Here is a 121,896-nt window from a genome sequence, read left to right on the forward strand (position 1 = left end):
CGTGCCAAAACTAAGTTAATCGCAATCTCAACAAATTGCTTGCGCTATTTTTCCGCTATAACATCAAAATTTGGGTTAGTTCGTGTGTGTTAGCCTCAGGCGGGCCATACTGAATTACCCAACTAGCCGGATTTGGCCCGCGGGCCGTAGTTTGCCCATGTCAGCTATAGAGTCACATAAGTATTCAATAAATTGTTACTTAAGTTTAACGCAAGTCGAGTGTTCACGAAATTGAAAAATAAGTATTCAAATCAAATCTCATTTAGGATAAAATAACGAATTTATTACGATATTCACACTATGACACGGCTAAACTCGGATCGGCGGTATAGCTCATCCCACATGGACTGGTAACCATATATACCGCTATACCGCCAGGCCCGTTTCGCCATATGATTAAAGCATTTTATCGGCTTTCATCTCCCATGGGGTGAATATAAAATTCCCACTCACATCCTAAAGGCATGTATAAATCCTGACTTGCTATGTGAGTGAATAAATTTAGAGATAATTCCGATTTATTATAATAGAATGTTGTGTGAAAACGGTTCACAAAAAAATCATATTAACGTTACCTGTTACAGATTTATCCGACATATTGATTGGAGAGGTGTTGGATAGATTTTGCGATGGAACAAATATAACTGCAACCTTAGATTTAAAACTGTCAAAAATAAAAATGTTTTAAAATAGTAGCAATACAATGCAGCATTATTAAGCACTGCTGTGCATTACATAATAAGGTATTTTTGTTTCGAGTTCTCTTCTAAATTCACAGCAGATTTTCTGCCTCTCTGTACACAAAAAAGCACTCTGCGCAAAATTGTTTTCGATACACATGGCTGTAAATATATTTCTGACCTCAGTTATGTCAAATAGTTTTGTCGCTTGATCGGATTTTCTAGTTCACGATAAATCACGGCTGTTCAAAATAATCTTATATTATTTCATTTAACGCCTTCATGTTTTCGAGAGCATAAGACAGGGGTGTGCAACCTGCGGCCGCGGGCCAAATGCGGCCCACGAGGACAAATTGTGCGACCCGCGGAGAAGTGATAATGCGCCCACGAAACGAGTTTTTATCTTACTTTAATCTGATAAGTGCGAGTAATTCTAATCTGATTGCGCTGCAAAGCCTTTACCTGTGCTTGTGCGAAGCGAACAACGCATGTCATAACATCAATAATCAAATTTTTTTTGCCTGCAACTGTTAGAAAGCTTATGTAAATAAAGGTGCGGCCCGCGGTTTCACCGAGTTAGTTGTATGTGGCCCTCCTGTATTGAAGGTTGCACACCCCTGACATAAGGCATACGATTAAAATTTCGACAAAGCTATTCGGATCTTCTCAAACATAAAGGAAAAAAAAACCTATCGCTAAAGTAAATGCGCACAACTTCACAGTTGTCTAAATGAAAAGCGATGCTCTCGGTTCATCGTAGGCAAGTATGCTGAATAATTGATATGAGCCTTTTTCCAAATACAATTTCTAAAAAACAGCAAATGCGAGCCCAGAAGAGAGAATAACTTCAGCAATCGCCATGACTGGAAAAATCGAAAGCAGCAGCGATTGGTAAGGTCCTAGCTAGGCTGGGCTTATAAGAGCATTATGATGTCATTCTTTCATCAGCCAATCCGATACGTCAACCTATATCGTAATCGTAACGGAGTTTTATGATACGCGGAAAAATGAAACGACATATCATCTACTACGCTACTACGAAAATGCTAGAAGCATGCCATCACTATATTTAAAATTATTTTATACTTTTATTATATGTGTGCGCTGCAACGTTCGTTCGAAATGACTAAAATAGAAAATTTAGTCAACGTAAAAGGTTGAAATTTAGATCACCATTCAGGCAATACGGTTTCTATTACTTTACAAAAATGTTTATCAGAAATATTCCAACCCCGTATAACCCTTTTTGATGCATCAAAATTGCTAGGCTATTATCTTTAGCAGTCATTTGGATAAATATCAGTAAACTTGTACATTCATGCTACCACGAATAGAGTTGTGATATTTCTCGGGCTGATATAATCAGCAATGTGACTACTTTTCTGCACTTATCATATTTTCGAATCCAGAAGATCGATATACAGGGTGTAACTTTACAGTTTCAATTTTGTTTTGTAGTCAGTTATCAATTCACCTTAAGCAGGTTTTTTTTTTTTTTTTATAATCTGTGATTATTTAAGTATTTTTACTCCATTTATCACATCTGTGAGGGCCTAAACAATATATGGTATCGATAAATTCTCTTTGCAATTTCAACTTTTTATGAACACCCGAAATAAAATTATTTTACTATAATAAAAATTCTCTGATCTACATATGTTATACTGCAATTTCAGGTTTTACATAAAATAAAACAATGTCATAATGAGTTCCACACTTCCAGTATGATATCACCAACTAGTCCCAAAATAATACATCATGGCTTTATATGATTAGAATTCATTATGATTTCAATGATATAATCCGTGAACTATGAGGTGACTTGTAATTTGTTCGATATAATACGAGACGAATAAACATACATACATACATATAACCAACGACTAACATACATGGATATAACATAGGCTATGTTTAATTTCTTCTTGTTGGGAAAAAAATTGAAGCAATTCATTCACATGTTTATAATAAAATAATTTAAATTATCGAAAAAATATCAACTATTTTCCAAATCGATCGATTTATTACATTGTAAATTGCGCACTACGTTTCTTCTCTAATTTGGCCTTTTTTAGCTAGAAAATATTTTGAATTTTAGATGCTATAAAGCTCAAATATGAATACTAATAACTGGTGATTTTCACGATAAATTACATACTTTAGGCTTGCTTAAAAAATGGAATGATTTAGTTCCAATAAACACATTTTGTTTTTAAAATTGAAATATAGATACATAGTCGATAGTTTAGGCTTGTTTTTGGAATTAGTTTAATTAGTGGAATATTCGGAGAAAAAGACATAGTGGACACAAAAACATATTGTGATACACAGTGAGCACTCCGGCATGGTTGCCATTTTATTCTTCATGTGCAGATTTACCGTAGGTCAGCTATAAAATGGTTTCACTAACAGCGATTTTATTCGGCTTTACTGCCTGTTGTGCTTGCTTCAGTAAATACAAAGGAAAAAAATAAATATGTTGAAATGTGGGGACCGCTGCATATATATATAGTTTTAGAAATTGAGAGAAACAAACAAAAAAAAACTTCTGGTAGAATAAAAGAAGGAAATCTTGTGAAATGGTGAATGACATATATAAGATATAAATTTGGCTAGCCTAAATTGTTAACCAGCTTAGTAACTTATTTGATTTTGACAGCCTTATTAAATGACCCTGAACTTCAACAAACTGATTCTATATTTTTCTTTGAAAATATCTATATTTGGGGTGACCATATTTCCAAACGCGAAAAGGAGGACACCTCGTTTGGTAGAACAATATTTCACATGTGCCTGAGATATACATTATATATCTACTAGATTCTTTAGGATTAAAAATAGAAATAACAATGGACGAAGTAACAACAATGCAATAATGCATTCTTGCTTTGTCAACGAGCAACTGTAGCCGTAATTAATGCACCCCGCTTCATTATCAATCAGATTAGGTTTTTCTTTCCGGCATAATGTACTGGGTCTACTGACATAATTTACAGCTAAAATTGAAATTTCACCAAATTGCTAAAAACAAGATGAAATGAGGTGAAGATAATCGCAGAACAACACGATTTTTACGTGATAAACAAGTATGCATTTAACCTAGAGCAGTAGAGATGTGGTTTTAAACTTTTGCGTGTCTGCCAAACCTCAAACGCCATTGTGCTAGCTCCAGTTGAGCCCCATTAAACGGTTGAAATTACTGAAATAGGAGCGCAATTAGAACTTCACAATAGAGAAGCAAGTTTGGTGAATGGTTTTAGAAGATGGTAATTGTGGTGTGACCTTAGATATCAATATGCAGCGTGGAAATAGTCATTGTTGTGTCACAATGATGCTGGCAGCAATAATCTTTTGTTGTATAAAAATTGCACTTTAGAGATCGGGAAGATGATACGACACCTCAAAAATGTTGTTAGCTCAGTCATTTCTTAAACTGCATTCGAATGTGGATTCTACCTTATGACTTAGCGTTATTTTGAGGTCGTCCAGAACGGATGATAATTTAGCAAAGCTCTAATGAAATATTTGTTGCCACAAATGTATTACTTAGTAAAACTAGAAACGTCTGGAACCTATATCAATTTATATATATACACTTATTTCCTTCATTCAACCTGTTCGTAAAACTGAGCTATAATTTTTTAGCAGATTAGAAATGAGGTGTTGAGCACGAAATAACATCAAAAAATGTTGAATATATCCTGAACAAATTTTAAATATTTAATCCTTTGAAAAAGGAGGACATTTTGACCTTTTAGACTTAGAGCGTCCTCGGATGACATGAAATTTTTAACGAAAAAGGAGGACAAATCCTCCAAAAGGAGGACGTATGGTCACCCTGCTATATTATCCCTGAGATTGAAATCTGATCAAAGAACAGGCGGGGGGCGATACATTGAATGTTTGTTTGCGTCTGTCAACGATTAAAATAAATGTATATTTAGAAAGATTAATTAATGATAAATAATGCTCAAATGTGTTTGTATAATTAAAGTCTTTGTTTTTCTAATGCGCTGTTTACGATTTCCTAGTACTAATGTGGCCCGCGAACAGTGCAAAATATAATAATGTGGCCCCAGATGCCGGAAACCTTGAAACAATCATACAAACCAATAGTTAACATAAAACATTGAATTGTTTTACTCAAATGACTCAAAGCAGTAAGATGAAGTTCCTCAATTGATGTTTCAAAATTGTTCATCAAAAACATTGTACCCACGTAGAAAGCGTTTTGATGCAATGTAATTGCTAGACTATTATTTTAGGCCGAATGTATATTGAAACTGAGACCAAAAATTATAGTTGGTCATATTGACTTCTTTATTGAATATTTTCCCGACTCACCATTGTAAACTAGTGTTTCGAAGTTTTATGACTTTCTTCATCAGGTTGACACTGCATATTTTCGATTCATGACTTAATAGCTCGCGGAGCTTTACAGAAGAGCGCATCAATACCAGGAAAAGGATATTTTTATATATTCAAAGCAGTAATGTGACAGTTGAACCTCGTGATTGAGAAATTTGATCACATTGTACTTTTTCTACAATTTCCCAGGATTATTTGGCTAGTTGGCGGGCCAAAAGCTGGGGATGAAATAATTTATTTATTTCAAGTGCTTCAACGGTTCGACTTATTTCATTAACAATATATTTTGTGGAGTTGCTACAAGTGATTGCATCGAACAACATTGTCATATCCGTAACCAACACCTGTTAAATAAAATCCAACGTTACGCGTATCTCGCCTCACTTTGCCAGTCGTCGTTCGGAGAATAGTTTGCATGTCCAATCAAACACCTCTCAATCGTCGACCATTACTTTGTATTTGGTGGTCATAATATAAACGTTTTAGCCTGGTGCGCATTATGTATGGATACAGCCCCAACCTAAGTAACCCATTGACAGTGCGCTGTTTGGTTAATAAAATATGGCACTGTCTTTTTCCTTTGGCACAATTTTTTACATCCTTAAGGCTGTTTGCAGCTAGCCTTACCTTGGGCACGGAATAACGGAATAGCATAAAGTGTGTGTGTGTGTTTAAGTGTGTGTGTTTGGGGGGGAGGGGGGGTAAATTTACCAAGTAACAATGCTGAACTGAATAGAGTACAACGATATTATACAGAAAGTGTATGTACTATGCGGGCTTTATTATTACAGATTTAAATATTTCATATACTAAACTAAAGCATTGTTCTCTTGCTTCTATGATGCATTACGATTCATTCCTAAAGGTTACATATCAAACAATAAAGATGAAAAATTAAAAAAAAAAAAAGGATTGGTCAAATATAATAAAAAAAAACACTACAGGCTCAAAAGTTGAGTTAAAATTACAACTCACTACACTCTAGGCATATTATTACAAATTGCCAACTGCGTATTGGGTCATCGCTTTAAGGTTTTTGCATTTCCCCTTGTTGACGTTTTCTTATTGGTCTGTTCTTTGCACCTTTCCAAAGGTCTCTCCCAATTATGTTAGAACTTCCTTCATTTTCATCCGGATTATTTCTCTCTTTTGACTGACGCCACCAATATGTAGTTGCTGATATTGGAGTTCCTTCTGTTGGAGTTGCACCTGTGACCACATAATCACAATTCACTGTCGAATACTGAATGCTGAAACCCGGTTGGACAACTGAACCGTCAGTGTGGAAAGTAATATGAGCGCTGTTGTTATTGGCCTTTATTTGGGAACTGGAGTTTCCGTAGTATCCGCTCAAATAGGCCAGCTGCGAACCTGGTTGTTCCGGTGTACCATCATATATATTGACGTAGTCGTAACCACTTTCTGTATAAAAGTAGTCTACTACGAATAGAATACAAGACCTAGAAGAAACATGAATGGTCCAGGTGCAATCGAGGGAATTTTCGTAACTTCCTGGATAATTTGGCGAAGTAATCGTGCCACTGTTTCCGTATAAGGTGTCCCCACAGTCAGTCGATTGAGTTGGCGCTTCTGTTGACGTCGAATACTCTGCATCGTATCGAATGTTAAAACCTGCCGAAACGTAGTATGAATTTGTTATAAAACGAAGGAAGGCAAAATTTGACGAAGAATCGATAATGTAACCATATGAAACATATCCCCACAGATTTGCTATGAGTGTGCTGTTTGCAGAATACCCATCATAAACGTACAAATAGTCACCACTTCCCAACGAGAATGATTGTATCGTCATTCTAACAAATGTACCGTAAGGTGTTTGTACAGACCATTGGCATTCAAGATCGTTTCCGTAGTAATACGACGGGTAACCAGGCGATGAAATATATCCGTAGTAACCAGCTAAAGAAATTGTCCCGCATGTACTACTATTGAGCAATGACTGCGTGGTAACAGGTAAGGCAGTTGTTTCAGATGATGGGTAGATATTTGTTTGATACACATGAATGTAAAATCCACGATCAGTTCCGGTATAGTCAGACTGAAAGTGCAACGTTGCGTGAGGTGAGGATGAAATAGCAACGTACGTGTGTCCGGATATATAACCTGTGAGATGTGCAATGAGTTGTGAAGAATCAGTTCCATATCCGTTGTAAATTTTCACCCAGTCGTAAGAGTATTCAATAGAGAAATAATGAGTCTGAAATCGCAAGGCGTTGTATCCATTGGATGCTTGGATTCTCCATTGGCAATCGGCATTGTTGGGATACCAATTCGGATAATTGTATCCCGGAGATAATATATTAGGAGATCCCGAAACATACGTAATTCCGCTGCACTGTGGACTAAAATATGTTACATTTGTTGTTGTACTTTCTTCCGGCATTGCTACTGTCGTGGCAGAGATATAATAAGTCCAAAATTCTACGTTGAATCCTCGATCTGTTCCATAGTTATCAGATTGAAAGGTCAGAGTTGCATATTGTGATGGGATAGATGCGAGATTTGGGTGGCCATAGATATCACCCGTGTATTCACCTATCAGGTTGTAGTAACTGGTTCCATATCCGCTGTAGAATCGAACCCAATCTGAAGAGTTTTCAATTGAGAAATAGTGTGAATGTAAAGTAATGCCGTACCCATTCGGTGCTTGTACCCTCCACTGACAATAGGCATTGTTGGGGTACCATTGTGGGGAATAGTATCCGGGAGAGTATATGTCGACATTAGTGTTTATGTATTGAGTTCCAGTGCATTGCGGACTAAAATATGAATTCGTAGTTTCCTCTGGACGACTAGTTGTAATCGGCTCCTGATAATTTATCCCTTCATATGTAATATTAAAACCATTGTAAGAAGATGAATTATCTGAACTAAAAACAAGAAATGCTTTGTTTGAATTTGCCCTCACGCTGTATCCACTATAGACACTGCCATACAAGGTGGTTATATAGCTTCCGGGGTTATAAGGCGATCCATTGTATATGTAAAGTCTGTCGTAGTACTGTGTGTTGAAATATTCTACTGTGAATTGCACTCGAGTACCATAGTATGTCTGCACTGACCAAGTACAATTCATGCCGTTACCATATTGTCCGGGATAGTTAGGTGACAAGACAAAGCCTGAATTACCACTTGTCAATTGTACGGAGCCGCACGTCGCAGGTGTTGGATCCGTTGGATCCGCTGATGGTATGTTGATATAAGACGCTCGAAATCCTTTTCCAGAAACCAAACAATCTGAAGTGAAACGCAGAAACATGGCTTCTCCAGTGCTTACAATTGAAGAAACGTGTCCAATGAATGTCCCGTCGAAAGTTGCTAAAACTGGCGCAGTCTTGTTCATACCGTCATAAATGATAAGATGGTCACAGCACTCTTCCATGTCATAGTCCAACATATCAAGACGAACCCTATTTTCAGTCGGATAAGCAATCAACCAAGAGATATCAGCACCGTTCGGATAGTTGTTCGGGTAGTTAGGAGAATATATTTCACCTGCTACTATATTGCCTCCGAGCACCACAATGCTTGATGCGAGTTTATGGAATGTTTTTGTATTAGGTTCAGCAACTTCATTGGGGTGATTAATATACTTCATAACGGAATTGAACTCTTCACCACTCTGTATATTGTAAATTCCTCCAACCGTCTGAGAGGGATGTTGCTCCCCGGTACTTCTTTCTGGAAACATCAAAAAGTTACGTTACACGTTACAATCGGTTTATTTGAACCTGATTATGACATTTCAACTCCCCTCTTTTAAAAATTTTAAAATACTGAAAAGTCGCTGATAACGCGTGCCATTGCATTTTGCTAAAATCACTGATTGTTCGTCAGCGACACGTGCTTTTTAGGCCGTGAAAACATTTACGTCGGTGTTTATTTTCCCTAAGTCACAAATTTCCCGTTAACATAAGTAAGTCTTGTGCCACCACAACGATTATATTTCTATTTTTGTACTCGCACAGAATTATGAATCTAGTTAGAGATGTTAAACATTCATCGGCAGCGAGATGCTGAATACAAACAACAGCGTAATAACAAAACGATCTATAGGTCCATTGTGTGTTCGATAACGAAGTGAATCCGCGACGCATATTTTTGATTGAAAAGCGACAGTATAAAATACTAAGAAATAAAACCGAAAACAATTCAAGTTTCGTTGTTTGATTCTTTCGACATATTGGAAACGCTTCTTCAGACATCATAAATCACACATTCTGTTTGATTCGCATTGAAAACCATACCGTTACTATAATCGAAACAGTCAATTGTGTGCGGCATTACCTTTTTACCCATTCCTTCAAATTGCCGTTGAAAATTTTCGTGTAAACATTATATAAGGTTGGGGACGCGACTTTTTCCCGAATTGTGATATTGTACAAGATAAATAATCTGAGGTATATTTAATCAGTTTTTATTGTACTAAAACAAATTTTACTCCCCGAGATTTCATAGCAGACTTAGAGATTTTTCTGACGGTTACCGGTACATCTTAAATATAATCTGAGTGGCAGCCTTGTGATAGAGCGGAGTCAGTGTTGCAAACATAGTACAGATTTTTCGAATTCGCAAAATGACAAAGTTTATTACACTTTTTATGTCCGCGGATTGCTGTGGTATTTTGGAATTTAAGAGTAATGATGCTTTTATTTTGTCTACCCTACTGCAGGTTAGAATGGAGACAATTGAATTAATTAACCAAAATATACCCGAATAGGTCAAGCATTGATTACAGAAACAAAAAAAATAATATTCATGGAAAAGGCAGCTCATTTAACTAGTGAATTTACTAATATGCTTAATATGTATTTTTATTTGTTTTTCCTTTTTTTTTCAATGGCGATAACGAATTCGCAATAATACGTATAAAAAAAACTAAGGCAATTTATTTCATATTTTTATGTCCACAGATTGCCTAGTATTTTAGCGAGGTACTGGTATTATTTTGTGGTAAGAAGACACAACCGCGAGTTACTTTGATAACAAATAAGTTAATATAGAATGGCATTTTAGATTCTAGTAGTTGTCTATTGCTTTTTGGTTCAACAACTACATTTTCCCTTTATTTGAGTTTTAGCATTTAGTCTTTAATAGTATTGTCCCGGCGTTGGTCAAATAACAGGTCACTTATCATTTAATATTTCTTGAAATTAGATAGATAAGTAACTTTGCCAAAATCATATTGCAAAAGACCCCTCTATACTATATTCCCAGTGGAGAAGTCTGTACATACTATAAATAGAATGTACAGACATCTCCACTGGGAATTCAAAACCAATGGGTGAGGCAGGTTAAAAAAATTTGCCAAAACAATAAGATGAGGATTTAGCAAAAGACCTTCTTTGTGTACAACAAAGTAGGTGGTTATCATTCCGCCCACATAAAAGGGAAAAAGAATAAATTTCGCGCCGTAGACCTCTGAACGATAGTGCGTCTGAGACGACTTTCAAGGCGTGAAAATATTAAAAAAAAATACATATAACTAGGCTTACCATATTTCTGAAACAAAAAACCGGGACGAAGCGAATAATACAAGCCAACTTTGGTTTGATTCTAGGGGTTAGTAATACTTTGAATGTTTACCATACCATTGTGGGCATATTACAGAGATTAAAATTAGCTGTGAATTATATTGGAAAATCCTCTATTGGTCTTCGGAAAATTGTTCAACTCATTAGAAAACTTGCACTTTGTTTTCGACATTTTGATGATTCAACGACAGTACACTTGGGTGTTAAATTAACGCATGGTTCATACGTCATGTCATAACAATTTTCTCTCTATCTGAACTAGTGAGTGAGACGCAAATCAGTGCTAAATCGGCTGCGTCCGTTGAAAAAAAAGCAATTTTGTAATAGTATCAAATAGAAAAATTATTTATGACTGTCATACTGCAAAACCGGGACATTTGAGTCTATTGCCGGGACGGTGGAAAAACACGCTAAAACCGGGACGGTCCCGACTAAACCGGGACGTATGGCAAGCCTACATATAACCGTTGTCAAGAGTTAGCTTTGATAGTTCTGGAATGAGAGTTTATGTGAAAAATGCGGGATGATATTGACTTATAGTAGAATAAGGGACCTCCATAAGTATGCGCACCAAAATGGCGCACAACCTGAACATAGTATGTGTGTACCGGTTAGGATTCAGGTTGTACGACATTTTGGTGCGCATACTTCTGGAGCACCAAAATACGACTCACTTTGCCTTGTTGCATTTTCAGAAATGTCCAACGTAAAAGACCGAATCTCTACCCCATCCGGGACGATAATATGATGAGATACCTTGACCGAATCGTCGCCTCGGTTGTCCATAGACACCCGGAACGTGTACATGGGAAGTTCGATGTCATCGTAACTCGAACTGCGACTGTTAACGCCAATAACCTCCAAGTTCACCTGAAATTTTTAAAAAGTGAAATATGAAAATATTTATCAGTCGTTGTTGTGAACACTTTAATACATTGGTGTTACATAGTTTTTGCAGTTTCGATGTGCTTCTGGTAAACACGACTCTTGGTCATTGTGGTTTCCAAGAAACATAATCCTAATCTTTAGGGTTTTCCGTTTATCAATTCTAAAAAAACATCGTGGGCTTGTTTTAAATCAATTTTTTTCTGTATTTTTTATTGAAATCCCCCTTGCATCGCCGCGAAACTACGCCAAAACGTTGCATTCTGGCAGCTGCACACGCAGCCGGAATTATAATTTCAAAAATGTAAGTAAAATTTTTTAATTTGACTTTTACTTCTATTGTACATTCATCGCCACGTTTGTATCTCTACCAAACACGACATAAGTGCTATCTACATTATATTGATGCAGCTTTATTGAACAAATTGGAAGGAGTGCCACTCAAATTTTACTATAATGCAACAATGGCAGTGGTTTTAGCAATCATTTATTGTGATTGTGGTAACAGGAAATTGCGTAGTTTTCATAGTGTTCAGACATATTGTGTGTAGTTTCGTGGTGTAATAAACACAAGGATCATTATATACACGTTTTTACATTTGTAGTGCTATTGTAGGCTATTGTAGTGAACAATAAAATATGCTATAATATAGATTTGGAAACTGGAGCGAAACATAAGTAATATTGCTTCTTCGAAGTCGGACTCCGATTTGAATTTCGGAGCAGAACAGATTCGGCGTCCGAAAATTTTGAATACGCTCACCTCTGTATTGCATCGCATGTAAGATAGTATCAAATGAGCAGAGGCCTTCGTTGGAAAAATTCAAAATATGAAATGATATTCGACTTACATCATTATTTGTTATCGATCTTTTCTTCATTCCATCGTTTTCTGCATTTGACGAAGCAATCACGAAAACACACGAGAATGCGGCAAAGCCGAATAAAATCGCTTTTAGTGAAATCATTTCACGGCTGGCTTAAATCTACAGATGAAGAATAATTTTAAACATGTGAATGAATAAATTGGAAATCATGTAAGAGTGCATCACCGGCTATAACTTTTCTATGCTTTCCTTCCTCTGAATACTCCACTAATTGAACCATCTCTGAATACTTTAAAATCGAATTTTTCCATCATTTAAGCGCGCCTAAGCAAGCGTAATTTATTGAATAAAGACGGATCTGCCATCGAATTCGGATATACAATAATTTTTTAGCAGAAAATGGTCAAAATCTTCAAAAAATAAACAACAAATTTTATTTGGAAAGTAGAAATTTTACTTTCAATTATTTAGTTATAAACACGTGAATGAATTGCTTCTGTTTCTCGTCTGACTACACCTTAATAAGTTAAGCCAGAAAATATGGTAAACTGTATTCGAGGTCCAAGAAAATCCCAAGTCAAATGAGGTTTCAACTTCAACTCCGAGATTATATAGTTTGAAGAATAAAACGACATAAAAAAGAAGACGAATAAGAGGCGAGAAAAAGTTATGGAAAAAAATCACGGTGCTCCCGAAGTATGCGAACCAAGATGGCGGACATCGGAACGTAATATGTGTACTAGGTTAGGGTTAGGCGATAATTTTTTTCCAATTTTCCTTATTTTAGTCCTATTATCAGTTCGAAGACTAGCCAAGAGCCTCCCGTAGTATTTATACCTAAAATTATGGCCTAACCCTAACCTAGTACACATATTACATTCCCATGTCCGCCATCTTGGTTCGCATACTTCGGGAGCCCCAAAATCACACACCACACCATACGCGTGGGGCGTGATCTGATTTCAAAATTTTGCAATTTTTTCTCGAAACCTTAACTCATTTTCCACCAGCAGGAGCTAAGCATAAAGTATGTAGAATAAGTTACAAGTCGATATATATTTCACAAACTAAAATATATATAGCTCATTACAATTATATAAAACATATTCATATAAAGTCGTGATGTTTAATTTTGGGACTATTTATTGCAGTAGCGTTAAAATATAAGTGAATTCAACTATTATAAAATAAAGTGCTTGATAATAAGATTGCAAATTTCCAATCAATATTTACCAACATCTTCAACTCGGGCGTTTGTTTGCCCGAAAACCTTTTCCCGGTGGTGGGTGTTTTTCAACCTAAGGTATACATTTCAAAATAATTACGATCACATCGAAGTTATCAACGAAAAATACATAATAAATATATACTTCAATTTTAATATATAGCACTGATTATCGTATACTGCAGAATTGAATAGGTATGGTACACGCAAGACCCGGTATTAATAAATATGGACATACTCCAAGGCACAAGAACAAATTGTTTCTGGGGTGCTGCGGTCGAAATTCAATAACGTCTTTGTTGAAAATTTATCAAAAGTCAAACAAATATTTTCTGAACTATTTGAACAAAGAAGACGCGTTTCTTGAAAAACAAAGCTATCTTTTCAAGATATTATTATTAAGCGAATATTAGTTGTGCAATGTCTGGAACTCTTATCTTTTATGTCACTTGAAGTTTAATTGGTTTTTATAATAAACACTGACACGCCATATTACGTAACTTATTATTACTGGAATAGCAGACCTGGAGTGCGTTAAATAACTTTTGTTGAGTCATTTAGCTGTGATATGTACTAACCCTCTCCAGACTCCTTCATAAGTTTGCGTATTTGGTGGAGCCAATCGTTTTGGTATGCACTTTTGAACATCTTAGTCACCTTGCCTCTTTCACGGGCAACTTGTGCCTCTAATTCTAAATCATGTCACTTATATTTTTCGAACTGCAATACCATTGTCTTTGTTATTTCATTTATTCAGGAATCAAATATGATTGAATATAAGCAAAAAATTAGAACAAATGTTAAAAATAAATTAATTTTGCACTCCCGATATGCAATTGGGCTCATAACATCAGGAGTTTGACAAAGTTCATTCTAAATAATTTTAAAACTCGTTGCATCACCACAGGTGCACTGTGTGTACCTCTCTCTGTGCGATAGCGTTTTTAAGAATCCTTCTGCTGTGAGGTTGTTGTAGCAAATCTCATTTTTTTCAGAATATTTGAGTAAACGCCTCATTACATATTCATGATATATACATATAAAATGTAGCTGAGTTTTACATACCGCAAGTGGAAAATCGTAAGTAAGTATACGCTGTACATGAGTGGATAGGAAATCAGTTGGTGATCACTTGGTAACAAAGGTTCCGTGAATAATGAAATTCGCATCAAAAAATATTTTGTGTCAGAGCTCTGCTTAAAACTATCATCAACCGTCTTGGACGACCTTAATATAGTTCTCAGAATATCGTATCTTTTTCTAAAACGACCCTTTAATCGTATGTGATTGTTACTCGAAATTTGAGCTACGAATGACTCGGGCTTCCAAAGTTGCAATTCTAATTTTTGTAATTTTTCCCTTTCCAGACGCTCAAGTTACACTTATTTTTCTGTCGTCGACGCCATTATGACACAAGATTGGCTATTTCTACAGAGTCCTCAGTTGCGAGCGGCTTTCTGTAGATCGATTATCGGGGCTTCCTTTGGTAGTCTGCGGTGCTCTATTTCATCCTCTATACTAGAGAAACAGCACACTTATTCGGGCGGATCGGAGATGGTGACTGGGCGATACCTCCGTGGATGACCCAGAGCGCTTACCATCGTGATAACGTGTTGGCGGAGTAGGACGTGCCTGGTCGATAGGATGACCCTTATTCCTAACGACCTGAAGGACAATAGGAATGACGTCGGGAACTGAAGACCAATCGCGATCGGCCGCATGCAAATCTATGCAGCCGTGATTGCACGTTGTCTTCAGTCTTGGGCATCTAGAAGGAAAGTGATTTTGCCAGAGCAGAAGGGCTTTGTCTCTTCTGAAGGCGTCTTCGAGCATGTTTGCATGCTTGATTTGGTCATTGTGGTTTCCAAGAAACATAATCGTATTCTTTAGGGTTTTGTTTTTTATCAATTCTAAAAAAACATCGTGTTTTGAAACAAGGGCTTGTTTTGAATCAAATTTTTTCTGTATTTTTTTTATTGAAATCCCCCTTGCATCGCCGCGAAACTACGCCAAAACGTTGCATTCTGGCAGATGCACACGCAGCCGGAATTATAATTTCAAAAATGGAAGTAAAATTTTTTAATTTGACTTTTACTTCTATTGCGTACATTCATCGCCACGTTTGTATCTCCACCAAAGTCATAAGATTAGACCCGGAATGTTTAGCCGAGATATCAGAGAGACGTTTTGAGTAAGAAAAATCATGAAATTTAGCTCACGAGCCTACTACAAAGGCAATTAGATCAAGTGCAGCCCTTTGGCAAAACGAGTGGGTTGCGATAATGAAAAATATGCTTATATCGGCGGTAATCTACTGATATAAACGACGAGACACCCTAGCCTAGCCTATGCTAATTGTAGGAGTCCTCTGATGCAGAGACGCCACAACTAATCTGTTATGAGGCCATAATACGGATTTCGAGTTCATTTATTGACATTTTCTCATAAAATGAAGGCATTATTACGGTTAATAGTAATACTGTTCGGTGAATTTATGCTTAGCAGCTTTGCATGCTTTGTTTTTAAGGTTGAAGTGGTAGAGTTTTTCAAGGTTATACAAACTCATTTATTCGATCGCATTTCAATTTTCGCAAAGTGGTTTTATCGCAGCGGGGTCGTTCACATAATGGCTTATCGGTTGCGTCTTACTGCGCCAACCACTGAACTACAGCTTGGGAAGGTGTGCATGAGCCTCTATCGATATTTGTGGCGTTTTGAAAGATTTATTGCGAATAAGAAGCGCTTGGCAAGTTTTTACGTGCATTTTTCTTCAACCTATTCAATACGAAAAAATCAAATAGTACAGCCATTTTGAACAAAACAGGCAAAAAAAACTTGATTTAAAACAACTCTTTTAAAACAATTCTTTTTGAACAAATCCCTAGTAATCTTTGTATGGCGTGGCTTGACGTCCGTAATGCTTCCGGGGCGGTTGGGCATGGTGCCATTCTCGAAGCCCTGTGACATTTTGGTGCACCGGGCTACATGTTGGAAACCGTTGCTGACGTTTACATGGATAACGTGTTCACCATAAACTATCGATGGTGACACAACCCCTATTTTATCAGGCAGGTATAGGAGTTGGAAGTCCGTGGTGATGGAAGTTTTTCTCCGGGGCGTCAAAGACTTAGCGACAGTGTCGGCTAATTTGACTTCACCCTCTTTTCTGACACTGTATTCTTTTCTGTCTTATTTTTTTCATTCTTCTTGGTATTGGTGCGTTCGCGACTTGCGTATGTGTTTCGTAATTAAATTAGTCATATTCGCCCGGTTGATTCACACCAGTGGTTTCCATGGGTCGTTAGAGCATTAAATTAAGTCCACTGATCCTGTGGATAAAAATTAGTTTGTTTGTATTTTATTCATTTCTCAACCACTTGCGTCCACAAATTCACGCTCGGCTATGGGCTTGGACCCACATAAATGCTATATATATATATATATTAGTTTATAACTCTAGCCTTAAATATCCCGATTTTAATTTGCAGCTGTTGCACCACTTTTCCACGGGAATTTATTTGTTTGATCATTTTTATTTTAATCTAATATTTTATCAAATTTTTTCACTTACATTGTTTCAGAATTTCACCCAGGTTGATAGGGAAAAACAAGCGGTAGTTATAATTCAAATCGAGTTTTTTGAGATGCAATGCAATAAGGAAATAATATTGTATTTTTTTCGAGATAGGTATCACTGCTTGATTTTTATTATAAAAAGTATCATTCGTTCGGTTTTCAACTTTCTAAAAATATGCAACCAGTGGTGGGATTCAGCCGGTTTGCACCGGTTCTATACAACCGTCTCACGGAATTTTATGAGATCAGCGAACCGGTTAGCATAACTGGTTACTGTCAATGTTCTGTTTGTAAGAACCGGCTGAAAAATATGACTTTTGTGAAGAAACCGGCTGACAAAAAATTTGAATCCCACCACTGCTTGCAACCCTTAATTTTGTCCGGGAGCGACAAGAGTTTGTCGACCCCTGGTTTAGTGGGACCGTAAAGTTCAAATTTTCGCATCACCTCGTTTGAAAAGCACTGATTGATAAATTTTTTTCAGTTATTCCTGAAACTTCGAGTTTCCATATCTTGTGTTAAATGCAAAGACCTATCACACTTTGATTTATGTTCAAAATTATTTTGCTTTCAGTTGCTTATGCATTTTCCCCGCGAAGAAATTATCGGTTGGACGTTAGTTTGCTTGCGCCACAGTGTGAAAAATGTGTGTTCCCGATTTTGCGTTTTCGGCATCGACTGCGTCTTTCAGAGTATTATACTGGAAAGCGATCATATTAGTTGAGTCTTTTCGATCGACTTTTGACATCATTTAAAAGAACAAGTATTTACATAAAATATTGCACTGAATAGACAGTATCTTGTCTCGTAGGACCTGCCTGCCCTCTTTCTCTTTGATAACTGATACCTTAAATTGATTGGTTTTAACCTACAACAAAACAACAACAAGACCACGTGGTGGGTTTCAGGGAGTTCTCCCGAAGCCGTTAGTTACGTTTATACTATATCAATTACTCAAAACAACCCCTTTTTATTATGGCGCAAAATTATCTATTTTCGGCCACCTGTGAACAAGGGAACAATTACGACTGTTTCTTCATTATGTGGGGGTTCGCACACCGTGCATTTTCGAAACGGCTTTAAATATTTACCTCATATAACGAAGTGCTAATCTTCATGTATAAAATGTTAAATTTCATTCGTTTTCAACGGAAAATCATTATGCAGTCATAATGGACTTATAGCAGGATTATAATATAACGTCATTTTTTTTTGCATTTGTGTACAATACAAATTTGTAGTATACAGTATATACTTACAATCACTCAAGTATTTCTGTTGATACCTTGGATATAAAAGCAATTTTAAAGAAGCTCAAAGCGGTAAAAATGGCAGAAAATGTGACATATTTCCCAATATTATACTCACAAGGGAATTAATTATTCTTTGTTACGCAATTTCATTAGACGTTTTGGATGAAATTACTTAAGTATTTGCAGTGGTTGCAATATCGAATATATTTCTGTTTCAGCCTTTTTTATTTTACGAAAAATTCTTCTCTGCGGCAGTTCTATTCACGGCTGTTTCGTTGACAGTATTGAAGATTTGAGTTATCCCATGCCTATTTGAGGATCTGTCACAACAATAAATGCTTTTTACTACTATGCATTCTCCTAGATTTGCGAATATATCAGTAATCTTTTCACTTTTGCGGGAAGGGTTGCTTCAAATATACTTTTTTATTGAAGAATTTGCGTTTTCGTGCTGTAACTGTCTTTTAGTTTAATGTGGCTTTTTGGCTGTTTTGGTGTAAAACTTTCAATTTTGACAGTAAAAATGACACACATACTAGGCTACAAAGTTTATTTCGAATTAAAAATACAGAAGATCGATACAATTACTAGAGTGCTACAGATAATTAAAGTAAATATCTAGATTAATATCACTAGGTTAAAAAGCTACAGAAGACTACAGGATATTTGTACGTGACTTCGGAACTTGACCCTAATTTTAGGTCTTAGATTGATATTGTTACTTAGAATCCAGATAATCAATGTATCGACATTTAAATATGGATATTCGCAACATTATTCAATAATAGTCAAATCTTCATTAAATACATTTTTAGTCTATGACAATCTAAATAGCATGAAGTTGAAATAACAAAACATTGAGTCATGAAGCACGCTCCCTGCAAATTCAATGTTGATCTTTGTTGCCAATGGGTTGCCCTCTCTGTTGCCTCTTTGTCGATTTTGGCGACAGGTTCCGTCCTATGATATTGGAATCTCTCCCGTGTTCCCCGGCGCGATATCTCTTGATTAATTCTTGCCGATAAGGATCTGCATTTAAGGTGTTTGCTGGAGCAATAATTCTGGACGCCTGATTATCGCACTCTACTACTGAAAATTTCATAGAGAAACCTCTTTCACTAAACGAGCGGTCGCTGTGAAAATTCATGAATGCCGTCGAGGTTTCGGAAAGAATTTCAACACTGGGGGAATGAGACTGATCCCCGGTCATATGCACAAGTCTATTTGAAGGCTGATCCGGTGTACCGTCTCGTATTTCTAAATAGTCATAGGACATTTCGGTCGAGAAGTCGATTACTGTAAACAGAACACACTTTCCCGAAGAGGCATAGACTGTCCAGTAGCAATCGAGTTCGTCGTCATAATCACCAGGGTAGTTTGGTGATTGAACTATTCCATCGAGGAGGTAAATATCGGCGCCGCAGCTATTATAAACAATTGGAGGTTCTGGTTTATATCTGATGTTGAACCCGTAATTGGTGTTCTGCGAATTTGACACAAATCGAACAAAAGTGGAATTTGACGACATGTCTGCAGTGTAAGTGTACGGTGGTATGGAGTAGGACAGCAAGTGAGTAACCTTGCTGTCAATAGCTGGTCCGTCGTGAATGTACAAATAATCATCCGTTGCTAGTTCGAAAAACTCTATGACCAGTCGTACATAAGTACCGTCTGGGGTTTGGACGGAAAAACGGCAATCGAGATTGTTTTCGTAATAATCACCTGGATAACCTGGTGAAGATATGTATCCTGTGTAATTTGTCAAATATACTGTCTCAGAGCAAGTGCCTACCGCGGGTTCTGTCGGAACTTCAGGTATATTGGTCGTGTACAAGAATGGATCAGGATCTCCAACATAAACATGGAAATAGAAACCTTTGTCTGTACCGACGCGATCTGACTGAAAATGTAAAGTTGCGTCAGGCGATGAAGTGGTAGCTACAAGGACGTGGTCTTTTATAAAACCTGTGAGTTGTACAATGAGATTAGACGAATCAGTCCCAAATCCGTTGTAAATTCTTACCCAGTCGTAATTATATTCAATAGAAAAGTAATGAACCCAAAATTTCATTGAGATGTAGCCAGGATACGTCTGTATTCTCCATTGACAGTCGACATCATTTGGATATGCATTCGGAACAATGTAACCTGGAGATAATATATCTGGAGCTCCCGTTAAATACTGTGTTCCATAACATTGTGGATTATAGGAAGAATCAGTTGTTGTTTCGACTGGGGTCGTTGTCGGTTCGTGATAAATAATTCCTTCATATGATATATTAAAACCGTTAGAGGGCGACGATGAAGAGTTTGAATTGAAAACGAGGAAGGCATTGTTCGATTTTGCATTTACGCTGTACCCACTTGAAACACTTCCGCACAGTGTAGCTAAAAGATCACCTGGGTTGGATGGTGTACCGTCGTATATGAATAGCCTGTCATAGTCATTTGTGTTGAAGTTGTCAACTGTAATTTCAACTCTCGTTGTATTCGATGTCTGAATTTCCCATGTGCAATTCATACCGTCATCATATGGTTCTGGGTAGTTGGGTGACAAAACAAAGCCTGAGTCCTCGCTTGATAATAGAACGGAACCGCATGGCATCGGTGTGGGTGGGATTGGAGGAATATTGACAAAAGTCGCTCTGAAACCGCTTCTAGAGATCAAGCAATCTGATGAGAAGCGAAGGAAAAGTGCGTTACCGGTACTCGCGATTGAAGAATCATTGCCTTCAATGACTCCGTCAAAAATTGCTAAAACATTAGAAAGAGACGTATTCATTCCATCGTATACAATCAAATGATCGCAACATTTCTCCGTTTCAAATTCTACTATGTCAAGGACGATTGTATGTCCTTCGGGATAGGCAATCATCCATGAAATGTCGGATCCGTTCGGATAGTTATCAGGGAAATTCGGAGTGGAAATTTCTCCAGACACTACATTGTCCCCCAGCACTAAAATGCGTGAATCCAGCATATGGAAGATTCTAGAATCAGCTTCCAAAACTTGATCCGGGTGATTGATATATGTCATTTTAGAAATGCCTTCTTCTCCCGGTTGTAGGCTGTACATTCCTCCAGTAGTCTGTGCTCTCTCTTGCTCCCTAGTGATTTGTCCGCCTATATAAATTGAAAAAAATATATCAGAAGCGATTGTTTTTTTCTGATACGAACGCGAACGTCACACTTTTATCTTATATTAGCTTCGATATGATACGAAAATGTTTTCATAGGCATGGTGGTTAAAATAATTTTGACAACAAGAAGCACTTCCAATTTTTTCCGAATTAAATCGTTTTTGCGCATCAAGTCTGAACCTAGTTTAATGCAACGCTGTTGATTTAGGACTTCTTGTTGAAATCAATATGTAGAAAGTTGCGAAAGTGTTGATCTTGTGATCTCCGGTTATATTGTATGTTTTGGCACCAGTTAAAGATTAACAAATGAATGCGGTCGAAATTGTCCAATACCCCATCTTGCAAAACTATTACCGTGTTTTACGGAGCATAAGGCGCATCGGGCTTTAGGACGCACTGTCAATAAATTGCTGAGGTATGGGTTTCTCCACACATAAGCCTCACCGGTCTATGAGGCGCAACCGTTACTGTACTGGTTTCAAGTGTAGGCAATAAAGCATTACCTTATCTATGCACTAGGCCAGGGATGGCGAACCACTGACCCGCGGGTCACAAAGTGACCCGCCGCGTTTTATTCGTGACCCGCCAAGGCACGAATAAAATAAAAATAAAATGCTAACATATTAGTGATAAAAATTGATAAAACCAACAAATTAATCTAACAATTACTAAACTATTATAATGTACCGATAGGGCTGCGATCGCTCATATTCAAATTGTTAATGTCTGGGCCGGTATGGATATTCTCAAAACCCTCAATCTTGGACGCAAGTCTGCACCGCCGTGTACCTTTCTTCAGCTATTGGCTCTGATATCACTTATGACATAACAATGCAATTGATCTGTTTATTTCTCGCAACGTAAAGATAATACGAGAACTAGATGCCACTTAGCATTTTATTAGTTTCTCGCCTACAATGTCGCTGAGAAAACAAAATTTTTCAGACTTGAAATAAAAACCTAGAAATCTGAAATAACAACGGGGCAGTGTAGAGGTGCCTTAATGTGGTTGGAAACTGATCGAAAAATATACCACTATCAGAGTGGAATTTCCTCCAAACTCTTTGGAACAGTAACATAATTTTCCGCATCGTCCTAAACGTTTTTGGTAATTCATACGCGTGTTTTCGTACTTTAATTTCATAAAATCGAATGCCATAAAATATCCCTGATAAAAGTGCTGCATAAGTAAAGCCCAAAACTACACCAAAACCAACAGAAACCAATAAGATTTGTGTCAGAAAATTCTTGTAGATACAAACATTGATTAAATATATGTGACCCTTTACTCTTCTTTTACGCGATAAAAATATAATTTTCGACCCATTCATCGAAAAAGGTTCGCCATCCCTGCACTAGGCTTAAAGGACACACGATCGATTTTCAAAAATTAGGTAGTTACAGCGCGCCTTATGGTCGTAAAATACCGTTGGGGCGTACTCGATGATTTATCTTCATATAAATAGACTTTGATAAAAGATTGACCAAGTGGCGCACTTTAGTAGCATGCCCTAACATTAATGTAATATAGTACAACGCTGATCCTTATTGCTTCATTTGAAAATTAAACACCTTCATTTCAGTAGAGGTTCATTTATAAAAGTACGGGGAGTTCCTCCTTTTGAAATTTAAGTTTACGAAATAGTCGGTATACCAGCATAGAGCAAAAATAAGATACTGTACTTGTTTTGTTGGAAAACAACACGTCTAAAAATAAAGAGAGCACTATATTTTATAAAGCAGTTGTTGCCTTTCTTTTCAGTTACAAGTACGTGTGAACACACATTTGTACAAGTATGCAGAGTAAAAGGCGAAATCACAGATTTTCAAATAATATCAATAATATTTATTAACGTATTTACTGAAAAAATTCTACTTAATTTATTCCTCAACCTAAAAAAATCAAGATTAATATCATACCTTAAGACAATTATACATAAATAATGAAAACGAACACTTCTTATTTATTTCTCTCACCATAATAGTAACTAAAAGTGTAAGAACGAATCTCCACACCGTCTGGCACCAAATTTTGTTGAGATATTCTCACTGAATCTTCGCCATTGTTCATCAATGATACTCGGAAGGTGTGTAATGGTAGTTCGGGTTCAACATACTCCGAACTCAGGCTGTTTACGACAATTCCGCCAATGCCCACCTGCAGAAGAATAATACAAATTATAAAACAAGATTACAGAAAATTAGGTTTACTTCTTCCGTCTAACTTAGTATTGTAATTTTACATTGATAAAATAAAATAGAATTCATTTCACTTGGAACATATTTTTGAGGGAACATTAATTTTGTGCAAAGCGTCCTTGTTTACTGAAACTTTTAGTTACAACCATGCATAAACGGAAGTTCCAGTGTTACATAAATATTCTTCATTTTCGTGATAATATTTAAAGAATTTAGGATTTAGATTCCCAAGGTTGGAGATAAGGGGCTACGCTGTATTTATTAGTCAGAGTCAGCCAGCCAGAGTTATTTTATTTATCACTTCAAAAAACAAACAATTAACAACAAAATATCTGTAAGAAATAATTATTGGAATGACAGGTGCTGTGGAAGACGGAATGATCCGCCATTGGAGTTGTTTTTCATTTGTCAAAACAATCAATAACTTTGAAAATGTTAGGTTAGGAAATGTGTAAAAAAAGTAAAAAAATAGAATTATATTCAAAGAAAATAAGACTCCACACGAAAAAATAAATTATTAATGTGAATAGACATTTGATAAAGCTTTTACGAAGTACAGCATTTTTTCCTTGAAAAACAAAAATGCCATCGTCCCATCATTGATTCTCAACTTACTGTTTCGAGGTGGATAGAAATTTTATAATTAAATTTGATGGATATACAATCTTATAGAGTAGACATATAGGTTTATTCAATTAAATGGAATTTTTTTCAATTCTATGGATTGTGCAAACGGCTACTTTACAGATGACGCTGAATACTCTGGGAATACTAAAATTCAAAACTTTAGCACGCCTGAAGATGGGGAAAAGTTGTTGGAAAATTAAATGACGTATGACAACTTTTATACCAGGTAAATTTACTAAACACAACAACAAACGTTTCTACAAAGGGTAGGTTGACTTCGTTCCAACAATGTTATAGCATTTCACATATATATTGAGTCTTACCTCACTATTCGTAATAGCTCTTTTCCGTGTGCCACTAACTGTTGCAGTCGAGAAATCAACTACAAATGCAAACACGGCACAGCCGAGCAACATTACTCTCAGGAAACCCATATTAAGGCTAGATTAAGTCTGTGAAGTTAATGATAATCGTTATCTCGAATGATTAAATCAATGATAACAAATGATAATAATTAATATATTTTCAGGATTGATCGTAGAATATGGAATAGCATTTTGAATAAAAATCAGCACATTCTAAAAGTAAGAATGTTGAATTTGATATTTTTACAATAAATGCTGTTAAGTCAAATCATTTAAAATGAATCTTACGGGTTTGATTTCTTTAGACGACCACCATCTAAGCAAAACAGGAGCAAAAAATTTAGTCTCAATTTAGTACTCAGTAAAACTGGGGTAAAACGGTTCTACTTTAAATGAAGCGTTTTTGAGATGTAACAATCTTATTGTGGCTTTTAGATGGATCAAAAGCAAAAATTCTGTTGGGTCTATATCACGTAATTTTTACAGTAAAAATGACACACATACTAGGATACATAGTTTATTTCGAATTGAAAATACAGAAGATTGATAGATACAATTACTAGAGTGCTATAGGTAAGTGAAGTAAATATCTAGAGTAATATCATTAGGTTAAAAAGCTACGAGAGACTACAGGAAATTTGTACGTGACTTCGGAACTTGACTTAAATTTTAGGTCTTAGATTGATATTGTTACTTAGAATTCAGATAATCAATGTATCGACATTTAAATATGGATATTCGCAACATTATTCAGCTATAGTTAAATCTTCATTGAATACATTTTTTAGTCTATATTAATCTAAATAGCATGAAGTTGAAATAACAAAACATTGAGTCATGAAGCACGCTCCGTGCTAATTCAATGTTGATCTTTGTTGCCAATGGGTTGCCCTCTCTGTTGCCTGTTTGTCGATTTTGGCGACAGGTTTCGTCCTATGATATTGGAACCTCTCCCGTGTTCCCCGGCGCGATTTCTCTTGATTAATTCTTACCGATAAGGATCTGCATTTAAGGTGTTTGCTGGAGCAATAATTCTGGACGCCTGATTATCGCACTCTACTACTGAAAATTTCATAGAGAAACCTCTTTCGCTAACCGAGCCGTCGCTGTAGAAATTCATGAATGCCGTCGAGGTTTCGGAAAGAATTTCAACACTGGGGGAATGAGACTGATCCCCGCTCATATGTACAAGTCTATTTGGAGAAGGTTGATCCGGTGTACCGTCTCGTATATCTACATAGTCACAGCACATTTCGGTCAAGAAGTCGATTACTGTAAACAAAACACACTTTCCCGAAGAGGCATAGACTGTCCAGTAGCAATCAAGGTCGTCCGCATAATCACCAGGGTAGTTTGGTGATTGAACTATTCCATCGAGGAGGTAAATATCGGCGCCGCAGCTATTATAAACAATTGGAGGTTCTGGTTTATATCTGATGTTGAACCCGTAATTGGTGTTCTGCGAATTTGACACAAATCGAACAAAAGTGGAATTTGACGACATGTCTGCAGTGTAAGTGTACGGTGGTATGGAGTAGGACAGCAAGTGAGTAACCTTGCTGTCAATAGCTGGTCCGTCGTGAATGTACAAATAATCATCCGTTGCTAGTTCGAAAAACTCTATGACCAGTCGTACATAAGTACCGTCTGGGGTTTGGACGGAAAAACGGCAATCGAGATTGTTTTCGTAATAATCACCTGGATAACCTGGTGAAGATATGTATCCTGTGTAATTTGTCAAATATACTGTCTCAGAGCAAGTGCCTACCGCGGGTTCTGTCGGAACTTCAGGTATATTGGTCGTGTACAAGGATGGATCAGGATCTCCAGCATAAACATGGAAATAGAAACCTTTGTCTGTACCGATGCGATCTGACTGAAAATGTAAAGTTGCGTCAGGCGATGAAGTGGTAGCTACAAGGACGTGGTCTTCTATAAAACCTGTGAGTTGTACAATGAGATTAGACGAATCAGTCCCAAATCCGTTGTAAATTCTTACCCAGTCGTAATTATATTCAATAGAAAAGTAATGAACCCAAAATTTCATTGAGATGTAGCCAGGATACGTTTGTATTCTCCATTGACAGTCGACATCATTTGGATATGCATTCGGAACAATGTAACCTGGAGATGATATATCTGGAGCTCCCGTTAAATACTGTGTTCCATAACATTGTGGATTATAGGAAGAATCAGTTGTTATTTCGACTGGGGTCGTTGTCGGTTCGTGATAAATAATTCCTTCATATGATATATTAAAACCGTTAGAGGGCGACGATGAAGAGTTTGAATTGAAAACGAGGAAGGCATTGTTCGATTTTGCATTTACGCTGTACCCACTTGAAACACTTCCGCACAGTGTAGCTAAAAGATCACCTGGGTTGGATGGTGTACCGTCGTATATGAATAGCCTGTCATAGTCATTTGTGTTGAAGTTGTCAACTGTAATTTCAACTCTCGTTGTATTCGATGTCTGAATTTCCCATGTGCAATTCATACCGTCATCATATGGTTCTGGGTAGTTGGGTGACAAAACAAAGCCTGAGTCCTCGCTTGATAATAGAACGGAACCGCATGGCATCGGTGTGGGTGGGATTGGAGGAATATTGACAAAAGTCGCTCTGAAACCGCTTCTAGAGATCAAGCAATCTGATGAGAAGCGAAGGAAAAGTGCGTTACCGGTACTCGCGATTGAAGAATCATTGCCTTCAATGACTCCGTCAAAAATTGCTAAAACATTAGAAAGAGACGTATTCATTCCATCGTATACAATCAAATGATCGCAACATTTCTCCGTTTCAAATTCTACTATGTCAAGGACGATTGTATGTCCTTCGGGATAGGCAATCATCCATGAAATGTCGGATCCGTTCGGATAGTTATCAGGGAAATTCGGAGTGGAAATTTCTCCAGACACTACATTGTCCCCCAGCACTAAAATACGTGAATCCAGCATATGGAAGATTTTAGAATCAGCTTCCAAAACTTGATCCGGGTGATTGATATATGTCATTTTAGAAATGCCTTCTTCTCCCGGTTGTAGGCTGTACATTCCTCCAGTAGTCTGTGCTCTCTCTTGCTCCCTAGTGATTTGTCCGCCTATATAAATTGAAAAAAATATATCAGAAGCGATTGTTTTTTTCTGATACGAACGCGAACGTCACACTTTTATCTTATATTAGCTTCGATATGATACGAAAATGTTTTTATAGGCATGGTAGGTAAAATATTTTCGACAACAAGGAGCACTTCTAATTTTTCCAAATTAAATCGTTTTTGCGCATTAAGTCTGAGGACTCTGAACCCAGTTTAATGCAACTCTGTTGATTTAGGACTTCTTGTTGAAATCAATATGTATAATGTTTGGAAAGTGTTTTTTAACTATTCATCAAACTGACTTACAACGTATAGAAATTTTCGCCAAAACAAAAATACGATCCTCATCCAATTTATTGCTTATCATGCTCGAATACAGTAGACTTTTTTACGAAATCAAGAGAAATATTCTATTGTACAGCGCATTCTACCAATCCCATCACTCAATTCTAGGCATTTTATATATACATGTTTTTCGCTTTTAGTTCTTACTTTGTTTGAAAATTTGCAGAATCTTGTGATCTCCGTTTATATTGTATGTTTTGGCACCAGTTAAAGATTAACAAATGAATGCGGTCGAAATTGTCCAATACCCCATCTTGCAAAACTATTACCGTGTTTTACGGAGCATAAGGCGCATCGGGCTTTAGGACGCGCTGTCAATAAATTGCTGAAGTATGGTTTTCTCCACACATAAGCCTCACCGGTCTATGAGGCGCAACCGGTAGTGTACTGGTTTCAAGTGTAGGCAATAAAGCACTACCTGATCTATGCACTAGGCTTAACGGACACACGATCTATTTTCGAAAATTAAGTAGTGACAGCGCGCCTTATGGTCCTAAAATACCGTTGGGGCGTACTCGATGAATTATCGTTCATATAAATAGACTTTGATAAAAGATTGGCCAAGTGGCGCACTTCAGTAGCATGCCCTAACATTAATGTAATATATAGTACAACGCTGATCCTTATTGCTTCATTTCAGTAGAGGTTCATTTATAAAAGTACGGGGAGTTCCTCCTTTTGAAATTTAAGTTTACGAAATAGTCGGTATACCAGCATAAAGCAAAAATAAGATACTGTACTTGTTTTGTTGGAAAACAACACGTCTAAAAATAAAGAGAGCACTATATTTTACAAAGCAGTTGTTGCCTTTCATTTCAGATACAAGTACGTGTGCACACACATTTGTACAGGTATGCAGAGTAAAACGCAAAATCACAGATTTTCAAGTAAAATCAATAATATTTATTAACGTATTTACCAAAAAAAAAAATTAGTTAATTTATTCCTCGACCTAAAAATCAAGTTAAAATCATAATTTAAGACCATGAATGAACACTTCTTATTTATTTCTCTCACCATAATAGTAGCTGAAAGTGTAAGAACGAATCTCCACACCGTCTGGCACCAAATTTTGTTGAGATATTCTCACTGAATCTTCGCCATTGTTCAACATTGATACTCGGAAGGTGTGTAATGGTAGTGCGGGTTCAACATACTCCGAACCCTGGCTGTTTACGACAATTCCGCCGATGCCAGCCTGCAGAAGAATGCCACAAATTATAAAGCAAGATTACAGAAAATTGAGTTTACTTCTTCTGTCTAACCTAATATTGTAATTGTAAATTAATAAAAATAAAACAGAATTCATTTCACTTGAAACCTATTTTTGAGAGAGCATTAATTTTGTACAAAGCGTCCTAGTTTACTGAAACTTTTAGTTACAACCATACATAAACGGAATTTTTAGTGTTTCATAAATATTCTTCATTTTCGTTATAATATTTAAAGAATTTAAGGTTTAGATTTTAAGGTTGGAAATAAGGGGCTACGCTGTATTTATTAGTCAGAGTCAGTCAGAGTTATTTTATTTATCACTTCAAAAATCAAACAATTAACAACAAAATATCTGTAAGAAATAAATATTGGAATGACAGGTGCTGTGAAAGACGGAATGATCCGCCATTGGAGTTGTTTCATTTGTCAAAACAATCAATAACTTCGGAAATGTTAACTTAGGAAATGTGTAAAAATTGTGAAAAAATAGAATTTCATTCAAAGAAAATAAGATTTTATACAAAAAAATAAATTATCAATGTGAATAGACATTTGATAAAGCTTTCACGAAGTACAGTATTTTCCTTGAAAAACAAAAATGCCATCGTCCCATCATTGATCTTCAACTTACTGTTTCGAGGTGGATAGAAATTTTGTTATTGAATTTGATGGATATACAATTTTATAGACATATAGGTTTATTCAATTAAATGGAATTTTTTTTTTATTTCTATGGGTTGTGCAAACGGCTACTTTACAGATGACGCTGAATACTCTGGGAATACTAAAATTCAAAACTTTAGCACGCCTGAAGATGGGGAAAAGTTGTTGGAAAATGAAGTTACGTATGACAACTTTTATACCAGGTAAATTTACAAAACACAACAACAAACGTTTCTACAAATGATAGGTTGACTTCGTTCCAACAATGTTATCGTTAAAATTTCAAATTCGTGATATACGTAGAACACATAGAAGTGAAAGTTCCGATTAAGGTGTCGGTTCGTAGAAAGTCGGTAAGTTGATAAAACATCTTGGGTTCCATTCAAAGTTAGAAATATAATGCAATCGTATAAAAATATTATCAGTATGGATACTTTTAACGAAAAATCGTTTTTGTTTCTCATATTTTATATATGAACTACGAAATATAGCATTTCACATATATATTGAGTCGTACCTCACTATCCGTAATAGCTCTTTTCCTTATGCCACTAACTGTTGCAGTCGACAAATCAACTACAAATGCAGATGCAAACACGGCACAGCCGAGCAATATTACTCTCAGAAAACCCATATTAAGACTAGATTAAGTCTGTGAAGTAAATGATAATCGTTTTCTTGAATGATTAAATCAATGACAACAAATGATAATTAATATATTTTCAGGGTTGATCGTAGAATATAGAATAGCTTTTTGAATAAAAATCAGCCATTCTTAAAGTAAAAATGTTGAAATCGATATTTTTACAATAAATGCTGTTGAATCAAATTATTCAAAATGAATCATACGGGTTTGATTTCTTCAGACGACTGCCACATAAGCAGAACAGGAGCGAAAAAGTCAGTCAGTACTCATTTTGGATAACTTATGCACACTAGATAAATATTAGATTGCATTGCATATAAACGGCTATTGATCTTCATTTCAAAATCCCAATTAAAAATTTATCAAAGAAAAAAAACACTATTTCAATCAAGTTTTAGTGACATTTTAAAATTGGATCGACATCATTTAAAAATTTTTTGAAAATAGATAGAGATCATAACGATTTGTCTTTATATAAAGAGTGCATTTGTATTTGGCCGGGTCAAAACTTAAAGATGCGGGGGGTCAAGACAAGTCGAGTCAAGTTTATTTTTTTCCAACCAATAAAAATATAACAATCATAAAAACGACAAAAATATAATTTACACAGTTTTACTGGGGAAGGGAAGTCGCGGGAAATCAAACTGGTTATCGAACGGCGAGACCCAAGGTTCTAATATTTAATTGAAAAAGTATGAATCAGAACCTTGGGTGTCGCCGCTCGATAACCAGTTTGGTTCCCCGCGACTTCCCTTCCCCAGTAAAACTGGGGTAAAACGGTTCTCCTTTAATTGAAGCGTTTTTGAGATGTAACAATCTTATTGTGGCTTTTAGATGGATCAAAAACAAAAATTCTGTTGGGTCTATATCACGTAATTTTTACAGTAAAAATGACACACATACTAGGATACATAGTTTATTTCGAATTGAAAATACAGAAGATTGATAGATACAATTACTAGAGTGCTATAGGTAAGTGAAGTAAATATCTAGAGTAATATCATTAGGTTAAAAAGCTACGAGAGACTACAGGAAATTTGTACGTGACTTCGGAACTTGACTTAAATTTTAGGTCTTAGATTGATATTGTTACTTTGAATTCAGATAATCAATGTATCGACATTTAAATATGAATATTTGCAACATTATTCAGCTATAGTTAAATCTTCATTGAATACATTTTTTAGTCCATATTAATCTAAATAGCATGAAGTTGAAATAACAAAACATTGAGTCATGAAGCACGCTCCGTGCTAATTCAATGTTGATCTTTGTTGCCAATGGGTTGCCCTCTCTGTTGCCTGTTTGTCGATTTTGGCGACAGGTTTCGTCCTATGATATTGGAACCTCTCCCGTGTTCCCCGGCGCGATTTCTCTTGATTAATTCTTGCCGATAAGGATCTGCATTTAAGGTGTTTGCTGGAGCAATAATTCTGGACGCCTGATTATCGCACTCTACTACTGAAAATTTCATAGAGAAACCTCTTTCGCTAACCGAGCCGTCGCTGTAGAAATTCATGAATGCCGTCGAGGTTTCGGAAAGAATTTCAACACTGGGGGAATGAGACTGATCCCCGCTCATATGCACAAGTCTATTTGGAGAAGGTTGATCCGGTGTACCGTCTCTTATATCTACATAGTCACAGCACATTTCGGTCAAGAAGTCGATTACTGTAAACAAAACACACTTTCCCGAAGAGGCATAGACTGTCCAGTAGCAATCAAGGTCGTCCGCATAATCACCAGGGTAGTTTGGTGATTGAACTATTCCATCGAGGAGGTAAATATCGGCGCCGCAGCTTTTATAAACAATTGGAGGTTCTGGTTTATATCTGATGTTGAATCCGTAATTAGTGATCTGCGAATTTGACACAAATCGAACAAAAGCGGAATTTGACGACATGTCTGCAGTGTAAGTGTACGGTGGTATGAAGTAGAACAGTGAGTGAGTAACCTTGCTGTCGATATCTGGTCCGTCGTGAATGTACAAAACGTCGTTGTATTCCAGTTCGAAAAACTCTATGACCAGTCGTACAAAAGTACCTGGTGGGGTTTGGACGGAAAATCGACAGTCGAGATCGTTTTCGTATTGATCACCTGGATACCCTGGTGAAGATAGGTATCCTGTGTAATTTGTCAAATAAACTGTCTCAGAGCAAGTGCCTGCCGCGGGTTCTGTCGGAACTTCAGGTACATTGGTCGTGTACAAGGATGGATCAGGATCTCCAGCATAAACATGGAAATAGAAACCTTTGTCTGTACCTACGCGATCTGACTGAAAATGTAAAGTTGCGTCAGGCGATGAAGTGGTAGCTACAAGGACGTGGTCTTCTATAAAACCTGTGAGTTGTACAATAAGATTAGACGAATCAGTCCCAAATCCGTTGTAAATTCTTACCCAGTCGTAATTATATTCAATCGAAAAGTAATGAACCCAAAATTTCATTGAGATGTAGCCAGGATATGTTTGTATTCTCCATTGACAGTCGACATCATTTCGATATGCATTCGGAACAATGTAACCTGGAGATAATATATCTGGAGCTCCCGTTAAATACTGTGTTCCATAACATTGTGGATTATAGGAAGAATCAGTTGTTGTTTCGACTGGGGTCGTTGTCGGTTCGTGATAAATAACTCCTTCATATGATATATTAAAACCGTTAGATGGCGACGATGAAGAGTTTGAATTAAAAACAAGGAAGGCATTGTTCGAGTTTGCATTTACTCTGGACCCACTTGAAACACTTCCGTACAGTGTAACTAAAAGATCACCTGGGTTGGATGGTGTACCGTCGTATATGAATAGCCTGTCATAGTCATTTGTGTTGAAATTGTCAACTGTAATTTCAACTCTCGTTGTATTCGATGTCTGAATTTCCCATGTGCAATTCATGCCGTCATCATATGGTTCTGGGTAGTTGGGTGACAAAACAAAGCCTGAGTCCTCGCTTGATAATAGAACGGAACCGCATGGCATCGGTGTCGGTGGGATTGGTGGAATGTTGACAAAAGTCGCTCTGAAACCGCTTCTAGAGATCAAGCAATCTGATGAGAAGCGAAGGAAAAGAACTCGCGATTGAAGAATCATTGCCTTCAATGATCCCGTCGAAAATTGCTAAAACATTAGAAAGAGACGTATTCATCCCATCGTATACAATCAAATGATCGCAACATTTCTCCGTTTCAAATTCTACTATGTCAAGGTCGATTGTATGTCCTTCGGGATAGGCAATCATCCATGAAATGTCGGATCCGTTCGGATAAATATCAGGGAAATTCGGAGTTGAAATTTCTCCAGACACTACATTGTCCTCCAGCACTAAAATGCGTGAATCCAGCATATGGAAGATTTTAGAATCAGCTTCCAAAACTTGATCCGGGTGATTGATATATGTCATTTTAGAAATGCCTTCTTCTCCCGGTTGTAGGCTGTGCATTCCTCCAGTAGTCTGTGCTCTCTCTTGCTCCCTAGTGATTTGTCCGGCTATATAAATTGAAAAAAAAATCAGAATTGATTGTTTTTTTCTGGTACGAACGCGAACGTCACACTTTTATCATATATTAGCTTCGATATGATACGAAAATCTTTTTATAGGCATGGTGGTTAAAATAATTTCGACAACAAGAAGCACTTTCATTTTTTCCAAAATATATCGTTTTTGAGCATTAAGTCTGAACCCAGTTTAATGCAACGCTGTTGATTTAGGACTTCTTGTTGAAATCAATATGTAGAATTTTGAGAAAGTATTTTTTTAACTATTCATCAAATTGACTTCCAGCGTATAGAAATTTTCGCCAAAACAAAAATACGATCCACATACAATTCATTGGCTATCATGGTGGAATACAGTAGACTTTGTTACGAATTTAATTGAAATATTCTATTGTACATCGCATTCTACCAATCCCTTTACTCAGTTCTAGGCATTTTATATATACATGTTTTTCGCTTTCAGTTCTTACTTTGTTTGAAAATTTGCGGAATCTTGTGTTCTCCGTTTATATTGTATGTTTCGGCGCCAGTTAAAGATTAACAAATGAATGCGGTCGAAATTGTCCAATATCTTGCAAAACTATTACCGTATTTTACGGAGCATAAGGCGCATCGTGCTTTAGAATGCACTGTCAATAAATTGCTGAGGTATGGGTTTCTCCTTACATAAGCCGTACCGGTCTATAAGGCGCAACCGGTACTGTACTGGTTTTGAGTGCAGGCAATAAAGCACTACCTGATCTATGCACTAGGCTTAAAGGACGCACGATCGATTTTCGAGAATTGAGTTCTTACAGCGCGCCTTATGGTCGTAAAATACCGGTAGTATTCAGTAGAGGTTCATTTATAAAAGTACGGAGAGTTCCTTCTTTTGAAATTTAAGTTTACGGAATAGTCGGTTTACCAGTATAGAACAAAAATAAAATACTGTACTTGTTTTATTGTAAACAACACGTCTAAAAATGAAGAGAGCACTATATTTTATAAAGCAGTTCTTGCCTTTCTTTTCAGTTACAAGTACGTGTGCACACACATTTGTACAAGTATGCAGAGTAAAAGGCAAAATCACAGATTTTCAAGTAATATCAATAATATTTATTAACGTATTTACTGATTTTACTTAATTTATTCCTCAACCTGGAAAAATCAAGATTGGAATCATAACTTAAGACAATTATACATAAATAATGAAAACGAACACTTCATATTTATTTCTCTCACCATAATAGTAGCTGAAAGTGTAAGAACGAATCTCCACACCATCTGGCACCAAATTTTGTTGAGATATTCTCACTGAATCTCCGCCATTGTTCAACATTGATACTTGGAAGGTGTGTAATGGTAGTGCGGGTTCAACATACTCCGAACTCTGGCTGTTTACGACAATTTCGCCGATGCCCGCCTGCAGAAGAATGCCACAAATTATAAAGCAAGATTACAGAAAATTAACTTTACTTCTTCTGTCTAACCTAATATTGTAATTTTACATTAATAAAAATAAAACAGAATTCATTTATCTTGGAACATATTTTGAGAGAGCATTACTTTTGTGCGAAGCACCCTAGATTACTGAAACTTTTGGTTACGACCATACATAAACGGAAGTTTCAGTGTTACATAAATATTCTTCATTTTCGTGATATTATTTAAAGAATTTAGGATTTAGATTCCCAAGGTTGGAGATAAGGGGCTACGCTGTATTTATTAGTCAGAGTCAGTCAGTCAAAGTTATTTTATTTATCACTTCAAAAAAAAAAAAAAAAATTAACAACAAAATATCTGTAAGAAATAAATATTGGAATGACAGGTGCTGTGAAAGACGGAATGATCCGCCATTGGAGTTGTTTTTCATTTGTTAAAACAATCAATAACTTCGGAAATGTTTACTTAGGAAATGTGTAAAAATTGTGAAAAAATAGAATTTCATTCAAAGAAAATAGGACTTTATACAGAAAAAAAAATTATTAATGTGAATAGACATTTGATAAAGCTTTTACGAAGTACAGCATTTTTTCTTCTGAAAAACAAAAATGCCATTGTCTCATCATTGATCCTCAACTTACTGTTTCGAGGTGGATAGAAATTTTGTTATTGAATTTGATGGATATACAATCGTATAGACATATAGGTTTATTCAATTAAATAGAATTTTTTTTAATTCTATGGGTTGTGCAAACGGCTAGTTTACAGATGACGCTGAATACTCTGGGAATACTAAAATTCAAAACTTTAGCACGCCTGAAGATGGGGAAAAGTTATTGAAAAATTAAGTTACGTATGACAACTTTTATACTAGGTAAATTTACAAAACACAACAAGAAACGTTTCAACAAAGGATAGGTTGACTACGTTCCAACAATGTTATCGTTACAATTGAAAATTCGTGATATGCGCAGAACACATAGATGAGAAAGTTCCGATTAAGGTGTCGTAGAAAGTCGGTAAGTTGATAAAACTTCTTGGGTTCCATTTAAAGTTAAGAATACAATGAATTCGAATAAAAATATTATCAGTATGGGTACTTTCAACGAAAAACGTTTTTGTTTCTCATATTTTATAAATGAACTACGAAATATAGCATTTCACATATATATTGAGTCTTACCTCACTATCCGTAATAGTTCTTTTCCTTATGCCACTAACTGTTGCAGTCGACAAATCAACTACAAGTGCAGATGCAAACACGGCACAGCCGAGCAACATTACTCTCAGAAAACCCATATTAAGACTAGATTAAGTCTGTGGAGTAAAAGATAATCGTTATCTCGAATGATTAAATCAATGATAACAAATGATAATTAATATATTTTCAGGGTTGATCGTAAAATATAGAATAGCTTTTTGAATAAAAATCAGCACATTCTAAAAGTAAAAATGTTGAATTCGATATTTTTACAATAAACGCTGTTAAATCAAATCATTTTAAATGAATCCTACGGGTTTGATTTCTTCAGACGACCACCACATAAGCAAAACGGGAGCAAAAAATTTAGTCTCAATTTAGTACTCATTTTGGATAACTTATGAACACTGAATAAATGTTAGATTGCATTACATATAAACGGCTCTTTATCCTCATTTCAAGATTCCAATTAAAAATTTATCAAAAGAAAAAACACTATTTTAATCAAGTTTTAGTGACATTTTAAAATCGGATTGACCTCATCAGAAACGTTTTGAAAATAGACGGAGATCATAACGAGTTGACTTTATATAAAGAGTACATTTATTTTGGGCCGGGTCAAAACTTAAGATGCGGAGGGTCAAGACAAGTCGAGTCAAGTTTATTTTTTCCAACCAGTAAAAAATGTAACATTCATAACATACGACAAAAATATAAGTTACACAGTTTTACTGGAGAAGGGAAGTCGCGGGAAATCAAACTGATTATCGAGCGGCGACATCCAAGGTTCCAATATCTAATTAAAAAAGTATGAATCAGAACCTTGGGTGTCGCTGCTCGATAACCAGTTTGGTTCCCCGTGATTTCCCTTCCCTAGTAAAACGGGTCATGCTTTAAATATACTTTTAATGAGGCGTTTTTGAGATGTAACAATCTTAATGTGACTTTCAGATGGATCAAAAACAAAAAATCTGTTGGGTTTATATCACGTAATTTTGACAGTAATAGTTACACACATACTAGAATACATGGTTTATTTCGAATTAAAAATACAGAAGATCGATACAATTACTAGAGTGCTATATGTAATTAAAGTAAATATATTCTAGATTAATATCACTAGGTTAAAAAGCTACAGGAGACTACATGATGTTTGGACGTGACTTCGGAACTTGAGTCTAATTTTAGGTCTTGGATTGATATTGTTTCTCAGATAATCAATGTATCGACATTTAAATATGGATATTTCTAACATTTTTCAACTATAGTCAAATCTTCTTAGAATACATTTTAGTCAATATTAATCTAAATAGCACAAAGTTGAAATTGCAAAACATTGAGTCATGTAGCAAGCCCGTGTAAATTCAATGTTAATCTTCGTTGTCAATGGGTCGCCCCTTCTCTTGCCTGTTTGTCGACTTTGGCCACAGATTTCGCCCTATGATATTGGAACCTCTCTCGTGTTCCCTGACGCGATTTCTCTCGTTTGATTCCTGTCGATAAAGATCTACATTCAAGGTGTTACTTGGAGCAATACGTCTCGATGGCGACGCCTGATAATCGCAATTTACTTCAGAAAATTTCATGGAGAATCCTTTTTCGGTAATAGAGCTGTCGCTATAGAAATTCATGAATGCCGTTGAGGTTGTGGACAGAATTTCAGCTTTGGGGAAGTGATAGTCATCTCCGCTGATATGCGCGAGTCGATTTGGAGATGGGTGACTCGGTGTACCGTCTCTTATATCTACATAGTCACAGCAAGATTCGGTCATGAAGTCGATTACTGTAAACAAAACACACTTTCCCGAAGATGCATAGACTGTCCAGTAGCAATCAAGGAGGTCCGCATAACCATTAGGGTAATTTGGTGATTGGACTATTCCATCGAGGAGGTAAATATCGGCCCCGCAGCTATCATACACAATTGGCGGTTCTGGTTTATATCTGATGTTGAATCCCCAATCACTGTTCTGCGAATTTGACACGAATTGAACAAGAGCGGAATTTGACGACATGTCTGCACTGTAAGTGTAGGGTGGTATGTGTCCGTTCAGTGTGTGAGTAACCGTGCTGTTGACAGCTGGTCCGTCGTGAATGTACAAATAATCATCCATTGCCAGTTCGAAAAACTCTATGGTCATTCGTACAAAAGTACCTGGTGGGGTTTGGACGGAAAATCGACAGTCGAGATCGTTTTCGTATTGATCACTTGGATAACCTGGTGAAGATATGTATCCTGTGTAATTTGTCAAATAAACTGTCTCAGAGCAAGTGCCTGCCGCGGGTTCTGTCGGAACTTCAGGTACATTGGTCGTGTACAAGGATGGATCAGGATCCCCAGCATAAACATGGAGATAGAAACCTTTGTCTGTACCGATGCGATCTGACTGAAAATGTAAAGTTGCGTCAGGCGATGAAGTGGTAGCTACAAGGACGTGGTCTTCTATAAAACCTGTGAGTTGTGCAATAAGATTAGACGAATCAGTCCCAAATCCGTTGTAAATTCTTACCCAGTCGTAATTATACTCAATCGAAAAGTCATGAACCCAAAATTTCATTGAGATGTAGCCAGGATACGTTATTCTCCATTGGCAGTCGACATCATTTGGATATGCATTCGGAACAAAGTAACCTGGAGATAATATACCTGGAGCTTGCGTTAAATACTGTGTTCCATAACATTGTGGATTATAGGATAAATCAGTTGTTGTTTCGACTGGGGTCGTTGTCGGTTCGTGATAAATAATTCCTTCATATGATATATTAAAACCGTTAGTAGGCGACGATGAGGAGTTTGAATTGAAAACAAGAAAGGCATTGTTCGAGTTTGCATTCACGCTGTACCCACTTGAAACACTTCCGTACAGTGTAGCTAAAAGATCACCTGGGTTGGATGGTGTACCGTCGTATATGAATAGCCTGTCATAGTCATTTGTGTTGAAGTTGTCAACTGTAAATTCAACTCTCGTTGTATTCGATGTCAGAATTTCCCATGTGCAATTCATACCGCCATCATATGGTTCTGGGTAGTTGGGTGACAAAACAAAGCCTGAGTCCTCGCTTGATAATAGAACGGAACCGCATGGCATCGGTGTGGGTGGGATTGGTGGAATATTGACAAAAGTCGCCCTGAATCCGCTTCTAGAGATCAAGCAATCTGATGAGAAGCGAAGGAAAAGTGCGTTACCTGTACTCGCGATTGAAGAATCATTGCCTTCAATGACTCCGTCGACAATTGCTAAAGCATTAGAAGTAGACGTATTCATCCCATCGTATACAATCAGATGATCGCAACATTTCTCCGTTTCAAATTCTACTATGTTAAGGTCGATTGTATGTCCTTCGGGATAGGCAATCATCCATGAAATGTCGGATCCGTTCGGATAGTTATCAGGGAAATTCGGAGTGGAAATTTCTCCAGACACTACATTGTCTCCTAGCACTAAAATGCGTGAATCCAGCATATGGAAGATTTTAGAATCAGCTTCCAAAACTTGATCCGGGTGATTGATATATGTCATTTTAGAAATGCCTTCTTCTCCCGATTGCAGACTGTGCATCCCTCCAGTAGTCTGTGCTCTCTCTTGCTCCCTAGTGATTTGTCCGCCTATATAAATAAAAAAAACTTGAGAAACGTCTGGTTTTTTTTTCTGGTACAAACGCGAACGTCACACTTTATGTCTTAAAACACTTTGATACAGTACGAAAAGGCTTTTTAGGCATGGTGGGTGAAATATCTTCGACAACAAGAAACAATTTTCAATTTTTTTTGAAAATAAAACGTTTTTGCACAAAAACTTTGTTTGTACCCAGATTAATGCAACTCTGTTGATTTATTACCTCTTGTTGAGATTATCATGTAGAATGTTTAAAAGTGGTTTATTGGGAAAATGACAATCAAATTGACTGACAACGTATAGAATTTTTTCGTCAAAATAAATATTCGATTCTCATCTAATTCATTGTCTATTGTGCTAGAATACAGTAGCCTCCGTTACGAATTTGTGTGAAATATATTGTTGTACAGCGCATTCTACTAATCCCATTATCCAGTCTTAGGCATTTTTCATATAAATACACATGTTTTTCGATTTCAGTTCTTACTCTGTTTTAAAATTTGCGGAATTTCGTTCCGTTCATATATATTGTATGTTTTGGCGCCAAAACGTGTTACAGAATAACAAATGGATGCGGTTAAAATTGTCCAATACCGCACCTTACAAAACTTGCCTATTTTAAGAACCATATGGCACCTCGGGTTATAAGGCGCACTGTCAAGAAATTGCTTACAACAGAATTTATTCATACATAAGGGCTATGAGGCGCACCCGGTATGGACACTGGTCTTGAGTGTTGGCAATAAAGCACTGCCTGATCCATACATTAAGCGCTCCGGCATATAAGTCGCACGAAAAATATTGCATTATAGTCCGGTACGGTACTTGATGAGTTATCGTTCATGTCAATAGACTTTGATAAAAAATTGGTGAAGTGGCGCATTCTAGGTGATGCTCCAACATTAATGTATTGTAGTACAAAAATTAAACGCCTACATTTCAGCAGAGGTTCATTCACAAAAGCATTGGGCGTTCGTACTCTTTGAAATTTAAGTTTCTGTGATAGTCGGTAAACTAGCATATAGCAAAAACAAAAGAGCAATTCCAAATATATGAACACGTTAACCAGAGCGAAGCAGTACTTACCTTTGACGCTACCGGTACCCTCAAAAAATTTTCGAGTTTCGCGTAGCAAGAATTTACAGAATCAAACCGGACAGCCAGTGTTCCCACGGATAAAATATTACAGCAAAATTTTGGACGAAATATCAGATTTCATAAGAAATTTAGAAATGAATAAAACTAGTAGCCTTCTGGCAAAAATATCAATCTTTATCCACTGAAAATTTCAAAGCAATTGGTCCAGTATTCGAAGAGAAAAGCGATTTTTTAAAGATAATGATGATGAATAACAAGAGAGCTATGCTCAAATATATGGACAAGGAGAGCCACATAATTCGGATGACGTCATAGCGAAAAAAAAAGCCTTCTGGAGCAAAAAATTCTATCTTTAACCACTGAAAATTTCAAAGAAATTGGTCCAGTAATCAAAAAGAAAAGAAATTTCTTTAAAACGTGTCAAAGAACAACAAAAACAAGACTGAGAACAACATAACAACAAAACGATCGCTATGTTCCCTACGTGTCCAACAAGAACAACAACATAATATTGAAACGACCGTTTTTTCCACTAACGTGTCCAATAATGTACAGTACTTGCTTCATTGGAAAACAAAACGTAAGAGAGCACTATATTTTACAAAAGCAGTTGTTGCATTTTTTCAGTCACGAGTACGTGTGTACAGACATTTGTACAAGTATGCAAAGTAATATGCGACCTTACAGATTTTTAAGTAATATCAATAATATTTTTTATCGTCTTTATTGAAAAATTTTAACTTAATTTAATTCTCTACCTAAACATCACGATTGAAAGTACAATTGAAGACAATTATACATGGGTAATGAAAACGAACACCTCTTATTTTTTTCTCTTACCATTATAGTAGCTGAAAGTGTAAGAACGAATCTCCACGCCGTCTGGCACCGAATTTTGTTGAGATATTCTCACTGAATCTTCGCCATTGTTCATCATTGATACTCGGAAGGTGTGTAATGGTAGTTCGGGTTCAACATACTCCAAACTCTGGCTGTTCACGACAATTCCGCCGAAGCCCACCTGCAGGAAAATGGCGCAAATTATAACGCAGGATACCAAAAAAATTAGGTTTACTTCTTCTGTCCAACTTCATACTGTAATTTTATATTAATGAAAATAAAACAGAATTCATGTAAATCGGAACATATTCTAGAGAGAACATATCTTTTGTGCGGAGCACTAGTTACCGTTTAGAGGTCGATAGAAAATTTATTATCGAGTTTGATATTTATTGGATATACAATCTTTGACATAACGTTTTATTAAATTGAATGGGATTTAAGTGAATTCTTTAGGTTGGAAAATAGCTCCTTTACAGATGATGCTGAATACTCTCGGGGTAAGCTTGAACACGCCCGAGGATGGGGAAAAGTTATTGGAAATTGAGGTTACGAATGACAACTTTTATACCAGGTTAATTGTCATAAAAATAATGTTCGAAACACAAATTTATCAGGGCGTCTAGAGTCTAGAAAATGTACTTGTGAATTCATATAAACCAAACAGTTACTGTCATATTATGCCAACCTAGCCAAAAATTTAAAATAATTTCACCGAATGTCATAGACGGGTTTGTCTGTGACTGTGAGTTATAAAAATCATTAATATAATAAAAATAACTATTCTAAAAATAAAAAACTATTCTATTTTGCGTTCTGCAATTATGAAAGGTAAAGCACATTTAGTTAGAATAAATCTCAGTGATAATGCTTTCGGATATATCGGAATTGAGTATATTGCTGAGTTTTTAATAAGCGAGGCATCTTATACTATTGAGGAAACTCTATATTGTACTCATTCTTACAGAGTATAATGAAAAATATCATTTTAGGGTAGTTAAGGTGGAGCCTTCATAGATAGATTTGCTAACAGACCTGAGCCCACCACATGGCGGTAATTAATATTGTGACATACAGTAATATGACGTCCTTTGAAAAGTGATGTTATTAGAAATTTACTGTGTTTGTGAAGTTTGTTTATAAGAACATAGCAACAAAAAGATTTGAGTTAGGAATGTTTAAAAATTTTGTACTAGAGAATATTTTCAATGGTCAAGAGTTTAGACAATGGAGATTATTGTCTCTTTCGTGTATAAAATTTGCCAGTTTGGTTACTAATCTTGATATTTTGAGATGAATTACCATCTTGCTATGAAATAGTTTAGAAAAAGTGATATCAACTCTACAACTTTCGCTATTTCTTAGCGTTGACATGTTGAAGTCGATTAGTACATTGGATGCAAGGGAAAATGCTTTTTGACAACACCTTTCAAATACAACAACAAACGTTTGCATAAAGGATAGGTTGACATCATTAAAATTGAAAATTCGTGATATACATAGAACACGTAGATGAGAAATTCGCGAATTAGGTGGAGGTTTGTAAAAAGTCTCTAAATGATTAAAAATTTTGTGTTTCATATAAACCTAAGATTATCATCAATTCGTATAAAAATGTTTAAAATATTTTCAATATGGATTATTTCAACAACAACAAAAATTGTTTTTGTTCCTCACATTCTATATATAAACTAAGAAATATGAAATTTCACATACATCGAGTCTTACCTCACTATCCGGGATAGCTCTTTTTCTTATGCCACTAACTGTTGCAGTCGACAAATCAACTACAAATGCAGATGCAAACACGGCACAGCCGAACAACATTAATCTCAGGGAACCCATATTAAGACTAGATTAAGTCTGTGAGGTAAACGAATATTGTTAACTCAAATGAATAAATTAATAGTACAAAAGGATAATGAATATATTTTCTGGGCTTCGTGGCCGTAAACTGAAAAATGGTGTATTTTTCTTTAAATAGAAATCATCACATAAAAATGAAATTTTTGAAGTCGGCATTATTTTGAATGTTGGAAATTAAAATATTTTTATATGCATTCGGCGGGATTGATTATTCTCGGAGAACAATCACCACCAAAGCCAAAAGGAGCAAGAATATTTTGTAACTTCTCATTTTGGACAACTTATGAATACTAGTATATTCTACATTGTACATTACATATAAGCGACTTTCGATCCCTATTTGAAACTTCCAATTAAAATCTTATCAAATAAAAACAGCATTTTGATCAAGTTTTTGTGCCATTTTGAGAATCGATTCGACCCCTATCGGTAACGTTCTGAAAATATACGCAGATCATAACGAGCTGGGTTTATATAAAGAATGCATGTTGGGCGGGGCTTTATAGTGAAAAAAGTTTTTTAATCAATTTATCCACAGGGCCACGAGCGTAAGACGTGATCTTTTAATAAATATTGCCTAGGAAACGTTCCAACTAAATAATAGATTTCAACATTTTTGCAAGCTGTAAGTTCGGCTTGCGACATGGTATTTCTGACGTAAGTCGCAATAGAAGAGTACATAAACTTAAGATTTAATTATCATTATTAGCGTCAGTACTTGAATCAGTATTTGTGGACCATTTACCTCCAAGAAAAAAGTAGATGACAAGTATCTGTTATCAGATTTTCGTTTGTATAAGTTGCTAGAAGCAATACCGTATACTTTTAAAGTAAAGTACGACTGGAAGACCCGAGGATAATTTAACCTTAAGTTGTGGGTTGGGTAAACAAAAACCTGGATCAGTTGGCTATTACGGGCCAAACATGATGGAATGGGTTCGGATATCGGAGGAATTTTGTCTATTCACTCATACCTCACTTTCCATAAGAACAACCAAATGTTTAAAATCCATTTATGATGCAATCTTGTCACATTATTGAGTTAGGAGTAGGAATGGATATGTATATATCTCTTTAATAGACATTTGAATAGCTTTTCCTGATGTACAGAGATTAAATTCATTTCAAAAAATAGTATGAAGAGTCCCAGTCACAACACATTACTTCGTTAACTTGACCGAAGAATTAATAGAAAATTTATCTGGTAGTTTTTTTTCGATTACATTATGTAGAATAAAAAAGAAGAAAGGACTTCGGCTACCAAAGGTTACATTGTATTTTGTTGAAATGTAAACTTCTACATATTTGAAACAATGGTCTTTCCTAAACTTGTGTGGAAATGTACAACTATTTGAATATTATTGATTGCAGAATCCTCTGATTCACAATGCTTGTATATATTTTATAAATCAAAATGTGAAAATGATTACAAATTGCTCAAATTGCTCTCAATGTTTCATGGCAACTAGAATTATGAAATATAAATCTTATGGCCTTGAAAAGTTTGCAACGCCTTTCAAATAAACTGTTAAAGTATTTCCTATTCTTTGCTTGAAAATAGAAAAATAATTTCCAAATTGTTAAACTAATATTTGACACTTATCCAGCAAAATAGATAAAAGTAAAGCACGCAAGCGTTACTTGAAAAAAGTGTTTACGAAGCGAGGTGATTTCCAATCGTAAATATTCTTTATTCTAAATCAGGAGAAAAGTAAAAATTGGACCAACTGAGTTGCATAAATAAGTCTTCATTTATCAGCCTTGCGTCGACGCCCAATTTTTAACATAGTTTTGCATTTTTTTGATTTATGGAAACTATTATAACGTAATAAGGACCTGTTTAACAATGTGGTAAACTGAAAAACATGGATTCAATTCTTTGCTTGAATATTTTCATTTTGTCTGACTCAACGGAAAAATGACCTGATATTTTTATTTTTTTTTTTGAGAAGATATTTCAGTCAAGTTTTTTATCGATCTGCTGCATTTTTGTAATTTTGTAAATTTTTCTAGAAAGGAAATTTTGCTCGAAGTGGTTATTCATGATCTGTGGTACCATTTCAACTCCCAATACTCTGTACCCATTGTTTTTCTATACAAATAAATTCTTTTGATGTTAACGGGTTTCCATTATTTATTTTATTCGCTTCGTTTAATGTCAAAAAGCCATCAAACGAAAGCCAAAGAATGAATGATCTACAGTTAATAAAGTAAATAAATAGCTGCAAATTCACTTTAAATTATTGCAGTATCAGAAATAATACCTAGACAGAACCATTCTTTCTTGCGGTCCGAAGAGAACCGCTCAGCCAGGTTCCAGTTTTAGAAAACCCGGTTTGAAAAATATACACCCTGCAGCTGGTTTTGCTTGTTTTTCTAATTCACGGGTTCGCGTTCACGTAACCTTCGGTGCAATTCTTTTATTTGTGACTTTTTTTTCGAAATGGCAAGTTTCGTGTATTTGTCTTTAGTATCAATCGAATTCATATACATTTTCAAAATTTTAATACCAAAAACTAAATCAAACTGCAATAAGTAAAACTCATAAATCGTAATGATCCAAATTGTTCAATTCTCCAAACTCAAAATTAACCCATAATATTGGAATCGTGATTCCGTACTGCGCGAAGATAAAGGGTTAAACAAACTTGTTCCCAAGGCGAAATCAACATTCGGCTTTCATATATATATTTTACAAAAAAGAAGAAAAAAACAAAGACTCCAATAACCGTTTACGGACGGGGAATTTCCAATCCAATTTATTTCACAAACAATACATCGTTGTCCAAATATGCACAAATGTGATATACGCCGAAGAATATGAAGGCAACGCGTGGGTCATATTTCCTTTTGCATAGCACTTCAAAATGTACCGCCATCTTTGCAACGGATACTTAAGATAAGACTTCAATTGAAACGTTGTTAAATTGAAGTAGAACAATGTTTGTACTATTCATTCAATTCTCTGGAGGAATGGTTGCCATGAAGATTCAATTGAATTCTCTGCAAAAGTAGTGTGAATGATTTGCTTCCTTGTATGGATTCCTTCGTCAAATCAAAGACCAAATATTATTTAATTGAAAAATGTAAAATAATTGAAGTATTTTTTGTTTGATTTCTTGAAACGAAAAGTGTTTTTATTTTGTTAGAAGAATTAAGTATTAAAAATACTGACATAGGAGAAAATTAGATTGTAAAATTACTATTTTCGTAAGATACCCCATAAATATTATTCATGCGGGTTTTTGAACCTTAGTCAAGATCATCAATTTAAAACAGAAAGCATCGCGCAAAAAGATAAATTAAAAGCAAATACTGGAATGCCCATTGCGCCAGTGAGAATACCAGATACTGGGAAAACATTGATCTACAACTCAGAGCATTAAAACATGAACAACTCATTAGTGAGGAGAACTCATTTTTTTGGATACACAACTGAACGTTTTTAAAGTAAGGAATTCACTATACTGTACATTTAACGATATGAGCTATACGCAAGTATGATACCAAAAGCAATCCAGCGCGTACGTAAGTGCGCAGTCTCCGTTATATATATATATATAAGTATCTAGATTCTAGAGTCTACTCTAGACGTTCCTAGCTTTTTTGAAAAGCACCATCAAATGGGGCGAATGAAGAACAGGTAGACATCACATGGGTCGTGCTAATAGTAAGTAAAAGGAAGTAGAAATAAGTTGAAAGTGAAAAATTAGACAACCTATCGAAAACAAGAAATGGTTTTCAAGTCAGCAATCAACATTGTGCAAAATCACAGTTAGTTATTAATTTAGTAATCAGATAACGCTGTGAAACTATTCAAAACTATAACAATTGATTCCAAATTATTCAGTTCAAAGGCAAAGCACACGAACGTTGAAGATAACTTTGAATTCATATTTTCACAAAGTGTCTCGTAGCTTGTTTTCAGTGGAATTTTCCAAGGTTACGGGTAACCAATGAAATACCATAATGGATAATTGAATCTTGCGTGCAAAGAGGGCGTTCCAATATATCGTTTCTTATCAACAACCACAGATATTAGGGTGGATTCAATGTAAACATGGATGCTCTTATATATGTCGTTTAAACACTTGAAAATCGGAATCTAGATAAGACTTTTTGCTTCGTTTATGATACCAAAATCTTCGTGCTAAAGTGCACGGAATGATTTCAATTTTATTGCAGCAAATAATAAACAGCAACTCAAACTCTTGGTAACCAATAAAATGAATTTTTATAATTTCCCAGAAATTTATCCTTGCCTCATTATCAAATATTTATTTATATTATTATTATCTACTATCTACATAAAAAGATTTTCGAATGACGTACAAAACTGCAGTAAACATAGCCTTTCTGTTGAACTGTTTGCCTTTTTACGATTATAACCGATTGGTATTTATATATTGAATTTAGTGCTAACACTAGACTTATATAACATAATATTGCAATATACAGTGGAAACTATACCTATCAAACTTCCCTGGATATGAAATATCCAACTTACGAAAATTCTTTTGGTAAAAATATTACTTCGACCAACGTAGGAGTTTTTACAAAATGGTCGGAAACCGAAAATAAAAAAAAACGTAGTAATTTGATACAGTGCTTGGAGCAGGTTTGTTCAATTCGAATTTAATATTCGATTATCTCGACTTTCGAACATTGTTTCTTTTGTGTATATGAACACTGAATATGGTGCACATACCCTACCGCCGCCGTACACGTTTTGTTTCAAAACATTTTACAATTATTTAATTATCATAATCAAACGCAGCCCTGTTAGCCGCGACAATAAATTACAGCCGACGTGGAAAGATTTCAATTAGCGACGACTTGAAGTGCTTATAATAAATAAGTCATCGAGGATGTTTTTGATTGAAAATTCTTTGCTATTATTATCGTTTTTTTAAATTTAGTTAAGATAGTTTGTGCAGCCCTGGCAATAAATCTAAAAGCAAAAATTGTGTCGTAATTAATTGTTTTCATCCTCAGCAATGAGCATATATACAGTCCTCAGTTACCATATTTAGTATCTATCGCGGATTTTATCGTTATACCGACGTCGTTGATGACAATATTGTCCAGTTTACGTTAACGGTAATAATTTATGATCAAAAATAAAATAAAAAATCATAACAGCCGATATGAAATATTTATATCAGCGCCAATCGAAAAATAAAACACGATTTCCAGTCCTAATTCTAATCCCTCATTGGCGGGTGGAAATTTGGGAAATTTTCTGAATCTACGAACGGTATCGTGAGCAAACTAAAAATGAAAGTCCGTGGAAGCTGCCCTGAAGGACGGTCAGCAACTATTTGCCTTCCCATTGATCCGCATACCCCGCGGATACGTACAATGTGTCTCACTTAGTTTCAGTTGCTAGCGAAATTCAGTGAGAGAAGACGATAATACGTGTAATAACAGCTAAAAATGGAAGAAATGAAATGAAAAAAGCAAAACAAAAAATAAAAAACGAAAAAGCCAAAAAAAGAAAAATTTTTCTGTTCGAGAATTTTAAGATTGACCAACATTAATTATAATGCGTCTACATCAGGGGTGGGCAATTACTTTCCTGAGTGGGCCGGATGCGGATAACAGACTTGGTTACTGGGCCGGATGATCAAAAATCAGTATGGTCAGAAACGGTTATTTGCAGATTACCTAGAGTCCTAGACACAATGATCAATGGGCCGTTTTTACAGGGGCTGGCAAATTACGGCAGCAGCGCAAAGAAAGTTGATAGAAAAAAAAGCTTAACAGCTGGGCTAATGGGCTAGGATAACGTTAATAATAAAGATAGCACAATGTAATAATTGCGATCATGATGACCGTATTTGATAAATAGATTATTCAAATCAAAGAGAATAAATGATGCGCATTCCTGTCGTTTACAAACAAAATTACTGTAACTTGGGATTTAGAAGGCAAGTGTTATTTGATTGATTTTATTTTGTCGTCGTGATTACCCATTTGTTGGAATTGCCGACTTTTTCACCGTTGATGGCTTTTCTGTTGCGCAAAATATTCAGTTCAAGACTATTACGAGAATTAAAAATGTCTTGCCATATCAATTTAATATATAATATAATTAATTTAATTATATATTAAGAAAAGGAGCGATCTTGGTCATTTGATTAATTTGAGCCACTTGAGATTGTATTTTTTAAGAAATCACCATTTGCAAAATTCCAAGGTCGGTCATAAAATCCCACGAGTACAATTCATTACGATAAAGTAAAAGCATTGCAACTTTGAAATAATGCGGCGATATGGCGCAGCACAAACACATATTTGGGAACCGCTGGGATTTGCTATAGTTTCCGATCCGATGAAAAACACCGAAATTTTTGGGATTTACCAGGTCAAAAATAGAGTTTTGAAAACGAAATTTATGAAGTTCCGCATTATGTTTTGTGATATATATTTATATCTTATGACTCCGTTCCTTTCTTACAATAATCACTTCCTCATTTTGAGTCGCTAATTGGATTTGCGGATTAAATTTTTTGTTTGTATTTAGTCTCTCGTTTCAGATGACAACACAATAAGGAGTTTTGCACACTTCACGCACAGTTCCAAAGAAATCCTTTTCTCGACGTCCTCATAATACAGGGGTAATTCCCTGTAATATAGTTTACCGATATATTACTGATGTTCACGTCTTAAATACCCATGACATGCTGAGGTAACTATCAGCGATTTCAACTCAATCCCCCTCCCCCCCCCCCTGTACTAGACAAAAGTAAACAAAATGTATTGAGATATCCACGAACACGCGCGTAGCAAAATGCAGACCAAAATGCTGATATGTCAGGAGCTGGCGTTTTGAATTATTGTACAGAAATTATTCAGATGGTTTTATGTTTATATTCAGGGCTGATAGTACGTGTGGAATTACAATATTTATTGCCACTGGGTGGCGCTACGTGTCCATATATTTGAGCATAGCTATCTTGTTTTATGTGATATTTTAATTCACATTTAGACATAATCAAAATGAACGGATTATTGTCACAAGACCTCAAAAAGCTATGACAGTCCCTGTACTGTACTGTCACGGTACCCCACGTTTCCCCAATGTGAGCAAAAATGACCCTGTGAGCGTTTACGTAAACATTGTAGGCGCTGATGGCAAATAGATGTTTGCTCGAAAGCAAAATTTATGATTCCTATTTATACTTCTTACCAGACTTTATTTGGGCAAAAAGCGCGAGTAAATGGCATATAAACCAGTTTACAGGTACACACATCAACTAGACAAAAAGTAAAAAAAGAACGGCCCGGAGGTTTGGCGCTTCGTGCGAAGCGTTAGGGTATTGGGCTCTGATCACCTTGCATGGCTTTGCAGGTTCATACCAAACAGAGAGAAAGGGAAAGATTATTATTTTATTCTCACAAAATACTGCTAAACAAGAGAGCAATGCTATATATATGCTACAAAATATATGAACACGCAAAGCAATTCCCCAAAAACCATATGCGTTGAATTACCAATACCTGTATCGGGGTACCGTGACAGTACAGTACAGGGACTGTCATAGCTTTTTGAGGTCTTGTGACAATAATCCGTTCATTTTGGTTATGTCTAAATGTGAATTAAAATATCACATAAAACAAGATAGCTATGCTCAAATATATGGACACGTAGCGCCATCCAGTAGCTTTAATTTTGATGACGTCATAGCGAGAAAAAAAAGTAATAGCCTCTGGAGAAAAATTTTATCTTCAACCACTGAAAATATCAAAGTAATTGATCCAGTATTCGAAGAGAAAAGCGATTTTTTAAAAATGGAGACGGAGACAAATAACAATAACAATAACAACAAAATTTTGAAACGATCGTTATGGCCACTAAACGTGTCCAATTAGTCACTTTTGTATTACCGGATCAGGTACCGTACCGCAGTAAAACATTTCTCATAATTAAACGTCCTAAAATCATATGCGTCAACTTACCAGCCCCTGAATCAGGGCACAAATAACAGTAAAGGGACCTCCATAGCATTTCCATGTCCTGTCGCAATGATCTATTCTTCTCCATTCAATTTCAACATGAAATGAAATACCAACCGTTTATTGTGCCCAATGCGCTGCTCCTAATGCGGCCTCACTTTGCCCAATGCGCTGCTCACAATGAGACTTTTAGGCTACCATCACTAATGTCCCGGTCTATACCGAAAAACTTTACATGTGCTATTGTATATATTTTTATTGCTGCTATTTCAGTGTTTTTTCTGGTTGACGAAAAATAAATCTCTCTCTCCCCCTCTCCAAATGATCCGAGTCACTTCTCCATTACCAGGGCAAAATATTAAAAAAAATCGATTCCCCGATATTCATATGCCGTACGGTAACCTACTAGTGCTTGTCGGGATAAATAGGTCATCGTTTGTGATACAGATGGACCGGCACACGAATTTTCAAGATCCTGTAACGATTCCGTTTCAACGTGAATATAAATACCAACTGAATCGATTTATCATGGTATTATTGGACACGTTTAGTGGCCATAACGATCGTTTCAATATTATGTTGTTGTTGTTCTTGTTCTTTGACACGTTTTTAAAAAATCGCTTTTCTCTTCGAATACTGGACCAATTGCTTTGAAATTTTCAGTGGTTAAAGATTAATTTCTTCGCTAGAAGGCTATTACTTTTATTTATTTCAAAATTTTGCGTAAATTCTATGAAATTTGATATTTCGTCTAAAATTTTGCTGTATTATTTTTTATCCATGGGAACACGGATTTTAGTCAGTGTCATGACTGGCTGTACGTTTTGATTCTGCAAAATTCTTGCTACTGGAAATTCAGAACTTTTTTGAAGGTACCGGTAGCGTCAAAGGTACCGGTAAAGACTGATTCGCTCTGGTCTAACGTGTCCATATATTTGTGCGTAGCTCTCTTGTTATGAAGGCAGATACCAAAGTCTACAAATATACTGACACCAAGCGAAGAAGTACTGCAGTAGTTTACCTTACCTTTAGCATTACCGGTAACCTCAAAAACTCCCTAGTTTCGAGGAGCAAGAATTTGCAAAATCAGCTGTCACGCTTGGCGGATTAAAAACCGTGTTCCATTTAAAAAGTAATACGGCCAAATTCTGGATGAAATATCAGATTTCATAGAATTCATACAAAATTTAAAAATAAATAAAAGTTATAGCACTCTAGAGAAAAATTTCATTTTTAGCCACTGAAAATTTCAAAGCAATCGGTCTAGTAATCAAAGAGAAAATCTTTTTTTTTTTTATTATCAATATAATTCTGTGTCAAAGAACAGCAAAAACAATAACATAACAAGTGGGCTATGCTCAAATATATGGACACGTACGACAAAACGAAATATTTTATCATCAATTCACGGAAAATCATAGGATATCCTGAACGAAGCTTAACAGTAAAACAGCTACAGGGTTACAATGCCGTGACTTACCCAGCACGACACAGTTTACCAATGAAAGCTCCCACATTAATAGACATTAATCATAACAGTGAGTGCAAGCCTCGCTTTTAAGAGACAATTAGTGTAGTGTTACTGTGCTGTGTTACGGTGCCGGGACTGACCTGTTTCCACCAGTTCCTGTCTTATGTCTATAAACACATGAAAGTGCGGCATACACCCCTTATGATAAGCATAAAATGCAATAAATCAAATGAGTATAATATGGTCCTTTATACTGACAGTTGTGCGAGGAGGGTGGTTTAGGCAATATGAGTAAGGGTGGAGTATGCCCAACTGTTTGTACAAAAGAGTTGGTAGGACAAGACAACATCAATAAATAGAGACAATATAACATAAAATATATTACATGTAAACATTATAATGAAATTTGGACATATAGAGGACTTGCACGGGTCACGTGACTATGTTACTGGACGGCAATAAAACAAAAACGTCCATTTGGCTCCTGTCAGTTGCAAGTCGGATTAAAAAGTTTCCGGTTTGTTTGGCTGTTGAAAATGGGTATTTCGTATTGTTCCGTTGGCTGTACGTATAGTATAGACAAGGAAATAGATCTTCAGTTATACTCCACTGTTTTCAAAGATCCGGAACGTCGCGCAATGTGGATATCATCTATTGGCAGGACTGCTTGGTGTCAAGTCCAGAAGCCATCTCACTTTTTCACTGTTTGCGGACAGCACTTCGTTGATGGTGAGTCATCATGTGCCGTTATCAAATTTTTAAATATTCATCATAAGCTCCCTCATTTCAATGGAAAGCAGATGACAAACTACTGTTATTGGTAGGCCTACTTCCAGACTTGACTTGTGTAAGGTATTAATCAATAATTGCCGGTAATCTATCAGTAAGTGTGAAAAGTTGAATAGATAACTAAAGTTTAACGCCAGTGCTAATGCAAAAAATAACCAGAATTCAATTGAATTCTCCATCTAAGAATACGCTCGCCACTGCATCTCTGATCCCCCTGGGAGTTTCACAGGTTCCAAACCCATGCGGGGATAGTTATGTGCGAGGGGATTGCAGCTCTCCTCCCACTGAGGATGGTTCACACGACCGCTGGTCGATTACGACATCCCCCACCATCAAGTATATGCTTCTAAAACAAATAACTGGCTAACTAATCCCGACATAGAATGGTAATCGTACGATGTTGCACCTTGCAATCTGTCCCCAACCACAGATAAATTCTATCCTGAAAACTACCCACATTGGTAGGCATAGTTGCGTTTTAAATTGAAAGAAATCTTCATTAATGATCAGAAGGTTTTGTCTGATTGTTTTGTTAGTTAGCAGGTAATTTATTACTGATCTGATACACAAACTTGGCACTGTCAAATGATGATTAGTGTTTAATTCATTTTCAGGAAAAAGGGAAGATAACCCATTATCAGCTGCTTATATGTCCCATCGATATTTGAATTTTCGCCATCCCCAGAGAGGAAGAAAATAGTTAGAAAAGGGGGGATTTTGAATAATGGCAAAAGGCAGGACCATTTCAACAAATTCTGTTAACTTGTATGCGTTGCAATATTAATTTGCAGTTGTTAGCATAAACATTTAATGTGTCTTTCTACTAGACCTACCACACCAAAAAAAAACCGCCTACACCCCTTTTCACTAGAACCATAATACTGTAAAATATTTGATAGAAATTACCCCCGAGGCATCATATCTTCCATTTGAAAGGGCTGTGGAGGCAGATACATTTTTTACTCTAAATTATGGAATGTTACTCTTATCCTCGCTTATAGATATCTTGAGGTTAGTGACTCCAACTGCATGCCACACTGAAAATTCTTTTGTGTACCCATAAAATAAGGCTGTTGGAGCCTTCAGACCTTGAAAACAGTCGAATCTGAGCACGTTGGATTCATGTGAAACTCGTAATATGCATTTAGAGGCAAAAATATTCCATCCTGAGCAGCACCGATCCACAACCTCCTGCCTGTGGAATCAAAACATTAGACAAATTGGTGCACTGGGCGCATTCACAAATCTTTGCGAATCAAGTGTGCCTTTTGACTAAAGAAAATTTAGCATTGAAATGGTCAATCTCAATATCAACCTAGTATCTGCAGATAAAACCAATTGTTTTTTAAAAATACATTTTTGATGTGCTTTATTTTTCAAATATAATTTATAATTACTGTGAAGTGTGTGATATATTTGGTACCATGAATACCATTTGCAAATTAGCTTGGGTTACACCCCTCTCAAATAAAAGTTTAGACTCTTAAGTCATATCTCATAATATTCTTTAAACAAAAGGTTGCGGCTAGCCGGCTACCCATCAGAATTTCCTTTCAGATCATAAGTCGCAATATTACGCCTCGCTAAGTTTCATTGGCAACTGTATCTGGTTGTAGTATCGGTGTCCAACTTTAGACTGAAACCTTCACTACCAGACCTACCGAAACAATTTTTTTTTCTTGATAGGGTCGTCTTGAAGTTGCTTTCGTTAAAGCACAATGGACACTTTATCTCCACCAATCCACAGTAATCACAAGTTACTTTGTCATTACGATAAGCATCAATAAATGGATACTGAGGATGTATTATCAAGTCACGCAAGCTGAGGTCTTGTGCCACTGTGGTCTTGTTGCAACTTATACTTTGCCATCCATCTATTCCATGGTCGCACTCATATCTGTAAGATAATGGATACAGATAGAGTTTTCATAAAATCTAACGATCAAGGAGTGTGAAATTTATGTCCATATTCCACCACAGCCACTAGTCGTAAATGAATTTGATTCCGGGTAGCATATCTTTTTTACCAATGACAATACCAATGACAATTTTTGATCAGTTGTGCAAGCACCATTAGGATAGGGTTTATCTGTGGGGGGGGGGGGGTGGCAGTTATTTGTTTTCAGAAGCATGGACTTGGATGGTGGGGAATGGTCGTAACCGATCAGCGGTCATGTGAATCAATTGATTATTAATTCCTTACTGTCTTCTGAGACTGACATACTGTCTTCTGAGACTGACCTCAAGATATCTATAAGCAAGGATAAGATAACCTGGAAGTAACATTCCATAATTTAAATAAAAAAATGTATCTGCTTTTAAATGGAAGATATGATGCCTCGGGGGTAATTTCTATCAAATATTTTACAGTATTATGGTTCTAGTAAAAAGAGGTGTAGGCGGCTTCTTTTAAAGTGTGGTAGGTCTAGTCCACTGGTTCTCAACCGGTGGGCCATGGCCCACTGGTGAGCCATGGAGACATTTTGGAGTGGGCCACAGACCAATTTTTAAATCGCAAGGGTTGTTGATTGAAAAAATTGATTCATTCACAAAATCAGCTTTGTCATCAAATCACACGTTTTGTAAAAACAAGATCTTATCTATTTGCAAAACATGCTTCGCCCTTAAAACGCATTGTGACTCAATAAACACATTCTACGGCAGGATGTATTTCAATAGTATCGTATATTGAAACATATGAAAATCAGACATCAAATCGAAAATTACATTCAATATGGATTCACATATTTTCCTGAAAACTGAAGTAAAAGACAGTGTGTTTATGCTATAAAGTTCTTGGACATCATTCATTGAGACCATGAAAACTTAAACTTTATCTGAAAGCAGGGTTTTCCATATCGGTACAAATCAAAACAAAAGCTCGGAACCCACCAAAAATTAATGTATTAGTTGATAATGTTCAGCAGCAGATACCCCCTATAAGTCAGTTGAATAAAAATTCATTCAGAAAACACTTTTCTAGCATAAAAAACTTAGTGGGCCACAGAACTTTTGTGCAACAAAAAGTGTGCCATGAACGAAAAAAGGTTGAGAACCACTGGTCTAGTCAAAAGACACATTAAATGTTTATGCTAACAACTGCAAAGTAATATTGCAACGCATACAAGTTAACAGAATTTGTTGAAATGGTCCTGCCTTTTGCCTTTCTTCAAAATCCCCCTTTTTCTAACTATTCTCTTCCTCTCTGGAGATGGTGAAAATTCAAATATCGATGGGACATATAAACAGCTGATAATGGGTTATCTTTCCTTTTTCCTGAAAATAAATTAAACACTAATCATCATTTGACAGTGCCAAGTTTGTGTATCAGATCAGTGATAAATTACCTGCTAACTAATAAAACAATCAGACAACACCTTCTGACGATTAATGAAGATTTCTTTCAATATAAAACGTAACTATGCCTACCAGTGTGGGTTGTTTTTAGGATTTATCTGTGGTTGGGGACAGATTGCAAGGGCAACATCGTACGATTACCATTCTATGTCGGGATTAGTTAGCCAGTTATTTGTTTTAGAAGCATGGACTTGATGGTGGGGGATGTCGTAATCGACCAGCGGTCGTGTGAACCACCCTCAGTGGGAGGAGAGCTGCAATCGCCTCGCACATAACTACGCCCGCATGGGATTGGAACCTGTGAAACTCCCAGGGGAATCAGAGATTCGGTGGCAAGCGTATTCTTGGATGGAGAATTCAATTGAATTCTAGTTATTTTTTGGCGTTAAGCTCTGGCGTTAAACTTTAGTTATCTATTTAACTTTTCACACTTACTAATAGATTACCTGCTAACTAGGAAAACAATACCCTATGGCAATTATTGATTAATACCTTACACGAGTCAAGTCTGCAATTAGGCCCACGCCTCGGCCTACCAATAACAGTAGTTTGTCATCTGCTTTCCATTGAAATGAGGGAGCTTATGAATATTTAAAAAAAATGATAACGGCACATTATGACTCACCATCAACGAAGTGCTGTCGGCAAACAGTGAAACACAAGTGAGATGGCTTCTGGACTTGACACCAAGCAATTCTGCCAATAGGCAATACTGTAGATGATATCCACATTCCGCGACGTTCCGGATCTTTTGAAATCAGTGGAATACAACTGAAGATCCATTTCGTTGTCTATACTATACGTACAGCCAACGGAACAATACGAAATAACCATTTTCAACAGCCAAACAAAACGGAAAAGTATAATCCGACTTGCAACTGACAGGAGCCGAATGGACGTTTTTGTTTTATTGCCGTCCAGTAACAAAATCACGTGACCCGTGCAAGTCCTCTATAGCACCCTCGAGTAATTATACCCCATACTATAAATGAGAGAAATTGAAAACATGATTTCGTGATTCACGTTATAGCAGTAATTTTTATTATCTCAATACGGGTTATTATGTTCTTCGTGCGGCTGAGAACTTACATCGAATTATTCCAATTTATGTTTAAACATCCCGAGAAAATGAATTTTAAGTTAATAATAACAGGACGAAACATGTTCTTAAACGCTAAAGTCCACTAATTTGATTTCTATGGAGGTCTTTGTTAGAAGTCGCGAAGCTGTTAGTCGTTGGGAAAAACTAATTCAATGCTAAAAGTGCAGTCAAGATTTAAAAGCAAAGTTTTATGGGATCAAAGGTCATTGAAACGAAACAACACCGATTTTGCTAAAAACATTACGGTATGCGGAATGCAGCGGTCGGCAGGACGGAGACGGAGTAGGCTACCGGTACCGTACCGTAGGCCTACTGCTACCTGTACGGTACCGGTACCGCACAATATCGTGCTGGTGTGTTATGACTTCAATTATTCAGATACCGGTACGGTACCCACAGTATAGGTCAGCGCTCAGCGGCTCTCAACCGGGTGCCTATGGCCCATCAGAGCAGTTGGCGAGGGGGCCACAATCCTGCAATCAGACAATGCTACTTATGCTAGATCTACAAAACTGATTTTAATTTTTATAACGTGAAAAATCTGAACAAAATTTTGTCCTAACCCTAACATGGTACACATACTACAGGAGTATCCTTTTCTGTAGCCTGTTATTTTGCTTTATTTTTTATATAGGTGAAGGCTTTCCGAAAAATAAAAAATTGGATTGTATCCCGCGATTTTTTTTGGTTCGAATATTGACAATTTTGTAAAAATTGAAAATTTTGGTAAGATAATTGAATTTTTTCTGATAGGGCCGCGGCCCATAGCTTGATGGCTCACGGCATTTGTGGCCCAATTAGATGAGTCGTGGCCCCTGCCCATGGGCTGATGGGCTGTAGAGGAGTCACCACCCCTGTAGCAACTAGAAGTACCCACCTAACTAGAAGATATGTTCTAGCCAAATGGGGCACCTGTATCGATCCTGGTAAGACTGTCTTTTATTTGAAAAAGGGTAACAATTTGGGCAGTCTTATTACATCACATTTTTGTTTGGCATATTTCAGTATTTAAGCACTTACGGCGTGAACTTTTTTGTATTACATATCGGTAGAGAAGTTTAAATTATATTGAAATTGTTTTTCAATTTAATATTAGATACAAGAAAATATATCCATGTTTATTTATATAGGAAGTATTACTGTATTATGAGACTTCGTAGCGGAAAACTTGCAAGACTTGGCACAACGCACAATCCTATAAGAACAAAGAGAACCATGTCCAGGTCCATGACCCACTACAAAGCAAGAAGTGATATATACCCAAACTCTGATAAAAAAAGATTTAAAATTCCGGACAGCAAAGTGTCCTGGAAAGTGGACTATCCGGACTATAAACCAGACGAGTTTACGGCCCCAGTTGTGAAGAAAGGGCCAATTTGGGCAGACCCCGACATTTCTGATAAGAATCCACGTAAGCCCATCAAATTCAATCAAAAGGACGGACTGGTTAACAGAATAAGTTTTGAAGGATCATATGAACTTGTGGATAATAAACCAATTAACCCTAGAGGGAGAACAGGGCTTACAGGGAGGGGTTTGTTGGGTAAATGGGGTCCAAATCATGCCGCTGACCCAATCGTTACTAGATGGCGTCGGGATAAAAATGGAGACGTGTTGAAAGATGAAAACACAGGAAGACCAATATTGCAGTTTGTGGCAGTGTTGCGAAAAGATAATGGTGAATGGGCTATACCTGGTGGTATGGTAGATGCTGGAGAAAAAGTTTCTTTAACGCTGAAAAGAGAATTTGGTGAAGAGGCACTCAATTCGCTGAAATATTCTGAAAAAGACAAAAAAGCACTAGAAAAGTCGTTTTCAAATCTATTTTCAAAGGGCCATGAGATATATAGCGGTTATGTTGATGATCCAAGGAATACAGATAATGCATGGATGGAAACTACAGCAGTGAATTTTCACGACAAGGATGGAACAAGTTTTGCAAAAATGCCATTAGAAGGGGGAGATGACGCAAGGTCTGCACGATGGATGGATGTTTCTTCAAGTCTTAAATTATATGCTAGTCACTCTTCATTTTTGAAGTCAACTGCTGAGTATCACAAAGCGCACTGGTGATTTTGAAGAAAAAAAAGTCGAATTGCTGTTTTCGATTTTCAAACCAGCATCAACAGGTTTCACGATACCTACTTAGTAGCTTATGCACTTGATCTAATCCTATAAATAAACATGTGATACATTATCTTTTGTTGGCCCCATTTTCTCTTATTGGTAAAGAAAACATTATCAAACTCCAAATATATGTGATATTTTTCGGTTCGGACTTGAATATAATGTGTATGTGTACTTGAATATATGTGTATTATCTCAATAAATTAAAATGTCATAGAGTGCAGTAGACCTGTTGCTCAATTAATAACAAGTAAAACGTCAAACATGATTGGTCTTTACATGTAGAAATATACCAGATATATTTCACAGAATATGTTATTGTCAACTGTATGCTTCAATAATCACTGATCAATCAATCCATTTATTATGTTCGAAGCATGCCTACCTACCTTTATGATATTTTTGAAATGGGGATATCTAAATATTGTCCATACTATATAAAACGCCACTGTTTGTGTATTACCTGAAACTTAGCACAATTTATTATTAAAGAACAAAACACTTTTTTCTTCATTCACTATATGTAAATTTTTTTATATCTCACCAAATTGAGAGCAACTCCGCCACAGAATTGGGTACCTATATCTGCAAAAATTTTCTGATTATATCAATGACGATATCCTTAGTTACGGGATAATTCAAGAGAAATAATTTTTTCATTCCAAAATGTTATTTTTTTGGCCGCTTATATGCTATTATGACATGGTAAATGAACTCATTTTGTCTATATGTAACACGGTGTCTAAGCATCCATGTTCTGCATGACTCATAGTACATTTATTATACATTTTGTGCTAATTTTCTTGACCACACCTATACGTTTTATTTTACGAAGGTCAACTACCTATATTTTACAGTATTTTTAACAGCTATATAGACAAATTTTTGGCAGAAAATGTCACTAAATTTTATCAAATAAGGTGTTAGTTGTTCCGATAGAATAATTCTAAACAGGATAAAGAAAAAAATCTTCTCAATGTTGCTTATATTTTGTCAGGTTTATGAGACTACTGTTAGTCTATATATCCATCTTTTATTTGTTCCCATTTGCTGTGTAGCCTACATAGATTTTATATAACCATTTATTCTTATATAATTTTATATCATTTAACATATAAAGATGTAATTGAAGTTTTCACTAATTGCTTTCATTATTGTAGTACAACAATGTTTGCCCTATGTATAGTTCGTAATAAAGGTGGCATTTGACATAACATTCACGCATGATATTGTTATTAATATAATCAGAAAATTGATTTGTTAACAATTTTTTTAAATGTTGCTATTTGTCATGCATACCGTATAATTATATCCATATTATTTTGAACGTTAGGTAATTTTTTTCTCATTTTTTTTCTTTTCTAAGGGGGTAAATTTCGGTTTTTGATATAATTTTGACAATAATATAATTTGTTGATTCATTAAGTCGTTTTCATGCAATGCAGCAAATTGATATGAGTCTAAGTACTGGTAATTTCACACTAAATTCGTACTAATTCGCCCTTGCAAAGTCGCATCTATATCATCAATTATTCTATGAGTCTATTACCAACATAAAAAATCAATTTGCTTCGTCAACCCTGAGTGTTTTTTCAAGGTGAAAATTGAGCACAAATTATTTCAATTTAATAGATATGTAGCTTCTCTATGTTACTTAGATTATATGTATAATGTAATTGTTACCATATTAATCACAACTTCAATATACTTCATAGTATACTATTCGCAAAAATTTATTTTTTTCGACTAACGTGTATTAACATTGTGATCGTATTTTATATAGTTCTATATTCTTTAATAAATATATGTGGCATCAGTAAAACTTCGAGGATTTCTTTCATAAAAGAAGAAAAATAAATGATGTCTTCCCGGTCATTATGGATGGGTGATGTGAGTTTTATGTACCTACTTTACTCACTCCAAGATATTTTGAATTGCCAGGTGTCTTTCTTGTTCGACATTACTTACCCATTTATTACACCCAAGATGGGGTGGGAAGCATGTGATTTGAAAGTATAACCTTTGCGACGCAAAGGAATTGGAATTGTTCACACTTTTCAGATTAACTAAACTAAAAATTCGTTTCGCGTGCACACCATTAAAAGTTGGCCCTTTTCGTGGGCCGCTCAATTTTTATCTGCGGGCTGCAGTTTGCACACCTTCGATCTACACCATTATTGCGCAATCGTCTGTACAACTTAATAGATGCTCATTTTTCAATGAAATAGTAATATTTTTCAAAGAGCTATATTTTGAATTTGGTTTTGAATAACATTGAGTGTTGCTAGGGTTTTGATTTGTAACGTCCAAAACAAAATTTCCTTATTAACACGTTGGCTACGGTGGCATAGTATGAGTAAAAAGAGAAATATTCCTTTGTCTGTAAAAGCCCTATTGTGTTGTGATAATATTTCAATATTATACTTTGTGTTTGGAAGTGAAGCATATTATTTGCCGAACTAACCTAATATTATGAATAAATAGCTTCATCAATTTATATTCTAGCAAAGTAAAAATGCTCTGATTCCAAACATGTGGTATATTTTGGGTGTGGCATATCCCATGCTTAATCCCATTTTTTACTTTTAGCTGGAGCCATACATGGATGAAACGTTCGTAACCTACGTATTTCAAAGCATTAGCTCACAAGTTATCTCTGTGAAGACTATTAAAAGGTAAATTTTCTTATATATATATGGCTATTATCAATTATTTATAATAGCAATATTTGAAGATTGTTATGCTTCAGCAAACAATATTCTGCTAGTTTCTGACTATGTCTTTTTTTTCAGACGTGACAATGGACTTCCTGCCGGTTACTGTTTCATTGAATTCAGGACAGAGGAAGAGGCAGAAAGAGTTTTAAAAGCAGTGAATGGCAAAGAAATACCTGGAACAACCCCAGTGTGTCTTTTTTTTTATTTTTTTTTACAAGTTACCGATTACGGTAGTTTCAATTAAATCATATTGAGAAATTCCATTGCGTATAATACAAAATTATTTCCATATTTTTTAAATGCCACTTTATTAAAAAAAAATATTGTGTCAGTATATAAGCAATGACAATGTAATTATTTCATTTGTTTAGACAAGAAGATTCAGATTGAACAGAGCACAAGGTGGAAAGAACTGGGACATTGGGTAAATCTATTAGTACATTTTTTCGAATTCTTTTTGGCTTGCAAGATTTTGATTATTGATGACTTACAGAAGTTACAAAATTTCTTAAAATCTAGTTCCTATGTAAGTGCCCAGCAATACTCATGTATATAGAAATTCCCTCACAGGATTCAGGCGAGTGGCTTATCGTGCTAACTGCCAAGCATTATTTCTACTCCAATTGCCCTGCATGAGTTTGAAGTTTCGAATCCCATAAAGACAATTATGTGCAAGAGGATTGCTGAACTTCACGTCGCCAAAGGGTGGTTCACGTAACCCCTGGTCGGTTATGGCTTTCTTCGCTAACAAGACCGTGCATCCGAAACAAATATCTGGTTAACTAATCCCATATCCGACATGGTCTGGTAACCGGACTAGAAGCTGTGATTCGTCATTTGATTAAGCTGTCTTGTCAGCTTTCCTCTCTCAGGATAAATATGTTGAATGTCCTGTCTTATCCCTCAAACCTATGCAATGTAATCAGGCTTTGTGATGGTAATTATGGTCCCAATGTCTGGTGGGGATCACAAGCCTATGATATATGAAAGAAATATTTTCAGTTTGGCTTGGCACTATTTTGGACCCCTGACTGTACTAAATCATTATTTTTGGTTTCAGTCCATCATTTTCCATATTTGTTGGTGATTTGGACACTGTAGTAACAGATGACAGACTGGAAGATTTTTTTCTTAAAAAATACAGAAGCGTAAAAGGCGGAAAAGTTATGTATGATGAAAGCGGAGATTCAAGGTATGACTAGATACTTAAATTTCATTCGAAAAACTGTGAGCAAACCAGAAACAGGGTCACATGACTTGATTAACCAACTTCATTAAATATTCAAAACGAAATAAATGATGGAATACTTGTCTTATGTACAATATTCTAGTAAATTTCTATGAATATATGTTCATACATATCTCTTAATATTATAATATAGGATATTTTACTTTGGATAGGATAACAAAGAAAATAAACAACTCAAGTACATCATAGCAGTGTTGCGGATGCTTTGGTCATTAACCTAAAATTATTTAGGCTACAGGCACCATTTATTGAAGACTCGGAAGTGACTCATGTCACATAAATCGAATGATGCAAACACTTCATCATCTAGCTGCCAGTGAGTCGTAACCCATGGAATGACTCTACTCTAGACTCAGATGACCTGTGGCACTGGGTTTAGGGCAGGATCGTGCAACAGGTGGGGCCAGAGAGTCACAACCCGGCCTGACAAGACATTTAATATGGCCTTTGTCAACACTCAGATTTTCCCCATCAAGCATAAAATCCCAATCTGACAGTTTGTTTAAAAAGGCACTCACATGGGTAAAAATTCATATTATTTTTTTCTTTTGTCACTGCCTTAAATCTTTCTTTGTTTTGCACGGTGCCTTTACTACGGTAAGGCCTTAAGCGATAGTTGCATTTTTCCTCTTGCCTACTTGCGGTGCTCTGGTTTTCGCTAATGTATTTCATCAGTTAAGGGTTGCTACAGACAACCTCTGTTGAACCTGATTTTACCAAACAATGCAAGAAATCGAAATTTCGAGTGTTCAAAGGTTAAATAGATAAAATTTCACATTGTGAGAATTTTTTGATTTAATTCAATTTAGAATTTACAAAATAAACTTTTTGTGTAGCCCAGTTAGATTATGGCCCTCCAACAAGAAATATTTTACCTCCCGATTTAGGGACTTCTACCTAACACTACATAATAGTATTCTATTCTGATACATCTTCAAATATTGTTTTCAGGGGTTATGGTTTTGTCAGATTTGGAGATGAAGCTGAACAGAAGAGAGCATTGTTAGAAATGCAAGGTGCAGTAGGCCTTGGTACCAGAGCTATTAAAGTCAGTCATGCAACTCCAAAAAAGTGAGTACATAGCCGGGTATGGATTATGGGCCCACTTAAGACAAAAAAATATTATAATTTTTAATTTGGGAATTTTTTTATTTACAAAGCATTTAAAGTTATTGAATAATTGTTTTCATTTTATTAATATTCAATAAACATTTTCGTCGTGTCAATTAAAATAGAAAAACAATTGGCATTCTTGATATCTAGGTACATTTCAATTCTTTTGCTTATATTATATCCCAAAATGGTTTAGTATTAAAAAAATACAGAATTTGCTAATTTTACTTCCTTGTTTGTTAACCTACTGAACCCCTTTGTTCTAGCAAAACAACAGATCAAACGAGCACAACACAATCATATTCAACTTCTAGTCAATGGTGGCAGCAATACCAAGATTATAACCAATATTACCAACAATACTATAATTATTATAACTACCAACAGGTAAAGTAGATAATGAGAAGTGAAAAAATATTATGGTATATATAATTATTATATATCAGTATCCTTTGGAAGAGCTAGTATGAAATACACAATGTGATATTTCTAATAGATCAGTCATCAGTGGTTCTCAAACTTTTTCAGTCGCCCTTTTTAGAATTTGTCAAGTCTCGCCCTCGCGTCCCACCTCGAAAATAATTATCTAACAATAAGCTATAAATAGTAAGGCGAAAGTATATTTTCAAAAAATATGTGGATAAAATGTAAATATCCAGAATAAAGAAATGTAGATATCGGAAATAAAGCGGGCAAGATCGAATCTAACAATAAAATTTATTTTTAATTAGCTTCACGTTCCCTCAAAAAGTTGTCGCAGCCCCCTTGTGGGGCGTGCCCCACCGTTTGAGGACCACTGTAATAGATTAGATTTGATTTGTCAGGTGTTACTCAATGTTTTTTCGATAATTGAATACACCATTTTTACTTTAAATTCAGCAGCAGCAACAACAACAACAGCAGCAACAACAAAATTATTACACAACAGCGCAACAGTCTCAACAATACTCAGCACAAACTGCCACATCTCCTGCATATCAAAATAAAAGATCTGATAAATTCGAAGGTAAGATTCAGATTCCTGCTGCAAATTCATTAAATGTAAAGGATTTTTGGTTCTCATGTGAACCACCTCGCTCTGAGTGTAAAAGATTGTGTAAGATTTCAGTTCTTTCCAAAAATGGTAGCAAATTACATATCAGTGGTAGTTTGTACAGGACATCATTGTGGGTGGAGGTGTTATAAAATGCCATAAAAGAAATTGCTTGTTGTTTTTTAAAAATCCAGTCTGATTATCAGGTTTACCTTTTTTCTGTGACTACTGTTTTGAAGTTGATTCATGTATTGATATAATTCAAACACATTTAGACGATAAAAATTTCTGCCCCCAAGTGTAGTTAGTCTAGCACAGTGGTTCCCAACCGCCGGTCCGCGGACCGATGCCGGTCCGCGAAGCTTTTTTGCCGGTCCGTGAGAAATTTCGTTATTTTGTTTTTTTATGCCGTCTCAACCGCTTTACCGTAGACAGAGTTGCGTTGGCTCATTACGCAATTCTCTTCTGCCGTCATATTGCGACGTCTTTCGCGACATGTTGGCGCCGTCTTACGCGACATGTTGGCGCCGATCACTCACATTCTTCGCTTTTCCAGCTCCGATTCATCGCGAATGCGCTCCATCAAATCTCGCAAAATTAGGAAGCCTAAAAATCGGCCCGCGTGCTTTTTCTGTTCTGCGTGCTTTTCTTAATTAATATGACCATCCATATAAAACGTAATGGATATATCCTTGTTCAAACTAGAAAACAGTCAAGAACAGTGTAATAATCCAGTAAGATATGAACTTGTTGCGACCCCACAGGTGGTCACGAAACACGCAAAAAAAGGATGGGCCGCAGAGATCTTTTCCAGACACAGTAGGATTTTGAGCTTGTCGCCAAGTTATCGACGACTTTGTCATTGTAATGCAAATTCATTTCGTTTGACGCGTCGATTAACTGCGGAAGGATTATGATGAACCCAATGAAAAAATAAAGGATTAAAAAAGAATTACTTATCACACATTTTAGATATCTCTTGATAACGAATACCCATCGCCAAGTAATCGAGCAATCAAACTGTTGTCCGGATTTTCAGCCAGTTACTGCGTTATGCGAAAAAACAATTTCATCACTAGATTCAATTAAAACGAAGCAAAGAAATCGGCTACACGCGGCTGCAGAGCTATACGTATTGCAAAAACTTCTTGTGAGGCCTCGTTTGCAATCTTGTATCGGAAACGAAACAGCAGCAAAATTCCCACAGGAGTTAATTGTGCATGTTTTTAATGTGAGAATTTTTTGCGTGCCTTTCTTACGCATAATGGGTGCCCAGCACTGCATTTCATTACGCAAATATATGGTATTATTTTATGTTCCACCCATTTTTAATATTTTGTCGGCACATTATTTGATAGTTATTCTCCGTGTGAAAGGTTTTAAAGTGTGTTTTTTTGTCTAGAAGCATATTGAGTGCCCGACATTGCATTATTTTACGCAAATATATGTTATTCTTTCCAGCGTTACGGCCATTTCAATTTTTTCCGGTCCGCGAGTACATTTAATCTAATTTTACCGGTCCGCCAGGGTAGAAAGGTTGGGAACCGCTGGTCTAGCATATTCATGTCTACTGCCCCACGAATCTGTAACAACTATGGTAGGCTATGTACCACCAGAAATTCAAAACATTTGTTCATGTAATTCTCTAATCATATAGAATTATCATTCTTTATGTGCTTCATTTTACCTATGCCCACTTTGCCATCATCTGAAAATTTCATCTTTAGATCCTGGAGGATCGATCAACATTGCAGTCGAGAATGCAATTTATATGGCTGAACATTCAGGATTTATTGATGATTTTGTGGATTGTCATTGGCAACCTCTAGACACAATCACATCAAAGATACCAGAATTGACTACAACGTGACATACTCTGCAAAGACTGAGCTACTTTACATGCACTGTTATGTCCTGATATAGTGACTTCGGTTATGAGCCAATGACAGAGAATCATTAAAATATCTGTTTTAAGCTTTGGTTCAGGAGGGATAGTTGATTTGATTTAGTTCACAAAGTTTGTGCATTGCACTTTTATGATAGTGCTTATTTGATTTATTGGTAAGGCGATTCAAAATACATCTTGATGGGTTTAAAATGTTGAATGTTTTGGTAATATATACAGATAAAAGGAGAAAGCTGTCAGAGCATATGTCGCACCGGTGGGTTTTCTGTTACTACTACACCTCCTCGTGGCATTTATTTTGTTATGTCGAATTGTTCAATAAGCTACACATGAAATTTTCTCGGAAGAGTAAAAATAACATATAAAATTGTAAATCTAGCGTGTGAAGCGCGTTGTGGTGTGTAGATAGCAACTTTTTACGAGTGAAACTTCAAAACACTTTCTTATCATAATGTTCTGCAGATGCCTACATGCAAATACTGTAAACAATTAGAATCTTCAAAACTCGTTTGGTGCGCCCTCCAGCATAATATACATAACATATCAACTTTATATGATAAACATATCACAACAGAGATCGACTAGAAAAATGATCAGCATTCTGCCGTTGAGTTGTATCGCAATGTGTCATGGAGACCATCTACCGTCCGGAAAACTATTACAGCGATAACCCGGCCACTATAGTTGGCAGCTACGAACCGGGTAAATTCGAAAGCACGGCACACAATGTACGAGCTCGCTAAAAAACCTTTATAACTTGTATTTGTTTCAAAATGTTTTGTTTTCAAAAGTTCGTTGTTAGCAGGAAATGAACTGTCGTAACCTGATACGAGTGATAATTGATAAATAATTTTTTCGTCCGAAAATTTAGAACGGTAACTCGGAATAACTTAGGGCGGGCTGGTCCAATGTTGCGAGATTGAAGGGTAGCAAAAAACTTTTGAGGAGAAAAAAATAAAAGTGCTCATAATATTGCGAGTTTACTTACTTTAATTGTATTGAGAATGACAGTTTATCGTTCTAATCAGCATATTGTTATGTTGCATAAGTGGCGTTTTTTTTATTTTAAGGAAGATACATAAAGCATTGAGTTATTTCAAAATTGCTTCTCTGTGTCCTAAACCTGTGTCAATTTATTTATGTGTTGTATTGGGTGGTAACTGACTCAGATGACCGTAAATAGTCGTATCGTCAATATTCGTTACCTCCCAGTCATAACGAAAACTTTTGTTTCACTTATTTTTTTTTATTATATTGTTTTCTGGTTGAAGAAATATTAAATTTTCTCTCTCTCTAGTTAGAGCTGAGCATTTCAAATCGAATAGTAAATTATTCGAATCGGTTCTGGCAAAAATTTCGAATCGCCGTCATCTTGTTTAATTTAATATTCCGCCAATGGTCAAAATGAATTCCTCAATTTTTTTCATTGAGGCCAAATTTTTACAATGAAATTAGATCAGGGTGGTACAAACCCTGGCACATTCCGTGTGACCCGCAGAACAATTTTAGCCTACTAAACTAAGATAAACCATTGGCCACAGATATTTGTATTTACTGGCAGAAAATTTTTGATTTTTCTCCAGCTATTCCAACTGGGATTGGGATTCCGAGATTTAAACACTTTTCCTAATCCCGATGACGGGAATGATATTTGTTAAAATCACGAAATTTCAAAATTGTACCTATCTATAAACGTCAAGACGGTAGCAATATGATGGATGGATGTCCTGTGATCGGATGAGATCGCGCGTCCATACGCCGCTGGCGCTACCATACGCGCCGGTACATGTCGCGACAGCCCTACAAGCGCTTCTTTGTCTAGAAATGTTCAAGCGATGACAAGTGAAAGATGAGATGAATTGCGGCACATTTTTGAATTGCAGTTGATGAAATATGTTTCTTATTGTGTGTGAACATTCAGCAAACTGTCTGAGTGATGGATTTTATGTTTTCAGTAATTTATGTACTTGCAATTATCAAACAGCACTATGACGCCGAAAAAGAAATTACGTAATAAACCTACGTAACTTCGTCTTCGGTAAAGTGGTTGAGACGGCAGAAACAACAACAAAATAAAATTACTCGCGGACCGGCGGTTGGGAACCACTGCTGCATAAGGTACATCTGCTGCGCGATTAATGTTTTTACTTAGTATTTGCTTAGTAGAATATCTACGTAAAAATGCCCCCTTGGGGTTTTAAAATGCGTTCACTCGGCCGTTAACTGACATTTTTAGAGATTGTTGTTGAAATTTTATACTTGTACGTTATTATTTGAAGTTTTATTATTTTCAATTTGAAAATATTTATTGAAATAACAACAAAATTTATTGAAATATTTTACGATTAATACGTTTCATCCTTTTTTTCGCCCTGGCCGAATGGCGCCCATGGCACAAGACGTGGCTGCCATACCCTAGATACGTTACTGCTTAGTAGCAAATCAGAGCACGACTCGTGCGCATTTTTTTCTTTTTTTGCGCAAAGCATACACGAACAGCTACCTCTCTTTTGTTTAGCCCGGTATTACCTGCTTCTACCAACTAGAGTATATAGAAAGCAAATATGCGGTCGCAGTATTTTTCACCAGAATGATTATTTTACCAGTATACAAATAGAAAATATAATTTAAACTACGTAATGCACAGAGGGGGCTTTATCGAATGTACAGGGTTACCCGAAAACGGAACTCATAAATTTATTAAAATATAGATAAAGTTTCAGAAATAAAGGACGATTTGTCTAAAAGGTATGTTCTCTCTAAAACATGTTCCAGATTACCTTCTTGATCACTCGCCCTGTAGTGAAAAATGGTCAATATATATTTGTGAACCCATTATCTTTAATCCAAGTCTCGCTAAAGCCTTTCAGCCAATCGTAAATGTACAGACGTTGGAATATAATTTATGCTAAATAGCAATAATAATTTATGCTGAAAAGCAATAATATATATATATTATAGGATAGGACCTAATAATATAGATTATATTCATGACAGATCAACAGTAATAAATATAGAGTAAGCAAAAAGATGACAGCCGACGAAATATTGCAACGCCTGGGACCCACGGGATCTTATCAGAAAAGATTGATTTTTATCGTGCTCATATTTGCCTTCGCTAATGCATGGGCTCCATTATCTGTAATATTTACTCACTATGAACCGAATCATCATTGCAAAGTCAACCTAACTGAAGAGATGAAGGTATGATAACCAACTGTTAAATAGCATTGTCGCAAAGATATATATAAATCGTTGATGTTGCATTTTTAATGCAGGACACCGGTTGTTGACCGCCCCAAGGAATTTATCACGAGTAGAACAAATAGCGAAATTCGTGAATATGTGTAAGCAAAGATTTATTCTAATCGCGCTAAGTCATACTTGAAATATTGTGCAACAAGATTCTTGAATCCCTTAGAATAGTTATCTGATCTCTGTAACCCCAAGCTGATACTTACGTATACAACATCATTGTTGAAAATATTCTGGTATGTCTCCAATACCAGATCAACCGCAGGCTATACTACCCTGTATGGTGGCCAGAGATACTCATTTAATAAGGCGGCTTTACGGTGATATATAATTGGATGCCAAATGTAAATGTACTTTATCATTTATTGCACCAATATTACCTACTAGTAGTAGAGTGATTAAGACAAATCAAATGTGTTTATATTTAAACAGAATAAATGCAATAATACGATTCCATGGGTTGTAGACGAAAATGGCGTCGAGGTACGGAGCTCATGTCTCATGTACAACTTTACAAAAAGGGGTGACGAAGACAATTGTCCCGGGTTTGAATTAAACGAAACTGTTCAATGTTCAGAATGGATTTTTGAAACAGAAGATGATGGTGGAGGAACAGTCGTGAGCGAGGTGGTACAATTAAATATGTTTGTAACCTCCACCAAAACAGCCTATATCTTGTCAATTAACAAAATTTTGTATTGTTTGGCTATACGAGACAGGTTACACTGGAAGTTTCCTATGGCTATATATATACATATGAGAGCGCAACGTCCTCAAAAATAATAACTAACGCTTTCTCGACGTTACCGCATGCATTTTAACTGCTTGTACCACTACAACTACTGTTATAGCGTTAATAAAGTCCCTGTTTCTCTAACTTTTTCAGATGGGTCTCGTATGTGACAAGGATTGGGTTATGCCATTCATTGTATCCGTGATGATGGTCGGAAGAGCCATTGGACTTATGGTATCTGGTGCAATATCAGATAGGTGAGCTACAATACAATTCTGTTTGTATTTAAAATAAAAGATATATAAAGTTGAAAAAAGCATCATTTTTAGATTTGGTCGTCGTCCAATATTTCTCTCTTCAAGTTTCCTGTTATTTCTAACTGTTGTGGGCATGGCGTTTTCACAAAATATATACGTGTATGGAGTATTCCTCACACTATCCGGAGCGCTATCTATTGTACAATATTCTGTCATATGTGTTATAGGTAAGTACAAATGGAATCAGACAAACTTTATTTCACCCTAATATGTAGATATATATACTGCGAGATAAGATTGTTATTCAGAACTGGCCAAGTGCTGAGCCTATTAGCGACAATAGATTGCAAACTTCAGTTGCCAGACTTGAATCGTTCACCAATAGCATATTAATATCGGCGGACATCCTTGTGGATAAATCAGGGTTATGATGACCGGTCGTAAAAGTTCTGACAAAAATGCTCTTAATTTGTTAAAAAATGCTTGTTGCAGGCACGGAGATGGTCGTTCCAAAATACAGAACTTTGTTGTCTTGACTGTACAATGTGGATATGTGTTGGGATATGCCACCCTGCCGTTAATGGCATATTTAAGTCAAAATTGGCACGTTCTACTCTACATAATATCTGTTGGTTCAATAGTGTTTGCTGTGGGATATTGGTAAGCAGCGTTTTCAATGTATGAGTCACATTTCCCGTGTATTTGAGTTTATACAGTACATCAGTTGAATATTAATCCAAAATACTGCTCAGCGAGGCCTCCGAACATATTTGATTCACAGCATATTCAGTTATCGAGTATGGTCCGCGATATAGCTCTATCCGCTAACAGAACATAATTTTGAGGTAAAGACCACGAGTGCAATGTGGTTAAAACTACTGTTTGCTGAATTTAAATATACGGTATATACAAAAATGTCATTTTTCTACTGCAAACATTTCTACAACTATGAAACTTACAGCTCCACGAAATTCGGTTATTGTTTATTCAAAGGTATTTTCCCGAAACGTTACAATGGCTAATTTGCAAAGGTAAAATTGAAAATGCGAAAACGTTGGTCAATGAAATTGCCAAGCACAACAAGATTGATTTTGAAGAACGGACCGAGACACTTATACAAAAGGTTGAGGGATATGAAACTTTGAATCATTAAATGAAGTAAATGCGTGTGTGTGACACAATTCTTTTTTTTTGTCCCTCAGGATGAAAACGACGAAGCAAAGTTGAAAGAAGACATTTATGCGGAAGATTCAAGTGTATTTGCTATGCTAAAGAATCCGGTTATGAGGTGTAGATTAATTGTAACAACTTTCGTATGGTGAGTACACGAATTTACGAAGTAGGCATGCTGTTATTGAGTTTCAAATTTATCACGGCAATTAGGGAAGCCCTAACGATGAATCGTATGGTGATAATCAACCGGGTATACAGTATACTCAAGTGTATACCGGACCATAGGTTGGGTATACAACTGATAAAGGGTATACGAAGGGTATACAGCCTAAGTCAGGGATTCTAAACTAATATAATGAATTATAAAATATCAAGCGGAGGCAACAATGCAAACGAGGCGCACATGAAATATAAAATGATATTTACGCAAATAACCGACTCAAGCACATTGTTACGTCACAAATTATATAGATAATGCGGCCACGTGTCTGGGTTGGTGATTTTGGCTGCCATGCATGTTGCTAGATTTATTTTGTGCAATATTCCCGTTCACGCTAAGGAAAGACTGTCAAATCACAACGTTTATAAGTAGCCTATTAGATTGCATGATGATATTGCAGTACAATCTGTGCCTGAAATTTAATGTTTATTCAGTTATTGAATGAACATTGGTATTTGTAAGGTATACAAAGTTCTTGGAAAATTGTAAAAGGTATATACCACGGTATAAAAGGTTGAAGAACACTGAACTATGTATTTTTCCCCTGTTCTTATTCCGGATCGAAATGCTGTTAGCGAATGTCGGGCTAACACGTCGTACCAAAATAAGGCACTCTTCGCCAGTAATCAGCAACGCCATGCAAAATTTTTGTTATTTAAAATATTAGCAACTGTATTGACACGAATTTGATATCTCTTCCATTAATATGCAACAAAACATCAGCATAATAAATGTAACATTATCACACAGGTTTGTCACTAGTTTTGTCTACTATGCGATCACATTGAACACCAGTTACCTACAAGGAGATCGTTACATCAACTGTCTCTTAGCTGCGATATTGGAGATTCCTAGTATTGGTTTAGCTTACTGGATGTTAAACAAAGTAGGTCGAGTGAAGACATCGGTATTCTTCTTTTTTGCCTCAGCAATACCGTGCATTGCTGCTCCGTTGTTAGAACAAGGTGCAGCTTTACCTCTTTATCTATTTAGTAATGGTCTTAGTTTTTGTTTTCCTTTTTTTCTTTCATATGTATATAACTATTTCTTTATATATATATATATATATATATATTATTTTATTAATCTTCGTATTTGGGCTTCTGATCTAGTGTTTTGTAATAAGCATAGCCCAAGTATTCATATAGTTTGTTTTGTTAGATGACTACTTTATTTAATTGGACTCTACTAGATAAAAATTTTATAAGTCTTCAAATACTGTCAAAATTATTCATAACGAAATAACGACTTGATCTTCATTCTGTAAGCAGTATAATACCCAATTAAATCATTTCATTTTTCATTAGCTTCTCAAACAGCTATATCGGTGATGGCAATAGCTGGGAAAACTGCGATAAGCGGTGCATTTTACGTTATCTATATTCATACGGTCGAAATTGCACCAACGTTGCATAGAAATTTGTTCATGAACGTTTGCAGCGCGTTCTCCAATATTGGATCAATTTTATCTCCATATGCGATGTTTATAGGTAAGAATTAATTTATACGTGTATCTACATTTGGGAGCATCAATAAAATAATAATTATCAAGCGTCCGACCTCGTATTAGTCTAGTACCGAATAAAAAGAAGTATCGACGTAAATTTGCTGTGCGCATGTTCACTAAACGCCGTGAGTACTTCTAGTTGGCGTGACACAAACATTTTTGCATAATATGTTAATCCCAACCCCACCTGACTGCGTCATCCAAAAATTACTTCACCACGACGTCACTATCACGCCATAGAACTTGCTAAAGACGATAAAGAAATCGCTCACGCCAGCAATCTCGACGAGACGAGAAAACGAGGGAAATAGTCTATTGACTTCGGGTGATCGTCTGCGCGTTTTGGAAGAAAATCCGTATATTTTGACGGCCCTTATTACTTATCGATCTTAAGATCGGTAAGTATGTTGATAGGTATTTGTCTGTTAGATGGACGCGATATCTCACGAGAACGAGAGTTGAATCAGCTCCAAATTTTGCATGTGCTTCCATCATATCTCGGACCAGAAGCCGATGGATTTTGGACGAATTATGTCGTATAATTAGCGAGTTATTAAATAATTAGTGATGGGACACGCGGTGTCACTATAGAGTCATGAATCGAAACCGCAGTTTCGATCGATAAGTCTTCGGTCTCCGACCGATATTCTCGTTTCGTCATTGTGATGTAATTTTTGGATGACCTAGTCAGGTGGGGGTTAGAAATGACATATGCGAAATTGTTATGCCACGTCTACTAGAAGTACTTTACAGTGTTTTGTATAAAATCCATACAATTTTTGCTAGAAACTTCTTTATCTCAACTAAACCTCTCTAGTGCACTTGGACCTACTGTTTTAGTCACAAGGGTGGAACAAAGTGAGCTATCTCTGTTTGGTATTGATAAATATATAAAATTTCTTTTCAGCTTTTCATGTGTCGAGTTCGTTTTAGACGATTCTCAATTGTTACACTATGGTTATTTTTTCCAGGTAAAACTTCGACCTCGCAACTTGTGATTTACCTACTAATGGGAGGGCTATCTGCTGTGGCAGGTATTTTAATCATGATTTTTCTGCCTGAAACTGTTGGGTCGCCCCTGCCAGGGACTATACAGGAAGCGGCGGAACAAAAAACGTGAGATAATTCATAAATACGTAAAAAAGTATAAATAAGCTGGAAAGTAAAACGTCATATCAGAGTTCATGTACCACTTTGATGCCCACTTAACGAATCTTCACACAGGATTCACAACATATACCGTGTCGATTGGTACTCCCATACTTTACGACTTACGTAATCACAATATCGGCTTATAATATTCAATTTCTGATAAAATACCAATCCTTAATATATATTAGAATTTCAAATACATGTTCAGGCAGCTTATCCAATTTTTAATCTACCTCCTGTCAAAATTGTGAGCAATTTGGCAGTAGTGATCAAAATACGTGTACGCCTAAACCTCATTATTTTTGATATTTTGCTGATAGTTACGCTTCCGCTGCAGCGGATTGACAAGCACGCAAGAGATTTATGTAAAAACTGTCGCTGCCGTTCTCAATTGCTTCACTAAATAGAACAAAAACACGTAAGGTTGCGACCAGTAACTTGTGTCTACTCTCAGTCGCCTTAATCAAGTATTTTTGGGTCACAGTGCACAAGGTTTTAAACTTCAATTACATTCGATATGCTGCTAATGTGACCTAGCATATCTAGCCCGAAATGTATGTGGCGATTTATGCCTTTATTCATAAACAGCATCAATCATACTATTTACACAACACCCCGAATAAACTGAAATTAGATTTTCCACCTTTACTGTAAGCCTAGTCATACATAAAAACTGTACAACGGGCCAATAGAAAATATTTGGTATTTTCTTTTGCAGGTTAATTCAGATGAGTTACTGCTACCGCAAGAGGAGTGAAAGATCGAAGACTCGGCAAAGATGAAAATGAATATAAAATTAAAAGTTGCCGTACTAATGCCATGTACAAATATAAGCCTAGATATTTTCAGATATGGTTTGTCATTGTATGCTATTTCATCAACATGGCAAATATACGATGCCCCACTTAACCAGCATGGCTAACAATGCGTAGCATACTTAATCAAAAATGCACTTGAAATACTATTTCAAAACTTTAATAAAATATATATTAATACCGTCTTACTATAGCGTACTTAATATTATTACCCGGAGCGGGGGTTGAAACTGCACGCTCGGCAAGTAAACGATATACCGTACAACTGACGCATTTTTTCGCTACCCATTACGAAGTGCCGTATAACAGCTATATTGTTACGATGTACATCTGTAATAATTGGTCCTTTATATGAAGAGGACGGGCAGAAATAGCTCACCAACGTTAAACTGTCTAGCGTTTTGGATGCGTATTGTATACATATATACTAAAATGCCCGATATTCGACAATTCGTTAAAAATATTCTAATTATTCGATTCGATAAAAATTTTCTTTATTGCCCTCCTTTGCTATCTGTAATGGTGGTAGTCCAAACACTGATGCAATGAAACTTGACAAAACCTCCATTAAATTTAGTAAATTGCACTACTTCACGAAAGCGTGATAGAATTGACGATTATTTCATATCTCAAACACAAAAACGTTACCTCTTTCGTATAGTTTCTGCGGTCTGAAAAGTCGAATAGGGGTTTCGACATAGACATAGTAAATGCTATGATCATTGCCATCAATATATGCTCGGGCCTTGCACGAAATTTATAACGTGAAAAGGTACGTCCAGCGGTTTATAACAACTTTGAACCAATTTAGTGTTTTTAGCGATAATAATTAATTGTTGTAATGAAATACAGTTTGGTTGCCTTTTTCATTTCTATCGAAAGTGCCGACAATAACCCTATTGAATGATTTGGCAATGGGAGAAACATTTTAAATTGTAACAAATATGAATTAGGTTGTGCAAAAGTGAGTATACCTGATATAATAATATGGGCGTAACGTGGAACGGCGAGCAAAAGCGAAGCGCGTGATCGGCTGTAAGTTTGAACACCACGTGTTACCCGTGCGGCCGCGCATCTTGTACAATATTGTAAGGTGCTTTGGTTGCCTTTTTCATTTCTATCGAAAGTGCCGACAATAACCCTATTGAATGATTTGGCAGTGGGAGAAACATTTTAAATTGTAACAAATATGAATTAGGTTCTCCAAAAGTTAGAATACCTGTTATAATAATATGGGCGTAACGTGGAACGGCGAGCAAATGCGAAGCGCGTGATCGGCTGTGAGTTTGAACACAACGTGTTACCCGTGCGGCCGCAACAATATTGTAAGGTGCTCTCGTGTAGGCTACATTATTGTAAGAAAGCAGCTATAATATCGGTAACTATTAAACATAGCTCGACTATCGCACTTTTCGGAATGATGAATTTGTGAAGCGGAAACAACATGTGTTCAAATATAGACAAAATTATCGGGCAGGCATAACAGCGTTACTGACATTCGCCATTGGTATTCTATACCTGTTACTAGAACAGGGTATGATCTATTTATATGAATAATATTCCTTTTATGATCTTCTTTGTGAATTTAGGAGTAGAAAATTTCTTGTGATAGGTGTGCCGCGAATATTGGAAGTGCTCAATAGTGTGCTGCGATATATAAAAAAAAAGTTGGGTACCACCGGGTTACAGAGAATCACAAAAACTTTGTTCGCGGGACGCAGTTTGCCGACCGCTGATTCACATTCTAAGGCAGGGTGGTCAAAGCCCAGGCCCACATGTGGCCCGCCGCTTCACTATCTGTGGCCCGCGTCGCATTTACCAGCGGGTAAACAAAAATCGCATTTGGTATTGTTTCGTCATAAAAATCTTTTGACATGTTGTTATCCAACTTCGCTAGTTGCCTCAGCTAGCCACAACACTAGTCAATTCAGTGACATTAGTGATGTAATGTGCTTGGCTAGTCTAAATTGTTGACTGGCTTTCTATCATTTTGGTCGGGAATATATGCTAACAAAAAGGCTTTATACAAAACTAAGAATTGAATGAGAAATCTATTAGTCTAGGTTGGCTATATGCCTGATAACTAAATATTAATGTTATGGCCTAACAATATGATTCCTGCTGGATGGTTTTTTGCAACCAGCCTGAACATAAACATTATCACAAAAAATGCTGCTTATAAGTCAGAGAATTTAGTAATTAACTCAATGCTTGCTTGATATGTCTGCAAGTCGTGGCATTGACAATCTAAAACGGCACTTTCTCCGTTATGAAGAGTTTGAAATCTTACACTAAATGTAGATACAGTAAGATTTTTGCACGTTTTAGTGAGTTTTTTGCATGTTTTAGCTTGATAAATGACAAATAATGATCATTGTGTTTGGGCAAGAAAAGTGTTTCAGGCTTGCAAATCTACGCGAGTACGCGAGTCATACTCTAGTCTAGACTCGCGTATTTTGCCCTACCCGAGTCTAGCTATTACTCCCGTAAAAAACGTCATGACTCGCGTCCAGCAGTACACGAGAGTCCGAGGCGATTTTTTCCGCCGCCTCTCTCTCTTTATTCTTTAGTGACGTAGAATCGTTTGCGGGCGATGGTTTATGATGTCACAATAGTACATTAGAGCGAAAAGTGAGGAATCAAGCACGGGCACGCCTCCGGACACCTAGGCGTTGGCGAATGCAGAATGTTCCCTTGTAATAAGGCAGACTGCGAATGCGTATTATGAATTTAATAGAAGTGTTGCAGACTAACAAAGATGAGATGTCGGTAAGATTAGGGCTAGTGTAATTAATTAGTTATATTAACGGCTGTTTTGTTGTAAATTACCGGTAAAAGGGTATCTTTGCGTAACACCGTTTTTTTTTGTTTAAAAATACCACAGGAGATATTATAAATTGTATGATTAGAGTAAATGGAGGAAAAATCAAGGTCCGTCTCTGTAGCGGCCTGGAAGTTTTGGCCAAACAGATTAAAGGACAGTTTTATGTTCGGTTTCAACGAAGATAATACCAAAGTCGTACATGCAGCATGCATTGTATGCAAAAAACATTGTGACAGAATACAGCGCGGCTATGGAGGCAAAGTTGTTAATGATGTGACGACTTACGGGGAGAATGGCACCAACTGGATTTTAAGATATAATTTAGAACGACACCTCAATTCCGAGGGCCACTTAAAGTGTGTCGAAATTGAGAATGGGGAGCTCCCGACGCAAACAAGTATCGCTCGCTTATGGGGCTGCCAAAAACAGAGGGCGGAGAACGCCATAAAACCTCTTGTTCGTACTGCACTGTATGTCTCTAGGAAGGAACTGCCTTTCAATGCGTTTGCGGACTTATTGCAACTGTGCGCAGACAATGGCGGCAAAATAACCACGTCGTATGGTAACAGAGAAGGTTGTAAAGCCTTTATACATATTCTCGCGGAGGAGATATTGTCCTCAATAAGAAATGAAGTGCACGAAAAAGTAATTTTTTTTAGCTGGATGGTGGATGGGTCAACAGTCGCCAAGCGCAAGTTATCGTACGAGTCGGAACTAATTTACATAAGAATAGCGCACGAATGCAATCCAGCTGTACACGAAATTGACTTGATTTCAATGAAGGAATATGTTCGAGTGGACGCTAACAATTTGTACCACGCTACATTGCGCTCTCTGTTGAGTTTCCTGATTCCCGATTTAACAACAAATTGTGAGACACCCATTGAAAATCTTGTGGAACTTATTAAGCCTTTTTCTTCAAAAATTATCGGGGCCGGCGCCGATGGCGCTGCTGTTAACTTTGGGTGTAAAACGGGTTTACTTAAAAAATGGGAGGACGTGTGCCCTGGTCGGCTAATCAAAGTACATTGCTATTCACATCGAATTGAACTAGCATCGAAAGACGCATTGACCCCCCATTTCAAACAAGTTATTGACTTCCTTATTGACATATATTATCATTTTCGGAATAGCCCTAAAGAATGGGCCGCCGTATGTAATGCGGCAGAAAAGTTGCAGACCGCGGTTGTTAGTGTACCAAAGTCGCAAGGCACAAGATTTGTGGCACACACACTCAACGCACTCCATGCGCTAAAAACAAATTGGATTGTTTACATACATCATTTCACTAACCAGAGGGAGGCTGAGTCAGATATGAAGGCTGAGAAATTTCTTGTTAATCTTCACAGCTTCAAGTTCTATATCCTATGTCGCCAATACGAGGATATCGTAAATTGGGTATCTGCCACGTCAATCGCAATACAATCAGATCATGACGGGTCATCCATTATTGACGCTACCAAGCAGATAAAACGGTTGAAAATGAAATTAACTTCTATGGAACTTCGCGGCGGTCCTGCAGAGCGAAAAGCGCTCGATGCTTATGACAGGGGCGACCTAAATTGCACTCCGCTTCCGTTCCGTTTTACCAGACACGAAGATGGTGGACAAACGAAGGCAATACGCATTACTTGTAAAAGGCGTGAAACACCGACCGCCAGACTCCTGGAACACGAGGAAAGCGTGGTTTTTCATTCTGCAGAGGAAACCATCATCCAGAGATCCCAAACAACAAGATCGCAATGCATAAGAAATCTGCGTGATTGCCTGGACGAGCGATTTACAGAAATAGAAGAACAAGAAAACATTTTGAGTAAGTTATCATGGCTGTACCCTGAAATCTTGATGTCGGATGGCGGGATTAATGTGTCCGTCCCTGAATATGGCAATCAAGATCTTTCACAAGTCTTTGAGTACTTCAAAGTACCTCTACACGCAGCTGGGTGCGAGAAGGGTGCATGCTTGAAAGAATGGGATGATTTGAAGTATGACGTCCAGGGAAATGAGGTTTACAAAGATTTGAGCACTACCGACTTTTGGCACAAGTTGCACCAGCGAAAGAAGGAGACGTATAAAAATTTGTTGATCGTTGTCGAGTTAGTGCTTTGCTTACCATTCTCAAATGCTGTTGTCGAAAGAGGGTTCAGTTGTTCACGGCGAATTCTCACTGATTGGCGATCACATCTCGGACACAATATGATAAAAGATCTTCTATTAATTGCCACGCGAAAAGAACAGTTCGAAGACGGGGCCATTCGAGAAAATCTGGTCAACAAGGCTTCCGCCCGGTTTATGGGAAGCGATGGGACGTCTGAACGAGGTCTCGTGAAACGACGTATAAATTCAATTTTAGGGGGGTTGGAAACAACAAAGCCCAGCTTGGTACAGCCTCAACTAATAAACATCGACGATAGCTCGTCGGAAGAAGACTAAAACTGTGATATGTGAACCTGAAAGCGTCTCACGCATTTCTTTGTTCGTCGACACAATTTCTAACCTTTCTTTTCATACATTTTAAATGATGCGAAGTCGACGGGCGGCGATTAGCGTTTAATATTCAATTTCGTTCTTTCTGTGCGATGTTTATTTTGCATGAACTCATCTGCTACATGCGAACACTATTTTATAGATTTCAGTTTGTACGGCAAATGTCAGACTGCATGAATAGTTTTGTTTATTAAAAAAAAAAACACGCGATGGCAACGGCGACTGCCGTCCAGTCCACAGTTTGCAGCAAAACCTGCAAAATAGCAAAATGGTTGATTACCCCGATATATAATTAGGTCATTTACGTCGTGCGGGGAAAACGGCGTCGCAGAGCACGCACGTAATATTTAATGAGTTGCTCGCAAGTAGCAATATCGCAGAACGAGGGTACCGACGGAGTAGTGTTTATCGAGCGAAAGTAGGTGTGTAGATAGTGTGTGCGTAGATATAATTAGACACATTGACTCGCGCCTGACTCGCGTAACATTTTCCTGGGACGGGAGTATATGTGACGTCACTATGACGTCATTGAATCTTTCGAATTCCGTTAGGAGGTCGACGAGAGTATGCCTAGACTCTCGTTTTCGGGCGCGGATTTGCAAGCCTGTGTTTGTTTTGTATTGCACTATTTACCTATTCTTTACCACTACTGCACTATTTACCTATTCTTTACCACTACTGTGGCCCGCGAACAATACAAAAGTAATAGTGCGGCCCCCCGAGGCCGACAACCTCGGACCAAAATTTAGAAAAATTCCAATTTGGGGAACATATAATAAATTAGCAAAAAAACATTTTTAGGGTGAAATATGCGATTTTCGGTAGTCATTTACGACAAGTTTGAAACATACTTTATTTTTTATTTTTTTAGAGCAAGACTTTATTGATGTAATGCAAAAAATATCAAAATTTAAAAAAAATCCAATTTGGGGAAATATAATAAATTAGCAAAAACCATTTTTAGGGTGAAATATGCGATTTTCGGTAGTCATTTACGGCAAGTTTGAAACATAATTTAACGATTATTTTTCTAGAGCAAGACTTTATTGATATACTGCAACAAATATCAAAATTTAGAAAAATTCCAATTTGGGGAACATATAATAAATTAGAAAAAACATTTTTAGGGTGAAATATGCGATTTTCGGTAGTCATTTACGACAAGTTTGAAACATACTTTAACGATTATTTTTCTAGAGCAAGACTTTATTGATGTACTTCAAAAAATATCAAAATTTAAAAAAATTCCAATATGGGGAACATATAATGAATAAACGAAATCAAAGTTGGACTGAAATCCGGCAAACAATACCGTTGAATGCATAGTGTTTTTGTTTTCCGAAGTAAGATTCTGAAATAAAAAAAAATTGGGACTCGTGGGAACATATAAAAAATTAAGTTCCAATCAGGAACATTAGGTTGTATAATAAATAAACCAAAATCCCATCTCGATGATCTCATGACATCCGCGCTTCATAGGACATCGTGTTACATTAGTGACAGAATTAGGTTTACGATTTATCTTCTTGCAGAATTGGATGCTGGGAGTTGGCGGCCAGGGTAACCCAGGTGTTCTAAGGTGACGTGTTTGGGCAATGGGCAGAAAATTACTGAATCTCGTTAGGCTATGACTATTGTCGACAGAGAAACTAGACATAAATGACACTAATCGTACCATTTCTTCCGCGACATCTTTTGCCAGAAATAAGACAAAAATTCGTGCGTAATATTGAGGCACAGATAAAATGTAAATGGGACTGGATTCTGTGACTTATTGCGCTCATATTACAACTAAACCGGTTTGTTTGGTCCACTGTTTTCAGCTCAGCACCAAAGCACTACTTTTTTACAGGTTATAATAAATTAAATAAAACACGCGTCCTTAGTCCAATGCATCCAAGTCCGAACAGGTTTTTCATTTAGTAGCCTAAGACAAAAAAATGCTATCAGGCTCAGCCTTCGGACTATTCAGATCCGTTTAACGAGTCTTATTGATAGAAAAGTCCGGATCAGTGTCACAGCACACAAACGCAACTTAACTTTAACTGGCTCATTCATCAAAGTTCGGGTGGCATAATTCAAAATGCTTTCCGTTTTATCATGAAAATTTGAATGTTAGACTACCGGTACGATAGTATTTCGCAGCTTCAACTGTCCAATACTTTGTCGTTTATGAAATAAAAAAAATCAATAGAAAAGAGAAATAAAAAGAATACTTTACTTATTTCGAAATTTCAATGCAGCCACGTCCAAAATTCCTTCAACCTCACCCATTTTTCTTGTCTATCTATTCACAAATTCCACCATACGTGGCGACGTCCTTGCAAATATTTATAGCAACACCGTCGTGAATCGAACGTTGTCACAATGAGTAATGATTATTTTCACGCCTCACATTGAATAATAATTGTTCGTTATTTATTTTCGAGTCCGCAGTCGTAAGAATTTATGAATCAAAACATTTATTTGAATATAGTTCTGTACATCTAGTGGCCGCGTGTCATTGTATATGCGCCATTAGTCAAAGACAGAAATTCGTCGGTTTCATTCAAAGGTATCAATCAAACAAGTGCGCAAGCCTGCGCTATTGAAGAGAGGTTAAGAGAAAACGACGCAACACGCGTCGCCCTCGAATAAACAAACTTAAAGTATATCGCCCATCAATAAATCATTGCGATTAATATACAACATATATATTATTGTATTGTCAGTTCGACCTTTAGCTTGGCGACTGGGCTTTGATTGACAACTCCCCTATGTGAACATTTAACATACGTTGTTCGCGCTACTGGCTTTCGACGTCACACGTATATAAAAAAAAAAACTCAAGATTTCTTGGAAAGCCTAATGAGCTATCATTTTTCTGTCTGATTCAAAGGTTAATATTTATTTATTATGAGTTTCTGCAACGCATATCAGTATCTGAAAATAGTATACGTTAATCGACCAATTTTCGATGCGTGCAAACCACCTTTGAAGATTCGAACCTAGGCATCGCTATGCGAAATTGGTTACCATTAGGACATGCCTTACTTTGTTATAGAAACCGACGATAGACATAAAAATTAAACCAAGCTGCTTATAATTTAGCAATGGTAGTTTTCTATTGGCTTAAGTCGTGCCGGAAGGAAGTCTATTTAGAGATTTATGCTATCAAAAACTAGTCTATTTGGGTACAATTTGCATAGTCATTGAGAATGGCAGACAGACAGACAGCTCTGAAAACAGCCGAGAGAAAACATAATGAAATAGAGTTAAATTATTATATTGTATTTTATTATGGTATTCGTCTCAGTCTTGGGTGCTTTTTGGTAATTATTTAAAGATGTCTTATTTCAAATTTATAGACGAATTATTTAAATAAGTTGAATATGCAAATCGAGAAAATATATACAATGTTGTATTTGTAGGATTAAATTTTCTATTTTGATGTTGCCAAAAATCCAAATTCCACCTGGCATAGTTAGTTCATGCTCTACCTGATTTAGTTTACCATAATATCACCTGTTCAGCAAAAGAATTGCGCGGCAACTTCTTTTTCTATTTTTCGAAGATAAAATTTATAGTTAAAAGCACTAATTTGTTCAGACTGGAAAATTTCTCACAGTCGCGCCAGTTATGCGGTTTACTTTCGAAAAGTCAATCAATTATCGTTTTAAATATTTTAGTATTTTTACGAAAGCAAAAGGTCACGTGGCCGTTTCAGCATTTATTTTCAATTGAACTCGAAGCGTAATTGTTAGAATATCTTGATATAGCTAGAGATGTTTAACGAATAAAATCCATATTCTCCATGTGCGAAATCAAACATATATATATATATATTAGATTTCCCCTGGCAGAAATATTTATGCTGTCTTTTAATTGCGAATTTTTGAAGATGTCATTATATCGAAAAGTGGCAAAATGTAAATAAACAAACGGGACAGGTTACATGATAATGTAGCAAGTTGTAGTCGTCATAGAAACATCAACTGGCGAGGGTACATTGATCGAACGCGATTAGCAAAGACTTGCTTATCTTCTATAAAAACGCATTGAGGGCACACCGTCAAAATACAAGGAAAATAATTAATAACCAACTATAAAATTTTGGTTAACGAGTAAGTAGGACAAACCAGGAAGCAAGGAAATATAACTTATCGTCAGACATGCTCCAACTCAGACGATTTAAACTGTCACGACTTTTTGACGACTTGGGCGAAATATTGCAGGAAGCTTCAGAACATTCGTTGCGAAGTGGTATAACAAGTTTTGAAATGTCCGTTCTAGATTACTTGTAACATCGGCTATCGTACGCGACACGAAAAGGGTGTATAAACAGAAGGAATAGCTTCGAGCATAGCAAAAAGGTTTTGATAAATGATATACGTGCAGAAGTGTAAGGACTCGAAGTCTCGGACTAACCAGTGCCAACCGAAATAGTAACCAATTCACAATTGTTTGAGTTTCTTTTCCATTCTATTTGTCCTTTTCGTACAACTGACTGTTTTGGCTTAATAGTTTTTAATTAATACTGATTCCAATATATAATTTGTGTATATATTACGTTGATATGCGTAAGTTGTACACTTCATTTGCGTAAACGTTGCGTCAATCACAAATTAAGACCAATTTTAGTCTGTTTTGAGATATTTAAACGATTAATTCGATGTTAAATCGTTTTGCTTTCGTATTACGAAGAAATTAGGCAAATGATGATCAAGGTTTGTCAGAATACATATTAGTATGATATAAAAACTAAAGTAATTTTGTATTTGCAAGTAATCTGCAAGACCTTATTAGTGTATTACGTGAAAATCACACTATAACTTACTATAGTTTTCCATCTTCACGCAAGGTTTAAACATAAATCGTCATATTGTTGATTCTTGTTTTATACATTATAACGGAATTTGAAAACCTATGAGGAAATTATTATAGACACACTTTACTACAAGAAAGATTATAGTTCACGCAAAAATATCAAGGAATTATAAGAAAATTGTCTGGTATAAGAACTTCAAACAGTCGTTCACTATGCCAAATATGTTGGCGAAACGTGCCAAATTGTAGATTATAATTGACATTAAGGCGTGCGAAAGTGGTTATAAGGGATTACATTGCGGATTAGCCTCAGCGTAGAAAATTCAAACCAGTTTGTTGCGGAGGTTGGATTAGAAGTCGCTGGTTATCTCATTTGTTGAATTAATACTGTTTCATAAAGTTCATACTGACCACATTTGTATATTGCACATCAAGGCAATATTCAAGTTTGTTTATCAACATGAGGAGCGATAAGCAGCGCACTTAATGATATGGTAATTAAGAGCAATATGGTATGGTTGATTCGAAAGTTCACCGAAGCATATGTAACCAACACGAGTGCTATTACGATACATCATTTATACTTAATTTTGCAATGAGCGCATAATAAAGTATTTCTGTTAAAATATATAGTTAAAATATAAATTGGTCACGAATTGTAGATCGGGCAGCTTATCGAATAAGAATTTTAATCGAGGTCAGAGTTGAAAGCGAACTCGTGGGCAATGAATGACTGACTTGAATATGAGTTGGTTTGTAACTTATTGTATGATTATATTATTTGTTAGAAGATCTGAACTATCTGAATTAGATAAATTGATTGTATATTTTTTTAGTAGTGCGTGATACATTGTACAAGACATAAAGGAATGCTATATAGACAAGCTTAGTGCTTACTAAATTTTACTCAAACCTGAATCACGCTTGATCCTAACTTAATTGAGACCGGACTGACTAACATTGGGCAATAGAGTCGCAAGTCGAAACTGCATGAACCCAAAAATTGCCAGAAAGATAAAACAGACAATCGATCAAACGGCGGACATTAATTGTGGTCGATTCGCGTTAAAAATTACATAATCACGTTTGTTTAATATGAAGAAAAGAAATAGAATGATTCCGCAAAAATGTGTGTAGGACAAATATGATAGAGCTTCTTTGCATAAATATTTTCATTCATTCCCTGTCATCCTGAAATACAGATCAGAATGTAAACGGAATGTATTTTGCATCCATAAATTACATTTAAAAGAGAGACAGATTTATTGGGAAGCTCACGTAATGAAATACAACTCGAAAGGCAGCAAGCCAACGTAGAAATGGAGATATTTATAATTCTGCGTGTATTCGTTGTTATACATACCTTCGTGGCTGGAACCAAAAGTGAGCTAATTGTATAGTTATACGACTACTGCTTTATCCCCTTTTTCACCTGACTTGAATCCTAAATAACCCAAATCTATAGTTCATTTTAATGCGAATGATAGTTTAATGGACATTTAGAACTAGCACAAAACCTAATTTAATAACGTCAATCATTCTGGTAGGATCTGTTCTACAAGATTGATGAGAATATGTTTTTTGTTGTTTTCAAATTTAAGTCATGTCCCAGATGACCTCCAATATAGTATTAAATTACTTTTCATGTGTTAGTCTTGATTTCAATATGTATTTTCAAGACATAAGTGCACACTTTCATGCCAATTTACAGGCCTCGTATGTCGGAGCTGCCAAGGCGATCCGGAAGCATGTGCTCAGTCACGGAAAACCCAAACATGCCAGTACTTTCCTGGTGACCCTAACAGTACAGAGGTAAAGTGGTTGTAGCTTCTCGTTTGTACGAGATAGCTTACTAATTTTGCATATATTTTTTTTTTTTTGGAAAGTTGACGGATAATCGATATATTTGTGAAGTGTTTTTAAAATCAGAATATCGGCACCCAGTATAAAAAACTGGCAACGGTAGGAAGGACTAACGGCAAAATTACAACCAGCATAAGCGATACGTAATCTGGTTACTAAAGAGTTCTTCTTTCTACTTATTATTTTATCAAATATTGATAACATTAGACTTTAATTGTTTATCCATTTGTTTCAAACGTTCAAGGTAATGAACCCATTAGTTTAACGGCAGTTTAACGAGGCTACATTTCAGATGTACCATTTTATTTACAGATATGTGCAAGCTACTATACATGGGACAATGGAAAAGCTACTGTTCAAAAGATGTGCAAAGCGCGAGCTTCCTGCCTGAGTGATGCCGCTCAGGTTCGTAAAAACTGAATCGTTTGAGCAGTGCAAAATTATGTGCCATCTAGTCTACATTCTGTCCCTTACTTGCTATTTTCATAATAGCGGTTCACCAATTCAACAACTTTTTGAAGTGTCAATTTTTCGACTTTTTTTGTACAGAAAGATAATGTGTGCGGTATACATGATGGTAAAGACAAGCCATGTCGATGTTGCTGTGAGAAAAACCATTGTAATAGACTACCCAAAGGCTGTGTAGGTAAATTGCTTTGTTGTATATATGGACATTTTACCCTTTCAATAAGATACATATAAATAGTTCCATTTCTACGAAACTGGGTAAAGCCTAACAAATACATACAACAAATGAAGGGACAATATTACTACGAGGTTTCAGCTTAGTGAAATAACTATTATCAATTTTAACAATTGAAACTGTGAACAGTAAATACCCGCAAGATGTAAAATTTGTAAACTATGACATCACATCTATAATTATAGCCGCGTACAAATCGTGATCTCGTCGTGACCTTTTAGGTCATCAGTTCAAATTATAAGTTATGATATAGTTGGCATGCTTTTTGCTGTAGTACATATTTGCCAACGCATCGTAAATATCTATTACTTACATTAATACTGCAAAACACTGTCGATGTACCTTACAACAGAATCCGGAAATAGCTTCATAATTTCCCAACTAACGAATCTATACTCAATCACCACAAAGTGTATGAAGCTATTTACTTTTAACATTTCGACACACATTGCCCAATTTGTTATGACATGGGTGCAGCACTGGGGCGACCAAAGGGAAATTGAATTATATTTTCGATATTATTTTAACAGTTGATTCAGTCTGTCCAAGAACCAAGAATTTAGACAACGGATTCGTAGAATGTGGTGAATCAAGAAAACGAGGCAGCAGATGCAACTTTAATTGCAATCTTGGATTCGAATTAATTGGTCCCAAAATATCAAGATGTATGCTCGATAGGCGAACAGGTAAACTAAAATGGAATAACAGAGGGCAATACTGCGTTCCAACTGTACGATGCCTACCGGTGCCAAAAGCCCCTGAAAACGGGTCCATGAGCTGTGTAAATGTCCACCGCCATAGAGATAAGAGTGATCTCAACTACTTATGGGCAAAATGCTCTTTTGCTTGTAATGTTGGTTTCCAGATAGTCGGTAAAGCGATTTCTCGATGTCGAGAAACTGGGAAATGGAATGCAGATTTTCCTCAGTGTATTGCTCGTCAATGCCCGTCATTTCCAATTGCGGAAAATCGTCAAACTATTTGCACAAATGGGCATCTAGTAAACAGTATTTGTGCATTCAAATGTAGCAAAGGATATAAATTGATTGGAACAACAAGCGTTGTTTGCAAAAGTGGTTCAAAAGACGCAAACACGCAAGAGTGGACGAGAGATCCTCCGAAATGCATGCGTGTCAAGTGTGAGCCGATCCAGCAAAATCCTGTCAACGGTAAAGTTAAATGCACAAACAAAAATTTCGAAAACAGTGTCTGTCGTTATACTTGTGACGCAGGGTATGACTTGGATGCAACAACAGATGATGTCATAAAAACGATGTGTGAAGACGACGGTGGGAAGGATAGTCTAGGAAAGTGGTCACATGCACCAGCGAGATGTACCCGCATAACATGTATGCCTGAAATGACGAAGCCTGTCAATGGGAAACTTTCCTGCACAAACAGGAATTACTTGAATTCAGAGTGTGATATATACTGTAACATAGGACATGATCTTGATGATACGGGTCTGAAAAAAGTTAGTTCAACATGCGAAGCAGATACGGATGGGGATAGTTTCGGCATTTGGAGTCTGACACCGCCACTCGACTGTAGTCCTATCTCATGCAAGCCTAGACATATCGACCCAGCTAACGGAAAGGTTGTTTGCACACAGGAAAATAGGTACGGTAGCACGTGTACTTTTCGATGCGATGAATTCTACGACATGGATGGCACCACTAACTTGACTCTTTCATCCACGTGTGTGGAAGGCGATAACGGCGAAGCAATCGGAAAATGGACACTAGCGGCGCCAACGTGCTCATTGATAACTTGCAAAGCAATATCCTCCATTACAAATGGACAATATGCGTGCACGTCGGGTAACATGAAGGGTAGCGTTTGTATTTTCAAATGTGATATTGGTTATGAACTTAACGGTGTGAGTATAATATCTTGCGAGAATCGCATAGCAATAGGGGATAATGCGGCGCAATGGACGGCGCCGCAACCATCATGTGCAAGGAGTTACTGTAATGCCCAAAAATACGACAATTCGATGCTTGGACGCGAATGTGACAAAAATGGAGTAGGCCGTTTTGAAATAGGCACCAAGTGCACTTATACCTGTATAAAAGATGGACATTATTTAGTCAGAACTGCTTCTTCAGATGACTATGTAAAATTCGGAAATTTAGTAGTAGAATGCTTGGGAAATAAAGATTGGTCCTCAGCACCACCAAGGTGTCTACCCCTTAAATGTCCCACTCTGCCGACACCTAGAAATGGATACCCTCCGGAATGCTCTAACGGAAACTTTTATTTGTCAAAATGTGATTTTCAGTGCCACGCAAAATATGTATCAACACACAATTATTCTTCAATATGCACAGGGGACAAAAATAAGCAAGATAAATTTGGGATTTGGAGCCATAGGCCTCCGACCTGTGCAGGAAGAGAATGCAATGAGTTTCCTATGGTCAGACACGGAAGCATATCGTATACAAATCTCCATGAAATTGGTTCTTTTGCACGTTTGAATTGTCATAATGGCTATACTGAGAAATTTTTAAACGAGTCAACGTGCCGAGCACCGAGCAGAAGTGATATGGATCCATTCTGGAGTAGGGCTAAAAGCATGTGTTGCGTCCGATGTTTTTTCAACAAGAAAATTAAAGTTGTCATTGCGATAGATAAAACTGTAGCCAATTCTGCAGACGCCTGGGAGGACATTCTGACTTGGTATACTAACATCATGGAATATTTGTTTACTAATGATTTTGAAATCAACTTTGGACTAATTTTGTACGATACTGAAGTGGATATGGGCAATAGCAAACGGTTGAGAATGATAGAAACCGCAGAAGATATATATGAAATTCACGATGAGTTGTTCGATGCACCTTACGGAGGTACAGGTGAGTGTAATGCGGCTAGTAAAATCAGTTTGAATAATTTGATATGTACTTAACAGACTAACAGCAATGTTATTTTGTATTCTAGTATCACACCGTTATAAAGATCCTAGATCTTCAACGAGTTTTTTTAATATTTGGAGACATTTTAGTCAAGCACAATCTTACATCACCGAGTTTGCCGATGTAACGGCGGTGCCTTTGATTTAATAATAATAGAGCCACAGATAAAAACCCCAAACGAGATAATAGAAATGAAACAATTCATGGTTTTACTTTTAAGAAAAAAAATGAGAGGGTATTTTCCTGATGACTGGCGGACCCATATACAACATACCTATCGTTTCCAAAAGTCATTCATGATTTCGCGCTAATTTTGACTTTTTCGAGAATGCTACCACCCACGCCCCTATCGCCCCCTTTGGGTTATTCGCTCCTATTTTATCCTTTGGTGGAAATATCACTCACTTCGAGAATCACTGATATGGACAGTGCTCTAACTGCAAGCGTTACAATCAGTCTACGATTTAGATTAAATGTTCATACATTTAGTCTGCATAGAACAAATTTTTGACCAGTTTTGTGCAATATGCACGGGTATAGTCACAATTTCTGATGAACAATGAATAAAAATTACAACAAAATCATATCTTCAATTCACAGCTAATTACTATTTATATAATATGTACAAATTGTGTCTAAAATGAATTGAAATACGTTGAAGATTTGTATTCCTCTGCATTGAATGTACGAAGAAAGGTCTAACAAAAAACAAAAATGCAAAAACATTTTTTAAGTTTAATAGCAATACACAATAAATATACGTTATTGTCATCTTGGTCAGGTTCTGACACGGGACTGGCTCTGGAGTACATGTGGTCAACAATGTTTCAAATACGTAAGCATGAAGAACCTTTTCTAATATTAATCAAAAACTTGGAATCTTCTACCTTTTTTATTGAACAAGCACAGCGATCGAGAAATGAAGGATTGAATGTGAGTAATAGGCTAATTGCAGTACTGAATTTCAACAAAAAATGAATGCATTTTGATATTATCTTTGTTAGATTACACTCATGAAACAATCACTTAAATGCAGAAGTTAAAGGGTCGATAAAAAGAAGTGATCTGAATGTTTTAGTTACATTTGGAAGTCAATGTGCCAACGAGAAATTCTCGTCCAACACGAGTTAAATTTCATGGAAAATGAACTGTATGTATCATTTGTAACAGATTTTGGCTCTTGGATTCGCAAATGGAAATCTTAGCGAGCGGAAAAAACACTTGGTATCTATTGCTGGGAACGAACGGAGCGCATTTCTCATAGAAGAAATAAATGATCTTGCTAAAGTTGGAGAAAGAATCGAGCATATATCAAAACAAAAAGGTTGTGCAATCGCTAGAAAAAATCGACGTTGTTTGAGATGAAATCTAATTCGACAAATCCGGGGCGAGGTCTGCTTGGAATTGCAGTGAAATAACATGGGCGTTTCAATCAAAGGTCTGCTGATCTGTAGCGAATGCAAAGGTTCTAAAATTAAGCAACTTTTTCTATTGGAAATTGATGGAGCATAGGATCTAGTATACTGTTCAAACTTTCACTCTCCTGGACAAACTTCGAAAGCTCATATGCAATAATAAAGATTAAAATTTGAAAACCAGGTCAGCTTGAAATTGTATGTAGTCTAACCGCTTCAAAGTTCACACGTTGTATTTAACCAAGAATACCCGAAAGTAAACTGAAGTAAACTTTGAAGTAAAATTAGACAAATCAATATTCCTGACTTTATGTCACTTTTATATCCATATACGGACGATTGAATGATGCGAACGTGAAAAAAATGTGGATTTTTTTCTAGCCATGCCCGACGAAAAACCTAGCAGTACTTTGGACTTGAGGGCCAACCTTAGCTTCGTGACATGATGAAGCTTTTATCATCGTACAATAATAACTCAAATTTTCTTCACTTTGAATTAATTTCTCAAAACTTATGTTCAAAAATTTTACAAAGTGTTACGGTTTTCTCGCAACTAAAAAATAATAAGGGAACTTGGATATTGTGTATTGAAATGCAGGTCCTTTCTTCTTGTTTACTTTGTACTTCGGGTACGTATGTAGTACTCACCACAAGGATGCTTGAACGAGATAGTATTAAAGTGAAAATAACATAATCTCTTTAAACGAAATAGTAAGTATATTTGTGAGCTTTCGTTAGATCATAAATAAATAATATAATAATAAATAAATAATAAAAAAACAGACCACAACGTGTACGAAACCAAGAATACATCATTTGAAACGCAATAATTTTGTAGTTATTTTTTACGTCGTGTGTGTACATTAAAGTTACATTTTTTCTGTGATATTTACTTTGTAACTAGAGTTCTAAACATATAAAGAAGTCCTACTTTTATATTTAATGTTTTCTCTTATTGCTTTTCATATATATAATAAAAGCTGCCGAATACATAGGCTGTATAGTGTGTAGAAGTAGTCATGGAAACTAAAAATACAAACAGAAGAATTTCGTTCGCAGGATCTGCGTATAATGGACCTCGGTCTATCCGGTTACCAGTCACGGTCGAATGTTGGATTTGCTATCTAGTAAAATACATAAAAGTGGTTTACGATAAACGCTTACCGGGCAGCGACTCACCTTGCCCATCTATTTGCATAATCATTCGTAGTCAGGGGTCTTTCAGGGCCCTTGAGACTTGGTGCCCTACATATAAAAAGTAATAATTATAATAACGTGTAACGTAGCGGGGTTTTTAGGCGATGGCGTTCGACGGTGATATACTGTGTAGAAAAGACCGTCTACTTCCTCGCTAAACGACAGCTTAATTGACTATTGAATACTGGCAAATACTCGGCTATTCTGTTGCCCCAGTCCACAGGTTCACACGATAAACAGTTAAGAAATATTCACGGTGCACTTTTGTATTCAACGCTAGGATACGATACCCAGCCATCAAGGTCAGATAACAGAAAAGAACAGTCTGCCCGATGCAACAGACAACGACTTAAAAAGAAAAAGTAATCAAAAACACGTGGCAACACAACAAATGCGCAACGCATAAGCGCCACACAGTGGAATGAACGTAAGACTACGTATTACGTTACACCTCCCTTCTTTACAAAAAAAAGGAAATTTACGTAGTCAATTTCTTTAACACCAAATATGGGCAAAGGAATTAAAATATATCTATACATCATCGGATTAGGATGAGGGCGTTATTACTTGAACTTGGGACAATGCAATAGTTGAAATCAAATATTGAAACACATTAGCAATGAAATGCGATAATTACAAAATCCACACAGTAGATAACGATTACATTGAAAATACAATTACCATAAATTCACACCCATAAAAATATGAAAATACTGAAATAAAATAGAACTAATACAATTCAAAATTATCAAATCTGGTAGGTAATTTTGAAACACGAGTTTTTGTAACATAGGGTTTGATTTGTGAAGTACTTGGAATATCGGGTACACCACGACAAACCAAAGATTCACGTCTAGTAAAAAAGGGTTTGAGTCTATTAAAATGAACTCGAATACTAGGATGACATTTCCTAATATTTTCATCAACGGGTTCAATCAGAAAATTCTGATTTTCCAAAACTTTAATAATTTTGTAAGGGCCATTCCATAAATACGCAATCTTAGTAGTTTCACCAATAGGTACAGAAGGTGTATAAAGCATTACTAAATCATTAACTTGAAAAGTATTAGTAATAGCAGTCTTATTATATTGTTTCAGGTCAAAGCGAGTATCTTTTGGTACAATTCCATAAGCCAATGTAATGGGCGGAATATCGGTCGAATCATGTATGGCAGTATTATAAGCATAACATGCCAAGGGTAAAACCAGATCCCAATCTAATTTTTTAGAAATCGTCAAATGTGACAAAATCTGTAACAACGTTCTTTGACACCTTTCTGTACATCCGTTACCCATTGGATGAAAAGAAGTCGTTAGGGTTTTCTTAATGCCATACTCGTTACACATATCTTTAAAAAAAAAACTTTTCAAAATTCGAACCTAAATCAGAATGCAAAGTTTTCGGCGGGGTATGATTACAAATCCACTCCGATACAAATAAAGGTGTTATCGTACCAGCTTTTTGGTCGGGAATTGCTACACAACGTAAAAATCTACTAAAGTTGTCAATCATAGATAAAATATACTTATTGCCGGAATTGCTCTTTGATATTGTGATAACATCACAACTTATCCGCTCGTTAATGCCACTCAAAACTGTTGGAATCAGATGTGCTTTACGAGCAGGAACTGGATTTTTCCTAGACTGACAGTTCAAACAAGATTTAACAAAATCATTTACGTCATCATACAATGAATGCCAATAATGAAATTGCATTGCTCTTAAACGAGTCTTTCTAATACCAAAATGTCCTGAAGTACTTTTGTCATGCACATGATGAAGTACTAAGGGTATCAAAACTTTGGGAACCACGATTCTATAAGAATCTTTTCCAAGGGCTGAATCTCCAAAACGTCTATACAATACGTCATCAATGATTTTCAAATCATCAAATTTTGACCATAAGGTTTTCGAATCTGGGGAAAAAATTCTCAATCTCATCTATTTCAGGTCTTAATTTATTTTCCATCCAGCACAATACAACAGAAATGTCTGGATCTGCCTGTTGGTGTCTCATTATATAATGATTATCAAGAACACAAGTATCTGCTACTGAAACTTCATGAATTTTAGTTTGGGGAATTCTAGACAAGGCATCGGCATTGCCATGCAATCTACCAGGTCTAACAATTACATCAAAATTATATTCGGCAAGAATATCTCGCCACCTACAAAACAATCTACAGGAACCTTTAAAAGATTTTAACCATTGTAACGAGGCATGATCTGTACGTATAGTAAATTTCTTTCCAAGCAAGTAAGTTCGAAAATGTTGGACAAGTACACAATAGCATACAGTTCTTGCTTGGTTGGGGAATAATTTCTCTGGGCTTTATTAAGAGCCAGACTACCATACGCAATGATGCGCAATTCGCCATTTTGATTATGACTTAAAACTGCTCCAATAGCTGTAATCGAAGCATCACAATCTAAAACATACGTATCCTCCATTTTATCTGAAGGAAATGCTAAAATGGGTAGAGAAGTAAATTTTTCTTTCAACAAATGAAATGCTTCATCAGCTTCTGAAAACCATACGAAAGTCTGTAAATTCTTAGAAGTTAGTTTGTACAATACATCAGCAATGTGTGAAAATGATTTAACAAAGCGCTTATAATACGTGAAAAATCCTAAAAATGATTTCAATTCAGTTACATTCTTTGGCACAGGCCAATTTTTTACAGCAGTGATTTTCTCAGGGTCTGAAGAAACACCTACACTACTTACAACATGACCAAGAAATTTTACTTTACTACACAAAAACTTCAATTTGCCGACATTGAGTTTCAATCTCGCGAAACGAATCCGCTCAAAAACACGGCAAATTCTGAACTTCAATTCAGTCAAATTTGAAGCATACACAACTAGGTCATCTAAGTAGCAAACACAAATTTTATATTCCAATCCTTTCAACATACGTCTCATTAGTTTAACAAAAACAGCAGGGGCTGAAGTCAAACCAAATGGAAGTACATTAAACAGGTACTGTGAAGTAGATGTAACAAAACTTGTTTTATATTTGTCCTTCTCTGCAATAGGAATTTGGTAATAGCCAGAAGTAAAATCTAGACAACAAAAATATTTAGCACCACCTAGGGCATCTAAAACATCGTCAATTCTAGGTAAGGGTGTATTCTGTTTCACTGTAACGTCATTCAAAAATCTATAATCACAACATATTCTAAGGGAACCATTCTTCTTCCTTACGTGTACAATAGGACAAGAAAATGGACTTTCACACTCTTGAATTATACCATTATCTAGCAATTCTTGTATTTGCCTTTTAATTTCACCTCTAAATGCATGTGGCTCACGCCTTGGAGGTAAACGAATCGGTCCCCCGACCGTTGGAATTTCATGTTCACATAAATTTGTTCTACCCAGATCCCATGGACTAGAAGACATGATATCTAAATTATGTTCAAGAAAAGTATACCATTCCTCCTTCTCCTCAGGAGTTAATTTCACATCATCGAAAGATACTTTCGAACGAAAATCTGAAAACTTTTCTTTTAAACTACTTATCTCAGGGGAATTCTTTTTCGTGCTCTCGGTCACGTTAATATTGCAACAAGAGTGACCCGCATTGTGTTCAACAAGAATCCAGTCATTGGGCGAAGCATTAAAAGCATCACCCGAACCTATTACAGGTGTAAATTCACCAAGTAATTGATTTATATTTACTTTCAATGAGAACGGTCCTGGGTTCATAATACGAACCGGTATTTGCGCATCAATAGAATAAGAAACAAAGTTTGAAATAAGGGCCGACTCTTTTTGCTGCAAGGGAAGTCTATTTTCAAAATAACCAAAAATACGGGTCGGCACAATACCACTTGACTCATCAGAAGACACAGATTGCAAATTAGTCTCGATAATATTATTGGTGCTTATATCTGTGTCATTATAATCATCACCCATCAGACTTCCCATTAGGACGACAGTTTCAGATGGTCGGATTACGACTTCATCTATTGACGACACTTTGTAAGTGCGTCTTGGATATGGGGTAGGTTCACATGTAAAATAAACGCAGCTATGCCCAATCTTAAGACTACAGTCATTGTAATCTAGAATGCAGGAATACTTATTAAGGAAATCGTTTCCTAACAGTATCTTCTCGACATTAGCTAATCAATCAATTAATTATTATTATTGGTATTCGCATTTCGGCACAGGCACCGTCACATAACTTCTAAATGTTTTTGTATTAATCACGACTTTCACTCATCAAAATATTTACAACATGAGTTACATGACAAGTAAGCTTTGCCCGTGAAATTTATTTTCTCGTGATTATGTACTCTGTTCTTTAATTTATTCTAGTATGATTGTCTTGGTGTGTTTCACGTGTGTGAATGTGGGTGAATGGGCATAATCGCTGGTTACAGCGTTCGTTATAAACCTTTATATAGGTTTTGCCCATTTTCCCGATCTTTCAGTTGACCTTGTCTGTGTTCTTTTTATTTGTGTTGTAGACGAAAGATCGAAATAAAAAAATAAATTACCCCTAATGTCTCCTGTTACAAAAAACATGTGATAGTCGTCTATACTTCCAATACGAATACGTATTCATTTACAGGCCGTTCATTTGATTCGGGATTTACCTTGGAATCTATTTCTCGGGTTGGTGACTGGCCTCGTTCCCCAACCCTTCCGTGTTTAACACTGTGTTAACATCGGATTTGGACTGTTTATCATCCTTAATCTTTATATTCTTCTTCTGTAAAGCAAAACAATTCTCATCTATGTGGTTAGTCTTTCTACAATAACTACAACCATCGCGATTTCGAGGTTCTTGTGTGCCGAAGAAACCTCCACGGCCACCCCGACCTCTGTTACATGATCCACGGCCTCGGCGGTCATTTTGTTTACCGCGATAGTTTTGGCGTCTGGAATCGCCACTACCGCTATATCTTTGCTTTGAGCTCATCGCATTGATTTGGCGAGTTTTGTGAATCATTAGATCCACATAATTATATGCAAACTGTTTCGTATTAGCAGCCCTCTCCATTAGACATTTAACATAAACACGAAAAGACGTATTCATAGGTCCAACCATATCTAAAAATTCTTTAGCTCTTTTATTTCTAAGGCCATACTTTAATTGTTGGCACAGTATATCTTCTGTAGTTGGTGTTTTACCATATGCCAAATAACCCAAATGTTCGAGATCCTGAGCATACGCATTATAGCTTTAGCCAACCTGCTGTATGCGATCTCTAAATTTCTGGTGGGGACTAGTTTCACCAGCGGTACCAGAAAACATCCCTAGCTTCGGTATAAGATAGACTAGCATTAAACCGAAGTGCAAATTTATTCGGATCATCCCCGTCATGAAAACCCCTAATACTACGGTTAAGGGTTTTTGTTGCTAAATGAGCAATTTGATAATCTTCCCGTGTAACATCAGGACGACGTCCCTCGACCCCCGGTACAAATTGTACATACGGTTGTTGAATAGGTTGTTGTTGGGGGGCGGGCTGTTGGGACCCCTGGTAAAATGGATATTGCGGAGAAACCATAGGAGGGTTACTAGGGAAATAAGGAGCATAATTCTGACAATACATTCGATACGGAATATTCCCATAAAACATATTTGGTAGTTGACTACTAGGATAAGCAACACCAGCCAAGGAGGTTGAATTAACGGGTTTAGATAGGGTGGTAACAATGGTAGTATGGTTACTCCTAACACTTGTTGTTACGCCAGTAGCAAAACCAGAAAAAGTAACAAAAGGGTTAGACATACTTGATACGATAATTTCTCCTTCTGAAGTCGCACCAGAAGTTGACGGAATATCTTCATCTTTTGATTGGTTCATTATTTTACGTGGAATTGTTTTTTTGTTGCGTCGATGTGGAGTGACAGTTATTGAAGTACTCGAAATATAAGTACTTGTAGTTGTTTCGAGAATGTTCTGGAGATTTCTGCTGCGCAATTCCATAAACCACAACAAATATTAGAAAAGTCTGTCACTGTCCAGTTCGTCGTTTATCATTGCACTAATTGTTCAAGTGTTCTACAACCAAGTAACGGAATGTGATTTGATGAAGCGAATTGTCCAACTCATTTGAAGTTGTCTCGACTCTCGGGCAATGTGATTATTAACGCGATGATTATGCTGATAGCAATCGGTGTTTTGGTTGTTGAGTTGACGCAATCTTCTGTTGTGTCTGCAAGACCAGAGAACTGAAGGTTGATTAGAGTTCTTCAAGATTTCCGAGTCCCGTAGTCTGGTAGTACTCGCCTTCTTGTATTACTGTATTAAGCAAACTCAATATCAAACTTTGAATAGTCAATAGTCGTCATCCACGCTCTTACAACGCTGCCACCAATTTGTAACGTAGCGGGGTTTTTAGGCGATGGCGTTCGACGGTGATACACTGTGTAGAAAAGACCGTCTACTTCCTCGCTAAACGACAGCTTAATTGACTTTTGAATACTGGCAAATACTCGGCTATTCTGTTGCCCCAGTCCACAGGTTCACACGATAAACAGTTAAGAAATATTCACGGTGCACTTTTGTATTCAACGCTAGGATACGATACCCAGTCATCCAGGGGTCGGTCGCTTCGCTACCCGCGAGGGGAAATGTAAAGAAATGTGTTTAGAAAGGTAAAAAGTAGGTGTTTGTTCTGATTTTGTTGGAAGACCCTGGTCGTTGCGCCGGACGAATGGCGGCATTCGTCCGGCGCAGTGCCCCCGACCTTTTTAGTAGTTTAAATACCAAGGTCTGAGAACATAAAAGAACAGTCTGTCCGATGCAACAGACAACGACTAAAAAAGAACAAGTAATCAAAAACACGTGGCAACACAACAAATGCGCAACGCATAAGCGCCACACAGTGGAATGAACGTAAGACTACGTATTACGTTACAAACGTAATTAGTGTTTCATGTTATCTGAAATTTGAATAAGTAAGTTTCAGTATGGACGTTTCCACCAGAATCGATTTCTTTCCTTAATTCCGTAACAATGATCAATCAGCAAAGAGTTAACAATGACAAAACAATCAAAATTTGTTCAACCACTCAGACAGATATCCAAACATCGTTGTAAGCATTGCTTTGTTTTCGTTGTTTTGCGCGTTACTTTTCAGTTCCAATTATGTTTTCAAATACTAGTTTTGAATCAAATCCCTTAACATTTCTAGAAGCTTTAGTTTAGTCGCAATAATCAAAAATTAGTCCCGCAGACGCTGCTACACAATAGCTGAACCTGTAAGCGGCACCAGGTTAAATAAGTTTTAATAAAAATGATGTTTTTAAACACGTAAACCAGATTGTAAGCGTCAACTATGCAGAACACTCTCAAAATCAGCATAATTTTTTTGCTAAAGTAGAGGGAGAATGCCCTCAGGTAGCGAATGAACGTTACCCCAAAAAGCCCCCCCCCCCCCCCATTAGTCGGATGTTTTATTCATTCGAACCCCAGTCACGACCTGAAGCTGAGAAAAAATGTATACTTGGCATATATTTACCGATTTCAGAATAACCAATACAAAATTTCAAATACGAAACAAGAGCCACAATACTTTGAATGAAGACAACCGAGATTCTATTATTCTTTGGAATCATTTTTCGAAATAAGTTATTTGGGGTGTGATATTATTTCAAATAATCCCAGTGCAAAAAATGTATATATAATACTCTAATACTTTCTACAGTACACACATATTTGATCTTAAGATATAAGCAAAGATACCGCAAATTAATTTAAACTTGGATAGCAAATCGGATTTGAGGACTCTGTTCACTTCCAATATAAAGAAAAATATACTATCAACGTGTGTGGTTGCCAGACCAAACTCGCTGTCAAGCCGATTGACTCAAGCGTCGGTCGCGCGTCTTTTCATCCGGTGTCTGGGTGTGGGCGTCTTTTTAGCGTAATGTATTATTATCAAAGTAGAAGTATAACTATAAAACTTTTTGTCTGTATAGTTATACGCGAGAATTACTAGCGTTCATTATTAGGTACCGGTTCGCTCGCTGAATCGACAAAACTCTTCTCCGTGACCTACAGTAACATCAGAACATCAAACCATACGGTACCTGTATACCAGAATACAGTGTTATCATTTTATTTTAAAAAGTGAAAACCGCACCATTCAGCTATTATAGCAGTATTTCCGTATATGGCATGAAATCGCTGTGTTTTTAAGTTGCTGCTATTTCTATTTTTGTCGCACGTCAGTAAATAGCTGTTCGACAATGACTCATAATAGACACGCGCATCTTTTGCATTGACGTGAATGTTACAGCATTGTTTTACGTATGAGTCAACATTCGCCATACTTTGCAGCGTGAATACAGCTACATGGTATTAAATGTATAGGTACCTTATGCTGGTATCGATAAATGATGTGGTTATCAGGTTAAGTAAATTTTGAAGTATCCATACTACAGTATTACATAGATTACTGTACTGTGTTATGAAGCTGGCGTTAGATAAGCTAATTCCTGAATTCTGTGATTTGAGTATTCAAAGAGATGTGGTTATGTTTACTGTTGTGATTTAGAATGGCAATTACTGAATTATCATAGCAAACTAATAAATGAAAGGTTTTAGTGCTGTATATGCACAGATGTAATGTTGGTTATGCTATTGGTTTTACCTTCCCTCATCAAGTCTCGATACTGCTAAACATAATATAATTTGGTATTAACAATTTAAGCTCACTATAGCAGTGATTAAAATAAACATGATTTCATCGATTTCTGGGTAATTAAGATCAAATAATATTAAAAATGAATTTGTACAATTGCTTTCAGTTATTGTAAAACATAAATAGATTATATTATCACAATTATAAAATAGTTACGAACAGAGGTGATGGCTACAAGTGAACGAATGTTAAATTACAAAAACCGAGCAAAATCTGACAAAGACGAAGTTAGACGTAAACGTGAAGCTGAAGGAATACAACTCAGAAAGCAGAAACGAGATGAACAAGTATTTAAAAGACGTAATTTGACCCCTGAAGATTTGATAGATGACCCCACTGCTCAAATAAATTCTGATTCCGAAGAGAAACGCCCAACACTTGAAGAACTTAAAGGTGTTTTACCAAATTTGTTATCAAAAGAACATGCTGAGCAATTGTATATTACACAAGAAGTACGTAGAATGTTATCGAAAGAGCCCAACCCCCCTATTGATGAGGTAATACAGACAGGAGCTGTCCCAATCTTTGTTCAAATGCTTCATCGTAACGATAGTCTTGCTTTGCAATTTGAAGCAGCTTGGGCATTAACGAATATTGCGTCCGGTACAAATTGGCAAACTGGTGTTGTAGTAGAAGCAAATGCTGTTCAGTCATTTACTTCTCTACTTCATTCTGGCCATGTAGAAGTACAAGAACAAGCTGTGTGGGCTTTAGGTAACATATCAGGCGACGGACCTCAATTTCGTGATTATGTTTTGAACTGTGATGTCTTGCCATCTTTGCTTAAGCTTGCACTTGTACCAAACAGACCCTCTATGACAAAAAACATAGTTTGGGCAATTTCAAATTTATGTCGTGGTAAAGTTCCACCTCCAGATTTTGAAAAAGTAAAACATTGCTTGCCAGTATTAGCAAGATTGTTATTTCATTCGGACGCTGATATTTTGACTGATGCTTGTTGGGCTTTATCATACTTATCAGATGGTTCCAATGATAAAATACAAGCAGTAATTGACAGTGGGGTATGTAGAAGAGTTGTAGAATTACTTTCCCATACAGAGCTGTCTGTTGTTTCAAGTGCACTTAGAACTGTGGGTAATATCGTCACAGGTGATGACGTCCAAACTCAAATTGTACTGAATTGTTCAATATTACCCGCTCTTGAAAAATTATTGACCTCACCTAAGGAATCTATAGCAAAAGAATCATGTTGGACAATCTCTAATATTGTTGCTGGGAATAGAACACAAATTCAGCAAGTAATCAATGCAAATGTCTTCTCTACACTTATTTTTGTATTATCAACCGCTGACTTTAAAACAAGAAAAGAAGCTGCTTGGGCAATCACGAATGCAACTTCTGGTGGATCTTCAGAACAAATACGCCATCTTATTAAACTGGGATGTATAAGTCCGCTGTGTGATTTATTATCTATTCAGGAGCCGAAGATATTATTAGTCGCACTCAGTGGATTGGATAACATTTTAAGGCTAGGGACTTTGGACGCTCAAAATCATGAAGACAATCATAATCCTTATGCTCTCATGATGGAAGAATGTAGGGGAGTTGATAAGCTGGAATACCTACAAACACATAGTAATCAAGAGATTTATAAAAAAGCATTTGAAATGCTTGAAACATTTTTTGCTAAGGACGATGACTTAAATTAAATATTCAAAATAAAAATTGTTTCCATATTGCTGCTGTTGGTATATCTTACACACACCGCTCTGCTCTGTGGTTTGACAGACTTCAAACCCCCTTACTTTTAAAAAAAAATGTTGCACAAATTTTGAGCTGTTTGTGTCTTGTAATAACTGACATAAACCTCTATTATTGCTGTTTCGTTCTTAGGTAGTTTCTTTGGTTATTTTTTTATCCTTTCATCCTATATTTTTGTTTTTGTCTTATTTTATTAACAGTATCCAGAATGCCTTTTTTTTATATTTTTGCTTCATTTTTCCATAATTAGTCAAAGAAGCATTATCATGTTTTATGCTAATTATTAGTATTATGAATGTACATTGGCTTTCCTGTTTTAAACTTTATTTAAGCGTGCACAATACACTTTTAAACGTGAAATAAGCTGTTTAATTGTTGAAAGTACAGCAGACCGAATATGAAAAGTAAAATTGTCAACAAAGTATGAAAAAGAAAGAAATAAGAGCAAAGTGATACATATGGCAGCCTACACATCACAATTCAAAAGCAGGAAATTTAGCATTGTTAGGACTGAGTAAATCGGCAAGAAAGTATGCAGCACCTGCGATTCCTTCAAACAAAGAGTAAGGTCTGTCAGGAGTGTTAAGACCATGTCTTTCTCTATACCCGCAGCACCACAGTCCGAACTGCACAGCTCTATATAAATATTTCGCATCTTTTGTGTATTTATACAAGGCTAGGAATCCGTAACCATTACCAGATGTTCCATGGCAAATTCCATATCCTTTTTTTAAAAGTCCATGATTCCATACAGTGTCAGAAGCTTTACAAGCACTTTCAAGATATTTTTCTTCTCCAAAAATCTCATGCGCTTTCATCATAAGATAAACACCCCCGGGTGCACCATGACACCAATGTATTAATCTGTCATTATCGCTGCCAAAGGAGGATGGAAAATTTCCAGATGGGTATTGGATTCCAAGTACAAAATCTATTGTCGATTTAATATCATCTTGATAAGTTTGGTAATTTGTACAGAGCAGGGTATATAAAATCCCAATGTATCCATGTGCTGCACCAATATATTCTGAACCATGCCATGCATAAGACAAAGCTGCAGATTGTTTATTTGATGCAGTTAATTTTCCAGATTCAATTATACTGTGTATGACTCGATTAATGGCTTCATCTTTTATACCAGAATTTTCAACATGTTTTCTAACATAAAGCAGAGAATATAAATACCCAGCCCGCCCATACAGCATTTCGTCATATATTTCTTGGTCTAGGGGTAGCACCGACTCTAACATGGCCAATAAATTATTTACACATGTCTTGGAATCTTCTTTACGACCTAAAGTATGATATACCACTGCTCCAATAGCTAGTGGTCCTGCATCACCACAGAGAAAAGTCATTCTTCTTCCTTTTAAACGCTTCAGAGCAGATGCTATATATTTTTGGGCAGTCTCGATGTACTTTTCGTCTTGAAAAATCTTGTACAAATGCAAGTATAGTAAAGCATACCCACTAATCCCAGTATACACAGATATATCATTCTTTTCAAAAGAATGTGATGCTCTTTCTATGTCATGAACCATTTGCAGCAATGCTAGACACTTTCTTTAATGTTTGCATTCTCCCCGTTACCTACAATAATATCTTCAAGTTTCTCACAGCCAACAAATTCATTATCAAAAAACCTCGTTTTACTCATCCTGGAAAACTTGGGCCGCGCTGACTGAGCCTAAAGGCATAAAGGGGAGATTTTAGGGTCTGCAGTCTGAACCAAAGTTTCCTTCAGTCGAAGCAAAGTGACTATAAAATACTATAGTCACTTTGAGTCGAAGGGCTTGTTTATTGACACCTTACGGTTATTACTGAAGCTCGTAAATGGCGCCTAGATGGTTGTTTGGATCGTTAATATTTTTTTATCCGGTTCCGGTTTTTATCTGGCATGTCATGGCGAAGACCAGTATAAATTACCTTAACTGGTTGCTGCTTATGTTAAACTGAAAAAGAAAACGCGGATAGAAATGCGCACCTAGCATATTAAACCGTCGAATTTCCAAATTTCGCCAAAGTTGGAAAACGATTTCGCGATAGAAGTAAACTTTATTCAGTACAGATTATTATTTTGCATTTTTGACCCAAATTGTCTCTGAAACAAGACTCTAACGAGCACAAACATGTATCAAACTGCGGGTTGAAATGTACCGGACTCAAAAACCCTTTTTAATCACTTTTCTACATTCAGTATATATTTGACGTTGTATGGCACCGATTAATTTATTTAGACGTCAATATGTTACAAAAGTACATCAATACACATGCAACACGGTCCTTACCAGAGGTCAAATAAACCTGAAATGTACGATTAGAACTAATGGAAAATTTGGCATATATTGTACAGTATATGCAAGCTCACAAGTAAATGATGAATACTTACTATCAATTTTCGAAAACTGATGTATTAGTTTCATACCGGAATCGTGTTCGGAAAAATCTTTCGTTTCCTCAGCTTTACATAAATTAATATGTATTATGCAACCATGGTCTTTATAACAGAAACATTTTGGTTATCATATATTTCACCGTCTGGTGGATAAAATATAGATGTTGACGTCAGCAATTCCAAGTGCAGCAAACCTTCCGGATTTTGCTTCTTTTCAATGTAAATACCTATAGTAGAGAGGAAAGCTTCGAATTTCAAATGGCATATCCGCTTTTGAATATTGGCAAAGAGAGCACATTGATTTTTGTCACCCAAACCAGAATTCTTCAGTTTTGGTCCAGTGATTTTTCTGGTCTGTATTTAAAGTCAGTCCACTTTGAACACATCAAACGCTTTTTTTTATATAATACTTAAATTAAATTCATATTCTTTACGTTCATAAATACTGTAGTCGCGCCAATACAGTTTATTTATATATATATTATAAAAGGAACGTTTGGCTAACTATCAATAAGACAGTCAATTCATCCTTTAATTCCTCTAATTTGAGTATTTTTCAAGATATACAACGACGAAAATCTTTCAAAATGCATGATCAATAGTAAATTACTACTGAATAGTGAATACATCGCAAGACTTTATACAGCATCAACTTATAGCCAAACTTCCTAGAACAGTCCTCGTTGCAATCAACACAGAATCTAGGCTACTTCAGATTATGGAAAAATACTACTCAATCGAGTTAAATCTAATTTTGCTGATAATCAATCATGCAATAAGTTCTTCGTGTCATTCTTATGGTGCAATAACAAATAATAGTATTGTGTATATATATATATATTGTTTGTAGCTATTAAATCTTTACAACATAGTAACGAATGTGTTAGTGCATTTGTATTTTGATAGCATGATTAAGTTATCACTGCAATTTTATTGAGCAAAGAACAAAGGAATTTAAAGAGAAGTATTTTCATTTTCGTAAGCAATATTGTCCATTCCTGTGAACTCGGGTGAATCGTGTTCATGATTTAAGCCATTCACTTCTTTTTTTATTTGATTGCTGGTTCTTCTCTTATTTTTTCGACAAGAGCAACAGTTACCAAACAAACTACTGTATGGCTTGAGCGAGTGCATCCATAGCGGTAGGAACTCCCAAGTTCTTAATTTTTCCGGCAGCCTTTTTGGTATCTTGGATTGCAGTATTGAAAGTATGATTACTGGTATTAATACAAGCGCTACTGCAATGAGAAATCCCCACAAAGCCCATTCGTCCGCGATTGACAATCCCAAGACGAGAGTGGGAATAAGAAAGAAAACAAAAATTAAATAAACGACAGCGAACCAGCGATGTTTCGCTGTTTTGTTACCGAGTGCTTTTGCACCTTTGATAGGTATGTTACGCATGTGCGGTATGGGGTACCAGATCAAAATTCCGGTGATGTTAAAAAAGAAATGGCACAACGATAACTGTAACGCATGATGAAGCTTGTTTCCCGACGACGCAAGTGCGGCGAGCAGACCAGTGGTAGTTGTGCCGATGTTTGATCCCAGTGTCAAAGGAAGCATCCGTTTTAAACTAATGACTCCTATTCCAACTAGAGGAGTTATTGTTGAAGTGAACACTGAGCTGCTTTGCACCAGAAATGTAAGACCAGCACCGACAAGTATTGCCAAGTAACCTAAATATAAAAAGCAGTTGATATAGAATCAAAGCGACAGAAAGGGATCGTTCAGGCTTTGTACGGCCTGCATAAGGCAGTCATTTATAGAAAGATTGGAAATGACCGGAATCTTATAGGTGTGCCATTCGGCGAAGTGGTGGGTATCGGTTGTCCGGTGGACCGAAAGTATTCGGACTCAATTCAAGCCCACCACTATTACACCATGGTCTTACGCGATTGGAGTAAATTGGGATTTTGGTTCTGTCGAACCAGGTTCAATTAACAAAAGCTTGAAATTGAGACATTCATCATGCTTTGACAATGTAGTTAGGGTGGCGTGCTACTTTCTTTACCGCCTGACACTTTTTGATAAATATTAAAATGTTTCTGAAGTGTATGAATATTCGATGATGGAAATAATAGAGACAGATAATAAACAATTAATTTGAAATAAAATTTCCATAAATTACCAGTCAACCATCCGAATGGATATGGGAAGTTCGTGTTTATAACTTTTTTGATTATCCGTGCAATGTTTCCTTTGAGCATCGATGATAGTAGTTTGACCATTCCAGTGAGGCATATACACATGGCAACTAATGATATTATAAGAAGAATAGCTCCAACCCCAGCGTCAGTTATCCCGGTGTTTGCAAAAAGGAAGTCGTCCATGTCACCTTAATTGAAGGAGAAAATCAATTTATTCAAGTCCCTTTGATGGATGAAATTAGGTTATATATACTCAGCGCACAACGATATATATGTATATGTATATCGCCTATATGCAACCGTCGCAAATGCGACGAAAAATTAGACGAATGGAGTTTCTCTAGCTATTTTTAGTTCTCGCTATGTCTTGTACTCTGGATAAATTGCTCTGGTCTAAATATTAAATCCACCAATTATTATATTATGACCTAACAGCGCAATAAGGTTCACTTAGAGTGAGTGTGGTTGATAACGTGATATCCATATACAGCCAAAAATATACATATAGCGCCAACTAAATATCCATATAGAGCCAACCAAATATCCATATACAGCCAATTAATATACAAATACCGCCATTTTGGTGATGTACATACACATACAATGTCATATATATATACAGCCAAGTAGATCACTCAATAGACACATAAAGACAGCGAGTGAAAGTGATGCAAAAGTCAATATCATATGCATATACAGCCAAATTTGTATACATATATGGCCAATCGAGTAATGTTCATACACAATCAATGTAATATGCTCATATGTACTACGCAATATACTTATACAGTCGCTCAAGTAATGTACACAATCAGCCAATGTCATATGTACGTATATTCAACCTGGAGGCATTTAAGCGATGTCATAAGCATATACAACAAATTTAAGATATATATATGAAGCCATTCCCATTTGATTATTTCGTGAACAGTTTATTGACAGTAGCCGAAGAATAGTTCTCTGAAAAGAGATTTTCAGCCAGCACATTTCTCATGCCATCCAAGATGAGCTGTTGTTTGATTGGTTTGTGGACAGTTACTTGTGTAATCAACGACCAGCTGTTGCGGGGTATAATAATATTAGAGGTTGGTACCTATTGTATAGTTATCATGTACTACGAACACTGGGTAGTTTTATGTCTTTTTGTCCGCAATCAACATGTAAGTAAAGCCTTACCCCCGCATTCTAATACCTTATCGATCCCTGGCCGCTTTGGAGTTTTTCACACTTTTTAATTGCTAATTATATGGGCGACCCGTAATGTGCATATAATTCGTAGATGCAACCGCGTATACATAAATTGTATTCTTACGGAATGATCTGGCAGTATTTGTACATCACCTTTATTGCTGTATTTGTATATTGCGTTGGCCATATATGACTTGGCAGTATATGTATATTTGGTTGGCTGTATAAGTATATGAGTTGGCGGTATATGCATATTTTTGGCAGTATATGTATGGAACGTTGTCAACCCTATCTCTTAGAGTTAGTCAAACGCCCGGAGGAATTGAAAAACTAGCAAACTAATCTCATACCCGACATTGACTGGTAACTGCTGAGAGGCCGTGGTACGCCCTATGATTATGCCGTCTAATCGGATTTCCTCTCCCTTGGCTAAATTTGTGAATCCTGTCCTACAAATTCATATACTTACACAATCTGGTTCCGACTTTGATTTTATGCTCAACTTCTTCGGTTAAAGAATAAACACTTCTGTTTCCAATGAGATCGGTTTCATTATCCATTATTCTCATTCCAGTATCGTTAAAATACTTCACGCTCTCGTTTCGGTAAATTATTGCATCATCTCGTTCACACCAAATCTAGTGTTCAGATAGAATACTTAGGAAAATTCGTTACATTGCGGGCAATCGGACGCGAAGAAAAACAATGATACTATACGCTTAAAATCGATATCATAATATAACACGGTTATAAAGTGACATGAGTACAATTCATGGATCTTTTGTAAAAAGCCCCGCCACTTATGCAAAAAAATTGAGATTCGAGAAAAACACTCCCGACACGTTTTAAAATAAAAAATTAGTAATTATCCAGTTAGGCTTGGGGGTCGGATTAGAATTGATTTGAAAACTTGAATTTCCGGCGCAAGCTGTAGTTTAACCAGATAATGACTATTCTATTTATTTTGAGCAGTGGAGGCGGTTGCTCAACGACCTCAACGACCATACATACCTTTACCATACTGCTGTCTGGTTCCAAATATTGATCTAACGCAGCATATGTGATGACTGTTTTATTCACGGAAATAATCTTCGAAGTCAGAGGTTTTGTGAGAACCTGAAATACAGTTTGATTACAGGTTTTATCGAAAATTGAGCAAAAAACTTAATATGGCGCGGCGGTGTGGCTCAACGGGCTAAGCGCTAGGAATACGCTCGCCACCGCACCTTTTTTTACACTGCGTGGGTTTGCAGGTTCGAATCCCATGCAGGGATGGTTATGTGCGAGAGGATTGCTGGACTCCTCGCCGTCGTTGGGTGGTTCACGAAACCGCTGGTCGGTTACGGCTTCCTCCACCACCAAGCCCATGCTTCCGAAAACAAACAATATAACTAATCCCATACCCAACTTGGAGTGGTAACCGGACGAGGGGTCGTGGTTCGCCATATGGATAAGCCGTCTTATCGGCTTTCCTCTCCCCCGGGATAAATATGTAAATCTTATTCCTATCCCTTATTTCAGTTACTTTATTACTTCAGGTCCGCATGAAAGTACGAACACAAATAGGCATAGTATGAACGAGAGAGCGATGATCAAATGTCGTTATGTTACCAAAGTGAATTCTACCGTATGTCATATAACTGTGTTTCCATAAATTAAATAAACCAACAAAATTTGAGTTGAACAGCCACCGCAGGACTCGAAAGAAAATAAAAATGAATGAAAATTGAAAACTTATAAAATTTAACCAAAATTCCGTGAATAAATTTTCTGAGACTGGATATTCGATTGAAGTACATCGAACAAATTGACTCTTTCTGTTCACTGACCCGTCCGATTATACCAGTTTGTAACAAAAATAATGCGATTATTGAATTAGAACAGCTATGACAAATTTTGTTCAGAATTGACATAATGCCTATAGGCGACAAGCTTAAAAATAATTTCATGTTTTTGCAAATTTCTTTTCTAAGCTAACGAATTAATCCGAGTCCACGCCGGCAGGCACGCAGTGAGTTTTACCTTCAACAAATCTGGTGGTTTCTGTCCTGTTTCAATTGTAAATCCATACAAAATTGCACCCGTTAGTTTTTCAAGATAATGAAAAATAAGTTCAATCGGCAGAAGAACTAAAACACACAACAGATTGAAAATATCATGAATTGTAGCTCCTGCGAATGACCTATAAAAGCAATGAATAAGGATTTCTGGTTACAGTAATATTACGCTCTCAAAATTGTGACTTTACGTGTTTAGTACGAAGACTAACTAATGTTATCATCTCTGCAAAACTGTTTTGTTCTTTGGGCCTATTAAAGCAATGCACAGCTCTACCTTTGCTGGGCCTACCGGTTACCAAGATACGTAATACAAAATGTTTTTATTTAATAAAAAAAATCTAAAATTTGTAGTACCATTCAAGTTTTGTGAATCTTGTTATTGGCATCCAAATTGTAAATCAAAATGATGCTAAACCGAATTGGATGGCTATTTTATTGCACTCGGTATCGCTGATATAAGTCGAATAATCACTTATGAGATATAACAACTATAAAAAAAATTTTGCAACCAAACCTTCGAAATTCTTCTCGATCGGCCGACTGAGTGAGCGACACAATGGTATTTGTGACAGACGTGCCAATGTTGGCTCCCATTATAAGGGGAACTCCACTCCTAACGCTGATCACTGAAAGATGAAAAAATCGAGTTTAGTCAGATGGGGAAAATGCATAAATAAAATCGACTGATCGAAGGTCGGAAAACTAATTCTGACCACTAAGCGAAATGAGTTGCAATATGTATGTATGTACGACATGTCTGTAATATGTATGCTTTTAAATAAGTCATAGCTTCCATTGTTAACTAGAGAAAATCTGTAATCTAATTGTATTTCCCACAACCACATAAACAAAACAAAAAACATAAACAATTTAGCAAAAAATTTTTTAGTTCACGTTTCTGATCTGTTTTACCGACGTTTATACAAGATAATTTGTTTACAAAAATCGCCGACCCAATTAGCTTGAAATTTTAGGTTATATAATTCTTTGACGGTACAGTTAAAAAACTCGGAATAATAAACTCAAATATTACAGTGTTTGATAGTAAATCTACTTCTCGAACGATAAAGTGTGTGGCTTCTGCCCTGGCTATACCGCTACCCGAACTATTGTAGCGTAAAATTTTGGTTTAAATATGGTACGGTAAAAAGTTCATGAACAATCAACCGTATTTCATAGTTTTTAATTTTAATATGTACAAATATTCATCTCCATCAACCTAAAATATTACATGATTTTGAAGCGAATTATGTACCATATGAAACGTGCAATTCAATCCTATTTGGGAGCAAACTTTTTTGTTGAAAACAGTACTTTTTTAAGCAGCTTTCTATGCAAAATTTTTGGGAATTATCTTGAGTAATGAATAGATTTTGGAATATAGCTCGTTAGCTCGTGCGATGATTTTAATAAAATGAAACTCGAGTAAATAAACATGTTCTCAGGTATTATTTGACGTAGGCCTACGTTTCCCGGAGATTCGATTTCATTGTTTATTTCCGCAACAGTGAGCATTCAGCAATAAGTCAACAATGACGTAATAATTAAATTTTGTGTGGCCGCTCAGACAGATATTTAAGAATGGTTGTGAACATTGCCTCGTTTTTGCGAATTTTGTAACAGTTTTTAGTGATCTTTCCAAAAAATAGTTGAAAATCGAATACCTCTATTTCCATCATGTCTTCCGAGGTGCTTCAGTTTAGTTGTAATAATCAAAAATTTAGTTCTTTAAAATCTGTGATAGACTGAACTAAAATTAGCTGTCAGTAATTGTAAGCGACACGTAGTTAAATGTTTTTGAGAAAAATTATGGTTTTGAAGCCAGTTTTTCTGCGCAAACTGTCCTAAACAGTTTTAAAGCAAGTTAAAAAAATTTGCAACAGTAAAGTATAGGGAAAATTGTTTTCAGTTTAAGCTTTGGAAAACATCCATTGACATGATTATCAGATTATGGTCAATTGTCTGCGAGCCATTCTCGGGAAATTAAAAAAATCATTTTGATTTGCGTTTGTGCATTGTTCATACTTGTTATTCAAGATTTTATCGGGTCTAGTCGTTATTACAATCGTTTTCGTTTGCTCGGCAATACGATAAGTAATATATTTTATTAAAGCATCAATGACGGACTCTCGAAACACAGTTATTTTTTACTTGTAATATGCAAAAAAAACGATATTTCTGTATATTCCTTCGAAAGTATAACAAACACATATGACAGCTAGTGCCTGCTAACCTGAGGCAATGAATTACGTCATTTGTTTGTCACAATCCATAACTGTTGAAAAGTAGAGCAAAAGTTGTTTTAACACTCTAAAGCAGGCCTGGGCAAGTTGCGTCCCGCGGGCCACATCCGACCCGCAGCAACGTTTCATCCGGCCCGCAAGCAGGTTTACAGATTTAGACACTTTTTTTCATGGGCATATAAAATATACTTTAACTGTGAACAGAAGAAATTTTTAGCATAATGAAAAAGTCGGTAATAACGTTCTACTATTTTTTTTAAATTGTCGATTGTTTTCGTCAGTGTGATGTTTTATTTAGACCTTGAACACCTTTACGTCGGTGAATATTCTCTTCAAATCACAAACTCCTTTCGACATACATATATGTCTTGTATACGGAACTGTGAAACCACTGAGAAAAAAGAATTATTATATAAATATCGGCGACGAGGTGCTAAAGATAAACAAAGGAGTGATCTTTAACCAACCTAAATCTAGAATAAAGAGCGGCAATACAAAAATACTAAAAATGAATGAACAGAAGCAGCACGATGTTTGGCCACCGAAGGCATGGTCCTAATTCCGCAATATTACTCACTCTTCAGCATCAATTATGCAAGCGTGCCGTTTCTCTGATCCTATGTATTCTCTCGAAACTTTCAGATTTATGTTTTCAACTAGCTTAAAGAATTGTGCTTAGAATACCAATTTTAACAAAGTACAATACTAGGCCTATTTTGTTTTATTTAAATGTGCAATAGAATACAATGTATAAATGTGCAATGTATGTTGACTTCACTTAGTCCGGCTCACCGCTGCATTTTGAATATTCAAGGTGGCCCGATTGCAAAAATAATTGCCCAGCCCTGCTCTAAAGTCACACGCTTCCCATAGAGGGGGGGGGGGGGCGGCTATTCCTCACAGGGGAGTAATTTTGTCGTTGTTAAGTAAAAAGTTTTGCTTTGTATCGCTGTATTATTACTAATTTTTTTTATTTCTTCATTATTTTCGGGACACTTTTTTATGCACGCATTATTAACTGCCTAAACATACACTGCCTAAATAGTTGGGGACCATTGCTGAAAAGAAACTGTTCGTGTGTTAAGTGCAACATAAAAATGCCAAGTTATATACTCACAATCCACTGACGTCATCGTGATAAAAATTGATGTCGAAGTCGATGAACTTTGAACTAGAACAGTTACCAAGATTCCGATAATTAACCCTGTTATTGGGTTGGAAAGAATCTCGTTTTTCGTGAAAATGTCACCGGCCGTTTTTCCAGCTGCAAAAAGGTCATTATTAAAGCTTCATTCTCAAGCACTGTAAAACTGTTCCGGGTCCCAAAAGTGACATTTCACACATTTTATGCAACCCACATCGCCCCTACTCTTCCCAATTCCCTCATCCAAACCTATTATCCATTACCTATTTTTATTTTTATATATTCGTCCGAACAAAACTCTATGCAAACAGCGTATATGTATGAAAAGTTGTTGGGTCTGAACTGAAATATTCCAAATCTTTCCTATTCAGCATCGACTCACCTAATTTCTTAGATATTGGGTACTATAATTGATTTTCCGTATGAACTGAAGAATCTCTCCCCCAAGTTAGACCAACTGTAGAATCTCCACCCTAACTAGGACCATCTGACCCTAACCCTACCAAATAATCAGTTCAGGTCAAATGAAGGATCAACTGGTATTCACCAGGTCAAATAAAGGATCAAATGGTATTATCGGCTTAGGTGGGTTGGGGATGGGGTTATTCTTAAGTTGGGAAACGGGATCAACTAAAGAATCTCCACCCCAACTGAAGCCCAAGGTGTGTCAAACCTCCCCGGAGAGGAGATTCTTCAGTTAAACCGATTTTCCTAACGGCCTAACTGACCTGCAGTTAAACCATTTTATTTATGTTGTATTACTTAAATATTCTAATTCTAATTAATAGTCATTGTATAACTCACCTAAAACTTGAAAAGCCGACCCCATCAAACCCAAAGAACAAATGAAGAGGTAAAGACATCCGAGCACAACTATTAGTTTGGTTGTTCCGATGATAACTGCCTGAATTTTCTCTTTCATCGTTTTATCATTCCAACGTTGGTATTCATCTGTTGTAAACAACAAAGATATTTTTAGTTGGTATTTTTTGCAAGACCGTAAAAAATGATTCGAAAAAATTGTTTTACTTACAATCATAGTCTTCCGTTAATTCATATGGATCCAATTCTTTTTCACTTTTCTGCTGTCCACCTAAGAAATTAAAGTCTCATTCAAATAAAACATAAGGGGTAGAATATGAAGGGCGCCGTTGCGTGAGTAGTGATAGAGACAAGAAAAATGAAATAATCGCGTCAAATCTTCATAATTCAAACCAAGTTGATTCAATTTGAAAACTATTTCAAATTCAAAATTCTAATTTACAGTCGAGACTTCATAAAGTTTATATATATATATATATATATCATAAGCATTTCGCATTAAATTAAAGTTTCTGTCGTGACCACAAGAAGATTTGAGTTGTATATTTGTGGTGGCATATTGTGGATGGAATCTGAACCAAGCTATTTTGTTTTTCAACCCAAAAACGAAAAAATTTGATTCAGTAAATTAAATAAAATATCATTAAAATGAAGAAAAAAAGAAAACATCCCGGCTTTTGCTTGAAATCAAAAGTTCACGAAATGACTGAACGGTCTACTACTTAGCGGCTATCTTACAATAGCTATACGACAAACAAGTTACCTTCGACTCCTGTATCCGCTGGAACTATATCTCCCATCCTGTTCCTTAGGTAGAAAAATTCGTTGGAAGGTTCAATTCACTATTTAAATTGATTGCAGCAACTCAAAACTATTTGAAACCTATGCCGTGGTACAGTACTGAAAAATTCAGAACACGCTGCATTATTACAATTACCTCAATATTGTAGTATTTTGCGTATAACGTGAACCACTTACAACATTCCAAGAAAACTTGACAAAAGCAGGACTACTTGTCATATTTGCCGATTCGTCTAGACATGTGCCGCTATAGACTAAGAGCAAAATAAAATCTATTATTCAATGAAGGATGTCATCTAAACCTTGGGATTTAATATCCATAAATTGCATTTGAAATGGTATTTTTTATTGAAATAAATCACCGTGCTTTTACTGATTTATAGTTAATCAAATCTCCCCTATTATCTGTTTAACGTTTTTTTATCGATGAACTTACGTTTGCTTTTTGGATTAGTATTTTTATCAATGTAGTTCAAGTAGTAATAGTTCAATTCACTTCAAGTAGCTCGTCTAACAATAAGAGCTATACTCTGAAGTAGGTTTCGGTAATTACAGAAATGACAAATCCCGATCGAAATAGCTAACTAACAGGCGAGGATCGTGCATATTTGCCACCTCACTGAAAATACTCTTTTTTTTTTCTTATCATAAAAATATTGTCGAAATTGCAATGCGAAAATTCACGGCTATTTTATCGAATAGCGTGTATTTTAACCAGCGGAGTAAAGTGTATTCCTAGTCTTATAAAAACTTCATCTTTTGAAATCGGAGTTTTTTAAACTCCGGTGGCGAATATCCTTGCTTTTCGATCGCCATCTATCTCTTTCAAGCGGGGCCTCGATTCCTTCTACTCTCTATTCGTTCTATTTTGGATTTAAATTCTGTATCACACTATTAGACACTATTAGAGAAACATATCCTACTATATAGCGTTGTAATAAAAAATTCAACTAAATATTACAAAAATAATCTTCATATTTTCACAAAATCAGCCTACGAATATTATCCCCCGCAAACGGAGCAAAGGTTACAAAACCGTTACGTACCTCCGTAGTATCGCAATGATGGGAATTCTAACGGCGATTTCTGAGAACTTATCTCTAAGTATGTCTGTCTGTTATACTTCACAATGTCAGGCTTTCCATACGCATACTACACACTTCTAAACGCTAAAATGTTCTGCTGTTTTCCTGAACGAATATCTACACATTTACAACATGCCCAACTTAATAATCTTATTGCATATTTCAATAACAGGTATTCATATATTGTGCGTAATCATTTAGATTCAACTTCGGCTGTATAAATTCATCTATTGCGATAACTTATATCGAAAAAAGATAATCTTTTTTCTTTGGTTAGTCACCAAATTGAAAAAAAGATTTACAGAAGAGAAAGTCAATTTGTATTACGCGCGAAAATCGGTAGGCCGATAAAATTTTATGATTCAATGCAAAGATTGGTCAAAATTACCTTGAACTTGTTCATCGCGTGTGATTCATCTTCGGTGTCTGTTGTATCATGTTTCTTGTCAATACATCATGTTTTGTAATTAATACCTATCATATTTTAGGGAAATTTATATTCGTTTTTGAATAATTTTTTAAATAATTTTTTAAATTTTTTTTTTAAATAAATATTAGTTTTGAAATCACAAAATCGAAATATGACGTAATTAACGACATATCATGTTTGTTATACACAAATTCTCTATGAACCACGGCAGTCCATTTTTTTCTGGATGGGATAATATTTTGAATTTGAATTCCCCCCCAAGTTAGAACACATATTATTGGATTGGTCAAATAAACTTTCTAGTTTGGGCCCATAAAAGTATGTCTTCTAGAGTTATAATCGTCATACTCTCTTAGATTAAACAGTTTTCATTCCTAATCACAAAAATATTGGCTTCTAATTATAGTGTGAACCGATTACATGTTTGATTGATCGTTCCGTCATCAGACTGCTTCAAAAATGAATTTTCACAGGGACTACATAATGTATTACACTTTAGGTGTGGTTTTTCTTAGGTCTTTAGGCCCCCTAATAATGCCTTCAGATTACTTCAAAATTATTTAAGGTATTAAAAAATTCCCTAATAATTATATATATATATACGCTTGGAAAACATAGCAAAATTGAAACACAATCAAATGTAATCAAAATTGCAATTAGTGCCGGTTACATGAGAAAGCGAAACAAAATCTTAAGTACATTCTTAGTTCAAAGTTTATAATTAAGGTTGCAAAGGCCATTTGTAATTTAGCTCATTCAGAGAGGATTTCGATCCGTGTCGGATTTTCACGAATGATTTAATCTTTTGTAAATGAATATCTTTTGTAAATCTTAG

At 36.2% G+C, this 121,896-nt stretch overlaps 13 protein-coding genes and 1 long non-coding RNA gene across 20 annotated transcripts in view; 9 read left to right on the forward strand and 5 right to left on the reverse strand.

Annotated features, from left to right (window-relative positions):
- LOC120333928 (stathmin-1-A-like) overlaps positions 1 to 660 on the reverse strand; it is a 9,051-nt gene extending 8,391 nt beyond the window's left edge. Inside the window, exon 1 of the mRNA XM_039401331.2 lies at positions 576 to 660. Within this exon, the coding sequence (XP_039257265.2) occupies positions 576 to 597 (22 nt within the window). The 5' untranslated portion in view covers positions 598 to 660. The remainder of the gene's footprint in view (positions 1 to 575) is intronic.
- Positions 661 to 5,814: 5,154 nt separating this feature from the next.
- On the reverse strand, positions 5,815 to 42,497 carry LOC120334570 (cubilin-like). The gene is made up of 11 exons (XM_078109436.1): positions 42,340 to 42,497; positions 38,158 to 40,391; positions 35,383 to 35,563; positions 33,760 to 34,152; positions 31,927 to 33,713; positions 29,159 to 29,339; positions 24,659 to 24,783; positions 23,487 to 23,667; positions 19,259 to 21,492; positions 11,278 to 11,473; positions 5,815 to 8,750 (listed from the first exon to the last, which is right to left on the reverse strand). The coding sequence occupies exons 1-11, from the start codon at positions 42,434 to 42,436 to the stop codon at positions 6,076 to 6,078; spliced, it is 10,284 nt and encodes a 3,427-aa protein (XP_077965562.1). The 5' UTR covers positions 42,437 to 42,497; the 3' UTR covers positions 5,815 to 6,075.
- LOC144432470 (cubilin-like) lies at positions 25,204 to 28,347 on the reverse strand. The gene has a single exon (XM_078120633.1). The coding sequence runs from the start codon at positions 27,750 to 27,752 to the stop codon at positions 25,689 to 25,691; it is 2,064 nt and encodes a 687-aa protein (XP_077976759.1). The 5' UTR covers positions 27,753 to 28,347; the 3' UTR covers positions 25,204 to 25,688.
- Positions 42,498 to 54,176: 11,679 nt separating the features above from the next.
- LOC144432400 (uncharacterized) lies at positions 54,177 to 55,146 on the forward strand. The gene is made up of 2 exons (XR_013480590.1): positions 54,177 to 54,364; positions 55,039 to 55,146. It is a non-coding gene; the product is annotated as an uncharacterized LOC144432400 (long non-coding RNA).
- A 4,291-nt stretch (positions 55,147 to 59,437) lies between these two features.
- Positions 59,438 to 62,793, forward strand: LOC120333913 (ADP-ribose pyrophosphatase, mitochondrial-like). 2 transcript variants are annotated; one of them, XM_078120426.1, is made up of 2 exons: positions 59,438 to 59,472; positions 60,014 to 62,793. In XM_078120426.1, exons 1-2 carry the CDS (start codon positions 59,453 to 59,455, stop codon positions 60,954 to 60,956), a joined length of 963 nt encoding a protein of 320 aa, XP_077976552.1. In that variant the 5' UTR covers positions 59,438 to 59,452; the 3' UTR covers positions 60,957 to 62,793. The 2 variants fall into 2 exon arrangements, with proteins under 2 accessions (XP_077976552.1, XP_039257247.2); XM_039401313.2 differs by lacking the exon at positions 59,438 to 59,472 and adding an exon at positions 59,732 to 59,809.
- LOC120333912 (tRNA selenocysteine 1-associated protein 1-like) lies at positions 62,733 to 69,220 on the forward strand. 4 transcript variants are annotated; one of them, XM_039401309.2, is made up of 9 exons: positions 62,733 to 62,900; positions 63,600 to 63,685; positions 63,803 to 63,914; positions 64,099 to 64,151; positions 64,788 to 64,919; positions 65,928 to 66,047; positions 66,356 to 66,476; positions 66,966 to 67,095; positions 68,850 to 69,220. In XM_039401309.2, the coding sequence occupies exons 1-9, from the start codon at positions 62,868 to 62,870 to the stop codon at positions 68,990 to 68,992; spliced, it is 930 nt and encodes a 309-aa protein (XP_039257243.1). In that variant the 5' UTR covers positions 62,733 to 62,867; the 3' UTR covers positions 68,993 to 69,220. The 4 variants fall into 4 exon arrangements, with proteins under 4 accessions (XP_039257243.1, XP_039257244.1, XP_039257245.1 ...); XM_039401310.2 differs by having other exon boundaries at positions 66,969 to 67,095; XM_039401311.2 differs by having other exon boundaries at positions 66,972 to 67,095.
- Positions 69,221 to 72,058: 2,838 nt separating this feature from the next.
- On the forward strand, positions 72,059 to 73,277 carry LOC144411829 (solute carrier family 22 member 4-like). Its single transcript, XM_078109437.1, has 3 exons — positions 72,059 to 72,232; positions 72,716 to 72,913; positions 73,170 to 73,277. Exons 1-3 carry the CDS (start codon positions 72,059 to 72,061, stop codon positions 73,275 to 73,277), a joined length of 480 nt encoding a protein of 159 aa, XP_077965563.1.
- Positions 73,278 to 73,361: 84 nt separating this feature from the next.
- LOC120333902 (organic cation/carnitine transporter 2-like) lies at positions 73,362 to 78,322 on the forward strand. 3 transcript variants are annotated; one of them, XM_039401298.2, is made up of 8 exons: positions 73,362 to 73,500; positions 73,766 to 73,933; positions 74,267 to 74,396; positions 74,476 to 74,591; positions 75,417 to 75,631; positions 75,974 to 76,156; positions 77,145 to 77,289; positions 78,044 to 78,322. In XM_039401298.2, the coding sequence occupies exons 1-8, from the start codon at positions 73,490 to 73,492 to the stop codon at positions 78,105 to 78,107; spliced, it is 1,032 nt and encodes a 343-aa protein (XP_039257232.2). In that variant the 5' UTR covers positions 73,362 to 73,489; the 3' UTR covers positions 78,108 to 78,322. The 3 variants fall into 3 exon arrangements, with proteins under 3 accessions (XP_039257232.2, XP_077965652.1, XP_077965653.1); XM_078109526.1 differs by having other exon boundaries at positions 77,145 to 77,207; XM_078109527.1 differs by lacking the exon at positions 74,267 to 74,396 and having other exon boundaries at positions 73,366 to 73,500.
- A 2,431-nt stretch (positions 78,323 to 80,753) lies between these two features.
- On the forward strand, positions 80,754 to 82,400 carry LOC144411830 (zinc finger protein 862-like). Its single transcript, XM_078109438.1, has 2 exons — positions 80,754 to 82,152; positions 82,314 to 82,400. Exons 1-2 carry the CDS (start codon positions 81,055 to 81,057, stop codon positions 82,398 to 82,400), a joined length of 1,185 nt encoding a protein of 394 aa, XP_077965564.1. The 5' UTR covers positions 80,754 to 81,054.
- LOC144432431 (uncharacterized) lies at positions 82,302 to 83,663 on the forward strand. The gene has a single exon (XM_078120566.1). The coding sequence runs from the start codon at positions 82,447 to 82,449 to the stop codon at positions 83,395 to 83,397; it is 951 nt and encodes a 316-aa protein (XP_077976692.1). The 5' UTR covers positions 82,302 to 82,446; the 3' UTR covers positions 83,398 to 83,663.
- Positions 83,664 to 88,502: 4,839 nt separating this feature from the next.
- Positions 88,503 to 96,145, forward strand: LOC120333885 (P-selectin-like). Its single transcript, XM_039401275.2, has 7 exons — positions 88,503 to 89,640; positions 89,969 to 90,069; positions 90,433 to 90,525; positions 90,670 to 90,766; positions 91,354 to 93,678; positions 94,520 to 94,671; positions 94,909 to 96,145. Exons 1-7 carry the CDS (start codon positions 89,577 to 89,579, stop codon positions 95,101 to 95,103), a joined length of 3,027 nt encoding a protein of 1,008 aa, XP_039257209.2. The 5' UTR covers positions 88,503 to 89,576; the 3' UTR covers positions 95,104 to 96,145.
- An 8,940-nt stretch (positions 96,146 to 105,085) lies between these two features.
- Positions 105,086 to 107,019, forward strand: LOC120333704 (importin subunit alpha-6-like). Its single transcript, XM_039401035.2, has one exon. The coding sequence runs from the start codon at positions 105,189 to 105,191 to the stop codon at positions 106,689 to 106,691; it is 1,503 nt and encodes a 500-aa protein (XP_039256969.2). The 5' UTR covers positions 105,086 to 105,188; the 3' UTR covers positions 106,692 to 107,019.
- A 38-nt stretch (positions 107,020 to 107,057) lies between these two features.
- On the reverse strand, positions 107,058 to 108,620 carry LOC120333705 (lanC-like protein 2). Its single transcript, XM_039401036.2, has one exon. The coding sequence runs from the start codon at positions 108,282 to 108,284 to the stop codon at positions 107,217 to 107,219; it is 1,068 nt and encodes a 355-aa protein (XP_039256970.2). The 5' UTR covers positions 108,285 to 108,620; the 3' UTR covers positions 107,058 to 107,216.
- A 336-nt stretch (positions 108,621 to 108,956) lies between these two features.
- Positions 108,957 to 120,723, reverse strand: LOC120333703 (sodium-dependent phosphate transport protein 2B-like). Its single transcript, XM_039401033.2, has 10 exons — positions 119,509 to 120,723; positions 118,957 to 119,016; positions 118,728 to 118,874; positions 117,897 to 118,043; positions 115,051 to 115,162; positions 114,499 to 114,658; positions 113,488 to 113,592; positions 112,946 to 113,114; positions 111,270 to 111,476; positions 108,957 to 110,817 (listed from the first exon to the last, which is right to left on the reverse strand). The coding sequence occupies exons 1-10, from the start codon at positions 119,543 to 119,545 to the stop codon at positions 110,093 to 110,095; spliced, it is 1,869 nt and encodes a 622-aa protein (XP_039256967.2). The 5' UTR covers positions 119,546 to 120,723; the 3' UTR covers positions 108,957 to 110,092.
- Between the last annotated feature and the right edge of the window lie 1,173 nt (positions 120,724 to 121,896).

Source organism: Styela clava, chromosome 15 (genome assembly GCF_964204865.1).
Source record: "Styela clava chromosome 15, kaStyClav1.hap1.2, whole genome shotgun sequence".
In the NCBI taxonomy this organism is placed as follows: Eukaryota; Metazoa; Chordata; class Ascidiacea; order Stolidobranchia; family Styelidae; genus Styela; species Styela clava.

Coding starts and splice junctions, on each gene's coding strand:
- LOC144432470 (XM_078120633.1), bottom strand. CDS start 27,752: ATGTACAGCCTACAACCGGGAGAAGAAGGCATTTCTAAAATGACATAT.
- LOC120334570 (XM_078109436.1), bottom strand. CDS start 42,436: ATGATGAACAATGGCGAAGATTCAGTGAGAATATCTCAACAAAATTCG. Junction 21,493..23,486: donor CACTTTTAGTTACTATTATG/GTGAGAGAAATA, acceptor CAATTTATATAG/GCGGACAAATCACTAGGGAG. Junction 8,751..11,277: donor TGAAAATGCAACAAGGCAAA/GTGAGTCGTATT, acceptor TGATGTTTCCAG/AAAGAAGTACCGGGGAGCAA.
- LOC120333913 (XM_039401313.2), top strand. CDS start 59,787: ATGGGGCACCTGTATCGATCCTG. Junction 59,810..60,013: donor GGGCACCTGTATCGATCCTG/GTAAGACTGTCT, acceptor TTATTTATATAG/GAAGTATTACTGTATTATGA.
- LOC120333912 (XM_039401309.2), top strand. CDS start 62,868: ATGATGTCTTCCCGGTCATTATGGATGGGTGAT. Junction 63,686..63,802: donor TCTGTGAAGACTATTAAAAG/GTAAATTTTCTT, acceptor CTTTTTTTTCAG/ACGTGACAATGGACTTCCTG. Junction 67,096..68,849: donor AAGATCTGATAAATTCGAAG/GTAAGATTCAGA, acceptor TTTCATCTTTAG/ATCCTGGAGGATCGATCAAC.
- LOC144411829 (XM_078109437.1), top strand. CDS start 72,059: ATGACAGCCGACGAAATATTGCAACGCCTGGGACCCACGGGATCTTAT. Junction 72,233..72,715: donor ACCTAACTGAAGAGATGAAG/GTATGATAACCA, acceptor ATATTTAAACAG/AATAAATGCAATAATACGAT. Junction 72,914..73,169: donor GAACAGTCGTGAGCGAGGTG/GTACAATTAAAT, acceptor TAACTTTTTCAG/ATGGGTCTCGTATGTGACAA.
- LOC120333902 (XM_039401298.2), top strand. Junction 74,397..74,475: donor CCGAGACACTTATACAAAAG/GTTGAGGGATAT, acceptor TTTGTCCCTCAG/GATGAAAACGACGAAGCAAA. Junction 77,290..78,043: donor GAAGCGGCGGAACAAAAAAC/GTGAGATAATTC, acceptor TTTCTTTTGCAG/GTTAATTCAGATGAGTTACT.
- LOC144411830 (XM_078109438.1), top strand. CDS start 81,055: ATGGAGGAAAAATCAAGGTCCGTCTCTGTAGCGGCCTGGAAGTTTTGG. Junction 82,153..82,313: donor AAAAGTTGCAGACCGCGGTT/GTTAGTGTACCA, acceptor TAATCTTCACAG/CTTCAAGTTCTATATCCTAT.
- LOC144432431 (XM_078120566.1), top strand. CDS start 82,447: ATGAAATTAACTTCTATGGAACTTCGCGGCGGTCCTGCAGAGCGAAAA.
- LOC120333885 (XM_039401275.2), top strand. CDS start 89,577: ATGGAGATATTTATAATTCTGCGTGTATTCGTTGTTATACATACCTTC. Junction 90,070..90,432: donor GTGACCCTAACAGTACAGAG/GTAAAGTGGTTG, acceptor TTTTATTTACAG/ATATGTGCAAGCTACTATAC. Junction 94,672..94,908: donor CGAGAAATGAAGGATTGAAT/GTGAGTAATAGG, acceptor CATTTGTAACAG/ATTTTGGCTCTTGGATTCGC.
- LOC120333704 (XM_039401035.2), top strand. CDS start 105,189: ATGGCTACAAGTGAACGAATGTTAAATTACAAAAACCGAGCAAAATCT.
- LOC120333705 (XM_039401036.2), bottom strand. CDS start 108,284: ATGGTTCATGACATAGAAAGAGCATCACATTCTTTTGAAAAGAATGAT.
- LOC120333703 (XM_039401033.2), bottom strand. CDS start 119,545: ATGGGAGATATAGTTCCAGCGGATACAGGAGTCGAAG. Junction 119,017..119,508: donor AGCGGATACAGGAGTCGAAG/GTAACTTGTTTG, acceptor TTAATTTCTTAG/GTGGACAGCAGAAAAGTGAA. Junction 111,477..112,945: donor CAAAGTCGGAACCAGATTGT/GTAAGTATATGA, acceptor CCTTCAATTAAG/GTGACATGGACGACTTCCTT.